At 43.8% G+C, this 144,179-nt stretch overlaps 1 long non-coding RNA gene across 1 annotated transcript; it reads right to left on the bottom strand.

The window, feature by feature from the left end:
• Positions 1-49,876: 49,876 nt before the first annotated feature.
• LOC138658066 (uncharacterized) lies at positions 49,877-135,938 on the bottom strand. The gene is made up of 4 exons (XR_011317319.1): positions 135,816-135,938; positions 105,342-105,398; positions 50,771-50,896; positions 49,877-49,969 (listed from the first exon to the last, which is right to left on the bottom strand). It is a non-coding gene; the product is annotated as an uncharacterized lncRNA (long non-coding RNA).
• Positions 135,939-144,179: the final 8,241 nt, after the last annotated feature.

Genomic DNA, 144,179 nt, shown 5'->3' with positions numbered 1-144,179 from the left:
TTCAAGAGTTTAGCTGTGTCTTTCACTTTGGATTAGTTTCTTTCCTATGTTTTTTTCTAAGTCTGTTAGACAAAGAAATTCCTAAGGGTACCGTCACACCGAAACGACGCTGCAGCAATACAACAACTATGTCGATTGCTGCAGCGTCGCTGTTTGGTCGCTGGAGAGCTGTCACACATACTGCTCGCCAGCGACCAACGATCCCGAAGTCTCCTGGTAACCAGAGTAAACATCGGGTTACTAAGCGCAGGGCCGCGCTTAGTAACCCGATGTTTACCCTGGTTACCAGCGTAAACGTAAAAAAACCAAACATTACATACTTACATTCCGTGTGTGTCCTCCGGCGCTGTGCTTTCCTCTGCACTGTCAGCGCCGGTCAGCCGGAAAGCAGAGCGGTGACGTCACCGCTGTGCTTTCTGGCTGGCCGGCGCTGACACAGGATGCAGGAGGAGTGCAGAAAAGCACAGCGCCGGGGACAGACAGCTGAAGGTAAGTATGTAATGTTTGTTTTTTTTACGTTTACGCTGGTAACCAGGGTAAACATCGGGTTACTAAGCGCGGCCCTGCGCTTAGTAACCCGATATTTACCCTGGTTACCAGTGAAGACATCGCTGAATCGGCGTCACACACGCCGATTCAGCAATGTCAGCGGGAGATCCAGCAACGAAATAAAGTTTCAGACGATCTGCTACGACGTACGATTCTCAGCGGGGTCCCTGATCGCAGGAGCGTGTCAGACACAGCGAGATCGTAACGATATCGCTGGAACATCACGGATCGTGCCGTCCTAGCGATCAAAGTGCCACTGTGTGACGGTAGCCTAAGGGACATCTTATCACAAAACATATATACTGAATGAAAACCCCATTTTGGAAAATCAGGATAAATAAATTTAAATCCTGCTCTCATACAGTGGTGGCCAGTACTGGGACCATCACATATCAGCGGTTTCCAGCAGAGCACAGCTTGTACAGCAGAGTCGTTTTCCATCTCCAGAGTCACTGGATAAATCAAGGTCTCATGTAGAATGCAAGATATGATGGTCAGCAGGGTCATTTCTTGCATGGGGAGTGTAAGCTGTTGTAACCAGCAGGGTTCTCTCTCTCCTGTAGATTGTAAGCTCTTACGGTCAGCAGTGGTTCTCTATTTCTTTCTCACTCTTCTTCTCCATGTGTATTTTCTGACCACTTATAAGCTTTCCATTATTGAGCTTCCAGCAAATTTATACTCCGCAAATCAAATTTTTGAGGAAATTTTGTTGAAGTCATCAAATTTGAATTTCCAAATATCCACTCATCTCCACCAAGACATCTCTTCCTTCAGCTGACCAGCGTCCCCATAAACAATAGAGTCTCGACCAAACCCATCAATATTGGTGGATGCCGCGTTGCTGCCTCTATTACTCTAATGTATATGGGGGCTTTACTCAGAACTTGAAGCAATTTATCCACTCTTGCTATAAAACTTCATTATTGTCAAGGACCTTAAGAAAGTCGAGGGTCACACCCTAAATGGGCGGTTAGGGGGGTTGTTATTCAGCTGAGTATTAACAAACTTTATACTGTACTTATATTACCCCACAAGAATATAATTGTACTGTACAACCTCCATTTTTATGTCACAATAAATACAAGATATACTACCACCTCCTTAGCCACGAGGACAGTCGTTCTACTGTGAAAGCTAAGGAACAGATGTAACGCTTTTATTTATGATGCGACTCACTCCATGGATCATATATTTAGCTAAGAAGTATTTGCAGTAGCTGTGAGACATGGAATAAATCATTAAATTCACAGTGGTATAAATTATATTTATTTTAGTTTTTGCAAAATTATTTTTGACATTTTTTTATTTTCTAAAAATGTACTGGAAACTGCAGAGAACACTGAGGACTGTTTAATTATATACCTTTCCCAATGCAATTATGCCAAAAATTAATAGTCCTGTGAGAGCTCAAGGAGGAAGCCTGGAACATGGCCAGACCAGTTAGGAGATTTTCTAAATAGTATCTTTAGGCTCATGCACATGTGTTATACAGATCCGTAGTGCAGTATCCTAACTGCGTCTTATTGCTTATACAACATCACTTCTGATTGCCTTTTCTATATCACATTGGGATGGAATTATCTGATCTGTAATTTGTGCAGCTTCACAGAGGCTCAGTAGGTAAGGGGGCCATTGTCCCCATAAGAGCAGTTTCCTACTGCAATAGCTGAGTAAATAATTTCACAGTGAACAATAACTGGTCGACTTATAAAAAAAAACTATTCTTGCTTGTAGAGATGAGCGGATCTGACGAGATCTGAACTAGCCAAATTGCACAAATTTTACCAAGAAGCAAATTATCCATTATTTGAATTTCCTTTACAATGCTTTGGGGTCTGAGAAGACCCCAGGGCATAAAGGTACCGTCACATTAAGCAACTTACCAATGAGAACGACAGCGATCCGTGATGTTGCAGCGTCCTGGATAGCGATCTCGTTGTGTTTGACACGCAGCAGCGATCAGGATCCCGCTGTGACATCGCTGGTCGTAGCTGAAAGTCCGGAACTTTATTTGGTCGTCAGGTCGGCATGATTCGTCATGTTTGACAGCAAAAGCAACGATGTCAGCAATGTTTCTTCATGGAGCGAACAACCAGCGAGAACGATAAGTACGTCACTGGATCGCTCCTGCATCGTTCTGCTGTTGCCGGTGTCTGACGTCTCCTAGCGACCTAAACAGCAACACTGCAGCGATCGGCTCGTTGTCTATATCGCTGCAGCGTCGCTTAATGTGACGGTACCTTTATAAGCAGTAGTTGTAGAACCCCCCACACTAATACTTCACACCTCACCTCTGCTGCTTACTGTCCCCCTGTACAGTCCACAGAGCCTCTTCTGAAACCCCAGGCAACTTTATGCTGGCCGGGGGCTTCCAGCTTCGACTAGGCCTGGTAAGTCCCTGCCCATGTGTAGAGATATCCCAGGCCTAGTTGTGGTTGGAAGTCCTGGCGTACAGGGTGCTTCTTAAAGGGAAGGTGCCACCAGTTTTCTTGTATTTTGTTTTTTTGTGAAATTAAGCTTAAAATAGTAATTAAAATGTATTAATGCAATGTTTGCACTGTTTGCAAACATTTCTATATGAAAAATATTATATATTTTTCTACAAATATATATATTTACCACTAGGGGGAGCATTTTCCATTTTAGACCTCAAGCAGCTATATTAAGATTTAGCAGCTTTACTGTTAGCAGCAAAATTGGGGCAGTAACTGCTGACATCACTGTTGTGAATTCTGTGGCAGAGCTCCCTCCTGTGGTCACAAGTGGTACTTTGGCTGGTTCTCTCTGTGAGCTTCCGTTGGTGGAGGAAAGTGGTACTGCGGCTTCTGAGTTTCCTTCCCCAGGTGATGTGGTGAAGTCGTTAGGTGCTTCTCTATTTAACTCCACCTAGTGCTTTGATCCTGGCTTCCAGTAAATGTTCTAGTATTGGACCTGTTTCCTCCTGGATCGTTCCTGTGGCCTGCTGCTCTGCATAGCTAAGTTCCTCTTTGCTATTTGTTTGCTGTTTTTTTCTGTCCAGCTTGTCAATTTGTTTTTTTCTGCTTGCTGTAAGCTCTGGGACGCAGAGGGTGTACCTCCGTGCCGTTAGTTCGGTACGGAGGGTCTTTTTGCCCCCTTTGCGTGGTTTTTGTAGGGTTTTGTGTTGACCGCAAAGTTACCTTTCCTATCCTCGCTCTGTTCAGAAAGTTGGGCCTCACTTTGCTAAATCTATTTCATCTCTACGTTTGTCTTTTCATCTTAACTCACAGTCATTATATGTGGGGGCTGCCTTTTCCTTTGGGGTATTTCTCTGAGGCAAGGTAGGCTTATTTTCTATCTTCAGGCTAGCTAGTTTCTCAGGCCATGCCGAGTTGCATAGGCAGCGTTAGGCGCAATCCACGGCTGCCTTTAGTGTGGTTGGAGAGGATTAGGGATTGCGGTCAACAGAGTTCCCACGTCTCAGAGCTCGTTCTTGTTTTTTGGGTTATTGCCAGGTCACTGTATGTGCGCTGACCTCTATGTCCATTGTGGTACTGAATTACCTTTCATAACAGTACTGGAAGCCCAAAGTACTAATGATTCTCAATAGAGGGAAAAAAGAAGTTCTGAGACCATTTTTTTTTCTTTGCACTGTGTTTTGCCTTTTTTTCCCCCTAGACATTTGGGTGGTTCAGGACACAGGTGTAGCAATGGACATTAAAGGTCTGTCTTCATGTGTGGATCAGCTCACGGCAAGAGTGCAAAGTATTCAAGACTTTGTGGTTCAGAATTCTATGTTAGAACCGAGAATCCCTATTCCTGATTTGTTTTTTGGAGATAGAACTAAATTTCTGAGTTTCAAAAATAATTGTAAACTATTTCTGGCTTTGAAACCTCGCTCCTCTGGTGACCCAGTTCAACAAGTTAGGATCGTTATTTCTTTTTTGCGTGGCGATCCTCAGGACTGGGCATTTTCCCTTGCGCCAGGGGATCCTGCATTAAGTAATATCGATGCATTTTTCCTGGCGCTCGGATTGCTGTACGATGAGCCTAATTCTGTGGATCAGGCAGAGAAGAATTTGCTGGCTCTGTGTCAGGGTCAGGATGAAATAGAGGTATATTGTCAGAAATTTAGAAAGTGGTCCGTACTCACTCAGTGGAATGAAGGTGCGCTCACAGCTATTTTCAGAAAAGGTCTCTCTGAAGCCCTTAAAGATGTCATGGTGGGATTTCCTATGCCTGCTGGTCTGAATGAGTCTATGTCTTTGGCCATTCAGATCGGTCGACGCTTGCACGAGCGTAAATCTGTGCACCATTTGGCGGTATTACCTGAGCTTAAACCTGAGCCTATGCAGTGCGATAGGACTTTGACCAAAGTTGAACGGCAAGAACACAGACGTCTGAATGGGCTGTGTTTCTACTGTGGTGATTCCACTCATGCTATCTCTGATTGTCCTAAGCGCACTAAGCGGTTCGCTAGGTCTGCCACCATTGGTACGGTACAGTCAAAACTTCTTCTGTCCGTTACCTTGATCTGCTCTTTGTCATCGTATTCTGTCATGGCATTTGTGGACTCAGGCGCTGCTCTGAATTTGATGGACTTGGAGTATGCTAGGCGTTGTGGGTTTTTCTTGGAGTCCTTGCAGTGTCCTATTCCATTGAGAGGAATTGATGCTACGCCTTTGGCCAAGAATAAGCCTCAGTACTGGACCCAGCTGACCATGTGCATGGCTCCTGCACATCAGGAGGTTATTCGCTTTCTGGTGTTGCATAATCTGCATGATGTGGTCGTGTTGGGGTTGCCATGGCTACAAGTCCATAATCCAGTTTTAGATTGGAAATCCATGTCTGTGTCCAGCTGGGGTTGTCAGGGGGTACATGGTGATGTCCCATTTCTGTCTATTTCGTCATCCACCCCTTCTGAGGTTCCTGAGTTCTTGTCTGATTACCGGGATTTATTTGATGAGCCCAAGTCCGATACCCTACCTCCGCATAGGGATTGTGATTGTGCTATCGATTTGATTCCTGGTAGTAAATTCCCAAAAGGTCGACTGTTTAATTTATCTGTGCCTGAGCACGCCGCTATGCGGAGTTATGTGAAGGAGTCTTTGGAGAAGGGGCATATTTGCCCTTCATCGTCGCCATTGGGAGCAGGGTTCTTTTTTGTAGCCAAGAAGGATGGTTCACTGAGACCTTGTATAGATTACCGCCTTCTAAATAAGATCACGGTTAAATTTCAGTACCCCTTGCCATTGTTATCTGATTTGTTTGCTCGGATTAAGGGGGCTAGTTGGTTCACCAAGATAGATCTTCGTGGTGCGAATAATCTTGTGCGTATTAAGCGAGGCGATGAGTGGAAAACTGCATTTAATACGCCCGAGGGCCATTTTGAGTATCTAGTAATGCCATTCGGACTTGCCAATGCTCCATCAGTGTTTCAGTCCTTTATGCATGACATCTTCCGAGAGTACCTGGATAAATTCCTGATTGTGTACTTAGATGACATTTTGATCTTCTCGGATGATTGGGAGTCTCATGTGAAGCAGGTCAGAACGGTGTTTCAGGTCCTGCGTGCTAATTCTTTGTTTGTGAAGGGATCAAAGTGTCTCTTTGGTGTTCAGAAGGTTTCATTTTTGGGGTTCATCTTTTCCCCTTCTAATATCGAGATGGATCCTGTTAAGGTCCAAGCCATCCATAATTGGTCTCAGCCGACATCTCTGAAAAGTCTGCAAAAGTTCCTGGGCTTTGCTAATTTTTATCGTCGCTTCATCTGCAATTTTTCTAGTATTGCTAAACCATTGACCGATTTGACCAAGAAAGGTGCTGATTTGGTCAATTGGTCTTCTACTGCGGTGGAAGCTTTTCAAGAGTTGAAGCGTCGTTTTTCTTCTGCCCCTGTGTTGTGTCAACCAGATGTTTCGCTTCCGTTCCAGGTCGAGGTTGATGCTTCTGAGATTGGAGCAGGGGTTGTTTTGTCGCAGAGAAGTTCTGATTGCTCGGTGATGAAACCATGCGCCTTCTTTTCCAGGAAGTTTTCGCCTGCTGAGCGAAATTATGATGTTGGCAATCGAGAGTTGCTGGCCATGAAGTGGGCATTCGAGGAGTGGCATCATTGGCTTGAAGGAGCTAAGCATCGCGTGGTGGTCTTGACTGATCATAAGAACTTGACTTATCTCGAGTCCGCCAAGCGGTTGAATCCTAGACAAGCTCGTTGGTCGTTGTTTTTTGCCCGTTTTGACTTTGTAATTTCATACCTTCCGGACTCTAAAAATGTGAAGGCGGATGCTCTGTCTAGGAGTTTTGTGCCCGACTCTCCGGGTGTATCTGAGCCGGCGGGTATCCTCAAAGAGGGAGTAATTGTGTCTGCCATCTCCCCTGATTTGCGGCGGGTGCTGCAAAAATTTCAGGCTAATAAACCTGATCGTTGCCCAGCGGAGAAACTGTTTGTCCCTGATAGGTGGACGAATAAAGTGATCTCTGAGGTTCATTGTTCGGTGTTGGCTGGTCATCCTGGAATCTTTGGTACCAGAGAGTTAGTGGCTAGATCCTTTTGGTGGCCATCTCTGTCGCGGGATGTGCGTACTTTTGTGCAGTCCTGTGGGATTTGTGCTCGGGCTAAGCCCTGCTGTTCTCGTGCCAGTGGGTTGCTTTTGCCCTTGCCGGTCCCGAAGAGGCCTTGGACACATATCTCTATGGATTTTATTTCAGATCTTCCCGTCTCTCAAAAGATGTCAGTCATTTGGGTGGTCTGTGATCGCTTCTCTAAGATGGTCCATTTGGTACCCTTGTCTAAATTGCCTTCCTCCTCTGATTTGGTGCCATTGATTTTCCAGCATGTGGTTCGTTTGCATGGCATTCCGGAGAATATCGTTTCTGACAGAGGTTCCCAGTTTGTTTCGAGGTTTTGGCGAGCCTTTTGTGGTAGGATGGGCATTGACTTGTCTTTTTCCTCGGCTTTCCATCCTCAGACTAATGGCCAGACCGAACGAACCAATCAGACCTTGGAAACATATCTGAGATGCTTTGTTTCTGCTGATCAGGATGACTGGGTGTCCTTTTTGCCTTTGGCTGAGTTCGCCCTTAATAATCGGGCCAGCTCGGCTACCTTGGTTTCACCGTTTTTCTGCAACTCTGGGTTCCATCCTCGTTTCTCTTCAGGGCAGGTTGAGTCTTCGGACTGTCCTGGTGTGGATACTGTGGTGGACAGGTTGCAGCAGATTTGGACTCATGTGGTGGACAATTTGACTTTGTCCCAGGAGAAGGCTCAACGTTTCGCTAATCGCAGACGCTGTGTGGGTCCCCGACTTCGGGTTGGGGACTTGGTTTGGTTATCTTCTCGTCATATTCCTATGAAGGTTTCCTCTCCTAAGTTTAAACCTCGTTTTATTGGTCCGTATAGGATTTCTGAGGTTCTTAATCCTGTGTCTTTTCGTCTGACCCTTCCAGATTCATTTTCCATACATAACGTATTCCATAGGTCATTGTTGCGGAGATACGTGGCACCTATGGTTCCATCTGTTGATCCTCCTGCCCCGGTTTTGGTGGAGGGGGGAGTTGGAGTATATTGTGGAGAAGATTTTGGATTCTCGTGTTTCAAGGCGGAAACTCCAGTATCTGGTTAAGTGGAAGGGTTATGCTCAGGAAGATAATTCCTGGGTCTTTGCCTCTGATGTCCATGCTCCCGATCTTGTTCGTGCCTTTCATATGGCTCATCCTGGTCGTCCTGGGAGCTCTGGTGAGGGTTCGGTGACCCCTCCTCAAGGGGGGGGGTACTGTTGTGAATTCTGTGGCAGAGCTCCCTCCTGTGGTCACAAGTGGTACTTCGGCTGGTTCTCTCTGTGATCTTCCGTTGGTGGAGGAAAGTGGTACTGCGGCTTCTGAGTTTCCTTCCCCAGGTGATGTGGTGAAGTCGTTAGGTGCTTCTCTATTTAACTCCACCTAGTGCTTTGATCCTGGCTTCCAGTCAATGTTCTAGTATTGGACCTGTTTCCTCCTGGATCGTTCCTGTGGCCTGCTGCTCTGCATAGCTAAGTTCCTCTTTGCTATTTGTTTGCTGTTTTTTTCTGTCCAGCTTGTCAATTTGTTTTTTTCTGCTTGCTGTAAGCTCTGGGACGCAGAGGGTGTACCTCCGTGCCGTTAGTTCGGTACGGAGGGTCTTTTTGCCCCCTTTGCGTGGTTTTTGTAGGGTTTTGTGTTGACCGCAAAGTTACCTTTCCTATCCTCGCTCTGTTCAGAAAGTTGGGCCTCACTTTGCTAAATCTATTTCATCTCTACGTTTGTCTTTTCATCTTAACTCACAGTCATTATATGTGGGGGCTGCCTTTTCCTTTGGGGTATTTCTCTGAGGCAAGGTAGGCTTATTTTCTATCTTCAGGCTAGTTAGTATATATTAGGAAATTCTGCACTAAGACAACTAATGATGAAACCAAAAGCGTTGCCACCCCTGCTCTTCTCTACACCGATTTCACAAAGTTACCTGATGAAGATGTTGAAGCCAAGCGCATGGTTATCTTCAAAATATCCCCACCACCGTTATCAATAATTGTTATTCGTAAATTCTAGTATACAGGGGGGACGGGTACGCCGCAACAGCCATGGCTGGTAACATGGCACCAGTCATGTGAAGACCAGTACCCCTCGAGCTTATAGCTTGGGATAGTACCTCTGATGCTGGACATTAATTAACAAAATTTATCTAGGGGGGAATGTGAAGGAACAAATTATGAAAGATTCTCCATTTTGTGCTTTGACTCCATTTTGTTGTTGGTTAAAGATAAATCTGTTATTTACTTAGGTAGAAGGTTACAGCTGCTATGAACTAACTGTCCTGTTTCTCACGAAGATAATATTTTGTTATTCAGCTAGTCTATGGTTCATAATTGGTATAAAGACCTTGAGTGTTCTAATTGGAGCCGAGCCAGATAAGAGACTCGTGGGGGTATCGCTATACAAGACTGAGGCATCTGTTAATATGTTTTTCTATGCCAAAAAGACATGACCATATCTGTAGTTTCCATTTTTCCTGTATCCTCATGGGTTAAGTTTTTCCTGTATCCTTATAGGTTAAGAACTGTGAACGTGTTCTTATGCTGATTGGTTGAAGTATAATTTCTATGACTATGAAAAGTCAGACAATAAACGGGGGCCCAGAGATCTGCTCGATCCCCCACACAGAGGCACGAGTCTCCGTCTGGTCATTTTCAGTTGCCGGCAACGCCCTGTAAATTAATCTGGAAATCACTGAGTCAACCGTGAAGGATCACTTTAGATCCTCCCTCAACAGCTTGGCGCCCGAAAACGTGGGGCCCCAACCAGGAACGCCTCTGCCCCCCGGAGGACAACCAGACAAAGGACCCTCGGAGCGGACACAGGCACTGGAAAATTGGGACTGATCATCCCCCACAACAACCACGGTAAGTTGGCAGTTATACTGTCCAGACTGACCGTTTGGTGTGGTTTTCCTGTGTTTGTTGCTGCAAAGAGGATCTGAGGTTTGTCCCCGAAGGTGGGTGATTTTTGGGTGGAATCATATAGAGGTGTAGTTCCGTTGGGAGCCCAGTGCTCGAACCGTACCTCATAAGGGACGGACACCCCGGATTGACCAGTGATGTAATTCTCTTTATAGTCAAAATATCCTGAATTCCTGATCATTGTTAGAATCAGGCGCGGTGAGGTGATCGAAGATTGGGTAGGATACGTAACTCAGGAATATATAGAAGTATACAGTATATATATATCCAGAGGTATTCGGAGGGAAGTTTAAGACTCCCTCCTCCTTTCACTGAGTACCGTGTTTTTGGGTTGTCCCAGCGGGGGACAGAGAGACCCAGTGGAACAAACCGTAAAGGCCTCTCGGTATTGTGCACAACTAGGTAAGGATATTTAGCTCTAAAGGAGAATCGTGTTTCCATGGAAGTAAGAGAAGACTTTGAATTTGTGTGTTGAATCTGATACTGTTAGCCCAAAGATGAGGAAAATATTCTCAATGATTGGTTTTTCTAAGGTGTTCTGGCATATGAATTGTGCGATGAAGGTTTTGTAGAAATTAATTAAGTCTGAGAACTGCTGCATTCTGTTTCTGTGTATAGATTTCCAAAATATCCGATGGGAGGGGTCAAACAGCTGCGCTATTGCTTTCTTTTGTGTTGAGGAATGCTGTGATGTTCTTATCAGTTCTGTGTTTCTGGTATGGAGGGGGCGAGTCGCTGCGTCCTCTCGGAATTTTCTATCCTTGTGTTGTGTATTATGTGCAATAGTACAATGTTGTATTGAATTAGAAAGAAATATCGTAAGTTCAAGTTGGAATTTGAAAGTGAAAGAATTGTGCCTATTTTAGAAGAAAACATGTAAGAGATTGTTTGGTTATCAGTGTAAGTAATTAAAAGATTGGTAAAAGATTTATCTGCTTCAAGTTGAGTGGTTGATATATAGCAAATTAAGGATTAACAGAGAAAGTGAATTCGGATTTGTTTTTGTTACGTTGAAAAAGGGAAGTTGTCTATTACTATGACAAAAAGTGGATGTTTGTGGTGCAAGAAGGAACTGAAAAAGTGATTGAGGGTAATGTGTTAGAAAGACAAACAATTAAAAATGATAATCTGAAACAGGGGGGCTCCCTGCTAGATGATAAGGTACCTCCCCAGGAAATCAAGTCTCTTCTCCTGACTGTAAGCCCTATGCCCCTTAACCCCAAAGCTCCAATATATCCTGGGTTGTCAAAACTTAGTGCACCCCCACCCTATAATCCTGCCGGGTGGATTTGTGATGTATGCGGAGTTACTAATTCTCAGTGGAGAGAGGTCTGTTACAATTGTGAAGCAAGAAGACCCGGAGTTGTAGCCTCCACCTTTCCCTTGCTAAACGCTGACGGCACTTATTATCAGCCACCGCCAGCACCAGTCTATAGACAAATAGCAGCGAATCGAGAGATTTATTCCACTCCCCGGAAAGATCTGTTACACTTACTCCATGTGAAGGCTGGAGAGGGGTATTTTCCAATTATTGAGGGTGGCATGATGTATAACCTGGACGGGGGAACCTATGAGAGTGGTGTTGATTTCTGTAATGCTTTAAAGGTTTGGGCACAAGATAGACGAGCGGACCAAGCTACCCCCCTCACAGATGTCACACAGGACAAGGGGGAGACTGCCGAGAAGTTCTATGGGCGTCTTATGGTAGTACTTAAAGATTTGGGGTTTTCACTGTATAATAAAGCTTATTCACATCTTTTTGTGGCAACTTTGATGTCCGGCCTTAAATCTGAATTGAAAGAGCCAATAATGTCAGTTAGACCTGACATCAAGAATTCCACTCCGGACGATGCACTAAAAGTGATTAAAAGTTTTCAGAAGAACTTAACCCGCTCTGTATCAGCAGTAAAATTAGAGGTTAAATCAAGCAGCTGCGCTCTCTAGCCCCCAGCTCAGTACAAGTACGCAGCTGGCTCCTTACCAGTGGCCCAAGCAAAAGGCTGCAGCTCCAGCCCCCCTCCCTTACACAAATCCAGTCTCATACTTTAATATCCATTTTAACCCTGTGTCTGGAAATCTCCCTCGCTATGTTAATTCTCAGATCAAGAGTTTGTTTTAATTAGAGTAGATGGCAGACCCAATAAACATACTCTTACAAAACCCATCCCTGTGGGACCTTTCCCTGAAGTTACTGCTCAGTTCGTATTCTCTCCCTCATGTCCGGTAAATTTACTGGGGGCAGATTTATTATCACAGTTCCGCTCCAGAATATAATTCCAAGATGATGATCAGATGGTATTTACGTTATATAACCCCTATGCAGATGAACATAATGAGATGTGTATCTTACATGCCCTTCCCACGGTTATGATGGCCCTGATAGGCCCAGATTCACCCCAATAATACCTGTAGAACCAGTAAAAGTGTTTCTCAAGCCTGGTGCCCCTGTTCCCAAAGTCCATCAGTACTCTTTGAAACATGATCAGGAGCGGGGCCTCAAGGGGCAAATACAAACGTTACTCGATAATGGTGCCCTGGTACCCTGTGTTTCCCCATGTAACACGCCCTTGTTTCCCGTTAAGAAAAAGACCCCACCCGGCCAACCCCCTGTGTACCGGCTCGTACAAGACCTATGGGCAGTTAATGCAGCTACTGTTCTAGAAACTCCAGTGGTGCCTAATCCACATACTCTTGTCCCAGATATCTCAGGATGCTGCTTGGTTCACAGTCATCGACCTCGCCAATGCCTTCTTCAGCATTCCATTACACCCAGATTGCCAGTTTCTGTTTGCATTCACTTATCAGGGACGACAATTGATGTGGACAGTTATGTCACAAGGGGCCCAAAACAGTCCCAATCAGTTTGCAAAAAATATGGGCCAATGTCTTTTACCCTGGCAGTTAGAATATCCTTATGTCACGTTGCTTCAGTATGTGGGTAACCTTTTGTTGTGTACACAGACAGAGCAGGAAGCCATTGTTGCCACTGTTAGTTTTCGCAAGTATCTGGCAGATCTGAACTGTCAGGTTTCAGCCTCGAAACTTCGGTTCTGCCTTGGTCAAGTGATATTTTTGGGTCACTGTCTCCTTCAGGGTGCCAGACACCTCACAGAAGAAAGAAAAATAGCCGTCAGCTACAAAGGATGAGACTGAGCTCCAGCGTTTTCTTGGACTATGTACTTATTGTTGTTAGTGGATACCGGACGCATCCCGCATAATGCTACCTCTCTACAATGCCCTGAATGACTGTTCAAGATATGGCGATGATTTTGGCAGATTCCACACCGGATAAGCTGTTACTACGGAAGACACTGTAGTGCACGGAGCTGCACTCCCTCCCTCACTGTCAAGACAAGAAGCAGAACTTCAGGATCTGTCTACTGCATGTGTACTTTGGCCAAAGACAGACGGGCTAATATATACGGACTCACAGTATGCATTTGGTATTGTTCATGATTTTGGAGCCCTATGGACCAATCGAGGGTTTGTTACTACTGCCGGGACTCCAGTGAAGAATGTTGAAGCTGTTAAAACCCTCATGGACTCAATCAAATTACCTACCCAGGTGGCCATTATCAAAGTTAAGGAGCACGGTACTATGGAACAGGCCACAGACTGTTGGTAACACCTCTGCGGATATGCAAGCAAAAGCCGCTGCTCTCCTACCCGTTGAACTGACCATACCAGCTATGGTGACCACACACTCTCAGCGTAAACAGTTACAAGAAACACTGACTCTACAGGAACCTGATGATCTACGCCAGACTGAGGTTTTCTGTCGGACCCCGCGAGACCGCTTAATGACGATGCAGAGAATGTCTCCAAAGGAAGAAATGAAGCTGATGGAGCATGTATGGACAATGGTCTCTGGAAAAAGGACCAACTTGTGTGTCTCCCTAAGCGGATGTACCCTGCTATTGCCACGTGGGCACATGGGCCCACACATCGAGGAAAAAAAAAAAATAAAACAGGCCCTAGCCCTGGTACAAAAATTCTACTGGACTCCAGGTATTTCTACAGTCCTGACAGCACTCAGCCGTGCATGTAATATCTGTCAGACCTGCAATCCCGGTCAACTTCAACGTGTACCCCCGAAGCACCTTGCTAAGCCCGACTATCCTTTCCAAAGGCTCCAGGTGGACCATATCACGTTGCCTAAGTCTGGAAGGTATGAAAATTGTCTGGTGGTTGTCGATATGTTCTCCAATTGGCCAGAAGCATTCCCCGTTACCAACGTGACTGCAAAGACCACAGCAAAGAAACTGGTGATGGAAGTTATATGCAGATATGGTGTTCCAGAAGTTGTTGAAAGTGACCAAGGCCCGGACTTTTCTTTTCATGTGTATCAGGAGGTTCTGACAATGCTTGGATCCACTGTAGCCCTCCATACTCCGTACCATCCACAATCTAGTAGGAAAGTTAAGAGGCTGAACGGCACACTGAAGGGACAATTGACCAAAATGATGCAGGAGACTACGGCTCCATGGCCAGGGCTCTTATATATTCGTACTACCCCTATTGCAAAACATGGCCTGTCCCCATATGAGATATTGTTTGGTGCTAGGTTCTCAGTTGCAAATTTTCAGTCTCAGTAGTTGTCAGAAGAAACTGACCGTGCTGTTCAAAATGTTATTCAGCTTAGTAAAAATGTTGCTAACACCCATGTTTTAGTTTCTTCTTTCCTTCCAGATTCAGCAGAAACCGATATTGGTTATAATTTGAAGCCTGGTGGTCTTATGGTCGTGAAAAGCTATGTCAGAAAACACGGACTAGAACCCTTGTATGACGGTCCCTACCAAGTCCTCCTCATTACTCCTATGTCAGTAAAGCTGGAAGGAAGGCCGACGTGGATCCACGTATCGCAGTGCAAGCTGGTCAAACAGACTAGTGGCAAATAAGGGGACATAATGTTTTGGTTTTTCGTATTTCCATTTAATAATATTGGTAACCGCATGGGACAGTCTAAATTCCTCAATATCCTTGAATAATAAGTTTGTACAATATCATAAAAGATTAGTAGTACAGATGGGTATAGCCAATAAAATTGTCAGTTATACAGATGTGGGATAAATTGGTTAGGGCCACAGATTATCCAGATGATCAAATTTGGGATATATTGGATATACTTAATACTACTGCCTGTGTTATGAATCTGTTGAAGGGTTTAAAGCCCACTGATTGCTCAGATTATGTCCCACTAATTCATGAAGCACCTAAACTAAAGGTCCCAGGAGGGATAACCGTATTAGCTGATAATTATACCTGCTATAATTCCCACGACACTACAGGTACACCAGTAGGGGTCTTCGAGACAGGTTTCTGTAAAGAGAACAGTTCCCTGGATACTGACTTGCTAGCTAATCATACACAGTATATGTACGACATTTGTTGGTTATGTGGAGATGGTAAGCTCCGTCCTAGGTTGCCTAATGCCTGCACAGGTCAATGTACCCTTGTTAAACTAGCTGTGCAATTCAAGATTTTACCTTGGGATCCGGAGACACCTGATGAATATACCAGAAAGAGGAGAAGTCTCGATCAGCTCCATATGAGTTATGAAGAAAATCCATTGATATATGTTGATGGCATTGGAGTGCCAAGGGGGGTGCCTGACCAATTTAAAGCCCAGAACTAGATCTATGCTAGCTTTGCTTCTATAATCCCACAGGTGCAGATTAATAAAAATGTTGATTGGATCAATTACATATATTACAGTGAACAAAGGTTTGTCAATTTTACCTGTGATGCTTTCCAAGGTATAGTTGAGGAGTTGCGCACTAACACTAGAATGACCCTCCAAAACCGACTAGCCCTTGATATGATTTTGGCTGAGAAAGGAGGAGTCTGTGGGATGGTGGGAGAGGAGTGATGTACCTATATCCCTCAAAACTCTGGGGTAAATGGAAAGACCATGATAGCTCTTAAAAAGATAAATGGGTTAGCAGCAGAATTAAAATCTAATGTTGGAGTAGACACATCTTTCTTTTCCGGCTGGTTGGGTGGGCTCAAAGGATTCTTTCAACAAGCTTGTCTGGTACTGATTGCCCTTCTTGTAGTTGGATCGATAATCCTCTGTTGTGTTATTCCCCTGTATAAAAAGGTTATCACTGAGGCAACTCCGACTGGCACCTTCCTCAACCAAGAAGTAGACCCACCAGAGTATGATGGCACTGATCCAGGGGAGATCCCCAAGTACGTCCCCCTCAAGAAGATAGACAAAACCCCCAATTCTCAGATGATGCTAAGAGATTTAGTTTAGGCACAGCGGGAGAACTCCATGTGAAGCTAGTGAAGGGTTCAGCTGCCTGGAGGCCTCTCACAAGGGGAGAGCTTCTGAGGTGTCTGGATGAAGAAATCCACCTCCCCTTTCCCCATCACATGGACAGTCTCGAAGGATCTTTCTTTTTAGGGAAAAACTTAGTGTTTAGGGGGGGTTGTCAAGTTGAAAATATATATCTTTATACTCTTTTGTACTTTTATATATTCTTATGCTGTGAAACAATAAGTTTTTCCCCTTATGTTTGCTAATGCAAATTTAACTGTATTTAAGATGGCTGCCAGTATTCACATAAGTTAGAAGATATTCAAAGACTCAGAGATTAATATGATAAAGACAATGACCGTAATAAGGACAGTTGGTGGGTAGACACCTTCTCCTTTCTTAATCCAGCCAATTGGTTTGAGGGACTTGCGGCTGGATAGCTGGAATCTTGCAAAGTTTGTTACACATCGCTGCCTTTATCCTTGTCATGTATGTAATACTAAAACTTGTTCTTTGGTATATTTCTGTATATATTAGGAAATTCTGCACTAAGACAACTAATGATGAAACCAAAAGCGTTGCCACCCCTGCTCTTCTCTACACCGATTTCACAAAGTTACCTGATGAAGATGTTGAAGCCAAGCGCATGGTTATCTTCAAAAGATCCCCACCACCGTTATCAATAATTGTTATTCGTAAATTCTAGTATACAGGGGGGACGGGTACGCCGCAACAGCCATGGCTGGTAACATGGCACCAGTCATGTGAAGACCAGTACCCCTCGAGCTTATAGCTTGGGATAGTACCTCTGATGCTGGACATTAATTAACAAAATTTATCTAGGGGGGAATGTGAAGGAACAAATTATGAAAGATTCTCCATTTTGTGCTTTGACTCCATTTTGTTGTTGGTTAAAGATAAATCTGTTATTTACTTAGGTAGAAGGTTACAGCTGCTATGAACTAACTGTCCTGTTTCTCACGAAGATAATATTTTGTTATTCAGCTAGTCTATGGTTCATAATTGGTATAAAGACCTTGAGTGTTCTAATTGGAGCCGAGCCAGATAAGAGACTCGTGGGGGTATCGCTATACAAGACTGAGGCATCTGTTAATATGTTTTTCTATGCCAAAAAGACATGACCATATCTGTAGTTTCCATTTTTCCTGTATCCTCATGGGTTAAGTTTTTCCTGTATTCTTATAGGTTAAGAACTGTGAACGTGTTCTTATGCTGATTGGTTGAAGTATAATTTCTATGACTATGAAAAGTCAGACAATAAACGGGGGCCCAGAGATCTGCTCGATCCCCCACACAGAGGCACGAGTCTCCGTCTGGTCATTTTCAGTTGCCGGCAACGCCCTGTAAAATAATCTGGAAATCACTGAGTCAACCGTGAAGGATCACTTTAGATCCTCCCTCAACAGTTTCTCAGGCCGTGCCGAGTTGCATAGGCAGCGTTAGGCGCAATCCACGGCTGCCTTTAGTGTGGTTGGAGAGGATTAGGGATTGCGGTCAACAGAGTTCCCACGTCTCAGAGCTCGTTCTTGTTTTTTGGGTTATTGCCAGGTCACTGTATGTGCGCTGACCTCTATGTCCATTGTGGTACTGAATTACCTTTCATAACACATCACCATTTCCCAACCCTTTTGGGTGGTCTAATATCCCTGGGGCAGAATGAAGAGCAGCATCACAGGGCAGCACCATTTTGTGTGTGACTGCCCTGTGACCTGCTATCACCAGCAGTAACTGCATCAGAGGCACAGCTTGTTTACAGAGGAGCAGAACACAGTGGACTCAGCAGCATTTTTTGTGAATAACATTCTTGCCATCCCCCTTCCCCCACCCTAATCCCTGTCCTGTCAGCTGCCCTGCTCTCTCTCCAGGTGTCACCTCCCTCTCTGCAGGCTGTGAGTGCAGCTTACTGAAGATCACAGGGACTGTGTGTGAGGGGGAGGCGAAGACACAGCAGGAGAAGCATGTGAGGAGCAGAGGATGTCTGCCCAGGATGTGCCTGCCTGGAGTACAGAGGAGCAGGGAGGTAAATCACCTGCACTCCCCACTCTCCATCCTCCGGCTCCAGTGAGCGCTTCTTCTGTCCTGCGATAGAGAGTAAGTGGAGCTCGGCAGATAGCACAGGGCTATAATAAAATGGCAGCTAGTCACACCTACAGCAGTGAGTTGTGCAGCCCACAGAGGTGTGCCCAGCTCACTGCTAATGCTTCTACAATGTTAGAGATAGGGTCAGCGCCAGTCTATTATCTCCTATGTCCATGGGGTGCCGTAATCTGACACTGATAGTGCCCTGCTACTGCTGCAAAACCAAGATGTCTGCCCCCAGTGCATTCTTTAAACTCATATAACACATGAAATCTGTTTCACATGCATTTCAAACTTGCTTATAGCAGCATGTTATGCTACATTACAGTGATTTATTAATGACCTACAAACGCGGTACCTTACCTTTAAGGTTGCTGAGCATGTTGTGATGTCACAATGTGCATTACAGCCTCACGACATGCTCTGGGACATCTGTCTTCAACTAGATCCTGGATGTCTCACGCCAAGGTACAGCCAGTAGTCCCAGGCTACAATGAAGATGCCCAGGATTTCAGGCACCAAGGATCGAACAGGGGAGAACAAGCCTCGGAAGTGCCCAAAGAGGTCAGTGTTGATGTATTAGTTTTTTTGTAAGAAAAGTTACATAAAATCCACATTATACAAATACATTATACAGAATACAAATTTTTGTCAAATTTGAGTGCAAATCAATTCCACTTGAATAAATTTGCCCAACTTTAGTTGCTTGCTCAATGATAAGCAATTGAAGAAGTTCAATCTTGCAAGTGGGCCCTCTGCTGTTTGTGTCTGCCTCTGTGATGTATGCTCCAACAGAGCTTTGCAATTATATATATATGGCTAATTTTTATGAAAATATCTGATTACCAACTAATACATTTGTTCTGTCATTTTTGATACACCTGACAACAAGGTTGGAACAGTTGTTATTATTTAGCTTAGAAAAAAGGTGCCGCAGAAGAGATCTGATTTACATGTATAAATACAGTGGGTACTGAAAGTATTCATACCACTTTAAATTTTTCACTCTGTTTCATTGCAGCCATTTGGTAAATTCAAAAAAGTTCATTTTTTTCACATTAATATACACTCTGCACCCCATCTTGAATGAAAAAAAGAAATGTAGAAATTTTTGCAAATTTAATAAAAAAGAAGAACTGAAATATCACCTGATCATAAGTATTCAGAATCTTTGCTCAGACACTCATATTTAAGTCACATGAGTCCAGCTGTGTTTAATTAAACTGATAGGACTTGATTGGGAAAGGCTCACACCTGTCTATATAAGACCTCACAGCTCACAGTGCATGTCAGACCAAATGAGAATCATGAGGTCAAGGGAACTGGCCAAGGGGCTCATAGACAGAATTGTGGCAAGGCATAGATCTGGCCAAGGTTACAAAAGAATTTCTGCAGTACTCAAGGTTCCTAAGAGCACAGTGGCCTCCATAATCCTTAAATGGAAGAAGTTTGGGACCACCAGAAGTCTTCCTAGACCTGGCCTTCCAACCAAACTGAGCAATCGTGGGAGAAGAGCCTTCGTGAGAGAGGTAAAGAAGAATCACAAGATCACTGTGGCTGAGCTCCAGAGATGCAGTAGGGAGATGGGAGAAAGTTCCACAAAGTCAACTATCACTGCAGCCCTCCACCAGTTGGGCCTTTATGGCAGAGTGGCCCGACAGAAGCCAGCTCAGGCCAAAGTGTTCTAGCTGAGAATTCAGGTTGTCATCATCCATGCCACTAATGTGGACTTCTTACATGAAACAGCACTGCATTTGACCATCTGACAAATCCAGCTCTGCTACACCCTATTTGTGAAAAGAAAATGTTTTTGCAAAGTGACTAGATTTCATAAAACGATTGCCACATGTACACAAATAATGTGCCCTCCACACTCTGCAGATTTCCAGTTACAGAACAACAATACACGATACTTAACCAATTATAAGTAACATCAAATATATTTTCCACTTAGATACACAATCATCTTCATTTGAAGAGAAGGTGCTAAAAAGAATTTCACACCTTCACTATCTCACCATGTCTAAAGCATGATCGCCAGCCCGCTCCCTTCCCACTGGTGTTATATAATTTCAGAAAGTAGAAAAATGTGATTGTTATTAACATTACAAGGCTGGGCCTATAAACACAGCACATGTTTAAGTTGGAACTGTGCTTTATTTTTGCTTAAAAACACATGGTACTTCATTTTATTTCTGCATAGGGAGTCTAAATTTTTATTTTGAGTAGCTATAAAGTTCGATATGAGTGAAGCACGGACAGAGTATAGTTTATTCATTTGTTTAAGGTTTTATGTACATTGTAACTGTATAGTATAATACGACCATTCATGTTAAATCAACGCATACTGAAGCCAACAATTGATGTAGGAAATCTCAGGAGTCATGTCATTTTTTTTTCTACAACAGCCTCTACTCTTTCATTGTATGAATTTAATGGACAATTGCATTTTCTGCACCAAATTGCAATGGTATTTAAGTGGAGATTAAACATCAGACACCTAAACAGTCAAATGAGTCATATATACAGGTCCTTCTCAAAAAATTAGCATATAGTGTTAAATTTGATTATTTACCATAATGTAATGATTACAATTAAACTTTCATATATTATAGATTCATTATCCACCAACTGAAATTTGTCAGGTCTTTTATTGTTTTAATACTGATGATTTTGGCATACAACTCCTGATAACCCAAAAAACCTGTCTCAATAAATTAGCATATCAAGAAAAGGTTCTCTAAACGACCTATTACCCTAATCTTCTGAATCAACTAATTAACTCTAAACACATGCAAAAGATACCTGAGGCTTTTATAAACTCCCTGCCTGGTTCATTACTCAAAACCCCCATCATGGGTAAGACTAGCGACCTGACAGATGTCAAGAAGGCCATCATTGACACCCTCAAGCAAGAGGGTAAGACCCAGAAAGAAATTTCTCAACAAATAGGCTGTTCCCAGAGTGCTGTATCAAGGCACCTCAATGGTAAGTCTGTTGGAAGGAAACAATGTGGCAGAAAACGCTGTACAACGAGAAGAGGAGACCGGACCCTGAGGAAGATTGTGGAGAAGGACCGATTCCAGACCTTGGGGAACCTGAGGAAGCAGTGGACTGAGTCTGGTGTGGAAACATCCAGAGCCACCGTGCACAGGCGTGTGCAGGAAATGGGCTACAGGTGCCGCATTCCCCAGGTAAAGCCACTTTTGAGCTACAGAGAAGCAGCACTGGACTGTTGCTAAGTGGTCCCAAGTACTTTTTTCTGATGAAAGCAAATTTTGCATGTCATTCGGAAATCAAGGTGCCAGAGTCTGGAGGAAGACTGGGGAGAAGGAAATGCCAAAATGCCTGAAGTCCAGTGTCAAGTACCCACAGTCAGTGATGGTGTGGGGTGCCATGTCAGCTGCTGGTGTTGGTCCACTGTGTTTCATCAAGGGCAGGGTCAATGCAGCTAGCTATCAGGAGATTTTGGAGCACTTCATGCTTCCATCGGCTGAAATGCTTTATGGAGATGAAGATTTCATTTTTCAGCACGACCTGGCACCTGCTCACAGTGCCAAAACCACTGGTAAATGGTTTACTGACCATGGTATTACTGTGCTCAATAGGCCTGCCAACTCTCCTGACCTGAACCCCATAGAGAATCTGTGGGATATTGTGAAGAGAAAGTTGAGAGACGCAAGACCCAACACTCTGGATGAGCTTAAGGCCGCTATTGAAGCATCCTGGGCCTCCATAACATCTCAGCAGTGTCACAGGCTGATTGCCTCCATGCCACGCCGCATTGAAGCAGTCATTTCTGCCAAAGGATTCCCGACCAAGTATTGAGTGCATAACTGAACATTATTATTTGTTGTTTTTTTTGTTTGTTATTAAAAAACACTTTTATTTGATTGGATGGGTGAAATATGCTAATTTATTGAGACAGGTTTTTTGAGTTATCAGGAGTTGTATGCCAAAATCATCAGTATTAAAACAATAAAAGACCTGACAAGTTTCAGTTGGTGGATAATGAATCTATAATATATCAAAGTTTAATTGTAATCATTACATTATGGTAAATAATGAAATTTAACACTATATGCTAATTTTTTGAGAAGGACCTGTACAAGCAAGTAATAAATTAAAGTCTACCTGGCCTTTTATACTGTACAAAGCCTGTGGAAATGCATGGTTCTGCTTCACTTATCACAGACAACCAGCTGCTTATAGTACACATAGCTATATAATGTTTCCAGGAACTGTTTTGTTTGTTTACTCTGCAACCTGCTATCCACTCCTTTTCAGTGAGTCGTTCCTACTTACCAGCATTCTGCCAGCACGATAGGTGATGGAACTTCTTTCATCATCTCTCACCATTGCTTCTGCTATTGTCCAATGGCACTACTGCATTATAGATTCACAGTGTGAAAATCATTAACAGTGTGCCATTAATAAATTCATGGACTCCTCTTGCAGCTCTGTATATCTCCGACTTGGTGTGGTAGGAAAGCAAATTAAAAAGAGCTTTACATGAGACTCATACTCCCTGAAACACAAGCAGAATGTATCAGACACTTGAGGGCATTATTGTACCCTTGTATGACTTACACTGAAACTCTGGGACTATGGGTCTCAGATCACTAGTCCAAGAGGCAGGTCCTTGCAACTTCTCCCCGCCCCACTCCTTTAGAGTGACAGGTCTATCCCTATGCACATGGATATTGAGAGACCTGCCAGTCAAGGGAATTAGGGCAGAGAGGAGCCGCCAGGGACTGGTCACAGTCTACGTTTGGACCCCCTGGCTTTTCAAAGTTTGTTTTTTTCTGAAATGCTGTAGTATTTTAGAGTAAAACGTGCATGGCTGAAATAACAGAGACAGTTTCTGATTCATGCTGCCTGTTCTTTAAGCAGCATGAAGCTCATGTCAGGTTCACATTAAGGCCATGTGCAGACATTCAGGATTTTTAGCTTTTGTTATAGCGTTTTTCCAGCCGTTTTCCGCCAGAAAAACGCTAAAAAAATGCTTACATAAGCATCCCATCATTTTTAATGCATTGCGCATTTTTTGTGCACATGCTGCATTTTTTCCCGCAGCGGAATTGCATTCCGGAAAAAAATGCAGCATGTTCATTTTTTGTGCGGAATCGCGGGGATTTCGCACACATAGGAATGCATTGATCCGCTTACTTCCCTCATGGGGCTATGCCCGCCATGTGGGAAGTAAGCGGATCATGTGCGGTTGGTACACAGGGTGGAGGAGAGGAGACCATATAATTGTTAAAAAAAAAGAATTAAAATAAAAATTCATGATATTCTCACCTTCTGGCATCCCCTGCAGCCTTCCCGCTCCTCGCGATGCTCCCGTTCCCAGTAATGCCTTGCGAAAATGACTTGTGATGACGTAGCGGTTTCGCGAGACCGCTATATCATCTGGGGTCATTGTCGCGAGGCATTACTGGGAACGGGAACATCGCGAGGAGCGGGAAGGCTGCGGGGGACGTCGGAAGGTGAGAAAATCACGATTTTTTTTTAAATTATTTTTAACATTATATCTTTTTACTATTGATGCTGCATAGGCAGCATCACTAGTAAAGAGTTGGTTACACTTCTCAAACACTATGTTTGACAAGTGTGATCATCCTGTCAATCAGTTTTCTGTGGCAATTCTGCAATGTGTGCACTTAGGCTAAAGTAGCTTCATTACATGTAGAGATGTAGATTCTTGACCCCAATGCAAAATCTTTAACAAGCCCCTACCTTTGCCTGTCTTTGTAAAACTGGTGCCCTCTATTGCAGAGGACGAGGAGGGGTCTTTAGTAGCTCTGATGCCAGGCTTGGACTGGCCTACAGGAGAATCCTCCGATGGGCCCTTGTGCAGGAGTGGGCCAACACCATCTTATATGAGCAGTACTTGGCACAGCATACTTGATTCTCTATCTATAGACAAAGGCAGCATCTTATTTATTTAACAATCTACCCCATTCATTGTTATTTAAATTTGTGATTGACAATGCCACATTTGTATGTAGCTGAAAAGTGGGGTCCTGGAGTTGGTTACTGGTGGGCCCTCAGCACTCCAGTCATACATTGTTTGACGCATTAGGGCTTTACTCCTTATAACTCTCATTGCAAGCAGTATTTCAATGGTATTCTTCACTTGAAACATTGTTTCATTTTAAGATAACAGTCCCAATATGGGGAAAATGTACTTTCCTTTGGTCAGTAATGTGGAACTATATGGTCTAAGTGTTAGGCGATGGGATTCTACTGCTGCACGGGACAGATCCCAAGCCTTATCTGCCTCTGCAGTCTCCCATTTAGCTTTGGCCACTGCTGAACATAGACGTCGGTCCCAGCATCTTGCTCAGGCTCGTAGTGTTCGTTCGGTTAATGCGGGCTCTCCAGCCAAGCCTATGATAACCAGTGAGAGAAAACGGCGACCTGACACTCTGGAGTCCAGAAATCACCTTAATGAGCATGTCCATGATGTGGCGTCTTCCTATTGGTGGTTGGATGTCTCCAGCTCTGGTGATGTGGCAGCTCCAGATAGGCCCTCGGGTTATGTCACTGCTGGATGGGTGTGAATGTTTGGGATAGAAACTAAGGTTTAAAAGGGTCTGAGAGGCGCACACCAGTGCGTTAGTATCATTTTATGTGCGGCTGTGTGAATGGAGTCTCTACCACTCTGTCTGCAAGTGCTGTGTGTCTGTCTAGTTTGGGACTGTACACTTAGGCAGGCAGCTAATGTCAGTGGGGGCAATTAGCCATTGGCTTAGCATCTGGTTCCTACATGTTTGTGGTTAGCATAGTAGAGTTCCAGAGCAAGCACAACCATAGTCAGGGTATTAAGATCAGGGCATCTGTTCAGTTTCTGTGTGTGAGTGACACAGCTCAGTTGCAGAGCAGCTCTTTTGTTTCTGTGTGCGAGTGACACAGCTTAGGTGCAGAGCATCTCTTTTGTTTCTGTGAGAGAATGACACAGCTCAGTTGCAGAGCAGCTCTTTCATTTCTGTGTGCGAGTCACACAGCTCAGTTGCAGAGCTGCTCTTTCCTTTTTGTATGTGAGTGACACAGCTCAGTTGCAGAGCATCGCCTTAATTTCTGTGTGCGAGTGCACAGCTCAGTTGTAGAGCATTTCTTTAGCTTCTGTGTGTGAGTGATGCAATTCAGTTGCAGAACATCTCTTTTGTTTCTGTGTGTGAGTGATGCAGCTCAGTTGCAGAGCATCTGTTTCATTTCTGTGTGCAAGTTCAGTTCACGTGCTGTTCACACTGAGTGGCTTTCAACCCAATGTGTACAGGAAATAGCTTGTCGTGTATTCCGTCATTATTCACTAGCAGCAGTTTTCCATCTCTGCATGGTGGACCCTAGGTTACGATTGCACATACCATAATTATTTATTTTATTTAGCGCACTCCGCAAACTTTTTCACTAAGTTTTCCACTCAATGCTTGAAGCTTTTTTTTTTTCAAAAAAGGAGCCAATATAGGGAACTGTAGTATTTTCCGATAGTCTTTCAGATTAATGACTAGATGGATGGCTCAAATAGGAGCTGCTGACCATGTATACCCCAATTTTCCCATTCTATTTAGGGGGGACTAAACAGACAATTCATTTTTTCACCTTGAGTTGTGTATAAAGGAAAAATATTATTAATAATAATAATAATAATAATAATAATAGTAATAAGATTATAATAATACAATAAAGTGAGGATTTTTTTCTGCTCTATAATATTTTTTGGGAATAAAATTTGCTTATGCATTTATTTTTTGCTTCTCTTGGTCTCAAATGTATGCGGGAAATGCACTGCTCAATTATGAGGGCAGGCTCCATATTGTGTTATCCTATTTTTGAGAGCAGCTACAGTCTTGAACAAGCCCCAAAAAATGTGAATCCTGGAAATTCCTGCCATTGTGGTAATGGTTTTTGCTAATTAGTCCATGGGTCAAATGACAGGGTAGGAGGGCAGTGTTTGAAAACCAAGAAATTACTGTAGTCTAATAGATGTGGTTTACAATGGCAGCAAACCTCCATTCTCTGCTGACCAAATATATCATTTCAGGCATGTAATAATATGGAATTATTTTCCGCATCTTTGCTAGACTTCTGGATTTGGGCTTGTTCTTATAAAGCAATTGAAAGGAAATATCATAACAGTAAATTTTAAACACTAGTTATTGCTTAATTTCTAGACAATAGGCAGGAAATAGAAGGATTTCTGTCCGCAGCAATTTTTTTTCTCTCTAGATGGACTGGGAGATATTCCTTAGCTACAGAAAATGAAATTAGGCCATTAGTGGCTATGATGTTGTGACCCTAACAATATTTTAATACATTTCTAAACTCGAGCTTTGATCCCAGGAGGAGGTAAATCACGGCAGTGTTGTATCAGGACTGTTCATTAAGTAGCCTTGGACCACATCCAGGAATCTGTAGCATGTTCTTTACCAGTCTATTATGCAACTTTGGTGGTCAGATTTGGTCTACGCCGCTCAGTTAATCATAATATAGCCCATGGTCCTTGGTGGAAATTTACCACCCACAGTGCATTCCTTTACGGTCAAAGGTACTTAAGTCATCTCAGCATGACTGTCTCATCTAGTAGCTTCTATCTGATAACTATACACTGATTTCTTCACTTATCTCAACATTAGTAGGGAAATGAGTGGCATGCATGAAACGCTCTACAGATAGGAATTTACCATATTGCACGGTACAGTAATTGGAGGAAAGGATTGATATGAGTCCAGGTATGTATTGACGTCCATGGAGTGGTCTTGAAATGCAACTAGACTGGTCAAAATCCAGATGAAAGTATACTATTTTTTTATACTTTCCTTTAAATTCATTTAGCAGTGGATGTTATGCCTGCAGGTTGCGCCCATGGTTTGTGGACCCACTGTGCCACGGGGCTGGGCTTGCCTAGGAGCGCTGTAGCTAAGCGGCTACCTGGTGTTTATTAGAGCTTGTGATGGTGGAGTCAGACTTGAGCTGCAGGTAGCCGTCAGGTACGACTCCTAGGCAGTCCCCAGTACAGCATCTGCTGACTCCAGGGGTCAGGTATGCTGACACGGACTGGACTCGGAGTAACTTGGCAAGACAAGATATGGACTATGTTCAGACAGCACAGATTCAGGACCCTCGAATAGAACAGATACTGACACCAAGTCACAGACAGGGCTAGATTCGGATCCTGGAATTAGCTCCGACAGTGTGGACTCAGGAACTCTAACCAGGACTGGATAAGGTGCTAAAGTTCTATTACTGACCCAACAGTTTCAGGTTCGTATACCATCAGTACAAAATCATAAATTGATTTAGTCTCTATTATTATTATTATTATTTATTTATATAGCACCATTAATTCCATGGTGCTGTACATGTGAAAAGGGGTTACAACTCATACAGGGTTATGGATATCGTTAACAGTAAACAAATTTACAGTGACAGACTGGTACAGAGGGGAGAGGACCCTGTCCTTGCGGACTTACATTCTTCAGGATAGTGGGGAAGAGACAGGAGGTTGGTGTGCTGCAGCACTGGTGGTGGTGAGGAAGGTGTATCAATATCCAAATCTACCATAAAGAAAAGACTGCATGAAGGTAAATACAGAGGGTTCACTGCACGGTGCAAGCCACTCATAAGCATCAAGAATAAAAAGACTAGACTGGACTTTTCTAAAAAAACATCTAGAAAAGCCAGCACAGTTCTGGAATAAAATTCTTTGGACAGATGAAACCAAGATCAACCTCTACCAGAATGATGGAAAGAGAAAAGTATGGCGAAGGCATGGTACAGCTCATGATCACAAAGCATACCACATCATCTGTAAAACACGGCGGAGGCAGTGTGATGGCTTGGGCACGTATGGCTGCCAGTGGCACTGGGTCACTAGTGTTTATTGATGATGTGACACAGGACAGAAGCAGCCGAATGAATTCTGAGGTATTCAGAGACATACTGTGTGCTCAGATCCAGCCAAATGCAGCAATACTGATTGCTCGTCGTTTCATACTACAGATGGACAATGACCCAAAACATAAAGCCAAAGCAACCCAGGAGTATATTAAAGCAAAGAAGTGGAATATTCTTGAATGGCCAAGTCAGTCACCTGATCTCAACCCAATTGAGCATGCATTTCACTTGTTAAAGACTAAACTTAAGACAGAAAGGCCCATAAACAAACAGCAACTGAAAACCACCGCAGTGAAGGCCTGGCAAAGCATCAAAAAGGAGGAAACACAACGTCTGGTGATGTCCATGAGTTCAAGACTTCAGGCAGTCATTGCCAACAAAGGGTTTTCAACCAAGTACTAGAAATTAACATTTTATTTAAAAGTATTGAATCTGTCCAATTACTTTTGGTCCCTTTAAAAACAGGGTTGTACATGTTAAGGAGCTGAAACTCCTAAACCCTTCATCCAATTTTAATGTGGATGCCCTCAAATGAAAGCTGAAAGTCTGAACTTCATCTGCATCTGAATTGTTTTGTTTAAAATTCATTGTGGTAATGTCCATAACCAAAATTAGAAAAATGTTGTCTCTGTCCAAATATATATGGACCTAACTGTATAATTCCAACATGCACAATGCAAGTGCAGTCTTTGCATAAAACAGTTGAAGAAAAGACATGTGTTTAAGTTCAACAGAAGGATGCAAGAGGATAAAGGGAAGGGGTATAGGTATAGTAGGCATTAGCGAGAAGGCATGTTACTAGGTGCAGGAACAAGATTGTATATTATTATGCAGAAAATTGTAAGTCAGAGCTTTGCACATACATTGAATTTAAAAGCCGTGCTGGAGCCATGTTGTCTGCCTGACCCGTACTACTTGATTTTCACATGAATGGAAAATGAAGAACAATACAAGATAACGTCAAACGACCGCAGCACTAATGCACTCATAAGAGCATCTCAGGGAGAGATTTTCCTAGATGTAATCCTGTTCTTTTTATTATACTTGGTTGAGATAATGAGGTAGAAAGAGAGATTTACAAAGAAGGGAGTGTGTCAGGCAAGAGAGTGTTGAAATGTTTGGCTTTCAGGCACAGAATATAAATGTCACCGCAGTCTAAAATGATGTTGTGCCGCTCTCTATAAAATCAAATGCACATTTTTATTATTGCCATTATTGTCCATGGAACAACACTTTGCGTAAAGCATAACGTGAAGCAGTGGATGTCTATTTATTATGACAACTATACATTAAAATGTACATTTCTGAGGATAATTGTCATGTTTTTATGGAATGAGTTGTGAAAAATATTTAACCCCTTAGCGACCGCCGATACGCCTTTTAACGGCGGCCGCTAAGGGTACTTAAAGCACAGCGCCGTTAATTAACGGCACTGTGGAAAAAGTAAATAGCGCCCCCCAGAGTCGGATTTTCTCCGGGGTCTCGGCTGCCGGGGGTAGCCGAGACCCCAGAGAACATGATTCGGGGGTTTTTTTTACCGACCCCGCATTTGCGATCGCCGGTAATTAACCGTTTACCGGCGATCGCAAAAAAAAAAAACGCAATCTTTTTTTAATTTCTCTGTCCTCCGATGTGATCGCACATTGGAGGACAGAGAAAAGGGGTCCCAGGTAGCCCCCCAATACTTACCTATCTCCCCCGATGCTCCTCGTGGCTCCCGATGGGCGCCGCCATCTTGAAAATGGTGGGCGCATGCGCAGTGCGCCCGCCGGCCGGCCCCCGAGAGAATCTTTGGGGTCTCGGCTGCCGGGGGTAGCCGAGACTCCAAAGAGCATGATCGGGGTCGGTTTTACTGACCCCTGTTTTGCGATCGCCGGTAATTAACTGTTTACAGGCGATCGCAAAAAACAAAAAGTAAAGTGTAATTCTCTGTCCTCTGATGTGATCGCACATCAGAGGACAGAGAAATAGGGGGATTCGGGGACCCTGCCTGTTGTGAGTTCTGTTTTTGGGCTCCCTCTGGTGGTTACTGATGGTACTGGGTGACTTGTCTTTCCTGGGTCTCTGGGTTCCACCTGTTCCATCAGGATATGGGAGTTTCCTATTTAACCTGGCTTTGCTGGCATTTCCTCGCCGGTTATCAATGTATCCAGTGTGTCTTGTTACCTCTGCTCCCTGCTCCTAGAACCTTCTGGTCAAGCTAAGTTTGGATTTTCCTGTTTTGGTGTTTTGCTTTATTTGGTTTTTAGTCCAGCCTGCAGATATGTGATTCTTTGCTGCTGGTTGCTCTAGTGGGCTGAAATTGCTCCTCATGTACCATGAGTTGGCACATGAGTTCAAGTAATTTCAGGATGGTTTTTTGAAGGGTTTTTCGCTGACCGCGCAGTTCACTTTTGTATTCTCTGCTATCTAGCTTTAGCGGGCCTCATTTTGCTGAAACTGTTTTCATACTGCGTATGTGCTTTCCTCTCATTTCACCGTCATTATATGTGGGGGGCTGCTATTTCTGTGGGGAATTTCTCTGGAGGCAAGAGAGGTCTGTGTTTCTTCTAATAGGGGAAGTTAGATCTTCGGCTGGAGCGAGACGTCTAGGATCATCGTAGGCACGTTCCCCGGCTACTTTTATTTGTGTGTTAGGTTCAGGGTCGCGGTCAGCTCAGGTTCCATCGCCCTAGAGCTTGTTTGTATCTGTGCTTGTCCTTAAGTGATCCCCTGCCATTGGGATCATAACAGTATAACCGGCCCACAAAGTGTTAATTGTATTGGCTGAAGTAGGAGGATAAGTAGTCTGAGGAAGTTTTTTTTTTTTTTTTTCTCTTTCCCTCAGTGTTTGCTGCCTAGCCTTATTGCAGCCTGGCTACTTCCTCCTCCTCTTAATCTTTGAATGGCTCTGATCCCAGCTCTTTATCATGGACGTCCAGAGTTTGGCTTCCAGCCTGAATAATCTTGCCGCTAAGGTTCAAAATATACAGGATTTTGTTGTACATGCTCCTATGTCTGAACCTAGAATTCCTGTTCCAGAGTTTTTTTCTGGAGATAGATCTCGTTTTCTGAATTTTAGGAACAATTGCAAGTTGTTTCTTTCTTTGAAATCTCGCTCCTCTGGAGACCCTGCTCAGCAAGTCAAGATTATTATATCTTTCCTGCGGGGTGACCCTCAGGATTGGGCATTTGCATTGGCACCAGGGGACCCTGCGTTGCTTAATGCGGATGCGTTTTTTCTGGCATTGGGTTTGCTCTATGAGGAACCTAACCAAGAGATTCAGGCTGAAAAAGCTTTGTTGGCCCTCTCTCAGGGGCAAGATGAAGCAGAAATTTATTGTCAAAAATTTCGGAAGTGGTCGGTGCTTACTCAGTGGAATGAGTGCGCCCTGGCTGCAAAGTTCAGAGATGGCCTTTCTGAGGCCATTAAAGATGTTATGGTGGGGTTCCCTGCGCCTACTGGTCTGAATGAGTCTATGACTATGGCTATTCAGATTGATCGGCGTTTACGGGAGCACAAACCTGTGCATCATTTGGCGGTGTCGTCTGAACCGTCACCTGAGATAAGGCAATGTGATAGAATTCAGTCCAGAAGTGAACGGCAAAATTATAGGCGGAAAAAAAGGTTGTGCTTTTATTGTGGTGATTCAGCTCATGTTATATCAGCATGCTCTAAACGCACAAAAAAGGTTGATAAGTCTGTTGCCATTAGTACTTTACAGTCTAAGTTCATTCTGTCTGTGACTCTGATTTGTTCATTATCATCCATTTCCGTCGATGCCTATGTGGATTCAGGCGCTGCCCTGAGTCTTATGGATTGGTCATTTGCCAATCGCTGTGGGTTTAGTCTGGAGCCTCTGGAAGTCCCTATTCCTTTGAAGGGAATTGACTCTACACCTTTGGCTATGAATAAACCTCAGTACTGGACACAAGTGACCATGCGTATGACTCCTGTTCATCAGGAGGTGATTCGCTTCCTGGTACTGTATAATTTGCATGATGTCCTAGTGCTTGGTCTGCCATGGTTACAAACTCATAATCCAGTCCTTGACTGGAAATCAATGTCTGTGTTAAGCTGGGGTTGTCAGGGGGTTCATGATGATGCACCTCCGATTTCTATCGCTTCATCTACTCCTTCTGAGATTCCTGTGTTTTTGTCTGACTATCGGGATGTTTTTGAGGAGCCTAAGCTCAGTTCGCTTCCTCCTCACAGGGATTGCGATTGTGCTATAAATTTAATTCCAGGCAGTAAATTTCCTAAAGGTCGTTTGTTCAATCTGTCAGTGCCAGAGCATACTGCTATGCGGGATTATGTTAAGGAGTCCTTGGAAAAGGGACATATCCGTCCATCTTTGTCCCCTTTGGGAGCAGGTTTTTTTTTCGTGGCCAAAAAAGATGGTTCCTTGAGGCCTTGTATAGATTATCGTCTTTTGAATAAGATTACCGTAAAATATCAGTATCCTTTGCCATTGTTGACTGATTTGTTTGCTCGCATTAAGGGGGCTAGGTGGTTCACTAAAGGCCCCTTCACATTAAGCGACGCTGCAGCGATACCGACAACGATCCGGATCGCTGCAGCGTCGCTGTTTGGTCGCTGGAGAGCTGTCACACAGACCGCTCTCCAGCGACCAACGATGCCGGTAACCAGGGTAAACATCGGGTAACTAAGCGCAGGGACGCGCTTAGTAACCCGATGTTTACCCTGGTTACCATGCTAAAAGTAAAAAAAACAAACACTACATACTTACCTACAGCGGTCTGTCCTCCAGCGCTGCGCTCTGCTTCTCTGCACTCCTCCTGTACTGTCTGGGAGCCGGAAAGCAGAGCAGTGACGTCACCGCTCTGCTTTCCGGCTCACAGCCAGTACAGGAGGAGTGCAGAGCACAGCGCTGGAGGACAGACAGCGGTAGGTAAGTATGTAGTGTTTGTTTTTTTTTACTTTTAGCATGGTAACCAGGGTAAACATCGGGTTACTAAGCGCGGCCCTGCGCTTAGTTACCCGATGTTTACCCTGGTTACCAGTGAAGACATCGCTGGATCGGTGTCACACACGCCGATCCAGCGATGTCTTCAGGGAGTCCAGCGACGAAATAAAGTTCTGGACTTTATTCAGCGACCAACGATCTCCCAGCAGGGGCCTGATCGTTGGTCGCTGTCACACATAACGATTTCATTAACGATATCGTTGCTACGTCACAAATAGCAACGATATCGTTAACAATATCGTTATGTGTGAAGGTACCTTAAGATTGATCTTCGGGGTGCGTATAATCTTATACGAATAAAGCAAGGTGATGAGTGGAAAACCGCATTTAATACGCCTGAGGGCCATTTTGAGTATTTGGTAATGCCTTTTGGACTTTCTAATGCTCCTTCAGTCTTCCAGTCCTTTATGCACGATATTTTCCGTGAATATCTGGATAAATTTATGATTGTGTATTTGGATGATATTTTGGTTTTTTCTGATGACTGGGAGTCTCATGTTCAGCAGGTCAGGAAGGTGTTTCAGGTCCTGCGGGCCAATTCCTTGTTTGTAAAAGGCTCAAAGTGTCTCTTTGGAGTCCAGAAGATTTCTTTCTTGGGGTATATTTTTTCCCCTTCTACTATTGAGATGGATCCCGTCAAGGTTCAGGCTATTTGTGACTGGACGCAGCCTACATCTCTTAAGAGTCTACAGAAGTTCTTGGGCTTTGCTAATTTCTATCGTCGTTTTATAACTAATTTTTCTAGTGTTGTTAAGCCTTTGACGGATTTGACTAAAAAGGGTGCTGATGTTGCTAATTGGTCTCCTGCGGCTGTGGAGGCCTTTCAGGAACTTAAGCTCCGGTTTTCTTCTGCTCCTGTGTTGCGTCAGCCAGATGTTTTGCTCCCTTTTCAGGTTGAGGTTGATGCTTCCGAGATTGGAGCGGGGGCGGTTTTGTCACAGAGAAGCTCCGATGGCTCAGTGATGAAGCCATGCGCGTTTTTTTCTAGAAAGTTTTCGCCGGCTGAGCGGAATTATGATGTTGGTAATCGGGAACTTTTGGCCATGAAGTGGGCATTTGAGGAGTGGCGTCATTGGCTAGAGGGTGCTAGACATCGTGTGGTGGTCTTGACTGATCACAAAAATTTGATTTACCTTGAGTCTGCCAGGCGTCTGAATCCTAGACAGGCTCGTTGGTCACTGTTTTTCTCTCGTTTCAATTTTGTGGTTTCATACCTGCCAGGTTCAAAGAATGTGAAGGCGGATGCTCTTTCTAGGAGTTTTGTGCCTGACTCCCTTGGAAATTCTGAGCCCTCTGGTATCCTTAGGGATGGGGTGATTTTGTCTGCTGTCTCCCCAGACTTGCGACGTGCTTTGCAGGAGTTTCAGGCGGGTAAACCTGATCGTTGTCCGCCTGAGAGACTGTTTGTTCCGGATAATTGGACCAGTAGAGTCATCTCCGAGGTCCATTCTTCTGCGTTGGCAGGTCATCCTGGAATATTTGGTACTAGAGACTTGGTGGCCAGGTCTTTTTGGTGGCCTTCCTTGTCGAGGGATGTGCGTTCTTTTGTGCAGTCTTGTGAGGTTTGTGCTCGGGCTAAGCCTTGCTGTTCTCGGGCCAGTGGATTGTTGTCACCTTTGCCTATCCCGAAGAGGCCTTGGACGCACATTTCCATGGACTTTATTTCGGATCTCCCTGTCTCTCAAAAAATGTCCGTCATCTGGGTTGTGTGTGATCGCTTTTCTAAAATGGTTCATCTGGTACCCTTGCCTAAGTTACCTTCCTCCTCTGAGTTGGTCCCTCTGTTTTTTCAGAATGTGGTTCGTTTGCATGGGATTCCTGAGAACATCGTTTCTGACAGGGGATCCCAGTTTGTGTCTAGATTTTGGCGGACGTTCTGTACTAAGATGGGCATTGATTTGTCCTTTTCGTCTGCATTCCATCCTCAGACGAATGGCCAGACGGAACGAACTAATCAGACCTTGGAAACTTATTTAAGGTGTTTTGTTTCTGCTGATCAGGATGACTGGGTTACCTTTTTGCCGCTGGCCGAGTTTGCCCTTAATAATCGGGCTAGTTCTGCTACCTTGGTTTCTCCTTTCTTTTGTAATTCGGGGTTTCATCCTCGTTTTTCCTCTGGTCAGGTGGAACCTTCTCATTGTCCTGGAGTGGACATGGTGGTGGATAGGTTGCATCGGATTTGGAGTCATGTGGTGGACAATTTGAAGTTGTCCCAGGAGAAGGCTCAGCAGTTTGCTTATCGCCGTCGCCGCGTGGGTCCTCGACTTCTTGTTGGGGACTTGGTGTGGTTGTCTTCTCGTTTTGTTCCTATGAAGGTCTCTTCTCCTAAGTTCAAGCCTCGGTTCATCGGTCCCTATAGGATCTTGGAAATTCTTAACCCTGTGTCGTTTCGTTTGGATCTCCCGGCATCGTTTGCTATTCATAATGTGTTCCATCGGTCGTTGTTGCGGAAGTATGAGGTACCTGTTGTTCCTTCGCTTGAGCCTCCTGCTCCGGTGCTGGTGGAGGAAGAATTGGAGTATGTTGTGGAGAAGATCTTGGATTCTCGTGTTTCCAGACGGAAACTCCAGTATTTGGTCAAGTGGAAGGGTTATGGTCAGGAGGATAATTCTTGGGTGGTTGCCTCGGATGTTCATGCTGATGATTTGGTTCGCGCTTTTCATGGGGCTCATCCTGGTCGCCCTGGTGGTTCTCGTGAGGGTTCGGTGACCCCTCCTCAAGGGGGGGGTACTGTTGTGAGTTCTGTTTTTGGGCTCCCTCTGGTGGTTACTGATGGTACTGGGTGACTTGTCTTTCCTGGGTCTCTGGGTTCCACCTGTTCCATCAGGATATGGGAGTTTCCTATTTAACCTGGCTTTGCTGGCATTTCCTCGCCGGTTATCAATGTATCCAGTGTGTCTTGTTACCTCTGCTCCCTGCTCCTAGAACCTTCTGGTCAAGCTAAGTTTGGATTTTCCTGTTTTGGTGTTTTGCTTTATTTGGTTTTTAGTCCAGCCTGCAGATATGTGATTCTTTGCTGCTGGTTGCTCTAGTGGGCTGAAATTGCTCCTCATGTACCATGAGTTGGCACATGAGTTCAAGTAATTTCAGGATGGTTTTTTGAAGGGTTTTTCGCTGACCGCGCAGTTCACTTTTGTATTCTCTGCTATCTAGCTTTAGCGGGCCTCATTTTGCTGAAACTGTTTTCATACTGCGTATGTGCTTTCCTCTCATTTCACCGTCATTATATGTGGGGGGCTGCTATTTCTGTGGGGAATTTCTCTGGAGGCAAGAGAGGTCTGTGTTTCTTCTAATAGGGGAAGTTAGATCTTCGGCTGGAGCGAGACGTCTAGGATCATCGTAGGCACGTTCCCCGGCTACTTTTATTTGTGTGTTAGGTTCAGGGTCGCGGTCAGCTCAGGTTCCATCGCCCTAGAGCTTGTTTGTATCTGTGCTTGTCCTTAAGTGATCCCCTGCCATTGGGATCATAACACCTGCCATACTCACCTGTGTCCCTGGGTCCTCCTGCTGCTCCTCCTGGCCGCCGGCAAAAGAAAATGGCGGGCGCATGCGCAGTGCGCCCGCCATCTGTCTCCATGTGCTGGCCGGCAGGAGAACAGCAGTTGGGGCTAAAATTAGGGTTAGGGCTAGGGTTAGGGTTAGGGCTAGGGTTAGGGTTAGGGCTAGGGTTAGGGCTAGGGTTAGGTTTAGGGCTAGGGTTAGGGCTAGGGTTAGGGTTAGGGCTAGGGTTAGGGCTAGGGTTAGGGTTAGGGCTAGGGTTAGGGTTAGGGCTAGGGTTAGGGTTAGGGCTAGGGTTAGGGTTGGGGCTAAATTTAGGGTTAGGGTTGGGGCTAAATTTAGGGTTAGGGTTGGGGCTAAATTTAGGGTTAGGCTTCTTTCACACTTATGTCGGTACGGGGCCGTCGCAATGCGTCGGCCCGACATACCGACGCACGTTGTGAAAATTGTGCACAACGTGGGCAGCGGCTGTAGTTTTTCAACGCATCCGCTGCCCAATCTATGTCCTGGGGAGGAGGGGGCGGAGTTACGGCCACGCATGCGCGGTCAGAAATGGCGGATGCGACGTACAAAAAAACGTTTCATTGAACGGTTTTTTGTGCCGACGGTCCGCCAAAACACAACTGATCCAGTGCACGACGGACGCGACGTGTGGCCATCCGTCACGATCCGTCGGCAATACAAGTCTATGGGCAAAAAAAGCATCCTGCGGGCACATTTGCAGGATCCGTTTCTTGTCCAAAACGACGGATTATGACGAATGCCAAACGATGCAAGTGTGAAAGTAGCCTTAGGGCTAGGGTTAGGGTTGGGGCTAAAGTTAGGGCTAGGTTTGGGGCTAAAGTTAAGGTTAGAGTTGGGATTAGGGTTAGGGTTTGGATTAGGGTTGGTATTAGGGTTAGGGTTGGCATTAGGGTTACGCTTGGGATTAGGGTTAGGTTTGGGATTAGGGTTAAGGTTAGGGTTGTGATTAGGGGTGTATTGGGATTAGGGTTAGGCTTGAGGTTAGGGTTGAGATTAGGATTAGGTATGTGTTGGATTTAGGGTTTTGATTAGGGTTATGGTTAGGGTGGACATTAGGGTTGTTTTGGAGTAAGGGTTGTGATTATGGTTAGGATTAGTGATTAGGATTATGGATCAGGTTGGGATTAGGGTTAGGGGTGTGTTGGGGTTAGGGTTGGAGCTAGAATTGGGGGGTTTCCACTGTTTAGGTACATCAGGGTGTCTCCAAACACGACAGCCAATTTTGCGCACAAAAAGTCAAATGGTGCTCCTTCCCTTCTGAGCTCTGCTGTGCGCCCAAACAGTGGGTTACCCCCACATATGGGGCATCAGCGTACTCGGGATAAATTGGACAACAACTTCTGGGGTCCAATTCCTCTTGTTACCCTTGTGAAAATAAAAACTTGGGGGCTACAAAATCTTTTTTGTGGAAAAATATATATATTTTTTTATGACTCTGCATTATAAACTTCTGTGAAGCACTTGGGCATTCAAAGTTCTCACCACACATCTATATAAGTTCCTTGGGGGGTCTAGTTTCCAAAACGGGGTCACTTGTGGGGGGTTACTACTGTTTAGGTACATCAGGGGCTCTGCAAACGCAACATAACGCCCACAGACCATTCTATCTAAGTCTGCATTCCAAAACGGCGCTCCTTCCCTTCCGAGCTCTGCTGTGCGCCCAAACAGTGGTTTACCCCCACATATGGGGCATCAGCATACTCAGGATAAATTGGACAACAACTTTAGTGGTCCAATTTCTCCTGTTACCCTTGTGAAAATAAAAACTTGGGGGCTACAATATCTTTTTTGTGAAAAAAAAAATATTTTTTATTTTCACGACTCTGCATTCTAAACTTCTGTGAAGCACTTGGGCATTCAAAGTTCTCACCACACATCTAGATTAGTTCCTTGGGGGGTCTAGTTTCCAAAATGGGGTCACTTGTGGGGGGTTACTACAGTTTAGGTACATCAGGGGCTCTGCAATCGCAACATAATGCCCACAGACCATTCTATCAAAGTCTGCATTCCAAAACGGCACTCCTTCCCTTCCGAGCTCTGCCGTGCGCCCAAACAGTGGTTTACCCTCACATATGGCGCATCAGCGTACTCGGAATAAATTGGACAACCACTATTGCAGTCCAATTTCTCCTGTTACCCTTGTGAAAATAAAAACTTGGGGGCTACAAAATCTTTTTTGTGGAAAAAAAAAATTATTTTCACGACTCTGCATTCTAAACTTCTGTGAAGCACTTGGGCATTCAAAGTTCTCACCACACATCTAGATAAGTTCCTTGGGGGGTCTAGTTTCCAAAATGGGGTCACTTGTGGAGGGTTTCTACTGGTTAGGTACATCAGGGGCTCTGCAAACGCAACATAATGCCCGCAGACCATTCTATCAAAGTCTGCATTCCAAAACGGCGCTCCTTCCTTCCGAGCTCTGCCGTGCGCCCAAACAGTGGTTTACCCCCACATATGGGGTACCAGCATACTCAGGACAAATTGGACAACAACTTTTGGGGTCCAATTTCACTTGTTACCCTTGTGAAAATAAAAACTTGGGGGCTAAAAAATCATTTTTGTGGAAAAAAAAATATTTTTTATTTTCACGACTCTGCATTATAAACTTCTGTGAAGCACTTGGGCATTCAAAGTTCTCACCACACATCTAGATAAGTTCCATGGGGGGTCTAGTTTCCAAAATGGGGTCACTTGTGGGGGATTACTACTGTTTAGGCACATCAGGGGCTCTCCAAACGCGACATGGCGTCCGATCTCAATTCCAGCCAATTCTACATTGAAAACCTAAAACGGCACTCTTTCTCTTCCAAGCTCTGCGGTGCGCCCAAACAGTGGTTTACCCCCACATATTGGATATCGACGTACTCAGGAGAAATTGCACAACAACTTTAGTGGTATAATTTCTCCTGTTACCCTTGTGAAAATAAAAATTTGTGGGCAAAAAGATCATTTTTGTAGAAAAAATGCGATTTTTTTTTTTTTCACGGCTCTACGTTATAAACTTCTGTGAAGCACATAGGGGTTCAAAGTGCTCACCACACATCTAGATAAGTTCCTTAAGGGGTCTAGTTTCCAAAATGGTGTCACTTGTGGGGGTTTCCACTGTTTAGGCACATCAGGGGCTCTCCAAACGCGACATGGCATCCAATCTCAATTCCAGCCAATTCTATATTGAAAAAGTAAAACGGCACTCCTTCTCTTCCAAGCTCTGCGGTGCGCCCTAACAGTGGTTTACCCCCACATATTGGGTATCAGCGTACTCAGGAGAAATTGCACAACAACTTTTGTGGTCTAATTTCTCCTGTTACCCTTGTGAAAATAAAAATTTGTGGGCAAAAAGATCATTTTTGTAGAAAAAATGCGATTTTTTTTTTTCACGGCTCTACATTATAAACTTCTGTGAAGCACATGGGAGTTCAAAGTGCTCACCACACATCTAGATAAGTTCCTTAAGGGGTCTAGTTTCCAAAATGGGGTCACTTGTGGGGGGTTTCCACTGTTTAGGCACATCAGGAGCTCTCCAAACGCGACATGGCGTCCAATCTCAATTCCAGCCAATTCTACATTGAAAAAGTAAAACGGCGCTCCTTCACTTCTAAGTTCTGCGGTGTGCCCAAAAAGTGGTTTACCCCCACATATGGGGTATTGGCGTATTCAGGAGAAATTGCATGACAAAATTTATGGTTACATTTCTGTTTTTACACTTGTGAAAATAAAAAAAATGGTTCTGAATTAAGATGTTTGCAAAAAAAAGTTAAATGTTCATTTTTTCCTTCCACATTGTTTCAGTTCCTGTGAAGCACGTAAAGGGTTAATAAACTTCTTGAATGTGGTTTTGAGAACCTTGAGGGGTGTAGTTTTTAGAATGGTGTCACACTTCATTCTTTTCTATCATATAGACCCCTCAAAATGACTTCAAATGTGATGTGGTCCCTAAAAAAAAATGGTGTTGTAAAAATGAGAAATTGCTGGTCAACTTTTAACCCTTATAACTCCCTAACAAAAAAAAAATTTGTTTCCAAAATTGTGCTGATGTAAAGTAGACATGTGGGAAATGTTATTTATTAACTATTTTTTGTGACATATTTCTCTGATTTAAGGGCATAAAAATACAAAGTTTGAAAATTGCAAAATTTTACAAATTTTCGCCATATTTCCGTTTTTTTCATAAATAATCGCAAGTAATATCGAAGAAATGTTACCACTAACATGAAGTACAATATGTCACGAAAAAACATTCTCAGAATCAGCGGGATCCGTTAAAGCGTTCCAGAGTTATAACCTCATAAAGTGACAGTGGTCAGAATTGCAAAAATTGGCTTGGTCATTAAGTACCAAATTGGCTCTGTCACTAAGGGGTTGACAAAATTTTGGGAGATTTGTTAATGTTTTTATCCGACAAGCCTGCAACCTGCAGTAACCACCGATTGACCAAACCGCTGCATGACCAGCTCTATCCTCACCTACTGTATCCTCACTCATCCCTTGTAGATTGTGAGCCCTCGCGGGCAGGGTCCTCTCTCCTGTACCAGTTATGACTTGTATTGTTCAAGATTATTGTACTTGTTTTTATTATGTGTACCCTCCTCACATGTAAAGCGCCATGGAATAAATGGCGCTATAATAATAATCAGTTGCGAATAGGTTTTAATTATTTATCCAAGAAAATAGTTTCCATTTAATTATTTAAAGTTTATGTGTCATGGATTATATATTAGTTTAATATGTAGAAGGGTTGTCCATGATCAAGATGTAATGGGCTACATTAAAACGAGCATTGCTGATGGTCTTTGTATACTTGTCTTTAGTAACATCCAAAAAACATGTATGACTGCTGCACCCAATCACGGTTGTAACTGTTGAGGCTAATGATTGGCTGCACAATTTTATTTTTTAATATTAGTATGAATCCCATTGCTTTCCATATAATGGAGCATTGTTTCTAAGAAGCATTATGTGGCACCCCAGGAATCCAGGTAATACAGTGGTATTGCCTGCCTACAGGGGAGGGTGATGCCTGGAAGTGAGGAGGATCCCTTTAACAGGTAACATGCACATTCAACACTTTCTGACTCGAGGTCAGAAGGGGGAGCTCTGGACCTGGTTTCATGGGAGCTTCCCTATATATATTCTGGCTGGGGAGGAGTTAGTTTGTGAGAGAGTCAGTCAGTAGTTAGTCTGTGGAGAGTGTGAAGGGAGAAGGAGCAACAGAGAAATGAGGAACTGGAGGGGAGCTGCGACTGATCTCCCTCCATGCTGAAGCGCAGGAACCAGACATCGGGAGTCCGAGGCTGTGTGGAACTGTATGCCCCACAGCAAAAACCAGAGGTCAGGAGATTTCAAGTTTTATGTCCACAACTACAGTTGCGGCCAAAAGTATTGACACCCCTGCAATTCTGTCAGATAATACTCAGTTTCTTCCTGAAAATGATTGCAAACACAAATTCTTTGGTATTATCTTCATTTAATTTGTCTTAAATGAAAAAACACAAAAGAGAATGAAGCAAAAAGCAAAACATTGATCATTTCACACAAAACTCCAAAAATGGGCCAGACAAAAGTATTGGCACCCTAAGCCTAATACTTGGTTGCACAATCTTTAGCCAAAATAACTGCGACCAACCGCTTCCGGTAACCATCAATGAGTTTCTTACAATGCTCTGCTGGAATTTTAGACCATTCTTCTTTGGCAAACTGCTCCAGGTTCCTGATATTTGAAGGGTGCCTTCTCCAAACTGCCATTTCTAGATCTCTCCACAGGTGTTCTATGGGATTCAGGTCTGGACTCATTGCTGGCATAGAAGTCTCCAGTGCTTTCTCTCAAACCATTTTCTAGTGCTTTTTGAAGTGTGTTTTGGGTCATTGTCCTGCTGGAAGACCCATGACCTCTGAGGGAGACCCAGCTTTCTCACACCGGCCCCTAAATTATGCTGCAAAATTTGTTGGTAGTCTTCAGACTTCATAATGCCATGCACACAGTCAAGCAGTCCAGTGCCAGAGGCAGCAAAGCAACCCCAAAACATCAGGGAACCTCTGCCATGTTTGACTGTAGGGACCGTGTTCTTTTCTTTGAATGCCTCTTTTTTTTCTCCTGTAAACTCTATGTTGATGCCTTTGCCCAAAAAAACTCTACTTTTGTCTCATCTGACCAGAGAACATTCTTCCAAAATGTTTTAGGCTTTTTCAGGTAAGTTTTGACAAACTCCAGCCTGGCTTCTTTATGTCTCGGGGTAAGAAGTGGGGTCTTCCTGGGTCTCCTACCATACAGTCCCTTTTCATTCAGACGCCGACAGATAGTACGAGTTGACACTGTTGTACCCTCGGACTGCAGGGCGGCTTGAACTTGTTTGGATGTTAGTTGAGGTTCTTTATCCAACATCCGTACAATCTTGCGTTGAAATCTCTTGTCAATTTTTCTTTTCCGTCCACATCTAGGGAGGTTAGCCACAGTGCCATGGGATTTAAACTTCTTGATGACACTGCGCACGGTAGACACAGGAACATTCAGGTCTTTGGAGATGGACTTGTAGCCTTAAGATTGCTCATTCTTCCTCACAATTTGGTTTCTCAAGTCCTCAGACAGTTCTTTGGTCTTCTTTCTTTTCTCCATGCTCAATATGGTACACACAAGGACACAGGACAGATGAGTCAACTTTAATCCATGTCAACTGGCTGCAAGTGTGATTTAGTTATTGCCAACACCTGTTAGGTGCCACAGGTAAGTTACAGGTGCTGTTAATTACACAAATTAGAGAAGCATCACATGATTTTTCGAACAGTGCCAATACTTTTGTCCACCCCCTTTTTTATGTTTGGTGTGGAATTATATCCAATTTGGCTTTAGGACAATTCTTTTTGTGTTTTTTTTATTTAAGACAAATTAAATGAGATAATAATAACAAAGAATTTGTGTTTGCAATCATTTTCAAGAAGAAACTGAGTATTATCTGACAGAATTGCAGGGGTGTCAATACTTTTGGCCACAACTGTACGCCCGAAGGCACAGCAGCATGTAGAGCCCGGAGTTGCCGCAAATAGGGACATCTGTAAAAAGTCTTGGGTTGCCTGCCATGCGGGTACTGTCCTAGTTTTAGGACAGAGAGAGAGAGGGCCTTGTGAGAAGCCTCAGGCAGCAAGGGACTCACAGTTCAGCGCAGTAAGGAAAGCTTCCAACCCCACCTGGATAATGGAACTCCAAATCACTTCCAGGCTGCCCGGATCCCAAGATAACCTGTAACCTGTGTCTTGGACCATGAATGCATCAGTAAAAGGTAAAGAGACTGCAAAACCTGTGTCTTGCAATTCCTTTCTGCACCCTAACACCCATCATCCTTTTACCAACTACACAGAGAGCCCTGGGGACTAAGCTTCACCTGTGGGAGGCCATTCCAACTCTCCAGCAATTCCATCAGCCACCAGCGGACCCCTCTTCTAAGCAGCGTCGGTCAACCCTGACCAAATACCAATGGTGGCATCACGAACATTCTTTTTTTCTCACAAAACATCTCCTTTAAAGACTTTCCCTTTAACTTGGATGCCCAGGGCCACGGACCGGTTCACCGCCACCATAACTACCTCTTTAATGACCACCGGACCCGGCAAAGTACCCCAAGGTTCTAGTGGGTGCTCCAATTACAGTGCAGCTTGAATCCAACATACATTGGCAAATAGAATGCCTACAGGTCTTTATATGAAATCACATGGACTCTGTATAATGCACTACAGGCTATGCGCACAGCACTTTTAGGTCATGCATCCCAATTTTATGTGCATTCATTTGCCTCATCTGCTTCTTTTAAACACCGTTGGGATTGACTTAACCACAGAATACATCCCCTGAGTTTGTGTTCTTAAAATAAAACAATAAAGTTTATAAAAAAATATGAAACAATAAACTTTAGATAATTTGTTTTCGTTCCTTCATCAACTTGTTTCCAGAAGAATGTGGACCACACACTAGCCACAATCATTGTATAATCACCGGATGATCAGTTCTGGTTATACTCATCATTCAGTCAGGGAGACAAATTGTTACCCAAGTATGTGGTCTCCCTAGTTATTACCATCTTTATGAGCTCAGTATCGGGCCTAGGAACATGTGCTGGATGTAGGCATAGGTGGCACACAACGCTCCTAACCAGGCAGTTATGTCATGCATTATACATACTGTTACTAAATGAGAGAAGAGCCTTAGCTGTTATTCTTCTAAAAAATTTTTGGAGACTTGTCAAATGTGTTGAATCTAAAAATGATCAAAACTTTCCTATTGTTTGATAGAGAGAAGGTTGCCACTTAGAATTCCAGAATTTATAATGCCACTTAAAGCACTACATGGTGGCACACGGAATGTCTCGCATACTAATAGAACACTTTGCGTGGAATTTCATTCTTTTCATGCTTTCATAAGGTGCCTATATATTATGTAATAGAGCGTAAGCAACAAAATTATTTCATAGCTAAAGGAAACCTATGGCTATGTGGTTTTCTATAATGGAATGGGTACAAAAACGCTGCAGATTCACAAAAAAGTAGTGACATGCTACATCTTTTAAACCGCAGCGTTTCCGCAGCGGATTTTCCTCAAAGTGTTCACAGCATTTTTTTTTCTCATTGATTTACATTGTACTGTAAATCAATTGCGGATCTGCAGCGTTTCTGCACTGCAAAAAACGCTGCGGATCCGCAGAGAATCCGCAACGTGTGCACATACCCTATAGAGTATTTCTCAAATGTATCCAGGGATTTTGGTCCTCCATATTTGCAAGAAAATAGTCTTTTATTAAAAAAATATTGTGCCATTTTGTGCATACAGCTACTAAAAAAACTTAAAGGTAACCTGTCACCAGTTTTTTGCCTTATTAACTATGCCCATCACCTTTAAAATCATGTAAATGTGATTCCAACAACCCCTCTATATCCCATGATGCCCCTGCATGTCCCAGAAAAAGTGATGTATTTATATTACGGGCTGCATACAAATTGTGTGATTGAATCCAATTCGCGCCCAGCGCCACACCAGTCTCTTCAAATGCTGCCTCTTATAGGTCCCAGGCAGAAGCTATTGTTGTCATGTATCCTATCACGATTCCACCAGTGATGAAACATAGCATGGATAGCATCATCCATCTTTTCGATATAAGTTGGATGTGTTCAGCCGGCCTTATGGTGATGTAAGTAAATGCTTTATGTTCATCCCTTCACTACAACACCGAAAATATATCTGACATAAATATGGGATTGAAGAAAACCTCAATATTTATCAGGGACTACTGGCTCCAGAGTGTCTGAGATAATTCTTTAGAACAGTGGAAGCCCCTGTACTTCTCTGCCTCTGAGTATATGAATCCTAGACTTTTTGGCTGGTTCTCAATAGATCTCTGCTGTAATTACCTGTTCACAGCAGCAGGTCCTGCTTCAATGGAGGTTAGAGGTTGTTCTCTCATTTACCCAGTTCTAGTTATTCTCATATGTTTCATTTGAGGGTGACATGTCCCCTCTCCGGAGATGTCTCCATGGATTTTATAATTTTTCTCTACAACACAATATAAGAAATGGTTGGACCAAACAATACCACAACTTTTTATCTTTTCTGTCATCCCTGAAAAAGCAACTCACCAGTGAAACATGCTTTGGGGACTGCTTACGCAGTGTGCACTGTTGTCAGCCATGGGTAATAATTAAAGTATTATTTCCTTATTATATACTTGTCCATTACTTGGTACGTTTGCTGGATATACAGTATGTATACACCCTGGGGCAGGGTTGCTATTACCAAATGCTGAGTTTTCTGAATGTCATTGTGCTATGTAGTTGTGGAGCTCTGCTACACTGGGGCCACAGTGTGAAATTTACCCTTTGAGACTTACAGTGTATTTTGGCATAGGACATATATACCAGGGACCTAATCCAGCAATAGATACAGTTTTTCAGGACGGACAAAAGTGAATATTAGTAATATATACTAAAACATTCTGTTTATACCCATTGTGCTTCTCAATTAGTGCCACTGACCGCTCAATCTCTGGGTTAATTGTCACTATATTTTTTTCCCTCATCTTTATTCTTTGCCCAAGTTCTCTATGTAATCTAAATGTGTATGTAATTTTTAAATAAAACTTTTTTGATTTTCAAGATCGTGTAGCACTAACTCAGTGTGCTTTTTGTATGCATTATAGACTGTAAGCCTGCAAGCAAATGACTGGAGATCTTGTGGGGAGTTCCCTCTATGCAGTGGTTAGCACCTACTAAAATTAGTTGGAGGAAGAACAGCAAGTAAACTAGTGACAGGGTCATAGGCACCCAAGACTCATTAAAGAAGCACTCATATCAAAGTTTTTATTATCTTAATATATTGCAGTCATCATATTATATAGCACTTTGTACTAACAATTGCTAATTTTGCCTTTCTACCCAGCTAATTCTTCTCTTTTATCTACTCTATGTAGAAACAGAAAGTCTCTTTTATGCGCATTTATCTTTCCCCTCATCAACTTCTGATCCATCTGCTACCTTCTCCCTTCTGCCATGGACTATTGCAGTGACTCATGACTCATGCAGGGAAAATTGACCTCCTGTTTCTACATAGACCTTATCAGGATTCAGCTCCTCAGTTTGTAATTACGCAATGTCGTAGAACTAATGGATAGGAAAACAATGAATTGGGTAGAAAGTCAAAATGAGAAATTGTAAGTACACAGTGCTATAATAAGATGATTCGAATATATTAAGAGGATACAAATTTTTATGGGACTGCTTCTTTAAAGGGAATCTGTCACCTACTTTTTGGTATATAAGCTCCGGCCACCGCCATTAGGGGCTTATCTACAGCATTCTGTAATGCTGTAGATATGCCCCCGATGTAACCTGAAAGATAAGAAAAACAAGTTAGATTGTACTCACCTGGGGGGGGGGGGCGGTCCAGTGCGGTCCGGTCCGATGGGCATCGCAGTCCGGGTCCGGCCCCTCCCATCTTCATGCAATGATGTCCTCTTCCTTGCTTCCTGTCGCGGCTCCTGCGCAGGGGTACTTTATCTGCCCTGTTGAGGGCAGCGTAAAGTACTGCAGTACACAGGCGCTGGGAAAGGCCCGAGAAGCCCAGCGCCTGCGCACTGCAGTACTTTACGCTACCCTCAACAGGGCAGGTAAAGTACGCCTGCGCAGGAGCCGCGACAGAAAGCAAGGAAGAGGACATCATCGCATGAAGATGGGAGGCGCCAGATCCTGACCACGACACCTATCGGACCTGGACTGCCCCTATGTGAGTATAATCTAACCTATTTTTCTCATCTTTCAGGTAACATCGGGGGCTTATCTACAGCATTATAGAATGCTGTGGATAAGACCCTAATGGCGGTGGCCGAAGCTTATCTAATATATAATTGCCTAGAATACTACTTCCTGCAATTTGTGCCAACTTCCTGTCCGGAGCTAATGTCCGGAGATAATGTCCGGAGCTAATGTCCGGAGATAAGTGACGTCAACAGTGTCCAGTGTCTGATTGGTTGCCGCCTGCTGCGAGCGACCAATCAGAAACGTGCCGTACTGTGACACACTCCGCCCACCATTTTGGTGTGATTTTTGAATTTTTACCTCACAGCAAGTTTCTACTGCGTGGAGGCGGGCCCAGTGACGTTGCTCTTCAAGCTCCTGCCGAATTTCAAGTATATATGGATTCTAGACTCCCGATTCTTTAGAATCGGGCTGCCATCTAGTATACAATAAAGTAGGTGACAGATTCCCTTTAATGTACATGGGGAATGAAGTCTTACCTGGTCTGATGCTACAGAAAAGGTACTGTAGTACACATCACCGAAGAAGGTCAATGATGGCCACCATTAAAAAAAATCTACAAGTAACATGCAAGCATAGAAATGGTTCATGGATCGATGCAAAAAGTTGGGCTGGTCAAGTTAATCACATTTTTTACATCATGTGAAAGACCAGGGGCATATGTATAATTATCATTGTCGGATTTTTCCAGATAGCGGCTGCTTGCTTTGAATTTTGCACAAGTACACCAAATGTTGTGATGTCACGACATACGTATGCATACACAGTAGCTTCCCAGGGCTAATTCCCGGGATATTAAATATCAGTGGCGGCAACCTGAAGATGCATTATGGACCGGACAGATAGCAGTGAGGAGCAGATAGGTTGGAGAAGTGAGCACTAAGGCAAGTATAATGTTTTTCTAACATTTTAATGGCCTTTTATGGTATAGAAAAATGGCGGCTGACAATTTGATGAAGCAGTGCAGAAGCGAAGTCCGTAGTAAACTGCATTTCAGTGAAGGTCGATTTTTGTAAAATTAGAGTAGAATTCAATTCCACTTGAATGTATTCGCTCATCTCCAGTCAGAGCTGTTTTAGGAGCACAAGGGCGACCTACACAATATTAGGCAGGCAAAATGGTAAGTCTGTGATCGGTATAGAACGGTTCTATATTTGAGTCCCATCTATACTGGTTTTGTTTCAGAAGCACAAGATTTTATATTCCTATATATTTTAATAATGGATGATTGAAAACACATCACGCTAAAAAAATCATCTTCTCTACTGGATTTACTATGGCAGCAAATGTGTAATGATTTCCATTTTTAAAGAAACCGCTGGCTGTTTAACTTTTAAGTTATAGCAGATTGCTTACTCCACAACCATACCAACACTAAAGCCCCCGTCACACACAGCGAGATCACTAGCGAGATCGCTGCTGAGTCACAAGTTTTGTGACGCAACAGCGACCTCAGTAACGATCTCGCTATGTGTGACACGTAGCAGCGATCAGGCCCCTGCTGTGAGATCGCTGGTCGTGTCGGAATGGCCTGGGCCATTTTTTGATCGTTGAGGTCCCGCTGGGTAGCACACATCGCTGCGTTTGACACCTTACCAACGACCTCGCTGACAGGACGTCCCATTGAATCATCATGAAATAGCATGTTCTACAGGTCACTACAGGTCGCTACAGTTCGCCGCATCGCTGCTGCGTCGTTGGGGAGATCGCACTGTGTGACATCTCACCAGCGACCACATAGCGACGCTTGAGCGATCCCTGACAGGTCGTATCGTTGTCGGAATCGCTCAAGCGTCGCTATGTGTGATGGGGCCTTTAGAGAGTAGCCAAGAAAAATCTAACCTTATGGATAAGAAGATGTTATCTCACAGGGAAGTCTGCCTGATAAGTCTTGGTGTCTTTGGTACAGATGTTTGAAGTATAATGAAATGATGACGACAGTGGACATGTCTCTGGGTATGACAAGAGAAACAATATTGACTTAGTAAACACTTTCACATACTTTGGTCTTAGGCGAGAAATGTCTAATGTTAGTTCACCCTACTGGATAGTGATGTCTTGGCAAGCACAATATATAAAAAGCAAAAACAACACTAAAAATAAGGGTGACATTGAGTTTACATAGGGAACTGCAATATTCTTTAGTGCCTTCTTGGGACGCACTCTGGGATTTGATTACTGGAGAAGATCATCACTTAGCACTGACCAGGAGGGAGCCCTAAAAAATGTAGTCATTGCATTTACCTATTTAAAGGGAAGAAGCTACACACTGACATATTGTATAAAACTGCATAAAAACTATTGAACTTCATTACATTGCACTTTTCATTTTATGTAAAATTGCTCTCTTCTAAACAGGAGAAAACTTTATCTGAAGTGCCACCAATTTTGCAAATCCAATAAGTCCTTGAAAAATGATTTATTTGCCCATCAACCAAAGATACCCTCTATATGAATCATCATCCTGAAAATTAGTACCATGGTGGCATCCATCACTTTAACAACTTACCAGTCAACTTATTATATTGAGATACTGTTCCTGTAAGCAGACATTTTATCTTGCATAGTCTTCAATAGGATTACTGATTCAAGCTGGCCATACACATTAGCTCAGTGCTGACTGAACAAAGCTTCAGCTGATCGTTCAACCGACAGCAATCTTGGCTGGCTCTACCATGCACAGGACAAGACACGATTGGCGACGGCTTATCTCTGGGAGAACAAAGCAATTAGTAATTCGAAATTGAACATACCAGATTGACATATATCTGAAGATCAGTTGACCAGGGCCCCGTTCACGTAGACTGAAAGCCAAAACTGTCGGCAGGGTTAAATCCCGACTCTCCGGTGTCTTGATTAGAAGCGCCTGCACGGTTTCTCTAAGAAGAAGGGAGTAAATTAATTGTGTGGCAATCTCCTGGGAGAGTTAGTGATTCTGCTGGATGGAGTGGAAGCAAATGTGTTAGCTGGTGAATGCACAGACCATGGGTACAAGACTGGATGTGTCTTGGAGCTGATTAGAGGCCAGAATCCCTCTGTGAGAAGAGTGCACAGGCTGTATGCAGAGAACCACAAGTATAAGTGGTTCCTATGGACAATAACTGTTTTGCTTCAGTTAAAAGGAAATTAAATCCAGAGAGATTCCCTCTCTCTGGTAGGGCATTAGGCCTTAGGTATTCAAGACAAAATATATATATATACACGTGGTCAAAATTGTTAGTACCCCTTGTTTAATGACAGAAAAACCCACAATGGTCACAGAAATAACTTGAATCTGACAAAAGTAATAATAAATAAAAGATCTATGAAATTGAAGAAATGAAAGTCAGACACTGCTTTTCACCCATGCTTCCACGGAATTTAAAAAAAATAAAACTCATTAAATAGACCTGGACAGAAATGATGATATCCTTGAAAATAATGTGACAAAATGGACATGTTAAATCATTGTGTATCCACTAACTAGCATCACAGGAATTTTGGAATCAGTGAGTGGGCCTGTATATAGGGCTACAGATACTCATTGTGCTGTTTGGTGACATGGTGTGTATCACACTCAACATCCACCAGAAGAAGCAAAGGAAAGAGTAGTCTCAGGAGATTAGAAAGGAAATTATAGACAAACATGTTAAAGGTAAAAGTTATAAGACCATCTCCAAGCAGCTTGATGTTCCTGTGACTACAGTTGCACATATTATTCAGAAATTTAAGTTCCATGGGACTGTAGCCAACCTCACTGGACGTGGCCGCAGGAGGTAAATTGATGACAAATTAAATAGACAGATTATATGAATGGTAACAAAAGAGCCCAGAAAAACTTCTAAACAGATTAAAGTTCAAGGAACATCAGTGTCAGATCGCACCATCTGTCGTTGTGTGAGCCAAAGTAGACTTTATGGGAGACGACCAAGGAGGACACCACTGTTGAAAAAAAATCAAGAAAAAGGCAAACTGGGATTTGCCAAACTACATGTTGACAAGCCACAAAGCTTCTGGAAGAATGTCCTATGGACAGATGAGACAAAAATGGAACTTTTTGGCAAGGCATGTCAGCTCTATGTTCACAGATGGAAAATTGAAGCATATCAAGAAAAGAACACTGTCCCTATTGTGAAACATGGAGGAGGCTCTGTTATGTTCTGGGGCTGCTTTGCTGCATCTGGCACAGAGTGTCTAGAATCCGTGCAGGGTACAATGAAATATCAAGACTATCAAGGGATTCTAGAGAGAAATGTGCTGCCCAGTGTCAGAAAGCTTGGTCTCAGTCGCAGGTCATGGGTATTGCAACAGGATAATGACCCAAAACACACAGTTAAATACACCCAAGAATGACTAAAAGGAAAACATTAGACTATTCTGAAGTGACCTTCTATGAGCCCTGACCTAAATCCTATTGAGCATCTTTGGAAAGAGCTGAAACATGCCGTCTGAAAAAGGCAATCTTCAAACACGAGACAACTGGAGAAGTTTGCTCTTGAGGAGTGGGCAAAATACCTGTTGAGAGGTTCAGAAGTCTCATTGACAGTTACAGGAATCGTTTGATTGCAGTGATTGCTCAAAAAGTTGTGCAACAAAATTTTAAGTTAAGGGCATTATCATTCCTGTCCAGGCCTATTTCATGAATTTTATTTTTTTTTAATTCTGTGGAAGCATGGTTGAAAAGTAACCCCAACTCTGAGGACTTTTTTTCCAGCAGGACAATGCACCATGCCACACAGCTAGGTCAATCAAGGTGTGGATGAAGGACCACCACATCAAATTTCTGTCATGGCCAGCCCAATCTCCAGACCTGAACTCCATTGAAAACCTCTGGAATGTAATCAAGAGGATGATGGATAGTCACAAGCCATCAAACAAAGAAGAACTGCTTACATTTATGTACCACGAGTTGCATAAGGTCACCCAAAGCAATGTGAAAGACTGGTGGATAGCATGCCAAGACACATGAAAACTGTGATTAAAATTCATGGTTATTCCACAAAAATATTTCTGAACTCTTCCTGAGTTAAAAAATTAGTATTGTTGTTTCTAAATGATTCTGAACTTGTTTTCTTAGCATTATTTGAGGTCTGCAAGCAATGCATTTTTTTGTTATTTTGACCATTTCTCATTTTCAGAAAATAAATACAAAATTTATTGCTTGGAGACATGTAGTTTATAGAATAAAAGAACAATTTACATTTTACTCAAAAATATACATATAAAGAGAAAAATCAGACAAACCTAAAATTTTGCAGTGGTCTTATAATTTTTGCCAGAGCTGTATATATAGATCACAGAGTTTCAAATATAAGTGCCTTAAATAAAGTAAATCACCGACATATGACACTAATTACACGATAAAGTAAATGACCACAATAAAACTTAACATTTACTAATTCTTCATAAAACAGAACAATACAACATACACGACCTAAAAAACACGTATGGCTGCAAAAAGATACAGGGTGCACACAATCCCTAAAGGGCCAACTATCTGTGTCCTACCTTGCCGCAGAGGTTGGCACCCTATAAACCTGCGCAGTGGTGCCCCGCTCAACGTAGGCTTGCCCTAACAGACCCTAATAGGCCCTATCGTGCGTGAATAAAGAACAAACAGGAGACCATACACTTCAGACAGACAAACAATACAAATGTCACTAGAACATAATTAGCCTTTAGATTCAGGGCCTGTGCAAAAGCGTGCTTATAACTATTGTAACAATATTGCACACTTTATATTATATATTGCACATATCCCTATTAGCCTATATTTAGATGGTACAGCCAATAACACACCCCTACACTGTACCTAGATACAACCTGCCTGTCTGCGGGGGTTGGCACCCTACAATCTTGCGCACATGGCGCCCCCGCTCCCATCGTCTGACCCTATTACACCCTGATGAAAGACTCAGGTACAAACAACAATAAAAAATCACGGTGAAAAAAACTCTTGGCAGGGAAAATACCACAAAAAGGTCAGGTATATAGTTAAAGTATCCAAGAACAGTGCACTAAACAGCCCTACAGTGACAATTTATATGATAGTACCAAGTATGCTAAACTCGACGCGTTTCCCCTATGTCGGTTCATCAGGAGACATACTCATATAATCATTCGATATTACAGTACAGAAACTTATCTGAATATAAACAGGGGATGATTCACACTGGAGCGGTGTGCCCTCTATCGCAGTGGGGAGCAATGTCCATCCCAAACCTGCCGGTCATTATCAGCCTTATAGTAAGTATGCTCACCGGACTTTTATGTCTTCCCATGCGGATTATGACTCCTGCACGGTACCACTTCCGGGTTAGGATCACTGTTTACTATGCGGAGGCTCAAAACCGCAAGAAGATGTGAGACGCAAATGCGTTCCACCATGAGCACGCGCCATGAACATAATACGTAGTGTTGCGCTTCAAGCAATGCGCGCTACACTCAGCGCAAGCGCCGTCACTCCTTACCCTGCAAAAGCGCCATAGTACTATGAACAGCTGGTACGTCCCTACATGCACAGGCGCCGTAATCATAGAGCTAATAGTGCATTCCAATCAGTGTGCGCTCTTCCAACGCATGCGTACTTCCGACTAAACGTGTCTAGGAACTGGGTTCAGCCACTCGTAACAAAGGGGTATAAAAGGGGGTGAGTACAAAGAAAGTTCATTACTCTCAAGACTCTTGATGCAAGCCAGTGGATCTGCTGTGAAGACTCTGGATTTCACTCTGGATGTGAGTATAGAAGCTATGAAAATGTCTGTCTCTCTCACTGCAGTCTGCACTCACTTCTGTCTCTCTTGCAGACTTCTTCAAAGATGTCTTCAAGTGAAGAACAGAATGCCTCCCACAGTGAACAGGAGACGGATGAAGTGAGGACATTTGCTATACTGATTGGTATGTATTGACTGTCAATATGACGCATGTGGTAAAATCATGTATTTTCTTTACAGAACAGTTCCAGTGTGGAAGAGCAGGAGCAGTTGACTCGTGCCCAAGTTCCTCAGGTGGAAATACGGCGTGTAAGTATTCTTGAATGTTTTAAGTGTTTTATATTTACAAGTATATGACTAATGTGTTTTTTTGATTTCTATGTTCCACAACTTGAGGAAGGCACCATTGACAATGACCGCTTGATAATGCTGGTGCAAGAGCGAGTACCGTTGTGGGACACCCGTGATCGGCAGCACTCGGACACCGTGGTGATTCGGCAATTGTGAGAGGAAGTGGCCAGATTGCTGTTGGATGATTGGGACACAGCCACGCCACAAGTCAGAAAGGATTTTCGTAAGTATTGCAATGTGGTCTGATGCAGCAGTGAACCTGTAAAAGATGCATTGTATTAAAATTTCTTTTTTTCCCCTTCACAGTGAAGAGCATAAAAGTCTGTTGGCATTCGATGAAGGATCACTTCAATAAGGACATGAGAGAGGAGAACCAAGTTCGAAGTGGTGCTGCTCGAAAAATAGGAAAATACAAGTACCATCGCATGCTATCCTTCCTGAAGCCTGCAGTTAGTCATCGAACATAAGTATTTTTGTATTGTATTCCATGGTATACATCTGAATTTTTCTATTCCACAGGATATCTTGGCACTTTTATAATGTTTATTTTTGATAGTAATGTTTTTCATTTCTTTTCCACACAGAACCTGGAGCAGCACCGCCGAACCTGGATCGTCCACTGTAGGAGCGGCCCCTCATCGATCAGCCAACAAACAGTCCCAGTCATCCACCAGCGGTGCAGCAAGTGGGCATGGTTCACAGGCTGGGGAACAGGCACCCGATCTAACAGGTTTTCTCTTCTCACAGTCCTCTGCCACTGTTTTTTTGGGTCTTCTCGCCTTCGGCAGAGGGCCTGTGACAGGCCAGTCATGCCCTAGTTTCTTCACTTAGGCTCTGTCTTCTAGAATGGGCTGAAGGCGATTGGCGACTGGAAAGTGGGGTCACCCATGTGAACACACTTTTTCAGGAAGTCAACCGACGCCTTGACCACCTGGAAGCTAATCTTCAGAGACTGGCACAACATTTTTTTTGTTATAGAGCGGGGCATGTCGACAACCTTACGCCTGAGCTCCAGCTGAATATGATGCAGGCTTGCCAGGCTGCTTACAGCCAGGTAATGCAGCAGCCACATATGGCATTTTCTACACGGCAACAAGGGCAATGGCAGAAGACGGTGACCTATGTTCCACCACTACTGCAGGGCTATTCCACCACTGCCCAGCTACACCACTATGCCGAGTCCAGCAGCACGCCAGTCTGAAGCCACCACCATGCCGAGTCCTGCAGCATGCATGTCAGTCTGAAGCCACCACCATGCCTAGTCCTGCAGCATGCCAGTCTGAAGCCACCACGATGCCAAGTCCTGCAGCACGCCAGCCTTTGACCACCACCATGCCGAGTCCTGCAGCATGCCAGCCTCTAGCCACCACCATGCCAAGTCCTGCAGCACTATAGTATAGATGGTTAGCACTCGACTGGAAAGAATAAATAAGGTGCTAGTGAAAGGGGACCATTGGTCCCATAAAACTGAGTCCAGTATAAAATCACTGCCAGAATAACGTCCCCTGGCAACCCCAAATTCCCACTGGACTGCTGGTCAAATAGGACATTTTGCTCTCCATGAAATCTTACACTACAAGTGACACTACTTCCTTGGTGATTCCTCATTCAAAGACGACTATTTGATAAAGGCCGTTGTCCGGCCGAAACGTTTAGCCATCGCTACACTTATCACCATCAATAAAATACTCACTTTAAGCATACTACCCCAATTGTGTGCAGTGATTCTATACTGGACTAAGTCCTGCAGCACATCAACCTCTAGCCACCACCATGCAGAGTCCTGCAGCATGCCAGCCTCTAGCCACCACCAGGCCAAGTCCTGCAACATGCCAACCTCAAGCCACCACCATGCCAAGTCCTGCAGCATGCCAGCCTCAAGCCACCACTCCCACGGAAACAAAATGGAAACAGATGCCCAGTACCAGCTCTCCTCAGCACCGCCAGAAGAGGAAGACTAGGAGCATCAAACATCGCCCCAAAACTGTCCAACCACCATCACCCTCACCTCCCAATGTGTCTCTGTTTTCTAATTTGTCTCTCCCTTCCAAAGTGTCTCTCCATTCCCACGATTCCACTTCTAAAGTATCTACTCCCATCCATGACTTCCCAGACCCCATGCATTTTATAGACCCTTCCCCTGGAACCCCTTCGTCATCCACTCATGGCAGCTACTCATCACAGCTCCATACCCCCCACGTACATAATATATCACCCTCCGACATCCCCCAAAGCTAAATTTATGATTTTATTGTTAAATAAAAATTTTCTTTTGCTTGCACAATCACTGTACTTTCTTTGTCTCATTATGCGCCGCAAACACACATATGTGTATTGTATTGTTGAAGTAACTTGTAGCGGGTGTTTCACTAGAGGTGTTTTATTATTAAAGTCAGCAAACATTACAAGTACATAACATTACAGGTACATAACATTACAGGTACATTTTATCGGCCTAAACCATTTCGTCTTGCCATGCCACACATCCAATATTCAAAACAAAGTAGGCAGCAAATGTATTCCTCAGTTGGGCAACTTCCACTGTAATCCTCAGAGGGTGATCTTGGTAATCTTGCAATGTGTTAGCATCAGGTACATCAAGTTCTAAGTTGGGTCGCTCTTATTAGAGGATGTATTTGTGCATAACAACACACTTTTTCACAACCTCATCAGTTATCTCAGTTTTTCGGATTGATGGGTGTTCCCAAAATGTGCCATTTAGATGCCAGCAAACCAAAGGCACACTCCACAGTTCTTCTTGTCCTTGTCAGTTGGTAGTTGTAAATCCTTTGGTGTGATTAAAGTCCCGACTTGAGTATGGTTTTATGAGGTTGGCACATATTTGAAATGCCTCATCCCCTACCACAACAAATGGCATTGACAGTGTTCTGAAAATGTCTTGGCATAGGAAAATTGAAATTATTCCCATATAAACGATAGCCCATGTCAGAGTTTTTGAAAGTCTGTGAGTCATTTCCTTGTCCAAATGAGCCAACGTCCACCGTGACAAATCGACAGTCAGCATCTGCAATCGCCATGAGAACAATAGAAAAATATTTTTTGTAATTGAAATACTCGGATCCACTTCCAGCAGGTTTCCTAATCCGAATGTGTTTGCTGTCCACAGCCCCCAAACAGTTAGGAAAATTACAAATGTCCTTGAATTTTGCAGCATTTTGCAGCCAGAGTTCAGTTGTGGATTGGGGGAGGAATTCCTCACTCAGAATGTCATATAAAGCATGGCAGGTGTCTCCAACAATCCCAGAAAGGGTGGACACTCCAATGCAGAATTGAAAATGTAAAAATGATAAGGTCTCTCCGGTAGACAGGAATCTGCGGAACAGAAAATGGGGAAAAAAAATTAGTACATGGCTTTTAGAACAATAATATTATGACAGGTGTTTCTTTTTCAAAATTACGTACCCTAGGGTCACCAACAGACGTTCCTCAGCAGGAATTGCTCGACGTAGTTGTGTGTCCTGCCTGATGATGGATCCTCAGACACGTAGCAGCAAGTCATCGAAGCTCTGTTCCGACATTCTGGTGTAGTCAAAAAACTTCTGAGGGTTTGCTCGCAGCTCGGTGTACAAGGAGTGGTAGGCTCCACGGCTCTCTCGTACTTCAATGATTGGGTGTTGCCAGTAGCGATGACAACGGCTTCTCTGTCTTTCTCTTCTTTCTTCTTCACAAGCCACAGCAAAGGCAACATCCAATTTCAAATCCAAATCCAGATTACGATAGAAACTCTGCATGCCAAGGTCCATGTTGCAGCTGGATACAGCAGCAAAAGTTGAGGATTTCATCTGTACAAGGGTCTATATATAGAATTTCCATGAGACACGCCCATTGGACAAGGCTTGTGTCAAGGAAATTCTGCTGGAAAAGCATTGTCCTAACGAACGCATGCGCATAAATAACGCAAACGCATGCGAAAACGCATGCAAATGCATGCACACGGAGCATTTTTTTGCATCATGCGTAAGCTGATGCAGATAAAAAATGCTGCGTTAGCATGCATTTGCATGCGCTTGCGCATGCAGATGATACGCTGTGCACATATACGCAAATGTGAACTTAGCCTTACTGTGTGACATTTTGCAAGCTGTGCAAGTAGGCTTGTGTGCACGATAGCAGGTGCATCATTATGTGATAATGTGTTTGGGCTATGGAAATCCACGGGTTTAGCAGCTCTGGTTAGGAATGAGGGCAGTGGTGGTTTCCTATCTCTCTATTGACTCTATTCACTTATCTGCCTAAACCATTTCTAGTTTTACAACAGGAAATATGAAAGTTAACATTGTGATTGTGAGGTGGATGTTTTTTCTACCCAATAATAATATTCTCTATACTGATCTCAATGAAGGCCAGTATGGGTAGCCAAATATGTGCAAGTAAATCACATTATACAGGGTACAACTGGGAATAGATCGTAATAAACCATGTAATGATTATATTATTGTTAATAATATTAATTATCAGATTCAACCATCACTAAGCATGGAGTAATAGGCAGCCATAATTTAGTGGTGCTGGAAAATCGTAGTCTTTAGTGACATCAATTTAGATGAATGGCTACACATGTAATACATAAATGAGATTGAGAACTTATAAGAAAATGCTCACATGGAGTATTTTACATGGATTTTGCTGCCAGACATATCAGTGGTGGAGAAAAGGTCTCCACTTCAACCAATGATTACCACTTATGGCCATTTCTTGTAAGTCAAAAATGGGACAAGAAAACACAGACCAGTGGAGACCAGGTAAGCAGTGAAAAGGAACAAGATACACATAATTGAGTCCACTAAAATGGTTAATGTCGCTCCAGTGGATCTTGCCCAGGTTCCATCCAGAAAAACTTTTGTCACTGAATCTGACAGGAAGTGGGTCCTTCAGTGGGGTCACTTATCTACATTGACTGGTCATGTCGGAGAGAGGAAAAATGGCGCTTATCATTTCACTGCTTTATTGGTGACCTTCTTTGCACAAGGATATTATGGACTTCATTTTGGCCTGTCCCATCTGTGCCCAGAATAAGACTTCAAAACAGCTTTCGACTGGCCGGTTACTCCACTTGTCCATACTATCTGCTACTTATAAATCTTCCAGTATTGGCCAGATGTGCCGTCATCTGGGTAATTGTGGATTGCTACTCTAAGATGAACCATTTCCATGGATTTCCCCTTCATATAATTTCTGTTAGAGGTTTCCAGTCTACATCTCACTTCTGGAGGGCTACCTGCACACTACTAGATGTCATCTTGGATTTCTCTTCATCCTATCATCCACAATCCAATGGCTAGATTGAGTGGGTTAACCATATTTTGACCAACTTCCTGCAACACTTCGTCAATGCCCATCACAGTAATTGGGCAGAACTCCTGCCTTGAGACGACTTCTCCCACAATAACTATGTGAGTGAGTCTTCTGCTAAATCTCCATTTTTTTTGTGTTTGGACAATATAATAATAATAATAATAATTTTTATTTATATAGCGCCAACATAGTCCGCAGCGCTTTACAAATTATAGAGGGGACTTGTACAGACAATAGACATTACAGCATAACAGAAATATTATTATTATTTTATTATTATACATTTTTATAGCGCCATTTATTCCATGGCGCTTTACATGTGAATACGGGGCAAATATAGACAATTACATTAAACATGAGCAGATAACAAGGCACACGAGTACATAAGGAGGGAGGACCCTGCCCGCGAGGGCTCACAGTCTGCAGGGGGTGGGTGAGGATACACTAGGAGAGGGAAGAGCTGGCTGTGCGGCTGTTCAGTAGGTTGAGGATCACTGCAGGCTGTAGGCTTGTTGGAAGAGATGAGTCTTCAGGTTCTTTTTGAAGGTTTCTATGGTAGGCGCAAGTCTGATGTGTTGGGGTAGAGAGTTCCAGAGTATGGGGGAAGCACGGGAGAAGTCTTGGATGCGGTTATGGGAAGAAGAGATGAGAGGGGAGTAGAGAAGGAGGTCTTGGGAGGATCGGAGGTCGCGTGTAGGTAGGTACCGGGAGACCATGTCACAGATGTATGGAGGAGACAGGTTGTGGATGGCTTTGTATGTCAGTGTGAGGGTTTTGAACTGGAGTCTCTGGGCGATAGGAAGCCAGTGAAGGGCTTGACACAGGGGAGAGGCTGGGGAATAGCGGGGGGACAGGTGGATTAGTCGGGCAGCAGAGTGTAGGATGGATTGGAGTGGTGCCAGAGTGCTAGAGGGGAGTCCAGAGAGTAGGAGGTTGCAGTAGTCGAGGCGGGAGATGATAAGGGCATGCACTAGCGTTTTTGCAGTGTTGCGGTCAAGGAAAGCACGGATCCGGGAAATATTTTTGAGTTTGAGACGACAGGAGGAGGCAAGGGCTTGGATATGTGGCTTGAAAGAGAGGGCAGAGTCGAGGATCACCCCGAGGCACCGGGCGTGTGGGACTGGGGATAGTGAGCAGCCGTTGACATTGATGGATAGATGTGGTGGAGGGGTAGAGTGAGATGGGGGAAAGATGATGAATTCTGTTTTGTCCATGTTCAGTTGTAGAAAGCGAGCAGAAAAGAAGGCTGAAATGGCAGACAGACAGTGCGGGATTTTGGTAAGCAAGGAGGAGAGGTCAGGTCCGGAGAGGTAGATCTGCGTGTCGTCGGCGTAGAGATGGTACTGCATACCGTGGGATTCTATGAGCTGTTCCAGGCCGAAAGTGTAGATGGAGAAGAGTAGGGGTCCTAGAACAGAGCCTTGAGGAACACCGACTGACAAGGGGCGAAGTGAGGAGGTGGTGTGGGGGAGGGAGACACTGAATGTTCGGTCTGTCAGATATGACGAGATCCAGGAAAGGGCCAAGTCTGTGATGCCAAGGGATGAGAGGATTTGTAGCAAAAGGGAGTGGTCAACAGTGTCAAAGGCAGAAGACAAGTCCAGGAGAAGGAGGACAGAGTAGTGTCGCTTGCTCCTGGCAGTTAGTAGGTCATTGGTGACTTTAGTTAGGGCAGTTTCAGTTGAGTGATGGGAACGGAAGCCTGATTGTAACCGATCAAAGAGGGAGCAGGAGGAGAAGTGGGAGGACAGTTCAAGATGGACGTGTTGCTCCAGCAATTTGGAGGCATAAGGGAGAAGAGATATTGGGCGATAGCTAGACACAGAGGATGGGTCGAGGGAGGGCTTTTTGAGGATGGGTGTGATCTGAACTGGATGGACAAATGTCTTTTTTCGGCCTTACTAACTATGTTACTATAGATCTGGGTATTTATTATGATGGAATATAGGCTGAACTGGATGGACAAATGTCTTTTTTCGGCCTTACTAACTATGTTACTATGTTACTATCTTGGCATGCTTGAAGGATGAGGGAAAGACACCTGTTGTGAGTGAGAGGTTGAAAAGGTGCGTTAGGGTTGGGATGAAGACCGTGGAAAGGTTAGGGATGAGGTGGGATGGGAGCGGGTCAAGCGTGCAGGTGGTGAGGTGTGATCTTGACAGGAGGGTGGAGAGCTGATCTTCTGTCATGGTGGAGAAGCTGGTTTTGGAGGAGCAGGGTTGAGCAGCTAAGAGGGGCAGTGGGCGCTGTGGGCCAAAGCTTTCTCTGATCGTATTGATCTTCTGTTTAAAGAAAGAGGCGAAGTCATCAGCAGAAATGAGGGGGGAGGGAGGAGGTGCGGGGGGACGGAGTAGAGAATTGAAAGTGTTGAAAAGCTGTTTAGGGTTGTGAGACAGGGAGGATATGAGGGATGAGAAGTAAGTTTGTTTTGCGGCAGTGAGCGCAGACTTGAAGCTGGCGAGGGACTGCTTGTATGCAGTGAAGTGGTCGGCAGAGTGGGATCGCTTCCATCTCCGCTCAGCAATCCTGGAAGCCCGTCTCAATTCTTTGGTCAGGCTGGTCAGCCAGGGCTGCCTGTTAATTGTACGAGTTTTACTATGCATGAGTGGGGCGGCCGAATCGAGTGTTGTTGTTATTGTAGTGTTATAAAAAGTGGCAGCAGCATCTGTGTCATGAAGGGAAGCTATGTCTGTGAGAGGGAGAAGGGACTCAGAGAGTGATTGTAAGTTGAGATGTTTGAGATTTCTGTGAGGGTGAGTGAGTTTGTGGAGTGGGGGTTGCACACTAGGAGAGGAGAGGGACGAGAATGTCAGTAGGTTGTGGTCAGACAGGGGGAGGGGTGTGTTACTGAGATTAGTAAGGGAGCAGAGGCGGGTGAAGATGAGGTCCAGCGTGTGGCCATCTTTGTGAGTGGCCTCAGAGGACCATTGAGTGAGGCCAAAGGAGGCAGTCAGTGATAAAAGTTTAGAGGTAGCTGAGGTGAAAGTGTCAATGGGGACATTGAAATCACCCATGATGATAGTGGGGATGTCAACAGAGAGGAAATGAAGTTGCCAGGTGGTGAAGTGGTCGAGAAAGGTGGAGATGGCTAGTTCTGGGGGGCGGTAGATGACAGCCAGCTGGAGGTTGGAGGGGGAATAGATGCGGACAGAGTGCACCTCAAACGAGGGAAGAGTAGCGGAGGGTGGTAGCGGGATTGGAGTGAAGGAGCAGGTGTCGGACAGGAGCAAGCCAACTCCTCCACCGCGTTTGTTGCTGGGGCGAGGGGTGTGAGAGAGGTGGAATCCGCCATAGGAGAGCGCAGCTGGAGAGGCCGAGTCAGAGGGGGTGAGCCAGGTTTCAGTGAGGCCGAGGAAGGAGAGTTTGTTGGTGATGAAGAGGTCATGGATAAATGTCAGTTTGTTGCAGATGGAGCGTGCGTTCCATAGTGCTCCAAGTAGGGGGAGCTGGGGAGTGGGGGCTGGATGAATGGGTATGAGGTTGTTGTGGTTGGGAAAACATGCGGAGGATCGTGGCAGGGGGTTAGAAACGAGTGTGGGGATGAATTGAGGAGGGCCGGGATTTGGGGATATGTCACCAGCAATGAGGAGTAACAGACAGATCATTAGAAGGTGGGAGCAGGATAGGACATGATGCGGCCGTGTGTGTCTGGAGAAAAAGGATTGTATGTGGAGGAACAGTTCTGAGGAGAAGGTGAGATGGCTGGGGAGTATGGTGGAAGAAATGACTAGTTCCTTACTAGGAGGAGGGATTGCAGGAGATTGTAAGAAGGAAAGTAGTATGGGGGTGAAAGAGAAAAGAAACCGAAACATTGTAGTGGTTAGTAGTCTGTTACCTTCCAGTCAATTCCAGTCCAATTCAGTCTAATTCAGAATCATAATTTAAAAGATGGAAGTTAAAAGATGATTTGCAGCAGACTGAGTCTATAGCAGACTCTTGCATGTGAATATATCCCCAGTTAAGGGCAATCAGGTGTGAATGAGGGGGTGGCTGGGTATGGGAGACCAGATGTAGAGAGTTAAGCAAAGGTCATAAAGTGAGGGAAGGGTAAGACTGACCACTCAAAGAGATGCCAGGATCACACAATGGGATACATGAAAACAGGTCATGGAAACAAGCTCATAGGTGAGAAAGCATACTAAAAGGATTATATGTGCGGCACCAAGACACTCAGATCCAGGGGAAGCATAGAAAAGCCAGTGCAGTATACAGAGACATTCAGAAGCCAGGGAGAGCTGGGTAAAGTCAGTGCATACCATGGAAAATCAATGCAGTATACAGAGACATTCAGAAGCCAGGGAGAGCTGGGTAAAGTCAGTGCATACCATGGAAAATCAATGCAGTATACAGAGACATTCAGAAGCCAGGGAGAGCTGGGTAAAGTCAGTGCATACCATGGAAAATCAATGCAGTATACAGAGACATTCAGAAGCCAGGGAGAGCTGGGTAAAGTCAGTGCATACCATGGAAAATCAATGCAGTATACAGAGACATTCAGAAGCCAGGGAGAGCTGGGTAAAGTCAGTGCATACCTGTGGGAAGAGGAGAACAGCTCGATTAGATGGTGCAGATGATGATAATATTGTAGTAGTGATGAGTAGCCAAATGCATTCTAGAATTCAGTCTAATTCAGAATCATAATTAAAAAGATGTAATTTAAAAGATGGAAGTTAAAAGATGATTTGCAGCAGACTGAGTCTATAGCAGACTCCTGCATGTGAATATATCCCCAGTTAAGGGCAATCAGGTGTGAAATACAGTTCAAAACAGATACCAGGAGGAATAAGGGCCCTGCTCGCAAGCTTACAGACTATGAGGAAAAGGGGAGACACGAGATGTGGATGGTAACAATTGCTTTTGTTGTTCGGACCGGCCATAGTGTAAGGCTCGGGTGTTCATGTAAAGCTGCATGAACCAGTTAACTGCCTAAGTATGTAGCAGTACAGACACAGAGGGCTATTAACTGCATAAAGTGAATGAGAACATGATGCGAGGAACCTGGTTTTTTTTTTTTATATAAATAGGCCACACAGGGATCGTTAGGTTAATGCATTGAGGCGGTAGGCCAGTCTGAACAAGTGAGTTTTTAGGGTACGCTTAAAACTGTGGGGATTGGGGATTAATCGTATTAACCTAGGTAGTGCATTCCAAAGAATCGGCGCAGCACGTGTAAAGTCTTGGAGACGGGAGTGGGAGGTTCTGATTATTGAGGATGCTAACCTGAGGTCATTAGCGGAGTGGAGGGCACAGGTAGGGTGGTAGACTGAGACCAGAGAGGAGATGTAGGGTGGTGCAGAGCCATGGAGTGCTTTGTGGATGAGGGTAGTAGTTTTGTACTGGATTCTGGAGTGGATGGGTAGCCAGTGTAATGACTGGCACAAGGTAGAGGCATCGGTGTAACGGTTGGTGAGGAATATGATCCTGGCAGCAGCATTCAGGACAGATTGGAGTGGGAAAAGTTTGGTAAGAGGGAGGCCGGTTAGTAGAGAGTTACAATAGTCCAGACGAGAATGAATAAGTGAAACAGTAAGAGTTTTTGCAGAGTCGAAAGTAAGAAAAGGGCGAATTCTAGCAATGTTTTTGAGATGCAGGTAAGAAGAGCGAGCCAGTGATCGAATGTGGGGGGTGAATGAAAGGTCAGAATCAAGGATGACCCCAAGGCAGCGGGCATGTTGCTTTGGAGTAATGGTGGAACCGCACACGGAGATGGCAATGTCAGGCAAAGGTAGGTTAGTAGAGGGAGAGAACACGAGGAGTTCAGTTTTTGACAGGTTTAGTTTCAGATAGAGGCAGGACATGATGTTAGAGACAGCGGTAAGACAATCACTGGTGTTTTCTAAAAAGGTCGGCGTGACAACAGGAGAAGAGGTGTATAATTGGGTGTCGTCAGCATATAGATGGTACTGGAAACCAAATCTGATTGTTTGTCCAATAAAGGCAGTATACAACGAGAAGAGGAGGGGGCCTAGGACTGATCCTTGAGGAACCCCAACAGTAAGGGGAAGGTGAGAGGAGGAGGAACCAGCAAAAGATACAGTGAAGGATCGGTCAGAGAGATAGGAGGAGAACCAGGAGAGAACAGTATCCTTGAGGCCGATGGAGCGGAGCATAGTGAGGAGGAGCTGATGATCCACAGTATCGAATGCTGCAGAGAGATCCAAGAGAATTAGCATGGAGTAGTGACCATTAGATTTAGCTGTTAGTAGGTCATTAGAGACTTTAGTGAGGGCAGTTTCAGTAGAGTGTAAAGAGCGGAAGCCAGATTGAAGAGGGTCGAGAAGAGAGTTATCTGAGAGATAGCGGGTAAGACGGGAGTGGACCAGGCGTTCGAGGAGTTTAGAGATGAAGGGAAGATTAGAGACAGGTCTATAATTAGCGGCACAGTTTTGATCGAGGGATGGTTTTTTAAGTAATGGATGTATGATGGCATGCTTAAATGAGGAGGGAAAAATACCGGAAGTGAGGGAAAGGTTGAATATTTTTGTTAGGTGAGAGGTGACAGCCGGGGAAAGGGACTGGAGGAGATGTGACGGAATGGGGTCACTGGTGCAAGTGGTCGGGCGAGAAGATGCAAGGAGCCTGCTTACTTCTTCTTCTGTAACTGCTTCAAAGTCAGAGAGTGAACTAGATGCAGTGGGGGAGGGAGGACAGTGCATGGTATGAAGAGATTGGGAGATGATTTCCTGTCGAATGTGGTCAATTTTTTCTTTGAAGTAATTGGCCAGATCGTCAGCATGGAGATCCGTGGTTGGGGCCTGCTGTCTTGGGTTGAGTAGGGACTGGAACGTGTCAAAGAGACATTTAGGGTTATTGGACAGGGAGGTGATGAGGTTGTTGAAGTTTGTTTGTATGGAGAGGTGAAGGGCAGAATTGTATGTCTTTAGCATGAACTTATAATGGATGAAATCTTCGGGTAGATTAGATTTTCTCCACAGACGTTCTGCGCACCTGGAGCACCGCTGCAGGAAACGTGTTTGCAGCGTGTGCCACGGTTGTTGCCGTCTGTGCCGAGTTGTTTTATGTATAGGAGGAGCAGCTTCATCCAGAGCACTTTGCAGGGTTGCATTGTAATGCTTCAGAGCAGAATCATGACATGATATGGAGAAGATTGGGGCCAATGAGGACTGCAAGTTCTTCATAAGTTTCTGGGTGTTAATGGCCTGTATGTTTCTATAAGTGTGGAAAGTGGGGGTGACCTGAGCGGGATGGCAGTTCTTGATAGAGAATGAAAGAAGGTTGTGGTCAGAGAGTGGGAGAGGGGAGTTTGTGAAATCATCCACTGAGCAAAGCTGGGAGAAGACCAAGTCAAGGGAGTTTCCATCTTCATGTGTTGGAGAGTTAGTATGCTGCGAGAGGCCGAAAGAGGAGGATAGAGATAAAAGGTGAGAAGCAGATGGGGAGAGGGGAGAGGCAATGGAGATGTTGAAATCACCCATGATAAGGGTGGGGGTGTCACAGGAGAGAAAGTGTGGAAGCCAGGTGGCAAAGTGATCCAGGAACTGATGAGAGGGGCCGGGAGGACGATACACCACCGCCACTCACATGGAGAAGGGGACGTAGAGTCTGACCACATGGACCTCAAAAGAAGGGAAGACAAGTGAGGGTCTTGGGGGATAACTTGGAAAGTACATTTGGGTGAAAGGAGCAGACCAAAGCCTCCACCTGCTCTGTTGTCTGATCTTGGGGTATGAGAAAAGTGTAGTCCACCATATGAAAGAGCAGCAGCAGCGGTGGTGTCTGACTGCTGGATCCAGGTTTCAGTAAGAGCCAGGAGATTAAGAGAATTAGAAAGGAAGAAGTCATGAATGAAGGAGAGTTTATTACACACAGAGCGAGAATTCCAAAGGGCACAATTCAAAGAGACAGAAGACATGCAGGGAATATTAATAAGGTTAGAGGGGTTTCTGAGTGTAGCAGTTGGGAGGTTTGACTGGCTATATCATGGGGGGCCGGGGTTTGGAGAGATGTCTCCAGCGACTAGGAGAAAGAGGATCGAAAGAGTGAGCAGATGGTTAAGTGATTTGTGAGAGTGTCTCTTGTGTTGGATGGTGGGACTGAATGGATCTGTGCTGTTAAGTGTTGTGAATTTGCTTTTTGGCTCCCTCTAGTGGTTACTAGTTTTTTGACTCTGGTTTTTCTGTCTTTCCTTTTATCCGCACCTGGGTCGTTAGTTAGGGGCGTTGCTTTATAAGCTCCCTGGACACTCAGTTCTATGCCTGGCAACGTAGTTATCAGAGCTAATCTGCTGTGCTCTTGTCTACTGATCCTGGTCCGGTTATTCAGCTAAGTCATTTACTTTGCTTTTTGCTATTTGTTTTTGGTTTTGTATTTTTGTCCAGCTTGTTCCTAATCTGTATCCTGACTTTTGCTGGAAGCTCTAGGGCGCTGGTGTTCTCCCCCCGGACCGTTAGACGGTTCGGGGGTTCTTGAATTTCCAGTGTGGATTTTTGATAGGGTTTTTTGTTGACCATATAAGTTACCTTTCTATATTCTGCTATTAGTTAGCGGGCCTCTCTGTGCTAAACCTGGTTCATTTCTGTGTTTGTCATTTCCTCTTACCTCACCGTTATTATTTGTGGGGGGCTTCTATCCTGCTTTGGGGTCCCTTTCTCTGGAGGCAAGAGAGGTCTTTGTTTTCCTCTACTAGGGGTATTTAGATTCTCGGCTGGCGCGAGTCATCTAGGATCAACGTAGGTATGACCCCCGGCTACTTCTAGTGTTGGCGTTAGGAGTAGATATATGGTCAACCCAGTTACCACTGCCCTATGAGCTGGATTTTTGTATCTTGCAGACTTCCACGTTCCTCTGAGACCCTCGCCATTGGGGTCATAACAGTTAAGCAATGTGAACAGAGCATGAGTGCTATACATAGGAGAGGCAAGGACAGAGGGGCCGATATGGATGGAGTATAGAGAGTTAATGCAAGGGCGGTGAATGTGAGTGAATGCAGCAGTCAGGATATAGATTATACAAATAAATATGGTGAGTATTTGTGCTATTTCAAGTGAATATGGTTTAGATTTAGATTGTCTTACCTGTCTCCTGCCCTGTCTAACTGCCATGTTATAACTGCCGAGTACTTAGAAAAAAAAGTACTTTGAATAAAAAATACACGAATACTAGTGCACGAATGCACCCCTGCACGAATGCATCCCCAAGCTAAAGGCCCCTTCACATTAAGCGACGCTGCAGCGATACCGACAACGATCCGGATCGCTGCAGCATCGCTGTTTGGTTGCTGGAGAGCTGTCACACAGACCGCTCTCCAGCGACCAACGATGCCGGTAACCAGGGTAAACATCGGGTAACTAAGCGCAGGGCCGCGCTTAGTAACCCGATGTTTTCCCTGGTTACCATCGTTAAAGTAAAAAAAACAAACACTACATACTTACCTACCACTGTCTGTCCCCGACGCTCTGCTTCTCTGCACTCCTCCTGTACTGTCTGTGTGAGCACAGCGGCCGGAAAGCAGAGCGGTGACGTCACCGCTCTGCTTTCCGGCTGACCGACGCTCACAGCCAGTGCAGGAGGAGAGCAGAGCACAGCGCCGGGGACAGACAGCGGTAGGTAAGTATGTAGTGTTTGTTTTTTTACTTTTAGGATGGTAACCAGGGTAAACATTGGGTTACTAAGCGCGGCCCTGCGCTTAGTTACCCGATGTTTACCCTGGTTACCAGTGAAGACATCGCTGGATCGGTGTCACACACGCCGATCCAGCGATGTCCGCGGGAGATCCAGCGACTAAATAAAGTTCTGGACTTTGTTCAGCGACCAACGATCTCTCAGCAGGGGCCTGATCGTTGGTCGCTGTCACACATAACGATTTCATTAACGATATCGTTGCTACGTCACAAAATGCAACGATATCGTTAACAATATTGTTATGTGTGAAGGTACTTTAAGTCTACATTTATAGAAGGCTAGCCCTTAGATCTCACTTTTTTTTTTTTTTGTGTTAAAGCTCGTTAGCAATCAATCTAACTCACTCAGCTCAGTTGAGACAACAGGACACAATAAATGTAGTGATCAGATAAACAAATGTCCAGGTCTACATGGATCATAAACCGCTTTGAAACAGTTATGTGATCTCTCTGAGTAAGGACATGCAAAAGTGAGTTAAATATCTATAAACACAAACAAATGCATAATAGGATGACTAACATATATAGATATATGCAGGCATATATCTGACAACATACAACATTCATATATATGACAACATACATTCCCTGTGGCTACAAGCTCTGAAATCCCTGCCTTCAAATTTCTTACTAAAGGCTCCTCTAGAATTTAGGAGGACACCAAGACCGCATTAGTGAAGTCTTCTGAACTGATAAAGAAACACCCAGACAAGAATCGTCTGAATCTGCCTCAGTTTCATCCTGGGGACAAGGTCTGGTTTTCTCCAACGTTTTTCCTGCTCAAGCTACCTTCGTACCAGTTGAGTCCTCGCTTCATCGGCCCATTCGAGGTTCTCAAGCAGATAAATGCAGTATCTTACAAGCTCAAGCTCTCAGCCTCTTTAAGTGTCCCCAACGTATTCCATGTTTTTTCACCTCAAGCCTATTATCTTAAACTACTTCTTTGAGGATCTGGGTACCACTCCTGCTCCAGTTGGCTCTGAAGAAATCTTTGAGGTAGAGAATATTCTGGCTACTGAAACACTGTTTCTGCGAATTGAGATACTGATTTGGCTTTTATCCTAAGTCATATTGCACGACTCGTTAAAGGGTTGATTGTGACTTGTAGGATCGCTACTTCCAACAGGTGGCGCTATAGAGTTTAAGTCCTCTTTTTCTCTGAAGAGGCAATTTGCATATTATATTTCCCAGAGGAGCATTGCACGGCGAATAAGCCTCCTTACCTTGACAAGCCAGAGCTGGTATGTCACTCTCCACAAAGAGAAACTTTACCCCTTAGACCCCAGTCCAGAGCCTCTCACCTAGCCAAATCACTTCTTATGCTTCACATTGACGAGGGCCAACAGCCCGAAACACTGTGTCTGCGAACTGAGATACTGATTTGGCTTTTATCCTAAGTCATATAGCACTACTCGTTAAAGGGTTGATTGTGACTTGTAGGATCGCTACTTCCAACAGGTGGCGCTATAGAGTTTAAGTCCTCTTTTTCTCTGAAGAGGCAATTTGCATATGTGAACAAATTAAAAATTGCTCTTAAAACAAAAAAATGTTTAATTTTTTCAATTATTACTTTCCCACAATATCAGTAGTTTACCCCATTATTTAGCTTGGATTGGGGAAATGTATTTTCTCCATCATGCTAAAGGCAATGCAAATCAGACATTAATTTTTTTTTTCCTCCAGCAACAAATTGCTTTGTTGCTATTGAAGCCATGTATTATAAGACGTACAATAAGACAAAACAGCTGTTTTCAATATAAAATCTTTATTGCTAATGAAGTCAGCGCCTGGTATGTGAATGTATTACCTATCCATTGTGTATGTTACTGGATTGTTCCCAAGAAGTGAGGAAAAAAATATCATATAATAAAATCATCAAAAGCAAACATTCCTGTATGGAGAATAGAGATGAGCGAGGAAAAGAAAGCCCTGTGTGTTTTATTCATCTGGAACTTGCCGGTCCGCTCTGTTTTTGTTGGCATTACAGTTGCGTGGTTTCATGTTGGACTTGGAAGCCTGAGCTGGCTGTAAAATTCTGCCTGAATCATCACTCTCTGTATTGCATAGAAACTACGGGATGCTATCAAAATATAAACAGATTGCACATGAAATAGGACGAGATAATACGCTATGGTCTTGGGGATTTTCATAATTTTTTTGTTATCTTAATACATATAAATGAATGTTTTTGTAAAGTAGGGAGAACCAGAACTTTTGTAGAACTAAAAGTTCTCATTGATGTTAGAAACATGCTGAGATTTGTTTCCCAGCATCTATCAGCTGCAATTCAGCCGATTCCAAAGATCTGTTTTTGAGCTATTTATATTTCTGAAAAAACTGGGTGACAATCAATGTAGCCTGCAACTCACATAGCAGTTGTCTCTCAGTTTCCAAAAATCGTGACGAATACGCTAAACAGCCCAGTACTGTGCACAATTTTAGGCCCGTGTGGAAGAAAATGCTACTTAATAAGAGTGTTTTAAAACTAGAAGTGTTGTAGTTTATTTTTATCAATTAACAAAATGCAAACAGAATGAGCAAAAGAGAAATCTAAGTCAAATTCAGTGTGGCCATCCAGATGAAAAAGACCTAATGTTACTTCCCTTCGAAATCGAAAGATGTCCAGCAGTGCCATCATCTCAGAACTGGCAGCAACAAGTGAGACCCAGCTACATCCATCTACAATTCTGAGAACTCTGGCCAGAAGGGGTGGCCAAAAAATCCATTCCTTTCACATGGAAACAAAGCCAAGCGACTCAACTATGCATGAAAACATAGGAACTGGGGTGCATAAAAATGGCAGCAGATGCTCTGGGCTGACATTTACTGAAGGGCTGGAGAACAGTACAATAATGAGGGTTTGCAGGCAACGGTGAAGCATGGTGGAAGGTTCTGCAGGTTTGGTGCTGCATTTCAGAAAATGGAGTTTGAGATTAGGTCACAATTAATGATGTCCTCAGTGCTGAGAAATGCAAGCAGATCAGTAATCAATTAGGGAGGCATCTGATTGGCTATAAATTTATTCTGCAGCTGGACTATCACCCCAAATATAACGCCATTGTAGTAAAGGACTATCTTCAGAGGAAAGAACAAGGAGTCCTTGAAGTGATTTTACGGCCCCACAGAAGCCCTGATATCACCATCATTCAGTCTGTCTGGGACTACATGAAGAGACAGAAGGATTTGCAGAAGCCTCATGCAGAGAAGATCTGTGCTTAATTCTCCAAGATGTTTGGAACAACTTCCCTGCCTAACTCCTTTAAAAACTGTTGTGACAGGGTCACTGGCACAGTGTATAAAGGGAGATATGTGTCATGGTGCATACTGCTAACAGTGATGTAAAACCAGAATATTTTTCCTCAAGCACACTACGTGCTGAGAGGGTTAATTTATATTGGTATACATGGGATGGTTTTGTGTGGGCACCCATAGAGTGGGAGGGTGCTCACCATATGTCCACTTACAGAGTGGACTCCGGAATGAGTACGGACAGGACCTGCGGCGATGTCATAGTCATGTGATCATCATATGATTTTGCTTAAATGCCTGGAAATGAGAGTCAGTCGGTGTTGTGTTTTGGGGAGAGGAAAGACTCCCACGTAGCTCCAGGAGGAGCTGAGGACATTGTGAGGTGTTTGTGGGTGGAACCTGCAGAGAAAGGACTGTGTTGTACTTTGTTTTGTTTTCCATTAAGCCAGGAAGGATCTGCTTATGTTCTCCTGAACCCTGCTTTGGTCTATGCTGACTATAATAAACCAGCAGGTAATTTACTATCAAAGCATTCCTTTGTCTACCTGAAGAAGCAGCTAAGCATGTCAGCCCCTCACACTGTGCACAAATACACCTAGAAGAACTGATGCTGTTTTGAATACAAATGGTAATAACATAAAATATTGATTTGATTTGGATTTTTGTTTTGCTCATTCACTTATCATTATAATTGAAAAAAATAAACTATTATCACTTCTAATTTTAAAGCATTCTTATTTTGCAGAATTTTCTCCACACCTTGTGAAATCTTTTTTGCACAATACATTTAGGAAAAAGATATTGGGCCACCTATACATTACATCTACAAGAGTAGGAATAAAAATTTATCCATAGAATAGGAAAGGAAAAGCTTTGCTATTGAGGATGGGGGAAATATTTTAGATGAGTGGATTAATCTGTTGTAAGTTGGATTCATGTTAAATGACCTAAACTTCGCAGGTCCAGGGAAATTTGAACAATTTGCAATTCAATTTTTGATGATTGCCGAATAAAATTAAAAAGATGCATCATTGTAAATGTAAGAGGGTGTGCTGTAGAAGATGAAATCTACTGGCGCTCTGCATCATTTATGTCCGGAGACTGCCATCTTTTACCAAAGCAGAACCCTGTGGAACCAACAGGAAGAAGAAAGGTTTCAGGAAGAAAGAATCTTTTACCCCCAAAGGTGGCGCACATGGTTCATGAACTCACTCTGCCACAGACCAGACTTCTGGAGCTACTTTGGTGTTCACTGGAGCCTCTAGTGGTGAGGTCAGGCTTGTGCAGCAGGTAGCTTACAGGTGCCACTCCAGGATGGTGTCCGACATAAGCAGCTGACCCAAAGGTCTAAGACGTTTACTCAGATTCCTTAGCAGGGCAGGACAGCCACTAGGACAAGTTCAGACTCTATGGAAATGATGGCCACTTGGGACTTGTTCAGACTGTACAGTCATCAAATAACAGACAGGACACCAAAGGAACAGGTTCAGATAGTGCAGTCTCCAGATAACAGACGTGACGGCCACAAGGACAGGTTTGGACTGTGCAATCTCCGTATAGCAGACGCAATGGCCATAGGGACATGTTCAGAATGTGCTGACAGGATGGCCTGAGGGACAGGTTAGACACATTGGTCTCAGGAAACAGTTCAGGTACCACTGATGCAGTTTCAGGGTCTGGACACTGCAGAAGCGGACACAGAAACAAAGACTAACTATATTGGACCAATGGGACACAGGATACGGGAAGCATTAACAGACTAGGAAGGAGACACATGGCAACATACAGCTGCACACACTAAGCCACCTGACATAACTGTAGGGGTTGCACAGGCACCTCCCTATTAGGAAGGGTTTTTTTTTATACAAGATGCCTCCCAGCTATTGTCTGGGAGACATCCTGCAGTTGAACTACATTATACTAAATGCCTCTCAGCAACAAGTTCAGAGCATTTAGTATGTGTGTGCTGCCCCTTTAAGAACAGTGGAGTGCGCACAAGCATGTACTAGATGCAAAGCTAGGAACTGCAGTACACACACCAGGAAGCAGAAGGGACACGCTGGGAGATCAAGCCGTGGGGCTTTGGTGGTGAGTAAGCCAGTGTCCCTGCATGGAGGGGGAAGGAGACACCATGCAATGACGCTGGCCATAGGGCTACAGAGTCTAATGGAAGCACTGGGTAAGGTGACCTTTGTGACACAATTCTCCAATATAAGAAGTTAGAGTGACTAGGTGGGAAGTGATTTGATGTCAACCAATGAGATGAACAGGAGATGTCCAGAGAGGGACACCGAGGCTGAGACCCCGAAGCGTGCCAGGTGGCACAAACCAGCAAGTTGTTGTGCACCGGTGAGTGGGGTCCAGATGATGCTAGTCAAGATCCGTGAACCAGACCACACCGTGCAAGACCTGAGGCCCAGACCAGCGCCAGTCAAGGTCGGTGAACTAGACTAGGTTGGTCAAGTAACGGAGCCAAGCCCTCTTTCGTCCAGGCCTGATAGACAACTGCTGCAGGTCAAGTAATGAAGACCCGGAGAGGACACCAATCCAGAAGTGGACGTTAGCAGCGGAGAACCGGAGGCGTAAGTGAGCAGAGCCATTATTTCCCGCTATGATGTACAGTACAGGCTTCAGTATGGGGTAGTGCAGCAGACGAGATGGGTGTTGGCCAGTGTGAGGAAGGCCCAGAGAGCATTGCCTTACTTTGTCGGAAGGACTTAAAGGAAGAACCATAGTCCCCCACTAGGGCTTGTAGTTAAGGGGGAAACATTGTATTGACACCCTTGTGACTCTGAATACTGACCTCACCAGAAATTAGCCAGACAGAATAGAGGGTTTGCTATAAGAGTTATTGTGTGTCCGATAACAATATTGTATATTTCATAATGTAAATGCTGTTTCCACACCATTTCCCTTTTGTTGAAACCAATTCCACCTTTACCCGCCTAAGGAAATAAACGATTAATTTCACCTTGTCTTTTGTGTTGCATCCTTTGACCTGTTTACATTTAAGCTGCTTAATATTGAATCAGTCAGGGAGTAGGCTCATGATGTCAAGCGCAGCCACGTGGGCTTTCCCGTAATGCCTTTGTAGCTACCACATCACATGGTCTAGTGCAGCCAATTAGCAAGACTATCACAGGGGCTATGAAAGTTGAGGAGTGTAAAATAGTAGCATAATTTTAGGATTTTGCAGCCTAGGAATAGGACGTCAGAGCGCACAGCTCATCATTACAGAAGAGGGCTATGAAAGCCTTAATCTGATTGTGGTGTACTGTTCACTGGGAAACATTGAGAATTGGAGTAATTGTTTCAGTATGTGAATAAAAATACAAAAATTCAAGTAATAGGGTGGTTATGAACCTCCAGAGTCTATGTGACTGTGAATCGTTTGCTCTGTGATATACTTCAGTACAGGGCCTTAATAACAACTTTTTAATCTGGATGTACTGCAAACAATGAGGACAGTTTAACCCCTTAACCTCTAAAGGTGGTTTGCACGTTAATGACCAGGCCAAATTTTACCATTCTGACCACTGTCAATTTATGAGGTAATAACTCTGGAAGGCTGCAACAGATCCTATTGATTCTGAGATTGTTGTTTCGTGATTATTTTACTTCATGATAGTGGTAACATTTCTTCAATATGACTTGCATTTATTTGTGAAAAAATGGAAATTTGGCAAAATTTAGAAAATTATGCAATTTTTTCATGTCCTTAAATAACAGAGAGATGTCACATAAAATAGTTAACAAATAACATTTCCCACATGCCTACTTTACATCAGCACAATTTTGGAACATTTTTAATTTTTCCAACAAAATTTACAAAATCACTTTTTTTATTGACTACATCATATTTGAATTCGCTTGAGGGGTCCATATGATAGAAAATCCCAAAAGTGACACCATGAAAAAAACTGCACCACTCAATGCGCTCAAAACCATATTCAAGAAGTTTATTAACCCTTCAGGTGCTTCAGAGGAATTTTTGGAATGGGGACAAAAAAATTAACATTCAACTTTTTTTTCACAAAAATTTTTACTTCAGATCCAATTTTTTTTTTTATTTTGACAGGAGTAACAGGAAAAGATGGACCACAAAATTTGTTGTGTAATTTCTCCTTAGCATGCCGATACTCCACATGAGGGAGAAAACCACTGTTTGGGTGCATGGCAGAGCTCGAAAAGGAAGGAGCACCATTTGACTTTTTGAATGCAGAATTTGCTGGAACAATTGGCTGATGCCATGTCGTATTTGGAGAGCCTCTGATGTGCCTAAACAGCAAAATCACCTAAGTGACACCATTTTGGAAACTGGACCCCTTCTGGGAACTGATCTAGATGTGTGGTAACCCTCAGATTATTCACAAAAGTTTATAATGTTTAGCCCCAAATGTTGCATTTTCATAAGGGTAACAGGAGAAATTGCACCATACCATTAGTTGTGCAATTTCTCCTGAGTACGCCGATACCCAATATCAGGGAAATAATTACTGTTTGGAGAGCCCCTGATGTGCCAGAACTGTGGAAATTCCCCCAAGTGACACCATTTTGGAAATTTGACCCATCAAGGAATGTATTTAGATGTGTGGTGAGCACTATGAACCCCCAGGTGCTTCACAGAAGAGTTTATAAGGTTGAGCCGTGAAAATAATAAAATCACATTTTCCCCACGAAAATGTTATTTTAGTCCTAAATTTAGAATTTTCATAAGGGTAACAGGAGAAATTGCACCATCCAATTTGTAGTGCAAAGTAGACATGAGTGAATTTACTCAGGTTCCCTCTTATTTGGCAAGCTATAGCGCTTGCTGAATAAGCTGAAGAGGGAACCCAGATTTCTGGATCGTGCTGGCCGATCAGCTGATCTGTCCCCACTAGAGTTGAGCGACCTTGACCTTTTTAGAGTCGAGCCGGGTTTCGCGAAACCCGACTATCTCAAAAGTCGGGTCGAGTGAAATCGGCCGATTATGACGTAAAGTTGGGATCGACCGAAACACGAAACCCAATGCAAGTCAATGGGGCAGCATAGTCGGCAGTGAGTGGGGGCCAGGAAAACACCTAGAGTGCCCATTTTAATGTCAAAACCATCCATTCTTCTTAATGAAGCTTGTCAAGCGTAATTTACCTTATAATAATTGGAAGGCATTTGAAATTGGGGGTCATTTGGCTAAAGTTGTGGTGGGTAGGGCTGGTTCAAGTAATTAGTGGGCCCAGGAAATCTGGACCACGTCACGGCAGTGGAGCAGGGAGAGGTAAGTATTTCAACTTTGCAAGTGCTGTGATCCTGAGCAAGCAGGGGGGGCCCACTCGTTGGCATTGGCACTGGCACAGGGCCCCTCAAAGTACAGCGGTGTGTTTGCACGGCGGGGGCGCCTCCCACCGGCAGCAACACTTTTGCGTACTATGAGAGGCCCTGTGCCAGTGACGTCGCCAACTAGTATTCCTCCCCCCACCTGATGAAGGAACCTGCACTTTTATCTGCACCTTCCTCTTTGTCCCCGTGTAAGGTGGTATGGTATGCGGGAAGAGCAACCTGACTTTCAGCAGGGTCACAATGTTGTTGGGTAGCGTGCACGGGGAATGTTGCGTTATGGGTCAATGTACCAGCAGACTCATCTATCACTGGCTGGGCAATGGGCAGGATGAGGAGGAAACACAGATATAGGCCCAAATAATAAAGTGGGCTAAATGCAGTTCAAAATTGGTAACACAGGAATAACCAGGGGGCATTGCAGTGGAGGACAACTGGAATGAGAGGCTGACACAGAGAGTAGGCCCAAATCAGTAAGTAGTCGAAATGCAGTTCAAAATTGGCAACAGTAGTAAACAGGCGGCACAGCTTTGTTCAGTGGAGGAGAACAGCAAGGAGTGGCAGACACCGATAGTAGGCCCCAACCCAACTAGTAGGCCAAATGCAGTCTAACATTAACAACTACTTAACGAGCGCCTGAAAACGGAATTTCAGGACAGGAAACCAGGAGAACAGCAAGGAGCGGCAGACACCGATAGTAGGCCCCAAACCAACTAGTACGCCAAATGCAGTTGTTCCGTTTAACCACAATTTAATGAGAGCCTGAAGATAGAAGTTGAGGAAAGGCAACCTGGAGAACACCTTGGAGTGGAACACACCATCTCTCTACACCCCATACCCAATTTGTAGGTCTAATGCAGCGTAGTTTCCAACAACTACTAAACGAGAGCATGATGATCGAAGCATTGGCGAGGAAACCTGGGGAACACCTTGCAGTGGAACACACCATCTCTCTACACCCCATACCCAATTTGTAGGCCTAATGCAGCGTAGTTTCCAACAACTACTAAACGAGAGCATGATGATCGAAGCATTGGCGAGGAAACCTGGGGAACACCTTAGAGTGGAACACACCATCTCTCTACAGTGGAACACACCATCTCTCTACACCCCATACCCAATTTGTAGGCCTAATGCAGCGTAGTTTCCAACAACTACTAAACGAGAGCCAGAAGATCGAAGCTCAGGAAAGGCAACCTGGAGAACACCTTGGAGTGGAACACACCATCTCTCTACACCCCATACCCAATTTGTAGGCCCAATGCAGCGTAGTTTCCAACAACTACTAAACGAGAGCATGATGATCGAAGCATTGGCGAGGAAACCTGGGGAACACCTTGGAGTGGAACACACCATCTCTCTACACCCCATACCCAATTTGTAGGCCTAATGCAGCGTAGTTTCCAACAACTACTAAACGAGAGCATGATGATCGAAGCATTGGCGAAGAAACCTGGGGAACACCTTGGAGTGGAACACACCATCTCTCTACACCCCATACCCAATTTGCAGGCCTAATGCAGCGTAGTTTCCAACAACTACTAAACGAGAGCATGATGATCGAAGCATTGGCGAGGAAACCTGGGGAACACCTTGGAGTGGAACACACCATCTCTCTACAGTGGAACACACCATCTCTCTACACCCCATACCCAATTTGTAGGCCTAATGCAGCGTAGTTTCCAACAACTACTAAACGAGAGCCGGAAGATCGAAGCTCAGGAAAGGCAACCTGGAGAACACCTTGGAGTGGAACACACCATCTCTCTACACCCCATACCCAATTTGTAGGCCTAATGCAGCGTAGTTTCCAACAACTACTAAACGAGAGCCGGAAGATCGAAGCTCAGGAAAGGCAACCTGGGGAACACCTTGGAGTGTAACAAACCCTCTCTCTATACCACAGAAGGGCTGATTCTTAGGAAGGAAGGCTGTCGGAAAGAAGCAGGGCGCGTCCGAGGGTGATTATATTCTTATTAGGTATATACTCACCCTCGGACGCGCCCTGCTTCTTTATTTGTAATGAATGTTTATTTGCAATGTGGTTTTGACTTACTCTATTTTTTTGGTAAATAATGATTTTATTATTTTCATTGTTTTGCATCTTCTTGGCAATAATATAAAGAAGACGCGACAGGACAACACTCGGTGGATGCCATATCTGTGTTTAAAATTGAAAAAACCTTTCAGTTAACTACTTGCAGGAGAAAGTTATTGTAGCTGGTGGCCATTTTTAGTACTGTACCAGATTTTTGTTGTATGTGTTTGTTTTTAATGTTAAAATGTCTGCATTTGATATCTCTCCAGTATTTTCTTTTTTATAAGCAAAATACTTATTTTTATATTTTCTGATGTTGGTTCCAGGGGTACACGGGCAGCAGTGGTGTGGTCAGTGGAGGCCTAGTGGAAGGAGTGACCGCAGACAGGCATCGAAGGCCTAAAATAATAACACATGGCTGTAGGCCATTTTAAATTGGTTCCAGGGGTACACGGGCAGCAGTGGTGTGGTCAGTGGAGGCCTAGTGGAAGGAGTGACCGCAGACAGGCATCGAAGGCCTAAAATAATAACACATGGCTGTAGGCAATTTTAAATTGGTTACAGGGGTACACGGGCAGCAGTGGTGTGGTCAGTGGAGGCCTAGTGGAAGGAGTGACCGCAGACAGGCATCGAAGGCCTAAAATAATAACACATGGCTGTAGGCAATTTTAAATTGGTTCCAGGAGTACACGGGCAGCAGTGGTGTGGTCAGTGGAGGCCTAGTGGAAGGAGTGACCGCAGACAGGCATCGAAGGCCTAAAATAATAACACATGGCTGTAGGCAATTTTAAATTGGTTCCAGGGGTACACGGGCAGCAGTGGTGTGGTCAGTGGAGGCCTAGTGGAAGGAGTGACCGCAGACAGGCATCGAAGGCCTAAAATAATAACACATGGCTGTAGGCAATTTTAAATTGGTTCCAGGGGTACACGGGCAGCAGTGGTGTGGTCAGTGGAGGCCTAGTGGAAGGAGTGACCACAGACAGGCATCGAAGGCCTAACATAACAAAAATGTCAATACAATGGTATTGTCAGTGGCAGGCATTGAAGGATGTCAGCGCATAGACTAAACATTGGTGGAGCTGTGAGATAATTTTGCAAGTGGTAGAGCACTGTTTGAGCTGAGGGGGGGGAACTGTCTTGTGGCCGGCGGTACAGGCCCAGGGCCCCTCATATTACAACGGTGTGTCTGACGTTGGGTGCGCACCACCACCGCCAGAGACACTTTATTGTACTAGGAGGGACCCAGTGGCAGTGCCGTCGACCAAAAGCGGGCTCACCCACCTCTTCAGACAAACTGCACTCTCACGGGTGCTGTCGCCAAGTGTCGATACCACGGCCCCGTGTGGGGAGTTTGGCCATTTAGTCAGGTGTAAACATGTCGTATGCTGGACAATCAGGTGCAGAAAATTACGAGATTGGAAAAGGCATTCAGAATAGTCCACAGGCAAGACCTTTTCATAGGAAAGCTAGGTGTCAGCCGGGCAAGGTGGGGCAAAAGATTTCGAAATCCAGTTGTGGTTCATTTTAATGAAGGTTAGATCATCTACATTTTGGGTAGCCAGACGAGTCCTTTTTTCTGTTAGTATTGAACCTGCAGCACTGAATACTCTTTCTGATAGGACACTAGCTGCCGGGCAAGCAAGCTCCTGCAATGCATATTCTGCCAATTCTGGCCAGGTGTCTAATTTTGATGCCCAGTAATCAAATGGGAATGACGGTTGAGGGAGAACATCGATAAGGGATGAAAAATAGTTTGTAACCATACTGGACAAATGTTGTCTCCTGTCACTTTGAATTGATGCTGCAGTACCTGTCCTGTCTGCGGTCATAGCAAAATCACTCCACAACCTGGTCAGAAAACCCCTCTGGCCAACGCCACTTCTGATTTCTGCCCCTCTAACTCCTCTGGTCTGCTGGCCCCTGCAGCTCGTGTGAGAACGATCACGGGCGCTGTGTGCAGTGAATGCCAGAAGCAAACGGTCAACAAGAGTTGATTGTTTGGTTGCTAATATTAGTTCCAAGTTCTCATGTGGCATTATATTTTGCAATTTGCCTTTATAGCGAGGATCAAGGAGGCAGGCCAACCAGTAATCGTCATCATTCATCATTTTAGTTATGCGTGTGTCCCTTTTGAGGATACGTAAGGCATAATCCGCCATGTGGGCCAAAGTTCCAGTTCTCAAATCTGCGGTTGTGCTTGGTTGAGGGGCAGTTTCAGGCAAATCCACGTCACTTGTGTCCCTCAAAAAACCAGAACCCGGCCTTGCCGCGCCACCAATTTCCAGTGGCCCCGGAAAAGCTTCCTCATTAAAAATATAATCATCCCCATCATCCTCCTCGTCCTCCTCCTCCTCTTCGCCCGCTACCTCGTCCTGTACACTGCCCTGGCCAGACAATGGCTGACTGTCATCAAGGCTTTCCTCTTCCTCAGCTGCAGACGCCTGATCCTTTATGTGCGTCAAACTTTGCATCAGCAGACGCATTAGGGGGATGCTCATGCTTATTATGGCGTTCTCTGCACTAACCAGCCGTGTGCATTCCTCAAAACACTGAAGGACTTGACACATGTCTTGAATCTTCGACCACTGCACACCTGACAACTCCATGTCTGCCATCCTACTGCCTGCCCGTGTATGTGTTTCCTCCCACAAAAACATAACAGCCCACCTCTGTTCACACAGTCTCTGAAGCATGTGCAGTGTTGAGTTCCACCTTGTTGCAATGTCTATGATTAGGCGATGCTGGGGAAGGTTCAAAGAACGCTGATAGGTCTGCATACGGCTGGAGTGTACGGGCGAACGGCGGATATGTGAGCAAAGTCCACGCACTTTGAGGAGCAGGTCGGATAACCCCGGATAACTTTTCAGGAAGCACTGCACCACCAGGTTTAAGGTGTGAGCCAGGCAAGGAATGTGTTTCAGTTGGGAAAGGGAGATGGCAGCCATGAAATTCCTTCTGTTATCACTCACTACCTTGCCTGCCTCAAGATCTACAGTGCCCAGCCACGACTGCGTTTCTTTCTGCAAGAACTAGGACAGAACTTCCGCGGTGTGTCTGTTGTCGCCCAAACACTTCATAGCCAATACAGCCTGCTGACGTTTGCCAGTAGCTGCCCCATAATGGGAGACCTGGTGTGCAACAGTGGCAGCTGCGGATGGAGTGGTTGTGCGACTGCGGTCTGTGGACGAGCTCTCGCTTCTGCAGGAGGACGAAGAGGAGGAGGAGGGGGTGCGAACGGCTACAGCCAATTGTTTCCTAGACCGTGGGCTAGGCAGAACTGTCCCAAACTTGCTGTCCCCTGTGGACCCTGCATCCTGCGGAAAATGGTGGCCCTACACTGCCGGAAGGGATGTTGCGTTGCTGACTAGCTTCATTGGCCGAGGGTGCTACAACCTTAAGGGACGTTTGGTAGTTAGTCCAGGCTTGCAAATGCATGGTGGTTAAATGTCTATGCATGCAACTTGTATTGAGACTTTTCAGATTCTGTCCTCTGCTTAAGGTAGTTGAACATTTTTGACAGATGACTTTGCGCTGATCAATTGGATGTTGTTTAAAAAAATGCCAGACTGCACTCTTTCTAGCATCGGATACCTTTTCAGGCATTGCAGACTGAGTTTTAACCGGATGGCCACGCTGTCCTCCAACAGGTTTTGGCTTTGCCACGTGTTTTGGGCAAGATACGGGCCCGGCAGATGGAACCTGTTGCGATGTTGATGCCTGCTGCGGCCCCTCCTCCTCCGCTTCAGAACTGCTGCCGCCTGCACCCTGTTCCCCCAATGGCTGCCAATCGGGGTCAAGAACTGGGTCATCTATTACCTCTTCTTGTAGCTCGTGTGCAACTTCGTCTGTGTCACCGTGTCGGTCGGTGGTATAGCGTTCGTGATGGGGCAACATAGTCTCATCAGGGTCTGATTCTTGATCAGCACCCTGCGAGGGCAATGTTGTGGTCTGAGTCAAAGGACCAGCATAGTAGTCTGGCTGTGGCTGTGCATCAGTGCACTCCATGTCAGATTCAACTTGTAATGGGCATGGACTGTTAACTGCTTCACTTTCTAAGCCAGGGACAGTATGTGTAAAGAGCTCCATGGAGTAACCCGTTGTGTCGCCTGCTGCATTCTTCTCTGTTGTTGTTTTTGCTGAAGAGGACAAGGAAGCGACTTGTCCCTGACCGTGAACATCCACTAACGACGCACTGCTTTGACATTTACCAGTTTCACGAGAGGAGGCAAAAGAGCTAGAGGCTGAGTCAGCAAGATAAGCCAAAACTTGCTCTTGCTGCTCCGGCTTTAAAAGCGGTTTTCCTACTCCCAGAAAAGGGAGCGTTCGAGGCCTTGTGTAGCCTGATGACGAACCTGGCTCCACAGCTCCAGACTTAGGTGCAATATTTTTTTTCCCACGACCAGCTGATGCTCCACCACTACCACTACCCTCATTACCAGCTGACAATGAACGCCCCCGGCCACGACCTCTTCCACCATACTTCCTCATTGTTTTAAAAACGTAAACAAACTAACGGTATTTGTTGCTGTCACACAAATTACACGGTGAGCTATAACTTCAGTATGATTTAGCTACCCCTTTATAGGTGAGTGAGACCACAACGAAAATCAGGCACAATGTTACACACTCTGTTGTTGGTGGCAACAAATGAGAGAGATGCCACACACGCAGGACTGTCACTGAAGCACAAATGTAAATATTAATCTCCCACTGATTTGATTTTTTTTTTTTTAAGGGAGACTTTAGGAAAAAAAAAAAAAAAAAGAATAAAATGATTTTTTCAGGAAGAATTTAGAAACCAAATAAAATAAAATGATTTTTTCAGGGAGAATTTAGAAAACAAATAAAACAAAAAAAGGCTTTCTATGGCCCACTGAGTGAGAGATGACGCACACAGGAGTCAGGAGTGGCACACAAGCCCAGAGGCCAATATTTATCTCCCACTGATTGATGCAGTGATTTTTTCAGGTAGATTTTGGAACCCAAATCAAGCTAAAAAAATAATAGGCTTTCTATGGCCCACAATTGGAGAGAGAGAGAGAGATGGCACACCCAGGAGTCAAGACTGGCACACAAGCAGAAAGGGCAATATTAATCTCCCACTGATTTGTTTTTTGTTTTTGTTTTTTCAGGGAGACTTTAGGAAAAAAAATAATAGAATAAAATGATTTTTTCAGGAAGAATTTAGAAACCAAATAAAATAAAATGATTTTTTCAGGGAGAATTTAGAAAACAAATAAAACAAAAAATAGGCTTTGTAGGGCCCACTGAGTGAGAGAGGACGCACACAGGAGTCAGGAGTGGCACACAAGCCCAGAGGCCAATATTTATCTCCCACTGATTGATTTAGTGATTTTTTCAGGTAGATTTTGGAACCCAAATCAAGCTAAAAAAATAATAGGCTTTCTATGGCCCACAATTGGAGAGAGAGAGAGAGATGGCACACCCAGGAGTCAAGACTGGCACACAAGCAGAAAGGGCAATATTAATCTCCCACTGATTTGTTTTTTGTTTTTGTTTTTTCAGGGAGACTTTAGGAAAAAAAATAATAGAATAAAATGATTTTTTCAGGAAGAATTTAGAAACCAAATAAAATAAAATGATTTTTTCAGGGAGAATTTAGAAAACAAATAAAACAAAAAATAGGCTTTGTAGGGCCCACTGAGTGAGAGAGGACGCACACAGGAGTCAGGAGTGGCACACAAGCCCAGAGGCCAATATTTATCTCCCACTGATTGATTTAGTGATTTTTTCAGGTAGATTTTGGAACCCAAATCAAGCAAAAAAATTAATAGGCTTTCTATGGCCCACAATTGGAGAGAGAGAGATGGCACACCCAGGAGTCAAGACTGGCACACAAGCAGAAAGGGCAATATTAATCTCCCACTGATTTGTTTTTTTTTTGTTTTTTTCAGGGAGACTTTAGAAAAAAAAATACAAAAAAAATGATTTTTTCAGGAATAATTTAGAAACCAAATAAAATAAAATTATTTTTTCAGGGAGAATTTAGAAAACAAATAAAACAAAAAATAGGCTTTCTAGGGCCCACTGAGTGAGAGAGGACGCACACAGGAGTCAGGAGTGGCACACAAGCCCAGAGGCCAATATTTATCTCCCACTGATTGATTTAGTGATTTTTTCAGGTAGAATTTAGAACCCAAATCAACCAAAAAAATAAATAGGCTTTCTATGGCCCACTATTTGTGAGAGAGATGGCACGCTCAGGACTGGCACACAAGCCCAGAGGCCAATATTAATCTCCCACTTTTTTTTTTTTTTCCAGGGAAAATTTATAAACCCAATAAAAAAAATAATAAATTGGCTTTCTATGGCCCACTATCTGAGAGAGAGAGATGGCACGCTTAGGACTGGCACACAAGCCCAAAGGCCAATATTTATCTCCCACTGATTGATTTATTGATTTTTTCAGGTAGAATTTAGAACCCAAATCAATCAAAAAAATAAATAGGCTTTCTATGGCCCACTATTTGTGAGAGAGATGGCACGCTCAGGACTGGCACGCAAGCCCAGAGGCCAATATTAATTTCCCACTTTTTTTTTTTTTTTCCAGGGAAAATTTATAAACCCAATAAAAAAAATAATAAATAGGCTTTCTACGGCCCACTATCTGAGAGAGAGAGATGGCACGCTTAGGACTGGCACACAAGCCCAAAGGCCAATATTAATCTCCCACTGATTGATTTATTGATTTTTTCAGGTAGATTTTGGAACCCAAATCAAGCAAAAAAATAAATAGGCTTTCTATGGCCCACAATTGGAGAGAGAGAGATGGCACACCCAGGAGTCAAGACTGGCACACAAGCAGAAAGGGCAATATTAATCTCCCACTGTTTTGTTTTTTGTTTTTTTTTCAGGGAGACTTTAGAAAAAAAAACAAACAAAAAAAAAGATTTTTTCAGGAATAATTTAGAAACTAAATAAAATAAAATGATTTTTTCAGGGAGAATTTAGAAAACAAATAAAACAAAAAATAGGCTTTCTAGGGCCCACTGAGTGAGAGAGGACGCACACAGGAGTCAGGAGTGGCACACAAGCCCAGAGGCCAATATTTATCTCCCACTGATTGATTTATTGATTTTTTCAGGTAGAATTTAGAACCCAAATCAACCAAAAAAATAAATAGGCTTTCTATGGCCCACTATTTGTGAGAGAGATGGCACGCTCAGGACTGGCACACAAGCCCAGAGGCCAATATTAATCTCCCACTTTTTTTCTTTTTTTCCAGGGAAAATTTATAAACCCAATAAAAAAAAAAATAAATAGGCTTTCTATGGCCCACTATTTGTGAGAGAGATGGCACGCTCAGGACTGGCACACAAGCCCAGAGGCCAATATTAATCTCCCACTTTTTTTTTTTTTTCCAGGGAAAATTTATAAACCCAATAAAAAAAATAATAAATAGGCTTTCTATGGCCCACTATCTGAGAGAGAGAGATGGCACGCTTAGGACTGGCACACAAGCCCAAAGGCCAATATTAATCTCCCACTGATTGATTTATTGATTTTTTCAGGTAGATTTTGGAACCCAAATCAAGCAAAAAAATAAATAGGCTTTCTATGGCCCACTGAGAGATGGCACACACAGGAGTAAGGAGTGGCACACAAGCCCTGAGGCCAATATTTTTCTCCCACTGATTGATGTAGTGATTTTTTCAGGTAGATTTTAGAACCCAAATCAAGCAAAAAAATAAATAGGCTTTCTATGGCCCACTGAGTGAGAGATGACACAGACAGGGATGGCACTCTAGCAGAAATGCCAATCTTAATCTCCCACAAAAAAAAAAAGGAACTGTCCTTCAATTACTATCTCCCTGCAGTAATCTCAGCCAGGTATGGCAGGCAGCAATAAGGAGTGGACTGATGCACAAATTAAATAAAAAGTGTGGACAAACAAACAAGATAGCTGTGCAGAAAGGAAGGAACAAGAGGATTTGTGCTTTGAAAAAAGCAGTTGGTTTGCACAGCGGCGTACACACAGCAATGCAGCTATCAGGGAGCCTTCTGGGGCAGCCCAATGAGCTACAGCGCTGAGGGAAAAAAAAAAAATGTAGCTTCCACTGTCCCTGCACACCGAAGGTGGTGTTGGGCAGTGGAAATCGCTACAGCACAAGCGGTTTGGTGGTTAATGGACCCTGCCTAACGCTATCCCTGCTTCTGACGAAGCGGCAGCAACCTCTCCCTAGGCTCAGATCAGCAGCAGTAACATGGCGGTCGGCGGGAACGCCCCTTTATAGCCCCTGTGACGCCGCGGACAGCAAGCCAGTCACTGCAATGCCCTTCTCTAAGATGGTGGGGACCAGGACCTATGTCATCATGCTGCCCACACTCTGCGTTTACCTTCATTGGCTGAGAAATGGCGCTTTTCGCATCATTGAAACGCGACTTTGGCGCGAAAGTCGCGTACCGCATGGCCGACCCCGCACAGGGGTCGGATCGGGTTTCATGAAACCCGACTTTGTCAAAAGTCGGCGACTTTTGAAAATGTTCGACCCGTTTCGCTCAACCCTAGTCCCCACATGTAAATCGGAAAAATATTTTTCAGGCACAGTGCAAAACTCAGAAGGCAAGGAGCACCAGATTTTACTGTTATGGTTTGCAGGTGCCATGACCCACTGGGAGAACCCATGAGGTGCCAGAACAGCCGAATCTCCCATAAGTGACCCCATTTTACAAGCTACACCTCTCAAATTCATCTAGGGGTGCAGTGATCATATTAACACCACGGGTGTGTCACAGAATTTTATACCATTGGGCAGTGAAGAAACAATAACTTCATTTTTACGCCCAAAATTATGTTTTAGCCCCAAATTTTAAATTTTCACAAAAGAAGTGGGTAAAAATGGCACCATAATTTGTCTCACAATTTCTACTGAACGTGGCAATACCCCATATGTGGCTGTACAGTACTACTAAGCCTTACAGAGAGACTCTGGGAGGAAAGGAGCAGTATTTGCCTCCTGGAGCACAAATTTTCCTGGAACAGTTTGCGGACTTCATATACAGAGCCCCTAATTGCTAGAAGAGCAGAATTCAGGGACTATAGAGAATTTTTTAAAGGCTGATTGCTTGTATAGCATGGGAATGCAGCAGCATCCCTATACTGTGAAAACTATCAGCTCTGTACTGACAGAGAAAATTGCTGCTCATGCTCTGAGCATAATCTGGCAACTTTTCTTATCTCTGGTGACCCTGGGTCACCATGGCAACTATCGGAACCACATGTCACGCCACAGGATCTCTGATCCAAGGGCAGAGGGGCTGTCATCTCTCTGCCTGCTCCCGGAATGCTGCAATCATGTTCATTCACAGCATTTAAGGGGTAAAGTGCCGGGAGCGGTGCGGGACTGCTCCTGACACTGAGTGTCGGGTGTCAGCTGTTAGAATCAGCTGACACCCGTCGGAGATCGCACAAGCACAGCCTGGGTGTGCGCACGATTGTGATGCAGTAATAATACGTCCCGCTTCAATAAGGCCCAGGGAGCGTGAACATATTATTACTGCAAAGACATACTGATAAGGAATTTAGATTGCAAGCTCCAATGGGGATAGTTCCAATAATGTCTGTAAAGCTCTGTGGAATTAATGGTGCTATATAATTGAGTAAAATAAATAAAAAATGAATTATGAAGGTGACATCAGAACATCTCTATCTGTCCATTGTGCCAGCCACCTTCTTTGAAGTTTTACACCATGTGGCAGGATCTAGTCGTGCAACACTGCTATTATCCGTGTAATAGTCGATGTTTACAAAGACACAACCCTGTCATACTTGACAGGAAGAAGAGCATAAATGAAGTAAGAAGCATTGAACTTCACATTTATTTACTTTTTCAGTCCAGGTAATTCTCATGATATTTGCAAATCATCGACTTGACAGGATCCTAATGATCCATAATCTGTTTCCGACTTGGAAAAAATATTTCCTTCCTATGTCAAAAAAAAATATCAAGTGGGGATTAAAGAGATGGCAGCACTACAGATTATAAATGTGTAATGAGACTTTATTGAAAACTTTATTATGACTTTTATTTCTCTTTATATGAAACATTTCTGTGCCTCATTTCTTCTTCATAGCATGTTATTTATAATACCTAATAGGTTTGAACCAGCAGTGGTGGCAGTTCATAATGAGCACCTTCTTGCACTTCTGCCCACCACTGAAATTTCTAACCCACATCGGATCCCACAGCCACAAGCAAAAATTGATGTTGGCACCCAATTTGGAAAGATAAATGAATTTCAAACAAAAAAGGCAGACGTCGGACAGGCAAGCATTCAGCATGACAAATTCTTGTTTCTCCTGCTGCTTCAATCATTTGGGATGACATTTGGTAATAAATCATGAGAAAATTGATTGGATCTTCCAAACAATCTAAAATTATCTATGCTCATCATAAAGTAATTTGTTTATTAGCTGTTCACACAATAGGTGATAATCTCATTGGAAACATCCATTGTACATATATATATATATATGTATATATATATATATATACATATATATATACATTTAAGTGGTTGGATACACGAGGCGTCCTTCCATCACCAATCAACGTGCTGATGGTGTTGTCATCGCAGGGGCAGGGGTTGCTGATCAATCCTGTTTCTGCCATGTCTGTATACTCGACCTTCATGGGAAGATCATCAGTAACAGACAAGAGAATGGAGGGCACCACCAAAGTAAGAGGATTACCTGTTCCATGCCAAAAATATAATTGCAAGAAAGAGAAAAAGAAGCATGTACAATACATGGATCACTAGAAATAAATTACATCATATCTTTAGTCAAAGTACAACATTGACAAAAATATAATATAGTGCAACATACAACCACACAGCATAGAAATATAAGGGACACATATAATCAATTGTGGTGCACACAGAGGGAAAAATTGCACCTACTAATAAAGTGCTACTGTGCTTAAAAAATTGCAACAGCCAAAGAGAAGATGTGGAGATGCTTCTATATAGCTAAATAAAGCTAACCAGAAAAGGCACCACAATTTGAAGAGAACGTCCCAAAACAATGGAGAGAATGGCACAAGAAATAACAAACCTGATCCCAGAGCGCACTGCTACCTGTAAGAGGAACAGTGCATGGTGCTTGCTGTGAAGGTCCTATAGGCGGTGGAGGCTGTGCTGGAGGTATAGAAGGAGGAAGAGATAGGGGCACAAAGTGCACCCGACGCGTGTCGGCAGTAAACTGGCTTCCTCAGGGGCCATGGCTACAGTGCTGTAGTATGGGTTATAAATATCTGTCATAATAATCATGTGCCACAGTCTCGCGAGACAGGGGTACTCGGTAGCCAAGCAGGCACTCTATCAGAGATGTCACAGTGGGGATTGCCCAGCACCGTGGCCCTGACCGGGCAAATGAAAAGGAGAATTTTTACAGGGGATAATAGTTTATGGTTGTATCGTGAAGCCAGCTGAGGTGTCTGGCCAGAGATGGCCAGCACTGCAAGTGGGGTCCCCAGGGAATAGATGGTAATGCAGCAAGATGGATCACTCCCCTCAGCAGGAGCATGTCCCTGGGGCAATGATGGGAGTTGTAGTGAGCAGTGCAGCAGAAAGAAGCAAGGAGGCAAAGGAATTCAGTCTTTACCTTTACTGATGATGGATGCAGGTTGAATCCAGGGGTACTGGTCACTAAGTAAAACCCCTGGCCGGTTTGTAAGCAGCTGGAGTCCACTCCATTAAGTGAGTAGAATGAGCCTCCCATTATGTGTCTGTCTCTTTGGAGATTCAGCAGCTTGCGAGTTGATCTGTACTCCCTGCATGTCTATTCTGCAGCAGCTCCAGCCAGCATACATTGCGAGCCACTTTGGAAGCTGTATTCTCGGTTCCAGCTCTGAACTCTATGTAATGTGGTGCTTCTGGTGCTGCAGGGGTGACCAGAGGACTTGCTGTTCCCCTGGTCTCCAGATTCTGCTCCCAGGATTTGCAATCCCTGGTAGCCAAGGTCTCTGGTGCCCTGTTCTCTTCTTATCCTAGGGTGAGCTTTCCATAGCTCCAACCCCTTCCTCACACTACACTGCACTACTCTGCTCTAATTCTTCCCCCTGAGACAGAAAGGACAGTCACTCTACAAACTAGGGTCTTGTGCTCCCCCCTTCTGGTCAGGGATCAGACTTGTGTGTGGATGTGTGGTTTACTCAGTGTAGGGAGCTCCATTTACTTCCAGACACGATACCACCACCGGTTAGGGAGGCGATACCATTGTGGTAACTGAACCTCAGGGGTACAATACATAAAATCCAGAGTCAGCTGGGGGCATAGAGACTGCCAGCATTGTTCAACCGGAAGGGGTGTGTGCCAGTATCAGTAATCAGGAACGCCATATATGGGATGTGTATGCGCAAGTGCCCTGGTGACGTGTTCTAGTGATAGCAACCAGAGACACGCAGAGTTAATATGCACGTGCACAGGCATGCTAATGAAATCTCCTTGCATGTCAGGCTGACACACTGGTGCTGCTCTGGATATGATAAATTGCTGCTTCCTGGAGACAGCAACCAAGGACATGTGTCCGGCTGATACACTGGCGCTGCTCCGGAAGTGATGGAACGCTGCCTCCTGAAGACAGCAACCAGTGATGCCCACAGTAATGAATTGTAGTAGCTGTGGCCACGGAAGGAGAGCATGGAGATAATGGAATTCCTATGCAGCCGGGATAGGGAACAGGCTGAGTGTCGCAAGTGTATTATAGAAAAAGACACCAAAGTATGGATACAAAGGGTATATAATAAAAATGAGATGATCTTAACACACATGTATCTCTGTAAGCGAAGGTGTAGAGGTAGTCAAAGGTGGCTGGAGTTAATATTAATGTAGTTGAAAAGACCATAGTCTTGAGCAGATAGAACAAAGTTCATCTGCTAGAAGTGGTTTGTTGATAGAATAGACCGAGCTGGTTGTGTGATATGGATGTACGGTAACAAAAGAACAACTCCTGAACTCCTGTATGAAAGTTGACAGAATGTGAAGCAGGGTATAACCAGAGGTGTAAATATCAAAACATTAAGGATGTAGAATTAATAAAAGATTACTAGAAGTTAGAAGCCTGCATGAGGATAAAGGCATGCTGAAAAGTAAGCATTTCAGACGGTACTCATATAGGATGGGGAATACTGTATGAATAAAGAAATATGTGTAAGAAAGGGTATATAATAAAGAAGCCACAATCAAGACAATGATAGTAATGAAAGTCAAATATATTTAAGGTAAACAAATGCTTACAATGGGGTGGCCTTTTCTAAAATGCCATGCAGTCCCTTTTATCTCTGAAAATGGAGATATGCTGGTTCTTCAAAAAATGACAGTGTACAAGAGCACAGGGGTAGACCAGATTTTCTTGTGTGCATGGGATTCTGATCCAGTGGTTCTGTATTTCAATCATGGGTAATCTTGAAGAGCAGTAGATTAAAGTTTTGCAATCCTTGAAGTCAGTAGTGTCCATACTTCTATGTGCCCAATCCTAAATGCCAGGGGAAGAAAATAGATGAGTGGAAGCAATTTCCAATAGGGTAATGTTTTTAGACTTTTTTGTAGAAGCTCATGAATAAGAGTTCCTCATTGAGTCCGTGAGATGCCAGGCTGCGCAAATTGTGAATCCGTTTGGATTCACATCTGAGCAATTTGTTGATGATATCACCCCCTCTAATATTATTTGGAATTACTTCCAAGCCCATTACCTTCAATCCTATTGAGCGGCTCTTATGCACCTCCAAAAAGTGCGAGGCTATAGATGTTAGGCTTTTTCCCTTTTCACGATCTTTTTTGGCCTTAGAGATATTGGAGAGATGTTGCTGTAACCTTCTACGCAATTCTTGGGTTGCCTGTCCAACATAGATTTTTGAAAAGTCACATACAAGAGCGTATACCAAGTTCCGGGATTTACAGTTGAAAAAGGCATTCTTCAGAGAAATCTGAAATAGGAAGACAGAAATGGAAAAACTCTCCTGTGCAACTGTATGTTGGCAGATGTTGCAACTACCGCAGGAATGTGTACTATGTTGAGTCTAGAGGTAGGACGGGTAGTCCTACCTCTAGACTTTAATGCAATGTGGCCAGGTTCACATTGCGTTAAAGCAGCCCGTTCAACGCATAGCGTTGTCTATACGAGTTTCTAATGTGCACTCCAAATAGAGTTGTCCATTGCTGGACTTTTGGGGTTCATTATTGTGTCAACCCCTGGGTTCCTCAAAGGTGATGTAGTTGGCCAGTCAGATCCATCTAGTTGGTATTAAAAAAAAGTTAAAAAAAAACAAACTTTATAACTATTACAGATGCTACCTAAGGGTCTATAGAGAAAAGTTTATCCTTAAGGACACTGCCAGAGACTTGTAGTCCATTGATTTAGGATGTAAAGACAAACTTGTATCTTCTCCTCAAAAAAACAAACAAAAAAACTCTATTTGTGGACATTTTTAGGAGTTGACAACGAGCCAGCTCTCCTGAAATAGCTGTCTGCAAACTGCAGTCTTTTCTTTTTAGAAAAGATTCTGGTTTCACTTCATGTCGTAAATGATGTGCAATGCTTGGTAAAGGTAACAAAGGTCGGGACAAGGGGGCATCCTCTGCGTTTGGAGGAAAAAAGGTTTAAGCATAATAACAGACGCAGATTCTTTACTGTAAGAGCAGTGAGACTATGGAACTCTCTGCCGTATGATGTTGTAATGAGTGATTCATTACTTAAATTTAAGAGGGCACTGGATACCTTTCTGGAAAAGTATAATGTTACAGGGTATATACACTAGATTCCTTGATAGGGCGTTGATCCAGGGAACTAGTCTGATTGTCGTATGTGGAGTCGGGAAGGAATTTTTTTCCCCAAAGTGGAGCTTACTATTTGCCACATGGTTTTTTTTTTGCCTTCCTCTGGATCAACATGTTAGGGCATGTTAGGTTAGGCTATGGGTTGAACTAGAAGGACTTATTCTTAGGGCTAGGGGAATGCACCGAGTAAAATAGATGTTTATTATGAATGGTGCGTTCGCAGCCCGGTCTCCACCGTGCAGGAGGAACCTGCTGCTAGTGAATGGCGGCACTGTTTGGCGGTATAGACTAGCTCTGTTACCTCACAGAGCAGCCGCGAGAGAGAAGCACTGCGCCCTGTTAGCCACACAGGAGCACAAGCTTACTGCCGAACTGATAGCAGTCAGTGGTTATGCACACACGCAATCTCCTCACCGGAGGTGCCTGTAATCTAGGGGCTTATTTCAGCCGGGTCCCTGAATCACGTTCACACAATCTCCTCGCCGGAGGTGCCAGCATTCTAGGGGCTTATTTCAGCCGGGTCCCTGAACACAAACATACATAACCAGCACATATTAGAATTGATACTAGTGCATGGCCGTGCGGCCATGCAAGCCTTAAATAGCTGCAGCACGTTTAGGACCTTCCAAAGAAGGACCAATGGAGTTGCCGCAGTACCTGAGCATGTGACCCCAGATCTCCACTGAGAGATCTTGCCCAGGGCATGCTCAGAGTGCAAAGCAGGATTTAGTCCTAGCACCTACAAGGACCTTAGCTGCAGTATCTGATCATGTGACCCTCAATCTCCACTGAGATCTTACTCTTGGCATGCTCAGAACGTCAAAAGCAGGACTTAGACCCAGAAGCATCTGCTCGCCGCTGCCCAGCACTGACTTCAATGGCAGAAGCAGGAAATGCAGCAGTAACTCTCAGCACAGAGTCAGACTGAGCGAGACGCTGGGATCGACGTCTCCGCTGAGCAGGCTCCACTGCGGCAGGAGAAGAATGGGAGACCGCAGTGGAGATGGCCCGAGATTCCCCCTTTGCAGAGGCAGGAACTCGACCCCTAACATTACCCCCCTCCTAGAGCCCCCCTCCTTGGGCCTCGCTATGTTCGAAGGCAGCAATGAGCTGCGGAGCCCGAATGTGCTCAGCAGGCTCCCAGGACCTATCCTCAGGACCATAACCCTTCCAGTCCACCAAATAAATTTTTTTGCCACGTACCACCTTGCACCCCAAAATAGCGTTCACCTTGAAATCGTCCGTAGATGAACCTGATGTCCCGGTAGATGACTCAGAAAACCGGGACATGTATATGGGCTTAAGGAGGGACACATGAATGGTGTCGGTGATACCAAGGCGTGGAGGAAGGGCTAGACGGTAGACCACAGGATTAACATGTTCGAGGACCTTGAAGGGACCCAAGTAGTGAGGTGCAAACTTAGTGGACTCTACACGCAGCCTGATGTTACGGGCGGAGAGCCACACTAAATCACCAGGAGCAAAGGTCGGGGCAGGGCGCCGATGTGCATCGGCGGAGGACCTCATTCTCTCATTGGAGGCCCAAATGGCATCCTGAGTGCAGTCCCAAATGTCCCGTGCCTCCACTGCCCAGTCTGCCACCCTGGAGTCAGCAGAGGACACGGGCATAGGCACAGGAACCTGCGGATGCTGGCCGTAATTAAGGAGGAAAGGAGTCTGACCAGTGGAGTCGGCTACAGCATTGTTAAGGGCGAACTCTACCCATGGTAATAAAGATGCCCAGTCATCCTGCCTGGCAGAAACAAAATGTCGCAAATATGTGACCAGAGTCTGATTGGCCCTCTCACCAACCCATTCGTCTCGGGATGATATGCGGAAGAGAGATTTAACTCAATGCTGAGAAGATGACAAAGCTCTCTCCAGAACCGAGACGCAAACTGGGGACCCCGGTCACTGACAATTTTGTCTGGCATGCCGTGTAGGCGGAAGATGTGTCTTATGAACAACGCTGCCAAGGCCCGTGCAGAAGGTAACCGTGGAAGCGGCACCAAATGCACCATTTTCGAGAAATGATCGGTAATAACCCAAATGATGGTACAGCCGCGAGACTTGTGCAAACCCACTACAAAGTCCATCCCGACCATCTCCCAGGGCCTGTCTGCCACAGGCAAGGGATAGAGTAACCCAGCCGGCCGTTGTCGAGGAGACTTATTTTTGGCGCATGAGACACACGCCAGAACGTAATCTCTGACATCTCGGAGCATATGCGGCCACCAGTATGTCCTCGCCAGCAGCTCAGATGTCCTTTTTGCCCCAAAGTGTCCACCCACCCTGGAGGAATGAGCCCAAGAGAGAACCTCCGGTCGCAAATTTATGGGCACAAAAGTCTTGCCCGGAGGCACAGACTCAAGTGACACCGAAGCCACGGTTCTCAGGCTCTCAGAAGGGACAATAAGCCGAGGCTCTCCTTCCTCCTCCTCAGATGACACAACAGAGCGAGAAAGAGCGTCAGCACGAATGTTCTTCTCCCCAGCGAGATAATGGAGGGTGAAGTGGAATCGGGAGAAGAACAAGGACCATCTGGCCTGGCGAGAATTTAGCCGCTGGGCTGTTTGCAAATATAGCAAATTTTTGTGGTCTGTGAAAACTTGAAAGGGAAAACGAGCCCCCTCCAAGAGATGTCTCCACTCTGAGAAAGCCAACTTCATCGCTAGCAACTCCCTGTCCCCGATGGAATAATTCCTCTCCGCTGGTGTGAAGGTCTTGGAGAAGAAGCACGGATGCTAACGACCTTGAGCATCCTTTTGGAAGAGGACTGCTCCTGCACCAACAGAAGAGGCATCCACCTCCATTATAAATGGCTTATCGACATTGGGACGATGTAGGATGGGAGCGCTAGCAAAATGGGACTTAATAGAAGAAAAGGCCCTGGAGACCTCTTCAGACCACACTTTGGGATTTGCTCCCTTCTTGGTGATGGCTACCAAAGGAGCTACCAAAGTTGAGAAGTGGGAAATGAACTGGCGGTAATAATTAATGAACCCCATAAAGCGCTGCACCACTTTAAGCGAATGGGGTTCTTGCCAGTCCATCACAGCCTGTAGTTTGGCAGGATCCATAGCCAATCCCTGGGCGGAGATGATATAGCCCAGGAAAGGTAAAGACTCCTGCTCAAACACACACTTCTCCAACTTTGCGTAAAGAGAGTTTGCCCGTAAGAGGTTGAAGACTCTGCCAACATCTCTCCGGTGGGAGTCAATATCTGGAGAGAAGATGAGAATATCATCCAGATAGACTACGACCGAGGTGGAAAGCATATCCCGGAAGATATCGTTGACAAAGTCTTGGAAAACGGCTGGGGCATTACAGAGCCCGAAGGGCATCACCAGATACTCATAGTGCCCATCTCTGGTGTTAAGTGCCGTCTTCCATTCGTCCCCCTCACGGATGCGAATCAGGTTATAAGCTCCCCGCAGGTCTAATTTAGTAAATACCTTAGCTCCCCGTAGCCTATCAAAAAGCTCAGAAATCAGGGGCAGCGGGTACTTATTCTTAATGGTGATGGTGTTAAGACCCCTTTAATCTATGCAAGGACGTAATTCTCCGTTCTTCTTCTGCATGAAGAAGAACCCTGCCCCTGCTGGTGACACTGACTTCCTAATAAACCCTCTTGCCAAATTCTCCTGGATGTATTGGGACATAGCCTCCGTTTCCGGGAGAGAGAGTGGATAGACACGTCCCAGAGAAGGAGGTTCTGCTCCAGGCAAGAGATCTATAGGACAGACATAGGGACGGTGAGGTGGAAGGGTCTCCGCGGCCTTTTTGGAGAAGACGTCTGCATAGGACCAATAGTATTTGGGGAGAGAAGAGAGATCTGCGGGTATCTCAGTGGTGGAAACCTGAACGCACTCTTTCACACATCTGCCCTTACAGGATTCACTCCAACCCAATATTCTCCCAGAGGTCCACTCAATATGTGGGGAGTGGAAACAGAGCCAGGGTATTCCCAGCAGAATCTCATCCATTCCCTCGGGAAGGACAAGAAGGGAAATAATCTCCTAGTGGGATGGGGACATGGCTAACGTGAAAGGGACAGTCTGATGTGTGATTTGTAATGGAAGTGTCGACCCATTCACCACTCTAACAATTACTGGTTTGGCAAGCATTACCAGAGGTATTGCGTGGTGCAGAGCAAAAGCAGAAGACATGAAATTTCCCTCTGCTCCTGAATCCACACAAAGCTCTACTGTATGAGTGGATGTGCCTAACAGGATTGTCCCTTTAAAGGACAATTTGGAGGAAAATGCCGCTGTGTCCAGTGAACCTCCTCCAATGGTCACTAGACGCGATTGTTTCCCGACCGCCGTGGACATTTATTAGCATAATGTCCCAGTTGCTGGCAATTTTTACACACCACAGGTACTCGAGCGGTCTGAGACCTAGGTCCCGCTCGAGAGACCTCCATGGCCTCATGGGAGTCAGACACCATAACAGGAGATTCTAGAGGTTTGGCAAAGGTGGCAGCCAGCCGAAACCTCTGCCTATACTGGGTCCGCTCCAACCTCCGTTCGTTAAAACGGAGATCGATGCAGGTAGATATAGTAATGAGCTCCTCCAGGGTGGCGGGAATCTCCCTGGTGGCCAAGGCGTCCTTTACATGATCTGCCAGTCCTCTCCAGAACAACGGAATAAGGACTTTATCCGGCCATTCCAGCTCAGAAGCTAGAGTCCAGATGGCGAACTGGCTGACCATGGACGAACCCTGAGTAATTGCCAACAATTGGAGCGCGGTATTGTGGGTGACACGAGGTCCCAAAAAGACCTGCCTCAGAGCGTCCAGGAAGAGAGGAGAACTCTGAACCACACGATCATCACGTTCCCAAAGCGGCGTTGCCCACTCCAATGCCCTGCCCGACAAAAGAGATAAAATGAATCCCACTTTCGCCTGTTCCGTAGGAAAACGTGCAGCCAGCAGCTCAAGATGTATGGAGCACTGGCTCACGAATCCCCGACATAGCTTACTGTCACCAGCAAACTTGTCTGGAAGCGGGAGACGGGATAAAGTCGGAGCAGGGGTGGCAGTGGACAAACTGGCTGCAGCTACACTTGCAGCCCGAACAGCGACAGCAGTGATGTCCACAGCTGAGGTTGCACGCTCTAGATCCGCCAACCTACCCTCCAGCTGCTGGATGTACCGCTGTAGACGCTGATCGTCGTCCATTTACTAGCCAGACCCTGGTGCTAGTATTATGTTAGGGCTAGCGGAACGCACCGAGTAAAATAGATGTTTATTATGAATGGTGCGTTCGCAGTCCAGGGTCCACCGTGCAGGAGGAACCTGCTGCTAGTGAATGGCGGCACTGTTTGGCGGTATAGACTAGCTCTGTTACCTCACAGAGCAGCGCGAGAGAGAAGCATTGCGCCATGCTAGCCTCACAGAAGCACAAGCTTACTGCCGAACTGATAGCAGTCAGTGGTTATGCACACACGCAATCTCCTCACCGGAGGTGCCGGTATTCTAGGGGCTTATTTCAGCCGGGTCCCTGAATCACGTTCACACAATCTCCTCGCCGGAGGTGCCAGCATTCTAGGGGCTTATTTCAGCCAGGTCCCTGAACACAAACATACATAACCACACTGGCGCAAAGCACATATTAGAATTGATACTAGTGCATGGCCGTGCGGCCATGCAAGCCTTAAATAGCTGCAGCACGTTTAGGACCTTCCAAAGAAGGACCAATGGAGTTGCCGCAGTACCTGAGCATGTGACTCCAGATCTCCACTGAAAGATCTTGCCCTGGGCATGCTCAGAGTGCAAAGCAGGATTTAGTCCTAGCACCTACAAGGACCTTAGCTGCAGTATCTGGTCATGTGACCCTCAATCTCCACTGAGATCTTACTCTGGGCATGCTCAGAACGTCAAAAGCAGGACTTAGACCCAGAAGCATCTGCTCGCCGCTGCCCAGCACTGACTTCAATGGCAGAAGCAGGAAATGCAGCAGTAACTCTCAGCACAGAGTCAGACTGAGCGAGACACTGGGATCGATGTCTCCGCTGAGCAGGCTCCACTGCGGCAGGAGAAGATTGGGAGACCGCAGTGGAGATGGCCCGAGATTTCCCCTGTGCAGAGGCAGGAACTTGACCCCTCGCATTTATAGTCTTCCTTTAACTATGTAACTATGTAATTTATAATCAGAAATGACCAACTGTCTAAATCAGGTTTTTGTGTTTGCATGTATTTAAAAAAAAATTGACAAACTTTATATATATATATATATATATATATATATATATATATATATATATATATATATATACAGTGGGGCAAAAAAGTATTTAGTCAGTCAGCAATAGTGCAAGTTCCACCACTTAAAAAGATGAGAGGCGTCTGTAATTTACATCATAGGTAGACCTCAACTATGGGAGACAAACTGAGAAAAAAAAATCCAGAAAATCACATTGTCTGTTTTTTTATCATTTTATTTGCATATTATGGTGGAAAATAAGTATTTGGTCAGAAACAAACAATCAAGATTTCTGGCTCTCACAGACCTGTAACTTCTTCTTTAAGAGTTTCCTCTTTCCTCCACTCATTACCTGTAGTAATGGCACCTGTTTAAACTTGTTATCAGTATAAAAAGACACCTGTGCACACCCTCAAACAGTCTGACTCCAAACTCCACTATGGTGAAGACCAAAGAGCTGTCAAAGGACACCAGAAACAAAATTGTAGCCCTGCACCAGGCTGGGAAGACTGAATCTGCAATAGCCAACCAGCTTGGAGTGAAGAAATCAACAGTGGGAGCAATAATTAGAAAATGGAAGACATACAAGACCACTGATAATCTCCCTCGATCTGGGGCTCCACGCAAAATCCCACCCCGTTTGGTCAGAATGATCACAAGAACGGTGAGCAAAAATCCCAGAACCACGCGGGGGGACCTAGTGAATGAACTGCAGAGAGCTGGGACCAATGTAACAAGGCCTACCATAAGTAACACACTACGCCACCATGGACTCAGATCCTGCAGTGCCAGACGTGTCCCACTGCTTAAGCCAGTACATGTCTGGGCCCATCTGAAGTTTGCTAGAGAGCATTTGGATGATCCAGAGGAGTTTTGGGAGAATGTCCTATGGTCTGATGAAACCAAACTGGAACTGTTTGGTAGAAACACAACTTGTCGTGTTTGGAGGAAAAAGAATACTGAGTTGCATCCATCAAACACCATACCTACTGTAAAGCATGGTGGTGGAAACAGCATGCTTTGGGGCTGTTTCTCTGCAAAGGGGCCAGGACGACTGATCCGGGTACATGAAAGAATGAATGGGGCCATGTATCATGAGATTTTGAGTGCAAACCTCCTTCCATCAGCAAGGGCATTGAAGATGAAACGTGGCTGGGTCTTTCAACATGACAATGATCCAAAGCACACCGCCAGGGCAACGAAGGAGTGGCTTCGTAAGAAGCATTTCAAGGTCCTGGAGTGGCCTAGCCAGTCTCCAGATCTCAACCCTATAGAAAACCTTTGGAGGGAGTTGAAAGTCCGTGTTGCCAAGCGAAAAGCCAAAAACATCACTTCTCTAGAGGAGATCTGCATGGAGGAATGGGCCAACATACCAACAACAGTGTGTGGCAACCTTGTGAAGACTTACAGAAAACGTTTGACCTCTGTCATTGCCAACAAAGGATATATTACAAAGTATTGAGATGAAATTTTGTTTCTGACCAAATACTTATTTTCCACCATAATATGCAAATAAAATGTTAAAAAAACAGACAATGTGATTTTCTGGATTTTTTTTTCTCAGTTTGTCTCCCATAGTTGAGGTCTACCTATGATGTAAATTACAGACGGCTCTCATCTTTTTAAGTGGTGGAACTTGCACTATTGCTGACTGACTAAATACTTTTTTGCCCCACTGTATATATATATATATATAGTAATCTTGCAATTTTTTAGACTCATATCACCTTTCTTTTCAGTAAGAGTTTTCAACATTCTCATTATCATCAGAGACAGATTTGCATTGACAGGTGACACCTCTATACAATCACAATAGACAATGCCACAGCTGACCTTTCCCCCACCCTCCAAAATTACATGTGTACTCCCTCATTAGATGCTTCAATACAAAATAAAGGGTCAGGATCTTTTCATAGCTGATAATGTACATGTTAATTTCCTGAAACAACAACTTAAGACTCTAAAAAAAGCCCCACTGGACAGTGTGAAAATTGCAAGATTTCTAATTTTTAGAAATAGAGACCCTGTTCTGTTAAGAGCCTACTTGCATTCTTTTTTCCCTGGGAGGTTTGTATAACCTATAAGTATCCTATACCAGCTTCAAGGTTTTCCTCTTACGCCTTATTGACCTCGACAAACAGCCAATCAATCTCCTACTTTTCTACTGTTGAGAGGCAAAAAAGGGTCTTTTTCTTTTGGAGAAAATTCTGGTTTGGCTTCTTATCCTAAGTCATGTGGCAAGACTCATTGCTACTGTACCTCCAATAGGTGTCACTAAAAAGACTCTTTTCTCTACCTCTACAACGAGGCTGCTTGTAGACCCTACCGAATAATTTAGGTCCATGGAAGAGAAGAATTTGGATTTATTGATCCGGTCTTCCAAACAACACTCGACAATAACCTACATATCACTGTAATCAGAATGGTCATTCCTGAAATATGACTCAACCTTTTTAGTGTTTGACTTCAGATTAAGTGGAGATATTTCCATCCCAATGAGCAATAAAGATAATTCTACTTACCTCACTGGGTTTTTTTCAGCTAAAAAGTTGCTCTTAACAAAGTTTTTCCACACCCTGAGAATACAATCTGTAACTCGGTGACCTTCTCCGCAGTAATATGCCGCCTCTGTGTAACTATGAGAGATGCCACCTCTGCCATGTGTGCTTGCACAAGGGATTCTGAACCTTTGCTTGCATTGCTTTATTTGTCCTGTCTCAAGTCTGAAAGGTCATCACACATGGGCTAATAGATTCTATTCATTAGACAGTTAGCTGTCAGTGGCCTGAAAAGGCAAAACTCTTACCGCACAATATTACAACAGAAAATTATTGTAAAGGAAAGACATTTACAGACTGATATAAAGAGATCATAGCCAGCAAGGCCTTTGTCAAGGAAACGAAAGCTTTTAGCAGGGATTTTAATTAAGCTTTCATTTGGTTTCAGTAATTACTTCTCACCAGCGGAGTAGGACAAATGACATAGTCTCAATACAGTGCCTGGAACAAAAATGGTTTGAAGCCACTAGCCCAATTTATCAGTACTTTGCACTTTTGTCCTTGAATATTCCATATAAATGTAATTTCCAACATCTTGACTTTATATTATAAAGGGAAAAGGGGATTACGATTATATTCTAATTAAGGATGATAAATGTTGCTGAATGTTTACCCTTTAATGAGTAACTAAATTCTCCACTTGATTTTTTATATTTGTCAGGCAGTTGAATTGGATATCCTCCGATCAACCAAAAGACCTCCAAAAAGTGCGCCGCTTCCGTCTGAGCCGGCCCCTGTCTGAGCTTACACATAGCCCGTGCGTACTGATTTGATAGAAAATAAAAGTATGCAGTCATTTTTTTAAAAGTGTTTTAATCAGGTTTTCGTGCTACATGTACATTTAAAAAAATGTCAGGTTTTTTTTTTAAATCTGGATCTTTAATTTAATAAAAAAGAAAAAAAACTAAATTAGTAATCTTGTAATTTTCACGATGGTCACTGGGGCTTTTTTAGACTCATACTTCCTGTCCTTTCAGGAAGAGTTTACAGCAGGCTCATTATCATCAGAGGCAGGATTACAATGACAGGTAATACCATATTCACAGATGATAACACAGGATCCACAAATCACAATAATGTCACAACTGAAAAAACTCTATTCAAATGGGTTATGATTAGCACTTTATTTCAAAACATTTAAAATCCCAACAAACTCACCTCCTTTTTCCTATTGATCATACTTTGCAGCAGCTTCTGCACCAGACTGGTCAAAATCTAAAGTTGGAAATGTACAGTAGATTAGCTTGCGATTTTGTTTTTTTCACCTACTGTATATATGAATATCACAAGATGACCCTGACCTCCCCTCCCCCCACTTCACAATGACCTTTGCACACACTTATTGGACAATATACAGTAATATTAAAGATAGCTACAATGGTCAGAAACCGACCTTATGCACATGAAACAACTAGAAGCTACAATTTAAAGAAGCTCCAGTGGTCAATGTGAAAATTGCAAGATTTCTATTTTTATTTTTAATACAGATTGTGATATGAAAAAATATGTAGTCTAGTAAAAAAGGAACTGTTTGCGCTGGAAAATCCACTAGAGGACCATTAGAAACTAACAGTAATACCGAAATAGATACAAGATAACAAGTAGTGCCGTATCGGTATAAGAACCGATTTACCTGATACCGCAAAACAAATAAAGATAGTGGAAAGGTATTATATAGCTACCTGGGGGGGTAATCCGAAGAGGGTATGGCTATCTTCAGTGTATGAAGCTCAAGTCACCCAGAGGGAGTAAGGTACAGTCGATGCCAGATGATTGCTGCGCATGCAGCGATTCCTAGGATCATGCGGCGTCTTCCGATATATTCTTTCCACTTGCGGTGCCAGGAAAAGGTCAAGTGAGGTATAATCCCCGAGTTGTCCTAGTGGTCCGGACTGCAGGCACTGCCCCGGCCGGTGGCAGAGTCTGCCTGCGTATGATGGAATGTGTCCACGCTGCTGGACTAAGCCTTTATGTCTACTGCAGTAGCAGGACCTAGTGTGACGTCACAGTCACGTGAGAGATCACGTGACCGGCTAAGGAAAGAGCTTAGGACCAAATCTAATCCTACGCGTTTCGGAGATGAGCGATCTCCTTCTTCAGGGATGATCCTGTAGGGGTATTGCGCTCTTATATAGTAAGCAGGGGACACACAGCCATATTAAGAATTAAACGCAAATAGCTCGATTTCGCTATTTAAACCTCTTGGAATCAGGGTATCCAGTTTAAAGATCATCTTCGTCTCTTCCCTGGACATTTGCTTAATAAAATCACCGCCTCTCCAACATCTTTGAACTATTTTGAGACCAGTAAAGGTGGTACCCTCAATTAACCCTTCATGACGAGTCAAAAAGTGTTTTGAAAGAGGATGCCCAACAAATTTCTTCTTTATGTTCCTAATATGTTCGTTAATCCTTGTGTGAAGGGCTCTTTTAGTTCTGCCTATATATACCTTCTCACAAGGACATGTGATAGCATATATAACCCCCTTAGTGTCACACGTAATAAAGTTCTTAATTTTCCAATTAATAGTCCCCTTCTCAAATAGTTGCTGTTTTTTACTTTTTAACATTATACATGGTTTACATTTTAGGCATGGATAGAAGCCTTGGGGTGTGTTTGCAGATGGATTTATAATAGGAAGAAAATTGCGTGGAACTGTAGGAGCTATCTTGTTACCTAAATTAAGGGCTTTTTTATAGATAAACAGTGGACGTTCTGGAAGTATTTCACCAATCACCTTGTCCTCTCTTAGGATATCCCAATGTCTATTCACAATGTTCTTGAGCAGATAGGTATTGGCATTATGTCTCGTGATAATTGGGACTTGATCTAACCATCCTTTCTTGCTATTTTCTTCTTTTTCTTTTATTTGCAAAAGACCAGATCTTGGTAGTTTTTTTACCTGGTTTATAGCTAGGGACAAGGAATTGTGGGAGTAACCCTTCTTTATGAATTTATCCGTCAGGATTTTCGATTCCTGCATAAAATCCTGCTCCCGAGAGCAATTCCTATGTGCCCTAATCATCTGGCTTTTAGGCACATTCAACAACCAATTCGGAAGGTGACAGCTGTCCAAAGCAATATAATTATTGCCGTCAGTTGGTTTATGGAAAGTTTTCGTGTGAATAGTACCCTCCTCAATAAAAATATTAAGATCTAAAAAATTGATCGAAACGGTACTGGTGGTTCCCGTAAATTTTAAAAAGTATGAATTTTTATTTAAATTACTGATAAAATCGGACAAAGAATCGGGACCACCAGACCAGATAAAAACAATGTCATCAATAAATCTTTGCCAGAGTACCAGATTCGCACCCCAAGGGGAGTCCCCATAGATGGTATCAGACTCCCACTTACCTACATAGAGATTGGCATAGCTTGGTGCGAATCTGGTACCCATAGCAGTACCCCATTGCTGGGAATAGTAGTGCGCATTATATTTAAAATAATTATGAGATAAAATAAAGCGCATACATTCTAAAATGAATTGAATTTGGCTTTTAGGAAGTGAACCTTGCTTATTTAAAAAGAATTCCGCCGCTTCACAGCCTTTGTCGTGCTGTATGATAGTGTATAACGAGGTGATATCAAGCGTGCCCATAATAAATTGATCTTTCCACTCTATATCTTCTAATTTTCTAAGAATATGTGTACTGTCTTTTAAATGAGAGGGAAGTTCGGGGACCAGTTTCTGAAGGTGACAATCTATATATTTTGATAAATTGGCTGTTAGACAGTCTACCCCGGATATTATGGGTCTTCCAGGGGGGTTGATTGGGTCTTTGTGAATTTTCGGGAGATAATAAAAATGGGCTATCTTGGGATGATTAATATTAATAAAATCAAACTCATTTTTCGTAATAATCCCTTGATCATATCCTTTTTTAATTAAACCTTTCATTTCGTCGATGTATATACTGTATCTGATGGGTCACCGGGAAGGAGACTATACGTTTTTTGGTCTCCTAAGAGCCTTAGGCATTCTTTTGTGTAATCCTCCGTATTTAGTATCACAATACCACCCCCCTTGTCAGCTGGTCTGATAGTAATAGCTTTGTTTGCTTGGATTTGTTTTATGGCCTGTTGGTCCACATGTGTTAGATTGTTTTTAAATCTTGTGCACCGTTTATCGGGAATTTTTCTAATGTCCCGTATAACATTCTTTTGAAAGGCTTCGAACGATTCTGAATACTCCTGAATCGGATTAAAGTTCGATTTGGCCCTGAGAGTGGTGTGTATAAAAGGATCCATTTGTAAGGGGGGATCATTAGATGGAGCCACCTTATTTTTAAAAAAATATTTTTTAACAGCCAAACGTTTCATAAATAGTTTTATACCAATAAAGGCCTGAAATTTGTCAAATTTGGCACTAGGGGCATATTTCAGACCCTTATTTAATATGGAAATTTCCTTTGTGTCCAATTTATGGCTACTAAGATTAAATATTTTTTGTTGATTTTCTTCCTCCCTGTCTAATTCCTTTTTGTGGTTGTTTTGCTTCCTCTTTTTTTGGGCAAATTTCCCGCCCCTGCAGCCCCTTTTTCTGGTTTTTTTAAGCCCACTTGCTATTCAGCGGTGGACGCCGCGATGACAGCACCCATATAGGCTGTAACTTTTCTCTCTGGATATCCAATACTATATTGGTAGCAACCTCCGGGCAGGCCATATAGCCACTTGAATCTATACATTGTCCCAGTAAACGTTACTGATGAAGGTCCAGTTGTGGGACCGAAACGTTTTCTGATTTGGGATAATAAATCTTTCGTTTCTTCACACCACAAAGTTGAGTGCCGGGTTTTGTATTATTTGCTGATTACGGTTTGGGAACCTACCCGTGCACCTCATACGGTTGTGCACACGTGTTTCTAACTACGTTTACTCTCCTGCTAACCTCGTAGACCTTGGGTCTTTCATCTGACCTGTGATCTTTTATGGTGAGTTTTCGGCAGGTGTAGAAAAAAAAAGCTGCAAAGTAAGAATGCAATCAAAAATAGAAGTGTTAGGGTACCGTCACACAGTGGCATTTTGATTGCTACGACGGCACGATCCGTGACGTTCGAGCGATATATCCGTGACGTTCCAGCGATCTCGCTGTGTCTGACACGCTCCTGCGATCAGGGACCCCGCTGAGAATCGTACGTCGTAGCAGATCGTTTGAAACTTTCTTTCGTCGTCTAATGTCCCGCTGTGGCGGCATGATCGCATGGTGTAACAAAGGTGTGCACGATATTGTATACGATGTGCGTATAGTAACCAACGACTTCTACATCGCACATACGTCATGAAATTATCGCTCCAGCGTCGTACATTGCAAAGTGTGACAGCAGTCTACGACGCTGGAGCGATATTGTTACGATGCTGGAGCGTCACGAATCGTGCCGTCGTAGCGATCAAAATGCCACTGTGTGACGGTACCCTTAATACAAAATGCAAAGTGAATGAAATCGTGACCATTTGTTCCAAACATCATGGAGAGTGAACCACAGATCTTCTGTGTATGAGGCTTGTGCAAATCCTTCTGTCTCTTTATGTAGTTACACACACATCTGACTTATCTTTTTCTATAAATCATCAGTATATTCAGCATTTTTCCCATATTCCTGTTATGTGAATTCCTAATAACTAATAGCATTTTGAAGGCCTGGTATAAAGGTACCGTCACACTTAGCGACGCTGCAGCGATACCGACAACGATCCGGATCGCTGCAGCGTCGCTGTTTGGTCGCTGGAGAGCTGTCACACAGACCGCTCTCCAGCGACCAACGATCCCGAGGTCCCCGGTAACCAGGGTAAACATCGGGTAACTAAGCGCAGGGCCGCGCTTAGTAACCCGATGTTTACCCTGGTTACCAGCGTAAAAAAACAAACAGTACATACTTACATTCAGCTGTCTGTCCCTTGCCGTCTGCTTCCTGCACTGACTGCTGGCCGTAAAGTGAAAGTGAAGGCAGAGCACAGCCACAGCGGTGAGTCACCGCTGTGTGACTCACCGCTGTGCTGTGCTTTCACTTTCACTTTACAGCCAGCAGTCAGTGCAGGAAGCAGACGGCAAGGGACAGACAGCTGAATGTAAGTATGTACTGTTTGTTTTTTTACGCTGGTAACCAGGGTAAACATCGGGTTACTAAGCGCGGCCCTGCGCTTAGTTACCCGATGTTTACCCTGGTTACCAGTGAAGACATCGCTGAATCGGTGTCACACACGCCAATTCAGCGATGTCTGCGGGGATTCCAGCGACCAAATAAAGTTCTGGACTTTCTTCCCCGACCAGCGACAGCACAGCAGGGGCCTGATCGCTGCTGCCTGTCACACTGGACGATATCGCTAGCGAGGACGCTGCAACGTCACGGATCGCTAGCGATATCGTCTAGTGTGACGGTACCTTAATTCTGGCTGATCTAACTTGAGTGGTAAGTGCACAATAAACATTCTAATCTCTGTTACACTGTTTGTAAAGCTGTGTGTGGTGAAGGATCTAAGGAACATCAACCATTATCTTTGGTTATCTTTAAAGAGATTAAGTGATTGATTCATTTCATACTTCAAGACCAGCTGAAGTAATATATCTTACTACATGAGTCCTCGTGACCAACACAATATACATTGTCCGTGAGAGCAAAGGAATGGCATAAGTCAGCTTAGAGGAGTTTCTGAACTCAAATTATTGCTGGAACTGAAAAAAAAAAAGAAAAAAAGTCTATCAAGTTGATTGCTGTAATATGCCAGTATAGTCCAGAATTTCTAAGTAACAGAAATGTAGTATTACTGCACTAGAGTCCTGGGTTGGAATCCAATCAAGACAGTAGCATAGCTACCGAGGGATGGGGCAGAGGGTACAGTTGCCCCAGGCCATATTTTTTTTAGAGGGGCCCATCTGGAGTTACGCTACTCTTAACTATATCTGTGTGCAGAACACGCCGATGCAGTTGAGTCCAGCAGTAGAGCAGGGAGTCACAGTCTCTCTGCACTACCACTCTCTTTTCTGTAGATTTGAGGTCACTTTAAGCCTGCAGTCTACAGACCGGCCACAACACTGACTCACAAGCAGGATGTCAAAGTCCCACTGCAGTGACGTCATTGTGTCACACCAGGACTCTGACTTCCTGTGTGTGTCGGTGCTATGACAGTGCGTTGATCTGCCTGAGCCTCGCCGGTGGAGTCATCAGGATCCTGGATTAGGCGAGTATATGATTTTTTTTTTAAATTTTAATTAGAACTTGTTGGGGGCATTATAAACAATTGGAGACCCTGAAACAGTAGGGACCGTCATAGAAAGGAGGCATTATTACTATGTAACAGACTTTGCATTGGAGCACAGAACCTCAAGTTATGCTTCTTGTAGTATAGCTAAGTGAAAAAAAAAATCTGTGGTTGTAGCTTTTTCCCGATGAAGGAGCTCTTTATTGACCACCATCATGACCATTGGATATCTTCTTGACCAGCAGCGCAGCAGATTTATCTGGATATACCTTTCTACTATTGATGTTATGCTTCTTGTCATATAAATGAAACATAAAAATACACTGATAATTTGCCTAGTGGTCAACATCTGCTCGGCAAAGCCATGTGTGTTTTACGCACACTGTTTTGCCATACTAATTATGTACCCGAGAGGCCACTGAGCCTGTAAACGTAAATGGTCACTATTATTTCAAAAAATTGTGCAAAAATCAATAGTAAATACATATCTTATCGGAGAAATATGCTATTTTTCCACTTATGAGCAAAATCTCCTTCTAGCGCCTCCTGAATTATTCATTAACTTGGAAAAAAAAACTAAAATATGTCCTGTTCAAGACAAGATAGACTGGCTGCTTACTGAGGTGTTGGATTACAGCTGCCTATTGAAATCTATGGAAAGAAAAGTTAGAGGGTGGTACAGTGTGAGAAAAAGAAACAGAAACACACACAGATCCACTAGTAGGTGGTCTGACTCACGATAGAGCTGGATTCACAGCAACACTGCTGATATTGCTGTATAATGTCCTCCATGTAACTACTGCTTCTGAATATGGGCTACATAAAATCAGGAGAGCCGGAATTCTCCATGTCTATGTGTGCTGTGTATGCGAGAGACCAGAACAGCTAGTTTCCACCTACTAACAGCTCTGAGACAACTGAAAATTAAACAGAGACTCCAGGAGGGAAAACTGATGAAAAAAATATAGGATTATAAGTCATGTAATATTGGCTTTCCTCATGTCCAAACACATGACAGTTTATTCTGAAAAGTTATGTGAAACTTCAGGTAAGATTTAAGGTAGGAGATACATGGAGCAATATATCTTAGTTCTTCATAACTTAAAACCAAATCAAAAATAATATTTTGTTACATCACTGCGACTTGTGTTATACTAGTTATACTTCATGAAAGTCAAACACTAGTGTCTTGTATGTAAACCAGTGAAAGACTAAAAACTAACATGTGGGACTTTGAAGAATAGTGTTAGAATTTTTTCTTTAAACTGTTGGAATTTATTTTATAGGGTGTTGGCATGTCCCTTCATTCAGCCGCAGAATGAAATAGTCAACAGCTGTCTTCCAAAGTTTCAAAATGCTAGTTCTAAGAATAATTTGAATTAAGATTACATTAGATAGATAGAAAGTTATAGACATACAGGTGATTCTCACAAAATTAGATTATCATCAAAAAGTTAATTTATTTCAGTTCTTCAATACAAAAAGTGAAACTCGTATATTATATAGAGTCATCACAGAGTGATCTATTTCAAGTGTTTATTTCTGTTAACCCCCGGAGCTTTTTTTGGTTTTGTGTTTTAATTTTTTGCTCCCCTCCTTCCCAGAGCCATAACTTTATAATTTTTCCATCAATATGGCCATGTGTGTGCTTCTTTTTTGCGGGACAAGTTGAACTTTTGAATGACGCTATTGGTTTTACCATGTTGTATACGAGAAAATGGGAAAAAAATTCCAAGTGCGGTAAAATTGCAAAAAAAGGGAAATCCCACACTGGTTTTTTTGTTTGGCTTTTTTGCTAGGTTCACTAAATGCTAAAACTGACTTGTCATTATGATTCTCCAGGTCATTACGAGTTCATAGACACCAAACATGTCTAAAATTTCATTCTCCAGCAGGACATACCCCTGTCCTCACTGCAAAAAGTAGCAATACCTAGTTTAAAACCAACAGTATCACTGTGCTCGATTGGCGAGCTAACTCTTTGGGGTATTGTCAAGAGGAAGATGAGAGACACCAGACTCGAACAATGCAGGAGAGCTGAAGGCTGTTATCAAAGCAACCTGAGCTTCCATAACACCTCAGCAGTGCCACAGACTGATTCCCTCCATACCACGCTGCATTGATCCCGTAATTGATGGAAAAGTAGCCCCAACCAAGTATTGAGTGCATTTACGGAACATACATTTCAGTAGGCCAACATTTCAGATTTTAAAATAATTTTTCAAGCTGGTGTTATAAAGTATTCTAATTTACTGAGATAATGGCTTTTGGGTTTTCATTGGCTGTAAGCCATAATCATCAACATTAACAGAAATAAACACGTGAAATACATCACTCTATTTGTAATGACTCTATATAATATATGAGTTTCACGTTTTGTATTGAAGAACTATAATAATAATAATAATAATAATTAACTTTTTGATGATATTCTAATTTTGTGAGAAGCACCTGTACCTAGATATATATACATACAGTACTTCTGAACGTTGAAATTGCAATACCAAAAAGGAAAAGTCATTGAATTATGGAAATCACAGAATAAATAGACTTGTTATTAATGATATTCAAACGATGAAAAAATGGAAACAAAATTTTCAAAACACCTTGATGTATTCAGTATCAAGCATGAGCGCCACCCAGGCAATTGCACGGCTTAGCATGGTATCAATGAGGATATTCCTGGTGGTCTGAGGAAAGTTATTCTATACTGAATGCACTTGGGTACACAGATCAGCAAGATCCACTGCTGGCAGACTTTTTTTTACAATTGTTAATCAATTGTCAGTCAGTGACTTTCTCATAGAGAACATAGAAGTGCTCGGGTGAGCGAGCACTCCTGTGTATGGAAGAGTTGGTTGTCAACCAATCGGCTAAAGCATCATCCAGCCAACAGCCATCTAATATGTATGGCCACTCTAAGGCCTTACAGTCTGCTCCCAGTAGGCGGATCACATTCTTATTATTGCTCTATATATGTTTTCAGTTTCTGGGTTCTCCCACTCCAGAAGGTTCTCCTATACTAGCATCACCAACCGTTACACCGATGCCTCTACCTTGTGCCAGTCATTACACTGGTTACCCATCCACTCAAGAATCCAGTACAAAACTACTACCCTCATCCACAAAGCACTCCATGGCTCAACACCACCCTACATCTCCTCTCTGGTCTCATTCTACCACCCTACCCGTGCCCTCCGCTAATGACCTCAGGTTAGCATCCTCAATAATTAGAACCTCCCATTCCCATCTCCAAGACTTTACACGTGCTGCGCCGATTCTTTGGAATGCACTACCTAGGTTAATACGATTAATCCCCAATCCCCACAGTTTTAAGCGTGCCCTAAAAACTCATTTGTTCAGATTGGCCTATCACCTCAATGCATTAACCTAACTATCCCTGTGTGGCCCATTCAAAGAAAAAAAAACATAATCAGGTTCCTCACATCATGTTCTCATACACTTTATGCAGTTATTAGCCCTCTGTGTCTGTACTGCTACATACTTGTTTTATTATGTATACCCCTCCTCACATGTAAAGCGCCATGGAATAAATGGCGCTATAATAATAAATAATAATAATAATAATACTTAGGCAGTTAACTGGTTCATGCAGCTTTACATGAACACCCGATCCTTACACTATGGCTGGTCCGAATAACTAAAGCAATTGTTACCAACCACCTCTTATGTCTCCTGTTTTCCTCATAGTTTGTAAGCTTGCGAGCAGGGCCCTCATTCCTCTTGGTATCTATTTTGAACTGTTATTTCTGTTATGCTGTAATGTCTATTGTCTGTACAAGTCCCCTCTATAATTTGTAAAGCGCTGCGGAATATGTTGGCGCTATATAAATAAAATTATTATTATTATTATTATTATAACAGTTCTTACTTCTGTTGAGGATTAGAATGAACAAACTGAAAGACCACATCTTGTCTAGTCAATGTCTCTCACTCTAGAGTACTGAATTCAGTAGGTGCGGCATAATTTTTTTTCACCTGAGTGGCAACTGCAGGAAAATTGAAGACTTCCTGCAAGGATCCCTCAAGGAACGGCTAATTGTTGGGCAAATGTTTGCTCTGTGATCTTCTTAACATAGGGGATCTAATAAAAAAGAACATCTAAAAACTCCATAAATATGAAGATTACTCTCCTGTATTGAGGCCCATCGGCGGGATTCACCTTTTCTCCTTTGGGCCAGCCCAAACCTGTTGTCTGACCACCCCTTTGTTGTATACACGCCACACAGTACATGAAGGCGGTACAAAGGAAACATGAGTTCTTTTTGGAATCCTGGGGAAATCTTGCTCAGGGCGACCATTAATTAAAATTCTTCATAGTAGAGGGGAGGTAACGTTTTACAGGCACACAGCTATGACAGTTCTGAGATGAAGTTGATGACAGGGTTTTATTCAAGTTTCTTTTTTATCACACATAATCACTAATCTTCATGCAATGCATTATCAACATATATAAAAGTCTCTTCAAAGATAACTGCTCTTCACCCACAGTGTCGTAACCTAAGCAGAACTGTACCTTGCTCATGCAGTGATTTGGGGATGGGGAATAAGTCCGGTGCTGTAGCTCTCTCACTACTATCTTGAGGTAATAAAGATGTTCCTGGCTGTCCTGACTGCTCCTATGATTGCAGCAATTGCTTCCCAGGAAGAAATGGTCTGATTTCAGTCTGACAGGAGACTCTCTAGGCACACACCTTAGGCTTGGATGTCCTGGACACAATAACAACTTTCCCAGTATCCCCTCGCACTAAGCCAACCACTCCCTGTGTGCTATAGCCATTTTAACCCACATAGTTGCTGGATTATTCCAAATCAACAGTGCAGCTTCTGTCACATCTTACTTATCAATAGATTTTATTACTGGAGTCACCAACAAAAAAACAAATAGAATGAATAACAAAGATTAAAAAAAACAAGAAAAACCAAAACAAAAACCTTAACTTTAACACTTTAAAACATTGAACGCACAATCAACATGCAAACAACCGTGCTGAACTGAAACTGTCCCTCACACTGTTTATATTGATTAACCCTGCCTTCCAGTGGAGGTTGGCACCCTAAAATGTGAACGAGATAGGCGCCCACGCTCACCGGTGGCTGTCACTGTACCTCCTATCTATCAGCTATGAATAGTGTGATACAATTAATCCACCATTCTGGCATGACAGGAAAAAATGAACTGGACAGTGATTGCCTATTTGCAATTAATTAAAATGAACTGGACAGTGTGAGAGAGAGTGAGTGACAAGAAAACATGAAGTGCATAAAAGTGCATAATAAACACAAAGTACCTCACTACAACTGTTCCCTGGTACTTTTACCAGCCTGCCTAGCTGTGGGGGCTGGCACCCTACTGTTCAGCAGATATGGCGCCCCCATTCCTCGACAGCTCACCCTGAAAACAAGCCCTACAGATAAACTGATGCTTTCCAAGGGTGTAACACAATAGGCCCTAATTCTATGGCCATAGACATTGGTCTCAGACAGGCTGAATAAAGTTAAAGTACATGAGCACAGTGCCGATGTAAAACTATGATCCCATTCTGTAACGCATATATATATATATATAACAGTTATAACAACGGGGTACTCATCATCTCTGATGTTTAACCCCTTCACGACCTTGCCCTTTTCCGTTTTTTGCATTCTCGTTTTTCACTCCCCTCCTTCCCAGAGCCATAACTTTTTTATTTTTCCATTAATATGGCCATGTGAGGGCTTGTTTTTGGCGGGACAAGTTGCAGTTTTCAACGACATCATTGGTTTTAGCATGGAGTGTACTAGAAAAAGGGAAAAAAATTCCAAGTGCAGTGAAATTGCAAAAAAGGTGCAATCCCACACTTGTTTTTTGTTTGGCTTTTTTGCTAGGTTCACTTAATGCTAAAACTGACCAGCCATTTTGACTCTTCAGGTCATTAAGAGTTCATAGACCCCAAACATGAGTAGGTTACGTTTTATCTAAGTGGTAAAAAAAATTCCAAACTTCGCTAAAAAAAAAATATGAAAAAAAAAAATTGAGCAATTTTCCGTTACCCGTAGCGTCTCCATTTTTCGTGATCTGTGGTCAGGTGAGGGCTTATTTTTTGCATGCCGAGCTGACGTTGTTAATTATACCATTTTGGTGCAGATACGTTCTTTTGATCACCCATTATTACATTTTAATGCAATGTCGTGGCGACCAAAAAAAAGCAATTCTGGCGCTTTGAATTTTTTTCTCGCTATGCCGTTCAGCGATCAGGTTAATGCTTATTTTTATTGATAGATCGGGTTATTCTGAAAGCAGCGATACCAAATATGTGTAGGTTTGATTTGTTTTTATTGTTTTATTTTGGATGGGGCGAAAGGGGGGTGATTTAAAAGTTTATATTTTTTTATTTTTTTCATATATTTTTTAAAACATTTTTTTATTACTTTTGCCATGCTTCAATAGCCATGGGCGGCTAGAAGCTGGCACCACTGGATCGGCCCTGCTACATAGGAGCGATCATCAGATCGCTGCTATGCAACTGAATTGCAGGCTTGCTATGAGCGCCGACCACAGGGGGGCGCTCACAGAAGGCCGGCATCAGTAACCATAGAGGTCTCAAGGACCTCTATGGTTACCATCCTGGCGCATCGCCGACCTCCAATCATGTGACGGGGGTCGGCGATGCGATCATTTCCGGCCACGTGGCCGGAAGCGCCGGTTAAATGCCGCTGTCAGCGTTTCACAGCGGCATTTAACTGGTTAATATCGGCTGGTGAATTGCAATTTCACTCGCCGCTATTGCACGCACATGTCAGCTGTTCAAAACAGCTGACATGTCCCGGCTTTGAGGTGGGCTCAGCGCCGGAGCCCACATCAAAGCAGGGGACCCGACCTCCACTGTAATAGTACGGCAGAGGTCGGGAAAGGGTTAAGGACAAATGCCTCACTCCTTTGTGTTTATTATGCACTTTTATGCACATTATGTTATCTTGTCATTCACTCTCTCTCACACTGTCTAATGGTTGCTGCGAATTAATTTATTGCAAATAGGCAATCATTGTCCAGTTCATTTTTTCTTGTCATGCCAGAATGATGGCTTAATTTTATCACACTATTCATAGCTGATAGATAGGAGGTACAGGGACAGCCGCCGGTGAGTGGGGGCGCCTATCTCGTACACATTTTAGGGTGTCAACCTCCGCTGGAAGGCAGGGTTAATCAATATCAACAGTGTGAGGGACAGTTTCAGTTCAGCACGGTTGTTTGCATGTTGATTGTCCATTCAATGTTTTAAAGTGAACAATAAAATATTAAGTTTTATCCATGATCTGCTAGGACACAAGGTTTTTTTTTGTTTTTCTTGGAGTCACCAACAATCTACTTTCTATATGGACTGCCCAACAATCCCACAAATTCATTAGCTTCCTATAGGCTGGATTTTAACCTGCATATTCTTTATATTTTCCTGGATTTCCAAAGGCTCTCAACTAGCCAACCATTGCCTTACTTTGCACTTTTGAAAGGAAGAAACCCCCAAAAAGTAGTTTGCAGATGGGTATCTTAGGGTTGCTATGTCCGTACTCTTGTTGTAAAGCGTGTTTAAGGTTTGGACATTGACTTATTGGGTAGATAAAGCTTTTCTTTTAAATACATTTCTGGGTAATTTGGATTAAAAAGGAGAAGGGCATTTATTTAGGAGTTTACATTGTTGGAAACAGGTATCCTTTTAAGGAGAAATGAAGCATGGTCCTTTCTTCTCTTTCCAAAGGATTTCATGAATATAAAATTCTCATATGTAGAAATCTGGTGTGCATTTCATGACTCATTGTAAGGATTTTTCCTAATATCATCCAAGTTCATATCAAGGTTAGACATCCTACGCAATCCCACACTACTGTTGTAAGGTTCTTGGTCCCATTTTCGGTATTGAGAGTCATATTAAGTGTTTGGTGCTATTTTATTTTATGGATAAAATCATGTGCCTGGAATATTCATTTTTCATATCCCATTTATTGTACAGAGCAAAGCTGAACTGCTGCCAGTTTGTGAATTACCATTACATACAATATGAATTTGAGATAATAAGCGCAGGGCTGCAGCAGGTCACATTACATCCACCACACACCCTTATGGTCTCCATTCAGATCACAGGAAAGCCAACCAATCTCAAGTCCTGTGTACTGCTGCCAAACTCCTAACTTTGTTCTTATTTCAAATTCTAAATTGTTTCAGTTTCTGGAATTGATAAATGTTTTCCTGCAAATCCATTTTATAGACCAGGAATGTCTAAAAGATGAGAGTTGCATGGTGAGACATTACTTTTTCTACTTTTAAGAACTATTTTAGGACTAAGGAGCCGATTAGTGTTGAGCCACTTCCCTAGTGTTCGGGTTCGGTTCGTCGAACAGGGACGTGTTTGACGAAATGTTCGTCGAACGTTCGACGAACACTGTCGAACCCCATTGAAACCAATGGCAGACAAACACAAACACATACAAACACATGGAAAACACATATAAAACACCTTAAAAGGTGTCTAAAAGCTGACAAACTGCTCAGAAGACACAACAAACACATGGAAAAGTCACAACTACATATAGTCATGCGAAAAGATAAGAGGTGGAGGAGTAAAAGGAGGAGGAGACACAGATATAGGCATGTCATGCCCTTCTAAAATCAAGAAAGGCTAGAGTAAAAATGTAAACTCACTCTACCAACACCCAGACGTCTTGACAAAAAAAATAAAAAAAGAAATATCTTTAGGTAGAATGGCGGCGGGTCCATTCAGAACACTTTCCTTAGACGACGTAGTGGTACCCCCGTTGGGAGTTGTGCCAAAAAATGAACCCAATACATTCAGACTAATCCACCATTTGTCATATCCAAGGGGCAGGTCAGTAAACAACATCGACGCGGAACCAAGTACAGTACTATGTACTCAGGCGGGTCAAGAAGTTGGTAAGGGGCACCCTAATGGCCAAAACAGACATTGAGGGGGCGTTCGGGTTACTACCTGTGCCTCCGAATAGTGTCCTCCCATTGGGCTGCTTCTGTGAAGGAGCATACTACATAGATCGCTGTTTGCCCATGGGGTGCTCCATATTCTGCTCACTATTTGAGGCATTTAGTTGCTTCCACGAATGTGTCATCATGGACGTTTGTAAGGCAGCACATATTATCCATTACCTCGACGACTTCTTATGCCTGAGCCCAAAAGATTCGCCACAGTGTGAAAACACGCGGTAGTCCACCTGTGAGAAGGAGAGAGCTGGAGGGAGAGTGGACACCCCAGAGCCGAGGGGTTAGATTGAGAAAGAAAGAAGGTGGTGTAGCTTGCTTCATGGGTGGGCTACTCTGCTAAGTAGCAGAAATTGCTACTAGCCCCAAAAGGATTTCCTGGGCCAAATGCCATTAAAAAATAGTACTTAGGTAGCTTGCTTCATGGGTGGGGTACGCTGCTGAGTAGCACCAAATTCTACTAGGCCCAAAATGATTTCCTGGGCTAGATGCCGTTAAAAAACAGTACTTAGGTAAACAGGCGGTGTAGCTTGCTTCATGGGTGAAGTACGCTGCTGAGTAGCACCAAATTCTATTAGGCCCAAAAGGATTTCCTGGGCTAGATGCCATTACAAAATAGTAGTTAGGTAAACAGGCGGTGTAGCTTGCTTCATGGGTGGGGTACGCTGCTGAGTAGCACCAAATTCTACTAGGCCCAAAAGGATTTCCTGGGCTAGATGCCATTAAAAAATAGTACTTAGGTAAACAGGCGATGTAGCTTGCTTCATGGGTGGGGTACGCTGCTGAGTTGCACCAAATTCTACTAGGCCCAAAAGGATTTAGTGGGCTAGATGCCGTTACAAAATAGTAGTTAGGTAAACAGGCGGTGTAGCTTGCTTCATGGGTGAAGTACGCTGCTGAGTAGCACCAAATTCTACTAGGCCCAAAAGGATTATCTGGGTTAGATGCCGTTACAAAATAGTAGTTAGGTAAACAGGTGGTGTAGCTTGCTTCATGGGTGGGGTACGCTGCTGAGTAGCACCAAAGTCTACTAGGCCCAAAAGGATTTCCTGGGCTAGATGCCGTTAAAAAATAGTACTTCGGTAAACAGGCAGTGTAGCTTGCTTCATGGGTGAAGTACGCTGCTGAGTAGCACCAAATTCTACTAGGCCCAAAAGCATTTCCTGGGCCAGATGCCATTAAAAATAGTACTTAGGTAAACAGGCGGTGGGTGGCTGGGCTACTCTGCTGACTAGCAGACACTGAAGCTTTGGAGCAGACCTCTGAATCCCAGGCCATAGTATGAGGAAACAACTCTGCAGACAACCCCACCCACCTGGAATTGACGATGGCAACATCATGTAAAACTCAGCAAGGGAACTAAATAAAAGAGTCTCCAATTTTTTCCAAAAATTCGGCCACACACACCACTTAAGTGGCATCAATTTTGTCAGAGTTTTTTTTAAACGGTTGGTGAGGTGATTTTCAAAAATCATTAAGCTTTTAGTCTCCCCAAGATGACACAGGGGTAGAAAAGTCCTTGCGGATCCAGGATTTGTTCATCTTGATGAACGTTAGTCTGTCTACATTGTCACTGGACAGCCGCGTGCGTTTATCTGTCAGCACACCACCAGCAGCGCTGAACACACATTCAGAGAGAACACTGGCTCCGGGGCACGACAAGACCTCCAAGGCGTGAGTGGCGGGCTCAGGCAATTTTTCAAGATTGGAAGCCCAAAATGAGAAAGGGTCCAGTTCCACAGTCATGGCATCGATGTTAACTTGGAGATACTCTTGTACCATCCTCTCTAGGCGTTGGCTGTGCGTCAGACTTCTTGTCTCCTGTGGCCTTGCAAAGGATGGTCTAAAAAAATCTTGAAACGATTGGAAAAAATTTCTGTTACCACCAGACACGATGTTACTGTTACGGTTTGAGTGATGACTCGATAGTCCCACGGTTGGCAAGTTAGAACTCAGAGATTCACTATGTGCACCACTGGTGTTTTGTGGAAAAGCAGATGTTAGATTCTGTAACAGTCTCTGCTGATACTCCTGCATGCGTGAATCCCTTTCTATGGCAGGAATTATTTCGCCAAATTTACTTTTGTACCGGGGATCTAAGAGTGTGGCAACCCAGTAGTCGGCATTCCTTCGGATTCTGACAATCCGAGGGTCATGTTGCAGGTAGTGCAGCAAGAAGGCACTCATGTGTCTTGCACATCCAGGAGGACCAAGTCCTTGATGTCTTGGTGGTGGCGAGGTGAGAATCATGCTTCCTTCATCAGCCCTCTCCCCCCAACCTTGCACAACAGAAATTTGATCAAGGTCTCCCTCATCTGATGAGTCTTCCATGCCCAGCGCCAGTTCGTCCTCCACTTCTTCCTCGCCTCCTGCACCTTCCTCAACAGTTTGGCTGCTACCATGCGCCCTCGGTAATCCCTCTCCCCCAGCCTCCAATGCCAGCCGCCTTGGTGCTGCCAACCTTCTTGACCTTGGAGATATGATCCCTTTTGCATACGACTCCTCCTGTTCCACCTCCTCCTCCTCTTGTTCCACCATCTGACTCCGAACAATGTGTAAGGTGTGCTCCAGCATGTAAATCACTGGAATGGTCATGCTGATGATGGCATCGTCAGCACTAAACATCTTCGTTGCTATTTCAAAACTGTGCAGAAGGGTGCATAGGTCCCTGATCTGAGACCACTCCTGCAGTGTGATTTGCCCCACCTCTTGATCTCGTTGGCCCAGGCTATACGTCATAACGTATTGCACCAGGGCTCGTCGGTGCTGCCACAGTTGCTGCAACATGTGCAGAGTTGAATTCCACTGTGTGGGCACATCGCATTTCAGCCAGTGAACTGGCAGGCCCAATGACTTCTGTAGAGATGCAAGTCATCGAGCTGCGGGATGCGATGTGGCGGAAGTGAGCACACAGCGACCATGCCGTCTGCAGAAGCCCATCTAGTTTGGGATAGTGGGATAAAAATTGCTGGACAACCAGGTTCAAAACGTGAGCCATACAAGGCACGTGTGTGACATTGCCCCGGCGAAGGGCCGCACCCAGGTTTGCAGCATTGTCGCAAACAGCCTTCCCTGGCTGCAGGTTGAGTGGAGACAACCATTGATGGAACTCAGTCTCCAGAGCTGACCACAACTCCTCAGCAGTGTCACTCACATTTCCCAGACATTTCAATGTAAACACTGCCTGATGCCGTTGAGCCCTGGTGACAGCATAGTGAAGAGGTGTGCAGGATTCCTTCTGCGCAGTTACAATGCGGCTGGCATTACCAGACAGGCTTTGGGTGCAGGTGGATGACCAAGAGGAGTTTGAGGAGGCAGAAGCAGTGGAGGAACTTCTAGATACAGAGAATCAACGAGCAACTCATGGCGACGGCAAGACTTGGAGAGCAGCCCCTTCTCCTGATGTTGCCGTAGTTACCCAGTGCCCAGTCACCAACATGTAACGCCCCTGTCCATGTCTACTCGTCCAAGTGTCTGTGGTGAAATGCACCCTGTCACACACAGAGTTTCTCAAGGAAGCGGTGATGTTGTGTGCGACATGCTGGTGTAGCGCAGGCACAGATTTCTTTGAGAAGTAGTGGCGACTGGGCATCTGGTACTGGGGCACTGCGATGGACATAAGGTCTCAAAAATCCTCTGTGTCCACCAGGTGGAAAAACAGCATTTCTGTAGCCAACAGCTTGCAGAAATTCAACCTCTTAGCTTTCTCATGGCTAGGATGAAATGGTCTTTTACTTGTCCACATCTGAGGGACTGAGGGCTGGCTGCCGTGCTTAGACAGAGTTGAGTAGGGTGTCCCCGGCAAACTGCTGGTCTGTGAGGAAGGTGCAGGTGGAGATGTTATGTTGCCTTGATCAAAATGTGGTGTCGATGTCGGAGAGCGTTCAACACCAGCAGGCATTTCCACTTGCAAATGTCCTGATGACCTGCCAATCACACTGGCTGTTGCGGGTAAAGAGGTGGAAGGTCTACATCCAAAACCATGTGTGACTGCTGTCCCCACAGTCACAGAGGATGAAGAGGATGCGGATACACTTGATGGGGCAGACGGTGGTTGGCTCGGCCCACTAGGCCACATTGTAGCACAGTGAGCTTCCCACTGCAACTTATGCCTCATATCCATGTGACGGTTCATGCATGAAGTACTCAAGCTAGTGATCTTTTGGCCTCTACTGAGATTTTGTTGACAAATCTTACAGACAACATGAGTTGGGTCATCCTTTGCGATGTCAAAAAATGCCCAGGCTATGCAAGGGTTAGAGCCCGTGCGACCTGAAGAGCCACCACGACTTCTGGTCTGAGGCACGATTGGGATTGAGGATGCAGTTGTTGACGTGCTTCCAGTACTCCATCTCTGTCCAGAAAGGCTAACCGTTACCTCGTCATCAGACTCCTCTCTAGCATCCTCCTCCACCTCCTCTGCTGACCTCATGGACTGGTGGACTGGGGGTTGACAGTAAGTGGGGTCTACAACCTCGTCATCATCATCCTGTGTGTTTTCACACCCGTCGTCCTCAGAGCCAACTTCTTCCTGCCCCGACCGAAAAGTCAAGTTTTCGTTCCAATCAGGTATCTCAGTCTCATCATCATCTTCCTCATTGTCTCCACCAACAGGAGTTACAGTTTAGGAACGAGGGTCTACATTATGCTCAGAATCTTCTTCATCTGGGCCTGGATCCGACTCACAAAGATTCTGGGCATCAGTGCAAATCATTTCCTCGTCTGGATTCACAGAAGCTCTGCAGCAGACCTCTGATTCCCAGGCTATAGTATGCGTAAACAGTTCTACAGACTCAACCATATGTGTTTCCCCATGCTCAGACGGGCAGCTGGAGACTTGGGAGCTGTGAGGAAGCAAGTGCGATTGGGGTGACAATTCTGAGGACTGGAGTAGTTGTGATGTTGAAGTTGACATGGAGGAGAGCCCACTTGAACGAGCACTTGATATCCGTTCAAGCACCTGCTGTTTTTGTGCTTCATCTGGAATTTTTGGCGATGCTTATAGCAATGGTCGTAAGAAAGGGATCATATCAGATTGTCCAAGGAGAAAAGTAGACATCTTACTTTTGCTGGAAGATGGTCTTTCTTCTGCAGATGTTACTGTTGCTTTACCACCTACCCCCGGACACAACCTTTTTTTTCCTTTCCAACACGCCTATTCCCCTTTCCAAAAGCAGCAGGCCTGCCTGTATCTGTAGTTGTTGGCACAACAACCGATGGATGAAAACCGAGCAGAACTGAGTGGCCAAACTGTGGTACTAGGCCCAAAACTAATAACTGGATTAGATGCAGTGAAAATTGAGATACACAGGCGGTATAGTTTGTTTCACAGGCGGGCTACTCTGCTGACGTGCAGACACTGCTCCTAGGCCCTAAACTAATTAACTGGATTGGATGCAGTGAAAATAGAGATACACAGGTGGTGTAGTAAGTTTCACAGGCGGGCTACTCTGCTGACGTGCAGACACTGCTCCTAGGCCCAAAACTAATAACTGGGTTAGATGCAGTGAAAATTGAGATAAACAGGCAGTATAGTTTGTTTCACAGGCGGGCTACTCTGCTGACGTGCAGACACTGCTCCTAGGCCCTACACTATTAACTGGATTAGATGCAGTAAAAATAGAGATACACAGGCGGTGTAGTTAGTTTCACAGGCGGGCTACTCTGCTGACGTGCAGACCCTGCTCCTAGGCCCTAAACTATTAACTGGATTAGATGCAGTGAAAATAGAGATACACAGGCGATGCAGTTAGTTTCACAGGCGGGCTACTCTGCTGACGTGCAGACACTGATCCTAGGCCCTAAACTATTAACTGGATTAGATGCAGTGAAAATAGAGATACACAGGCGGTGTAGTTAGTTTCACAGGTGGGCTACTCTGCTGACGGGCAGAAACTGCTCCCAGGCCCAAAACTAATAACTGGATTAGATGCAGTGAAAATTGAGATAAACAGGCGGTATAGTTTGCTTCACAGGCGGGCTACTCTGCTGACGTGCAGACACTGCTCCTAGGCCCTAAACTATTAACTGGATTAGATGCAGTGAAAATTGAGATACACAGGCGGTGTAGTTAGTTTCACAGGCGGGCTACTCTGCTGACGTGCAGACACTGCTCCTAGGCCCTAAACTATTAACTGGATTAGATGCAGTAAAAATTGAGATACACAGGCGGTGTAGTTAGTTTCACAGGCGGGCTACTCTGCTGACGTGCAGACACTGCTCCTAGGCCCTAAACTATTAACTGGATTAGATACAGTGAAAATAGAGATACACAGGCGGTATAGTTTGTTTCACAGGCGGGCTACTCTGCTGACGTGCAGACACTGCTCCTAGGCCCTAAACTAATATCTGGATTAGATGCAGTAAAAATTGAGATACACAGGCGGTGTAGCTAGCTTCACAGGCGGGCTACTCAGATGACTATCAGACAATGCTACTAGCCCAAAAGGATTGGCTGAGCTAGATTACACCAAATGCTGTGACAAACACTTGCACAGCACTGGCACAGACCTGCCTGGCAAACAGTGCTATGAACTGCTGTAACCTACCCTGAAAAGGGCTGATATTACAACTAGTCCCGACTCCCTAAACCTATCTCTCTGACAATTCGCTCCAAAAAAAACACTCTTAGTCTGTATAGCGCCCACAGCAGTAGCAGTGCCGTCTAACACTAAGCTGCAGCAGTGAGGAAATGGCGACAGGGCAAATGGCTGGTTCTTATAGTGCTGCTGCAGTCCGATCCACCCCCCATGCAGTCCGATCCACCCCCCGATGCTCCAATGCACCCCCCGTGCTCCGATCCACCCCCCGTGCTCCGATTTACCCCCCCATGCTCCGATCCACCCCCCCGTTCCTCCCCACCCCATCATACTTACCGAGCCTCCCGTGGTCCGTCCGTCTTCTTTCCTGGGCGCCGCCATCTTCCAAAATGGCGGGCGCATGCGCAGTGCGCCCGCCGAATCTGCCGGCCGGCAGATTCGTTTCAAGTGCATTTTGATCACTGCGATAAAACCTATCGCAGTGATCAAAATAAAAAAATACTGAATGACCCCCCCCTTTGTCACTCCCCATAGGTAGGGACAATAATAAAATAAAGATTTTTTTTTTCTTCCACTAAGGTTGGGGTAAGAACTAGGGTTAGGGTTAGGGTTAGGGTTTCGGTATGTGCACACGTATTCTGGTCCTCTGCGGATTTTTCCGCTGCGGATTTGATAAATCTGCAGTGCTAAACCACTGCGGATTTATGGCAGATTTACCGCGGTTTTTCTGCGCATTTCACTGCAGTTTTACAACTGCGATTTTCTATTGGAGCAGTTGTAAAACCGCTGTGGAATCCGCAGAATGAAGCGGCATGCTGCGGAATGTAAGCCGCTGCGTTTCCGTGCAGTTTTTCTGCAGCATGTGTACAGCGATTTTTGTTTTCCATAGGTTTACATTGAACTGTAAACTCATGGGAAACTGCTGCGGATCCGCAGCGTTTTCCGCAGCGTGTGCACATATCTTTAGAATTAGGCCATGTGCACACGGTGCGGATTTGGCTGCGGATCCGCAGCGGATTGACCGCTGCAGATTCGCAGCAGTGTTCCATCAGGTTTACAGTACCATGTAAACCTATGGAAAACCAAATCCGCTGTGCCCATGGTGCGGAAAATACCACGCGGAAACGCTGCGTTGTATTTTCCGCAGCATGTCAATTCTTTGTGCGGATTCCGCGGCGTTTTACACCTGTTCCTCAATAGGAATCCGCAGGTGAAATCCGCACAAAAAACACTGGAAATCCACGGTAAATCCGCAGGTAAAACGTAGTGCCTTTTACCTCCGGATTTTTAAAAAATGATGCTGAAAAATCTCACACAAATCCGCAACGTGGGCACATAGCCTTAGGGTTAGGGTTGAAATTAGGGTTGTGGTTAGGGTTAGGGGTGTGTTGGGGTTAGGTTGTGGCTAGGGGTGTGTTGCGTTTAGGGTTATGATTAGGGTTATGGCTACAGTTGGGATTAGGGTTAGGGGTGTGTTGGGGTTAGTGTTGGAGGTAGAATTGAGGGGTTTCCACTGTTTAGGCACATCAGGGGTCTCCAAACGCAACATGGCGCCACCATTGATTCCAGCCAATCTTGTATTCAAAAAGTCAAATGGTGCTCCCTGACTTCCGAGCCCCGACGTGTGCCCAAACAGTGGTTTACCCCCACATATGGGGTACCAGCATACTCAGGACAAACTGCGCAACAATTACTGGGGTCCAATTTCTCCTGTTACCCTTGTGAAAATAAAAAAATGCTTGCTAAAACATCATTTTTGAGGAAAGAAAAATGATTTTTTATTTTCACGGCTCTGCGTTGTAAACATCTGTGAAGCACTTGGGGGTTCAAAGTGCTCACCACATATCTAGATAAGTTCCTTGGGGGGTCTAGTTTCTAAAATGGGGTCACTTGTGGGGGGATTCTACTGTTTAGGCACACCAGGGGCTCTGCAAACGCAACGTGACACCCGCAGACCATTCCATCAAAGTCTGCATTTCAAAAGTCACTATTTCCCTTCTGAGCCCCGACGTGTGCCCAAACAGTGGTTTACCCCCACACATGGGGTATCAGCGTACTCAGGAGAAACTGGACAACAACTTTTGGGGTCCAATTTCTCCTGTAACCCTTGGGAAAATAAAAAATTCTGGGCTAAATAATTATTTTTGAGGAAAGAAAACGTATTTATTATTTTCACGGCTCTGCGTTATAAACTTCTGTGAAGCACTTGGGGGTTCAAAGTGCTCACCACACATCTAGATAAGTTCCTTTCGGGGTCTAGTTTCCAAAATGGGGTCACTTGTGGGGGGTTTCTACTGTTTAGCCACATCAGGGGCTCTGCAAACGCAACGTGACGCCCACAGAGCATTCCATCAAAGTCTGCATTTCAAAACGTCACTACTTCACTTCCGAGCCCCGGCATGTGCCCAAACAGTAGTTTACCCCCACATATGGGGTATCACCGTACTCAGGAGAAACGGGCAACAACTTTTGGGGTCAAATTTCTCCTGTTACCCTTGGGAAAATAAACAATTGCAGGCTAAAAGATCATTTTTGAGAAAATAATTTTTTTTTTTCATGGCTCTGCGTTATAAAGTTCTGTGAAGCACTTGGGGGTTCAAAGTCCTCACCACACATCTAGATTAGTTCCTTTTGGGGTCTAGTTTCCAAAATGGGGTCATTTGTGGGGGATCTCCAATGTTTAGGCACACAAGGGCTCTCCAAACGTGACATGGTGTCCACTAATGATTGGAGCTAATTTTCCATTTAAAAAGCCAAATGGCATGCCTTCCCTTCCGAGCCCTGCCGTGCGCCCAAACAGTGGTTTACCCCCACATATGGGGTATCAGCGTACTCAGGACAAACTGGACAACAACATTTGGGGTCCAATTTCTCCTAATACCCTTGGCAAAATAGGAAATTCCAGGCTAAAAAATCAATTTTGAGGAAAGAAAAGTTATTTTTTATTTTCATGGCTCTGCGTTATAAACTTCTGTGAAGCACCTGGGGGTTTAAAGTGCTCAATATGCATCTAGATAAGTTCCTTGGGGGGTCTAGTTTCCAAAATGGGGTCACTTGTGGGGGAGCTCCAATGTTTAGGCACACAGGGGCTCTCCAAACGTGACATGGTGTCCGCTAACAATTGGAGCTAATTTTCCATTCAAAAAGTCAAATGGCGCGCCTTCCCTTCCGAGCCCTGCCGTGTGCCCAAACAGTGGTTTACCCCCACATATGAGGTATCGGCGTACTCGGGAGAAATTGCCCAACAAATTTAAGGATCCATTTTATCCTATTGCCCATGTGAAAATGAAAAAATTGAGGCGAAAAGAAATTTTTTTTTGAAAAAAAGTACTTTTTCATTTTTACAGATCAATTTGTGAAGCACCTGAGGGTTTAAAGTGCTCACTAGGCATCTAGATAAGTTCCTTGGGGGGTCTAGTTTCCAAAATGGGGTCACTTGTGGGGGAGCTCCAATGTTTAGGCACACAGGGGCTCTCCAAATGCGACATGGTGTCCGCTAATGATGGAGATAATTTTTCATTCAAAAAGTCAAATGGCGCTCCTTCCCTTCCGAGCCTTACCATGTGCCCAAACAGTGGTTTACCCCCACATGTGAGGTATCGGTGTACTCAGGAGAAATTGCCCAACAAATTTTAGTATCCATTTTATCCTGTTGCCCATGTGAAAATGAAAAAAATGAGGCTAAAAGAATTTTTTTGTGAAAAAAAGTACTTTTTCATTTTTACGGATGAATTTGTGAAGCACCTGGGGGTTCAAAGTGCTCACTATGCATCTAGATAAGTTCCTTTGGGTGTCTAGTTTCCAAAATGGGGTCACTTGTGGGGGAGCTCCAATTTTTAGGCACACGGGGGCTCTCCAAACGTGACATGGTGTCCGCTAAAGAGTGGAGCCAATTTTTCATTCAAAAAGTCAAATGGCGCTCCTTCCCTTCCAAGCCCTGCCGTGCGCCTAAACAGTGGTTTACCCCTACATATGAGGTATCAGCGTACTCAGGACAAATTGGACAACAACTTTCGTGGTTCAGTTTCTCCTTTTACCATTGTGAAATCAAAAAAATTGTTGCTAAAAAATAATTTTGTGACTAAAAAGTTAAATGTTCATTTTTTCCTTCCATGTTGCTTCTGCTGCTGTGAAGCACCTGAAGGGTTAATAAACTTCTTGAATGTGGTTTTGTGCACCTTGAGGGGTGCAGTTTTTAGAATGGTGTCACTTTTGGGTATTTTCAGCCATATAGACCCCGTAAACTGACTTCAAATGTGAGGTGGTCCCTAAAAAAAATGGTTTTGTAAATTTCGTTGTAAAAATGAGAAATCGCTGGTCAAATTTTAACCCTTATAACTTCCTAGCAAAAAAAAATTTTGTTTCCAAAATTGTGCTGATGTAAAGTATACATGTGGGAAATGTTATTTATTAACTATTTTGTGTCACATAACTCTCTGGTTTAACAGAATAAAAATTCAAATTGTGAAAATTGCGAAATTTTCAAAATTTTCGCCAAATTTCCGTTTTTATCACAAATAAACGCATAATTTATTGACCTAAATTTACCACTAACATGAAGCCCAATATATCACGAAAAAACAATCTCAGAACCGCTAGGATCCGTTGAAGCGTTCCTGAGTTATTACCTCATAAAGGGACACTGGTCAGAATTGCAAAAAACGGCCAGGTCATTAAGGTCAAAATAGGCTGGGTCATGAAGGGGTTAATGTGCAAATCAAGCTAGGCTTTTGGTGAAGGAACAGTCATTGAACAGAAACTCGAAAAGCTGAATTTTAAGCAAATTGTTTGGGTTCGTCAAACGACTCGAACACCGCCCAAAACAGCTCGAATTTGAAATTGGCGAACAGTTCGACTTGAACACCACTCATCTCTAGAGCCAATTCATCAATTGTTATATACCAGAAAAGTGGTGTAAAAGCTTTACGTGGGGTTGCGCAAAAATGTTGCGACTTTTGGCCTCTTCACGCCATTTTGAACTGGCTACACTAATGCTGGGGTGGATGCCACTCCTGCCTGTCCTATTTATCAAATGTGTCATGAATTTTTAAAGACAGAAATGCATTTCTGGCTTGGTGCTTAGATGCACACGCTACTCAGACGATGTGTTGAATTCATTAAATGGTTTGCACCTCTAAATTTATTTATCAACTTGTATTCCAGTAAGACTGACGTAGCACAAGTGTGCATTGCTTCTACCCTTTTACTCTGCTGCCATATATTATACTCCAGGGCAAGAGTTCTGTACCCCACCAATTTAACATTTATAACCTATTAGATTTATGGATACATCATTGTATAAATGTCTTACAGGCTGTATTAGCATTTAAGGTGATAAATGCTATAATATTACACTTGTCTTTCTTGTGTTATCTTTTTCTAAAATCATACTGTATTGACTCTTGGGTGGCTTTATACTGCTTTCAATAGAGTTGAATGCTTCCTCTAATGTACATTGCAAATGTAAAAGAAAAATAACAAGAAAGTAAAAGTTAAGGTAGTTTCTCACGTCTGGGAACAAGGTAATTGTGGTGATGACAGCCAGTGTCTAAACAAAGAGGGAAAATGCATTCATCTCCTGCATCTGTTAAAGGCATGTCAACAAGAGCAAACAGCCTGCTCCAGCTCAGCTGACTGCTTTTGTTTTTCTAGGATCCTGATGATTCTACCAGCCCCTGGTTCAGTGCCTGTTTTATTGGGTAAGAGAGGGTCATCATTTCCATCCTTGAGGGGGAACACGGAGAACAGAGACCATGCTTTGTTGCATAAACTTGTTTATGGAGTACAACCAATTAATCTTCTATACTAGCAGGCTTGGACTGACCCACAGGTGAACAAGTGAATCCCCCGGTAGGCCTTTGTTCAAGAATGGGCCCCCAACCCTTTAAATGAGAAGTAGTTAATATAATACACTTGATGCACTAAGTACAAAGTCAGTACCTCATTCATCTAAAAAAACAACAACCCAGTTTATTATTACACAGAAGCATGGGTACATTTTTCATTGAGGGTAATGCCATATTTGTACAGTATGAAGCCGAATGCTAGGCCCCCTGAGTCAACGTTACTGATGAGCCCTTGGCACCCCAGTCTGGCATTGTATACATGTGCTTCCCAACTAGCAATGCTAGAACCCTAGAGCTTCGTGGTACATAGTCAAGGACCAATGAGAACAAAATGACAATATGACCTGTCTTTTTTTGTCTTCTTCATATGGAAAACTAAAGTTAAAGGGTTTGTCTAGTTTAAAAATCTGATTTGTATGCTCTTTTAGGGAATTTGAAGGTAATAGACGGTCAATCTCTCATTAATGACCATCTTTAATTTGCCAAAGTTGCCAAAGGAGAGCGTGTCTTCAAAGAGCATCTCTTGCCTTGATGGCCAGTTCTATCCTGCATTATGAGACAACTGTTTGATATCAATGAGTTCTGTGTAATGCTTAATTTCCCCTAAGGTGGCGCTGCAGGGAAATTAGACCCAGATGACAGCTAATTACTGGACCCAGCAGGGGAACACTTTGTGATCAGCTTATTGTCAACGGACCCTTCTAACAAACAGGGATTTATGAAAGTGGTTAATACTCGTAAAACAGTAAACATATCTCAGTTAGAAATTAGTGTCAGGCTAAAATGAACATTAAATTTATTATGTACTAGATTGTGGCCCGATTCTAACGCATCGGGTATTCTAGAATATGCATGTCCCCGTAGTATATGGACAATGATGATTCCAGAATTCGCGGCAGACTGTGCCTGTCGCTGATTGGTCGAGGCAACCTTTATGACATCATCGTCGCTATGGCAACCATTATGACATCTACGTCGATACTGTGCCCGTCGCTGAATCAGAAACGTGGGATTTCTACGTCCTTTATGACATCATCGTCGCTGTGCCCGTTGCTGATTGGTCGAGGCCTGGCGGCCTCGACCAATCAGAGGCGCGGGATTTCTACGTCGATGCTGTGCCCGTCGCTGATTGGTCGAGGCCTGATGGTCTCGACCAATCAGAGAGGCGGGATTTCCAGGACAGACAGACAGACAGAAAGACAGACAGACAGACAGAAAGACAGACAGACGGAAAAACCCTTAGACAATTATATATATAGATACCCCTCCTCCCATGTAAAGTGCCATGGAATAAATGGCTATAATAATAAATAATAATGATAATACCTTAAATAAGAAGGAATTAAATGCAGCAATTGTTCAGTGAGAGTGTTGGGCCCTGGTGCAAGGTTTTGATCTGGGCGCCCACCTACCACCTACATGTTGGTCAAATGTATTAGCCCTTGCAGTGTTTAAACTCTGTATAGACATAAATTTTGCCCACCCATAATGTAATAATGTTCCCCATCCTGTACTATTGTCGTGCATTCTTGGCCCCTTCTAGTAATAATATCCCCCTTCCTGTGCACCTTCCTGGTATAATGTCCCCCATCCTCCCTTCCGAGGACCCCTCCAATAATAATGTACCTCATCCTGGTGTAGTGTCCCCATCTTGAGCCATTTCTAGTAATATATGTCTCCCAGCCTGGGCCAATACAGTAATATATGTCCTCCACCCTGGCCCCTTCCAGTAATATTAGTCCTTCATTTTGGGCCCTTCCAGTAATAATCTTCCTCATCCTGGGTTAATTCCCCCATTCTAGGCCCTTTCCAGTAATCATGTCCCCCATCCTGGGCCCCTTCCAGTAATAATGTTCCAATTCTGCTGTAATATCCCCAACCTGGTCTCTTCCAGTAATATATGTCGCCCATCCTGGGACCTTCCTGGTATAATGTCCGCCACCATAGGCCCCTTCCAGTAATATATGTCCCCCAGCCTGGGCTCCTTCCAGTAATATATGTCCCCAACCCTGGCCGCTTCCATTAAGATATGTCCCCCATTTTGGGCCCTTCTAGTAATAATGTTGCCCATCCTGGCCTCTTCCTGGTATAATGACCCAGCTCCTGGGCCCATCCTGTAATAATGCTCCCTGTTCTGCTACTATCTGAACAAAATATTTTGTCTGTAAACCTCTTTGGATTAAAACCTGTGCAACAAAGAGAAAGGCTCACCTGGTTAGCTGCATCCTTGCACAAGACTTTACTGACATATGCTGTTTGATAAGTACACAGATTATTAATACTTGTAGACGGACAGTGCTTACTAGGTCATGACTGATGGATCTGTATGTGTATAACTATATTAAAAAAAACTTACAAGTAAAAGGTATATATCAAAGTATTCATTTTAGTATTCAATCTTTATTATTTGAATTTTAGTGAAAAAGAACTGTAGCTGTTTCTCGTAAATGACCTAGGAGCAGATTTTCTGTGCTTCTTATTCGGATCAGTCATCATTGCTTTTGACAAGTTCTAACATGGCATTTACCTACTAATAGACCCAGTACAATGACAGAGCATGCACATATGTTTGAATAGCCTGTTTGCAGGTATCATTGAGGTCAATAGATTTCATTTATTATCACACTCACTAATTATGAGTAATTAGATAAAAGCCATGCACTTTTGGGTATCTTTATATCATGTAGAATTGCTTAGCCTCATGCTAAAGGTGCATATATACCCTAAGGCCGGCCATACACATATGATGGCAGCTGGCCGAGAGATCATTCATGCACAATCTGCAGAAACCACCTCACTCACATCTATTAATATTTATTATTATGTTTATAAATCACAACTACCAGATAGCTAGTTGGTGTTGGCCTTCATTATACATTGGATTATTCCCAAGAACCTAGGATGTTTTAATTAATAAAATTTTTATTTCAGTACCAAAAAGCTTGTAAAATACATGTGAGGGAAAGGAGAGAGAGGGAAATTCCCGCTGACCATAAGAGCTTATATTTTACAGGCGAGAGAGCGAGAGGACCCCACTGACCTTAAGAGCTTACATTCTACAGATGAGAAGGAGAGAAGACCCAGTGTAGAGTCAGCGTCCCTGCACAATTCCCCTCCTCTTCTACTCCGGCCTGCAGTTCCTCCTGCTGTTGCGGCCTCCCGGGCTCTGCATACATCTGACTGATCCCCGGGCTCTGCACTTAGGTCACGCTCATGCTCCCAGTCTCTTAAAGAGACAGCGAGCAAAATCCTAAAGTGTCCCCAGCCATTGACTGGGAAACACTTATTATTTAAGGCACCTCTACCTGTTGTGAGGTGTCTGAGCAATGTGTTCACTCTGCAGGATACTTCTGCCCTATATATTTATTTTTTGATAGCACTAACGCGAGTGAAGCAAGGTTGATTATCTAAATAATATACTAAGGAGGGATATATATTATCTGCTCTCGTGGTACGTTAATAATGGTTTTGGTTGCTATCATGGTGGGAGTGTTATTTATATCTGTGTGACCAATTTTGTTCTTTTGTATGTAGTCTCTAATATGTATGTGATCTATATCTTTAATATCTTAATGTTATATTGTTGTTTGATACAATAAAAATAGGTTTTATTATTTATATTTTGATCATGGCTCCTTCTATGTGCTATATTGGCTTTGTGTCTGAATTCAGAAGAGATCTGATATTAGATGAGGAACTTTATTGGTGTAATGTGTTCACTCTGCTTGTATGCATGCTTGTTAGTTCTCAGGGCCCCTGCTCTAGTATACCTGTCTGTACCTGCCTGCATCTGCTTTGCCTGAGTACCTGCATGCACCTTCCTGCATCTGTCGTGCCTGCCTCTAAATCAGCCATACCTGCCAGCACCTGCCAAACCTTCCTCTATACCAGCCATACCTGACAGCACCTGCCTTGCCTGCATGTATACCAGCTCTGCCTGCCAGTACCTTCCATGCCTTACTGTATACCAACCGTGCCTGCCAACACCTGCTGTGCCTGCCTGTATACCAGCTGAGTCTTCCCATTCCTGACCGTTCCAGCTTCCTGCCCCTTTGGGGATCAGCTGCCACGTGTCTAAGGTCCGTCCTGGAGTAGCACATGTGGTCCATCTAACCTCACCATCAAGGGCTCTAGCGAAGAGTCAGGTGTTCACCCAGTCTCACCCCTCCAGGCTCTCCTCTCTCTTGGTCTACGGCACAGTTGTTCCACTACCACGTACTTTACACCCTACTTCTATAAAAGCTTATACTCTACAGAAGAGAGAAAGAGGGTACGTTGCTGACCATAAAATCTTACAATTTACAGGGGAGAGAGAGGACCATTCTGTCCGTAAGAGCTTATACACTGCAGGAGAGAGACTAAGGTCTCTTTCACACATCCGTTTTTTAGAATCAGTCACAATCCGTCAAAGTCTTGAAAAGACGGATCCTGTGCCGATTGTAAAAAACAGGAAATTCGATCCAAACTTGATCAGCTGTAGATCGAACTCTTCATCTCGAGTTGTAATGTATAGGAACATGATGTTCGCAGGTCTTGGCAAAAAAAATTCTGAAGTTGAATTGGTGATTTTTATCAACATTGAGTTATTTTGAGTGCTTCCGAGGTTTTTGGGAATAACACCCAGAATGCTGATGACTCTGGTACCACAACTGTTGGTTTATGCCATTATCATTATTGTCATTATTATTATTATTATCATAATTCACATGTATGACTTTCAGTATCAGAAATTACTACAACAAATCTTCAACAACCATAATAATTAAAAAGTATATACAATATTTATAGATAGTTTTCTTATTAAAATATCTATTAAAAAAATTGAGATTCTGATTTGTTGAATATTAGTGCACTAACAGAGATAAAAGTAACCTTCTCAGTAAACAAAATCCTTAAAAGTTTTTCAAAGACCACAAAAGTTTCCTCTTATATACAAATAGTTGTATATTTACAGAGTGATAAAGTGATAGTACATCCATCAAGCAACTTCAGAGGATCTCCTTGGATCAACATCTGTGGGAACTTCCACTCCCAGCTTCCTTCTTCCTGTCCCTGAGCCATAAAGCTGCCAAGATGGATCTTTGTTCTGTCGTGTGGCACTTTTTTTTTTTGTCCAAGGAAGAGCAGTGACACTCTTCATGCATCAAGGGGGCTAGGCTCTTTTGCATAATTGACATGGTAGTTGTATCATGGTCAGAACCACATTAATAATTTCAAGATACAAATATTAAGAGGAACAATGTGGCCCCCCCAAAAAAAATTATCATGGATGTGTGGCCACCACGCCATTATAAGAGTTCATTTACACCCTGTGACCTGTAGCTGGGAAGGACTGCCAAACTGCAACATGTTTGCCGATCGGTGGTTGTTTAACAGCCTTTTTAGACCGTGCTTTCGATTGTGCTTTTTTGCAGCACAAGCCCTGTTTACACAGGACAATGTGCTGCCGGGAGTGAATATTTTTACTTAAACTTACTTTAAACTTAAAGACAATTTCAGCTGATAGACAAGAATTTTTTATGTACACCCCTCCTCACATGTAAAGCACCATGGAATAAATGGCGCTATAACAATAAATAATAATAATAATTTTGCTAATTCGTTGTGTGATTAACGAACTTTTTACACTGCCCAATAACGCCAATGAGCTTTTATAGGAAAACTTGTCCCAGGTAAAAGTGTAGCGTAAATGCAATTTTACCAGGCAGAACCCCGTCCTTGGATTGATGTCAGATGAATCCTAACTAACCAACAAGATTTTACCTATCCTATGGTTAGGTGTTAACTTGCCTAGTCTAGAATAATGCTTTGATTTGTCATTTAACATGGTTGCTATGTCTGTTATGAAATGATCCAAAGTCTACGAATCTTCCCCAAAACTGCACTTGTCTCCTCTCTGAGAGTTCTGCTTTCAGAACAATCTCCTGCAGCAGTTTATCCCCAGAGTTACCTTAGGCACAGGAGCTGAGGCTACCCTATCACTGCCATCATCTGTACTCCAAAAGAGTACATTTTGATACGATCTGACCGTCCCAGCGCCATGTCACCATTAAGACAGCCTTGATTTAAAACCTTATTAGAACAGCTATTCACGGGCTTTTCACATGGGTTTCTGAACATGTTTCAGCAATGTGAATGACGATGGTGACGTCATGTTGGAATAATTGGCTTCTAGGTAATATATTTACAGTTCATGTGATCTGCGCTGACTGTACGGCCAGTGGCGCTAACACACAGACGTATCTTCATCGTCATCACTAGCCCTTGTGCTACGAGGAGGCTCACTAAACATATAATGAATTCCTAAGGTACTAAGACATACGACACTCTTGTCTCTGTATTCCCGGCCAGAATGCTGTCATAAGACCTTGTTCAGTCTTGTTTTTCCATTTGACATATAATTAGTATTGCAGCTTCTAGGTTTTGGAACACACACACAGGGATGGAGATGGTGTAACCCCAGGTTCTTCTCCCCGATAAGAGCAGATGATGAAGACCTTAAGTCATAAATAATTATTTACAACAGACAAGACAGAGTGAAGGTGTATAACATGCTGAGAAATGAAAATACCAGGGGCAAGTGTTAGAAAGCACTGAATTACAGTGGATACAGGCTGCTGTAAATACGCATGTGCATGGTTGATGGATTTGCGGTGTACCAGAGGAAAATTAAGAAGGATTCATCCATAGACAATAATTCCAGATATAGGGAAGTTGGTCACATACTAAGACCTAGAACATGGGATGATATTCTGCTTCATTGTGTAGACTACAGGTTGTCAATCTATTCTTTATATATCTACTAAATGCTCACATTTTGCAGAACACTAATTAAAGGACGTTGTCCGAGACAAAACAATTAATGACCTACCCTTAGGGATCCGTACCGTACATCCCTTAGATCTGTCCGAACAGATGATTGATGGGAGAGTAGAGTGGTGGACCTTCACCAACCTCATATTCAAGACCAATCTGACTGATAGGTCATCAATTGTTTATTCCTGTAAAATCCCTTTAGTCATCCACAGTATTTTTGTAAGTGTTGGAGGAAATTACCTTTTAGGCAAAGGACAGTCTGGAATTCTATTTCACAGTTTGGGGAGGAGAGAGGGAGAAGGAGATCCAGCTTCAATGTTTGGTTTGCCATTGAGTTCTGTAGGGTTTGGGTTCAAGCTCGGGAACAGTTCTGGTACCCACTAAATTTCGAACAACTCAGAACTTCCATGGGTCCGCTCATCCCTAATAGTGACTGCAGGGGTGGCAGTCAAACTTGGATCCTGGGTCTAAGGGTCCCAAAAACTTCCTTTGGCCCATATGAGAGTACCAATGATACTAAAGGGAACCTGTCACCAGGATTTTGTAATGCTATCTGAGGGCAGCATGATGCAAGGACAGAGACCCTAATTCCAGTCACATGTCACTTACCGGTTTGCATACTGTCATTTTGATAAAATCACAGTTTTCTCTGCTGCAGATCTAGCAGAACTCAGAATAATTCACTTTACATAATCCCACCCCCACCATGGATTGGTAGCTTTTTGCCAATGTACACAGAAAGTGGCCAATCAGTGGTAGGGGTGGAGTTACATAGAGCAGGAGGATAGCGTGGCACGAGACAACTAGTCCTGCAGTGATAATCTCCTGCTGATAAAACACTGATTTTATTGAAACTATAACAAGCAGCCCAGTAAGTGACACATCCTTGGAATCAGGGTCTCTGCCCCCTACATTATGCTGTTCTCAGATTAAATTGCAAAAATCTGTTGACTGATTCCCTTTAAATACCCATAATAGTTGTGTGGTTTGTTGAAGATTTTGCTTTGGGTCCTACAAGCTTCAAGTTATACTAATCCAGCTTGATATCACAAAAAAATAAATATACTGCGTGGTCAGTAGATCTATACCAGGTGTATAGGCATGCAGTCCCATACATCTGCCACTGTGTAAACACATGTACCCATCCCAGTGCCCAACATGGAAGGGAAAAAGAGTTATTTTATAGCAGTTGTAATGCTTTGCCAAATGGTGGCCCGGTGGCTGGCATTGTTGCTTTGCAGTGCTATGATGAGTTCAAATCTGACCAAGAATTACATAAATATGGAGTTTGTATGTTCTCCATGTATTTCTGTGGATTTCCTCCAACACTCTAGACTTACTAATAGGGAATTCGATTGTGAGCCCCAAGGGGACAGTGAATGATGAATATGTTGGCCCTATTAAGAAAAACAGGTACTTTTTCAATGAAAGATAGGATGTAGGTACTGTAGGTGCCCAAACTAGGTTGATGATTTTCATAAAAATGACAAACACAAACCATATAAAGTTTTAGTCTAGACCTGGATCTCCCCAATATCCACAACTTTTATTTGCTGTGCATGCTGCTTATTAAAGGGAATGTGTCATCAGAAATTAACCTATTGTTTAAATCAAGTTTTTGTGTTAAATGTGTTTTTTTTTGTTTTTTAATAGTGACCACCTTTTTTTTTAAACATCACAATCCGTATTAAAAAAAAAAAAAAAAAATTGAAATCTTTCAATTTCACACCAGCCACTGAGGCTTTTATAGACTCTAACCTCCTGTTGTTTCACATGTTCATAGCTACAATGGTCAGAAACCAATCCTATGTTTTGTATTGAAGCTTCTAATAAGTGTGTGCAAAGGTCAATGTGACATCACCTATTGTCATTGGTGGATCCTGTGTTATCCGCTGTGTACAGAGGTGGGACCTGTTGTTGTGATCCTGGCTCTGATGATAACAACATATTGCTGAAAACTGAAAGGACAGAAAGAAAACTGCTGTTAACTGTTCCTGAAATAACCTTTATAAACAAAGGTTATGATGATATGAAAAAATACATATTGCCCAATTTAAAAAAATATGTAAAAATGCATGTAGCAAAAAACTCATTTAAACAATAGTTCATTTTCTGATGATTTCTATCCTTTAATAACTTTTTATGTCTGCCAATTAATACACCGATTTAATTTAGTTTCAAAGGACATAATTTAAAATCCACAAAAACCAAAAACAAAACATGACTTCTGCTCTTTCTCTGTACATTTCACCCACTTGAAGTCTTTCCGATGAGGTCATAAACATGCTTCATTGAAATCTGAGCGTACGGTCCAGAGATTTTTTTTGCTATGCATGTGTGGATGTAGATTATCAGATTACAAGAGGTATGGATGACTAAAAACAATTAATTATATAATTTGTGACAACTATGATCAGTGGGGGATAGTTTCCACTTTTATTTTTGGGATTTTCTTTACATTGACAGCTCGGGTGTGGTGTTAATAAATTCAGATTTTTGGTTTTAAAAGAAAACTCTCATCAGAAAATGTAGATATTTAAATCAGGTTTTTGCGTTACATGCATTTAAAAAAATAAATACATTTTCACATCATGATCTTTTACATTTTTAACACTGGCCACTGGGGCTATTTTAGACTTCTCCTTCCTGATCTTTCAGTAAGCGTTTTCAGCATGTTCCTTATCATCAGATGCAGGATAACAATGACAGGTAACAACTTTCCACAGCTGATAGCACAGGATTCACCAATCACAATACGCGATGCCACAGCTGCCCCTACTCCTCCAACCTTGGCAATGACCTTTGCACATGACCATTAGATGCTTCAATACCAAAGATAGGGTCAGATCCTGTTAACTGTGACTAATCTACATGTGGATTTCCTGAAAGAACGGGAGTATGAGTCTAAAATCCCCCATTGGTCATGATTTCACATTGTTTCTAATTTTTATTAGTAATAAACAATGTGCTATGAAAAATAAACTATTTCCAAAACTTTAAAAAAATGTATAAAAAAATTATTTCAATAATTAGTCATTTTCTGAGAAAACATTCCCTTTAAACATGAAGAGAAGATGTGTATCAGAGAGGCACAGCCAGTCTGAGCACTGCGGACCAATTTGCACAGATGTCTGAGAGTCGCTGATGCATCTCTCTGGCTTATCGGTCATTGAAATTTCAAAGGCCGGATCCTTCTCTCCTCCACATTATCTCTTGGAGGTAATCGAGAGACAGGGGATGGATGGCCAATGCTCAGTTGATCCCACTGAAATTGGTGGGTTTGACAACATTTATATGATCTGTATGGTGGCCTTTAGAGTGCCATGAGGTGTCTTAACCCCTTAAGGTACTGTCACACTAGACGATATCGCTAGCGATCCGTGACGTTGCAGCGTCCTCGCTAGCGATATCGTCCAGTGTGACAGGCAGCAGCGATCAGGCCCCTGCTGGGAGATCGCTGGTCGGGGAAGAAAGTCCAGAACTTTATTTCGTCGCTGGACTCCCCGTAGACATCGCTGAATCGGCGTGTGTGACACCGATTCAGCGATGTCTTTGCTGGTAACCAGGGTAAACATCGGGTAACTAAGCGCAGGGCCGCGCTTAGTAACCCGATGTTTACCCTGGTTACCATCCTAAAAGTAAAAAAACAAACACTACATACTTACCTACAGCCGTCTGTCCTCCAGCGCTGTGCTCTGCTCTCCTCCTGCTCTGGCTGTGAGCGTCGGTCAGCCGGAAAGCAGAGCGGTGACGTCACCGCTCTGCTTTCTGGCTGCCCGGCGCTCACAGCCAGACCAGAGAAGCAGAGCGCCGAGGACAGACAGCGGAAGGTAAGTATGTAGCGTTTGTTTTTTTACTTTTTAGGATGGTAACCAGGGTAAACATCGGGTTACTAAGCGCGGCCCTGCGCTTAGTTACCCGATGTTTACCCTGGTTACCGGGGACCTCGGGATCGTTGGTCGCTGGAGAGCTGTCTGTGTGACAGCTCTCCAGCGACCAAACAGCGACGCTGCAGCGATCCGGATCGTTGTCGGTATCGCTGCAGCGTCGCTATGTGTGACGGTACCTTTAGTGACAGAGCCAATTTGGTACTTAATGACCAGGCCAATTTTTGCAATTCTGACCACTGTCACTTTATGAGGTTATAACTCTGGAACGCTTCAACGGATCCCGCTGATTCTGAGACTGTTTTTTCGTGACATATTGTACTTCATGTTAGTGGTAACATTTCTTCGATATTACTTGCGATTATTTATGAAAAAAACGGAAATATGGCAAAAAATTTTAAAATTTTGCAATTTTCAAACTTTGTATTTTTATGCCCTTAAATCAGAGAGATATGTCATGAAAAATAGCTAATAAATAACATTTCCCACATGTCTACTTTACATCAGCACAATTTTGGAAACAAAATTTTTTTTTGTTAGGGAGTTATAAGGGTTAAAAGTTGACCAGCAATTTCTCATTTTTACAACACCATTTTTTTTTAGGGACCACATCACATTTGAAGTCATTTTGAGGGGTCTATATGATAGAAAATAATGAAGTGTGACACCATTCTAAAAACTACACCCCTCAAGGTTCTCAA

This window comes from Ranitomeya imitator, chromosome 1, assembly GCF_032444005.1.
Source record: "Ranitomeya imitator isolate aRanImi1 chromosome 1, aRanImi1.pri, whole genome shotgun sequence".
In the NCBI taxonomy this organism is placed as follows: Eukaryota; Metazoa; Chordata; class Amphibia; order Anura; family Dendrobatidae; genus Ranitomeya; species Ranitomeya imitator.
Note: the sequence above shows the minus strand (reverse complement) of the source record. Positions and strands in the feature narration are given on the sequence as shown.